Source organism: Bos javanicus, chromosome 3 (genome assembly GCF_032452875.1).
Source record: "Bos javanicus breed banteng chromosome 3, ARS-OSU_banteng_1.0, whole genome shotgun sequence".
NCBI lineage: Eukaryota > Metazoa > Chordata > Mammalia > Artiodactyla > Bovidae > Bos > Bos javanicus.
Window position 1 is genome coordinate 26,296,398 of NC_083870.1, and position 138,347 is coordinate 26,434,744.

The following is a 138,347-nucleotide window of genomic DNA, read 5'->3' on the forward strand; positions in this document are numbered from 1 at the left end:
CTTGAGAAAGTGGCCATGACCTTGGAGGAAGGCTGTCTTTAGCTTTGCAGGGTATCATGGGCTAATGACTGAGTGCCTACTGCCAGCAGCACTCCTGGGACCTGGGGAAATAATCCTTCATTTCCAGAGAGATCTAGGCAGCCCATCGTGGTGCCGGCCACAGCAGTCAATAAAGTGGTTGACAGATGAACTTTTTGAGATCCAAGAACACAGGAAATGGGTGAGGGTTCATGACATTCAAAAGAGGGAGGAATTGGGAACCAGGTCAGTGAATCTCCACACCCACAGCACTCCGGTTGCCTCCCGTGGGCAGGACCACGTGCAGGCGCTCTGTGATGGGCCCCAATGGTTACAGTGTGACGCTGCCCAGGAGAGAGAGAGTGAAACATAGGCAAGAACATCCATGGTACAAAGCAGTGTATTATAACAAAGTCGGCTTATGAAGAGAAGAGAGGAGGGGAGTGAGGGGAAGGATTGAGGAAGGCAACGTGGGGGAGGCTTTTGAAGTCTTGGAAGGTGGATAAGGTGTTGCTGAGCATGATCGGAGGGAAGACAGCCAGCAGGCTAAGAGGTGATAGACCAAGAGCTCAGATGCAGGAAATCCTGTGCCATGGCATCTCCCCTCTCTCTCCTCCGATACTTGGAGGCTTTACTGCACACAAATCCCTCCAATGCCAACATCACATGCATGTTCAAGTTCAATCCTGAAAGAGGAAAATGCTGCCTCTTCGCTACCAATTCTATCAGCCTCAGGGAGATAATTTGTAGAATTTTATGTGACCTGTTCTATTTTTAAAACTGTAATGAGCCAGTAAATCCCGTCCGGCACACTATAAAACTGTCCCTTGTATTTAGGAAACAGAATCTAACAGCTACAGAAAAGACCATGTCTTTTGAAGAGAAGCCAATGCAGTGGTAGCTGACTCTCTGGTTTAAAAAAGTTAGACTCAGGCTTCCCTGGTGGCTCAGTGGTAAAAGATCGCCTGCCGATCCAGGAGACACGGATTCGATCCCTGGTCTGGGAAGATGCCACATGCTGCAAATCAATTAAGTCCGTGTGCTACAACTATTGAGCCTGTGCTCTAGAGCTGGGAACCACAACTGCTGAGACCACGAGCCCTAGAGAACCTGCTCCACAGAAAGAGAAGCCTCCGCAACGAGAAGCCCGCGCACTGCACCTAGAGAGTACAGTCCACTTACCACAACTAGAGAAAAGCCCGTGGAGCAACAAAGACCCAGCACAGCCAAAAATAAACAAACAAATAAAAAATTTAGACTCAAATAAACACATGTAAAGATCACCACTGATGTAACCTTACAGTTGAAGAACTTGAGCCCAGAAAGGTGATAGGACTTTGTCAAAGTGACACAGCAGATCAGTGTCAGGTGAAGCCCAACAGTATGCACATGGCCCCCAGACCCCTTTTAAAGGACTGTCTACAAGGCGATGGCACCCCACTCCAGTACTTTTGCCTGAAAAATCCCATGGACGGAGGAGCCTGGTAGGCTGCAGTCCATGGGGTCGCTAAGAGTCAGACACGACTGAGCGACTTCCCTTTCACTTTTCACTTTCAAGCATTGGAGAAGGAAATGGCAACCCACTCCAGTGTTCTTGCCTGGAGAATCCCAGGGACAGGGGAGCCTGGTGGGCTGTCGTCTCTAGGGTCACACAGAATCGGACATGACTGAAGCGACTTAGCAGCAGCAGCAGCAGATCTTTGGCCAGGGCTCCTTAAAGGATGCCTGCCTCCCTCCTTAAATGAACAGCAGCAGGAGCCACTGGCCAACCCAGTTGCTGGGTCAAGTGGCAGCTCCCACCTAATTGTACTCGTCCACAAAGGAGTGACACAGTGAGTCAGCTTGGAGTCTGATTTCCTGTAGCTCAAGAGTGGCAAGACGAGGAACAAACCATGGGCTTTATTGTGGGGGTAAGAGAATGATTTACAAGGCCCTGGCCCTTGGCTGGGATAGAGAATAGAAAATCCTTTAAGGAAGTGATTTCAAAAATAATCACTTGAAACCATGGTTTCAGCTTGAGGATCCAGCGTGGCTTTGTGTTTTCCTGCCAGTGAACCGATTTCTGTTTGCCTAAGCTAGTCACCCTGAATAGTGCCTTCCTGATCTGCTTTAGAAATGAGCCTCTCCCTCTCCCGCCTTCCACTATAAATGGATCCACTATTTCTTAAGGCACTAGATCCCTTTGATTGTTTGGTGGCAACCTCTGGCTGTAGCTTGGAATGTGTGGGATACCTCATGACCAAACAAGGGACCAAGATGAAGACTGACTGTCAACAGTGATTACTGCCGTGTTTGACTCCTTGGAATCAGCAACTTGATGGGCAATGACTTGCTTAGAAATTAGACCTGGAAGATACAAATAAGCCCATGTATGAAGTTATACAAAGTCTGATCCCAGGCCTCAGAAACTTAGAAGCAGGTAGAGAAAATAAGAGAGAGAAGCCCCAAAACTCTAAAAATAAATATTATTTATTCCCATGTGGCAGCTTTAACTAATGCTTAGTTTTTCTCAGTAGCAAGCCTCATGACCACAAATCCCTGGGTGTGGGCCATGTGAATCTTTTATTTACAATTATCAGAATTCAAATAATCCATGCTTGGACTAAAAGTTTCAGCAGGGACCAAGTTCACATAAACACTTTGTTGATCTTTATTATCCTATTTGTCAGGATTCTAATAACATCCTCTTTCAAGATGAAATTCTGGTAAAAATTATATTTTATCAAATTGTTTCAATTATTATTTTAATGGATAAATGCCAGGCGGGGCTAATCCAGGCAGAAACAGTTAGATACCTGTTATGGGTGTGGGATAGAGCTTGTTAGACACTAGTGGCCTACTGGCATGAATGTGAGATAATTAGTAAAAATGTTTTTGTTCATCTAAAAATCTTAGATCAGCCTCTCCTTATGGGTCACATTTTGAAGGCTGGAGTTTAAGATGTCAATCATCCATCCCTCAAGTTTCCATCCTCCCCTCTTATTCATTTAGTGGTGGGTTAACCAGGCCAGTAACTAGTTTCTCATGTACTGGGTATCTATTCTCATCACTGTCCTCTTGGCTATAAAAGTACTCAGTTCAATCACTTCCTATTATTCAGATTTAACCAAGATGAGTCATGGTGGTGGTGGTGGTGGTGATAGTGTATGTGTCTTTGTACATTGATCACTATCGAATTAATGCCAAGTTTTCTCACCTGTAAAGTGGGGATGATTATTCTAAACTCAAGGCTTGATGGGAAGGTTAAGTTAGTAGACACCATGCCTGAGAATCTTTGACACACAGTTGGTCACCTTCAATATGTTTGTGAACCTGGATTCATGGGGATCTGCCCACACTCACTGGGCCACACCTGCTATCAGTTATTTGGGTCAAGTCCACGTGGCCTCAGGCATCTGTGCTAAGAGTGCACCTTGGGGGTTGGGTACATGGCTTGATACGGAAGGTCAGGGCAGAGTAGGGAACTGGGCTTTCCGGTCAGGCCACGAGCTCTGGAACTGATTACATTGCGCCAGCACGTCTGAATCCATCTAACTCCAGACTCTTCCATGACATTTGCCTTCTCTCAGTAAGATTTTCCTCTTTCGTGTGTCTCCTGGTCCCTCAAGATGGCTACATTGTAATTCAGCAATCATTTGTTGAGCAGATGCCAGGCACAAGGCATTGTGTCAGATGTTGTGAGGGAGGCCCAGAGAATCACTTTTGTTGAGTATTTGCTATGCAGCAAACTCTGAGCTGGGCTTCCTTCATGGCTCAGACAGTAAAGAATCTGCCTGCGATGCAGGAGACCGGGTTTGATCCCTGGATTAGGAAGATCCCCTGGAGAAGGGAAAAACTGCTCACTCTAGTATTTTTGCCTGGAGAATCCCATGGACAGAGGAACCTGGCCAGCAACAATCCATGGGGTTGCTAAGAATTAGACACGACTGAGTGACTAATACTTTCACTTTTCAAGCCCTGAGCTAGGCCTTTTACATACTTTATCTCATTTACAAAGATGAATAAGACAGTCTCCAGCCATAAGGAATGAAACATCATTAAAGGAAAATAAGACATATACACACAAAAAATAACTATTCCAAGTGTATAAGACTGAAAATCAAGACATTAAGAGAACTGAGAATTTAGAGAAAGCAAAGGTTACTGCTAAGGGATAGGGCCATGACTGTATTCAAAAGGAAGGATGGGTTTGATTGGGTCTTGAAGGATGGGCAACATTTGGGCAGGGAAAGAGAAGAAAATGAGGCTGCCCACTTGGGGAATTGCCCAAGCAAATCTAAAAATTGGAACGAATCCCAGCTGTGCCCATCAGACAGTGAACAGCCCATTTCTGAGGCTGGGGTAGGACAATTTCCCTCTCCTCTCTGTACACACACACACACACACACACACACACACACACACAATAATTGAGAGGCAACCACTTCAGTGTCAAACAGACTCACGTCCCACTTGTGTCACATGCCAGCTAAATTAATAAACTTGAGTCTCAATAACTTCATCTCTGAAATGGGAATAAAATACTTCATCTCCAGGTTTGTTATGAAGATTAGATGAAATGATGATATATGTAAACTGAGTTCTGGCAATAGTTAGACCAGAATAAAAAGCTGTATCTCATCAAGCACATGGATATTGATTGAGTGTCTATGGTTAGAGCCATCTGTGGTTTTCAAAGTACCTTCATCTACACAGGCTCATCAGGGTGGGCCTCCCCTTTGCTCTGTGTGTAGGCAGAGCTGGTGTCACTGGGGTCCCATTTTACAGCTGGGAAAATGGAAGTTTAGAGAAGCCTGGACTTTCCCAAGTTCTTAACTTTAAAGTCAGATAGACCCATGCTCAGACACTGGCTCTGCCACCATCTGCTAGCTGGGGCACCTCCCTGAGCTTCAGCTTTGCATTCCGTGTTCAGTTTAACACGTCCATACCTACATCCTTTACTAAGCATTTAATTTGATTATTTAAATTGTTGAATGTATAGTAAGTTTCAAAACTTAAAAACTACAAGAAGCTATGTGATGACAAGTCTCCTCACCCGTCCACTATCCATCATGTCCTACCACATCCCACAAGTAACTGCTCGTACTTCAGCCAATCACCGTGCGTCCTTGTCTGAGTCTCTACACGTATAGAAGCAGATCCAAATGCATGTATATGTGCTTCTGCATCTTGCTTTATCTTTTAAAGCGCATCTAGGAATTTTTTCACATCAGCACATACCAGCTTCCTTATTTTCTTTGGCAGCCAGTATTTCATTACCTGGATGTGCTGTAAGTCATTCAACTAGTCTCCTACTGACTGACACTGAGGTTGTTGCCAGTCCTTTGCTATTACAAACAATACTGCAGTGAATAAGCTTGTACATACACTACTCTGTGTTTTCATATGATAAATTTTCATACAATAAATTCTTAGAAGCACATTACTGGATCAAACTTGGGCAATGTCATGTTCATAGCTATTGTTAAGTTGCCCTCCATCAGATTACACACCCACTTGCAGTATACAAGTGCCAGGGCAGTGTGTTGTCAAACCCTGGTACTATTACCAATCTGATAGGTGAAAATAGCATCTCAGTGTAGTTTTAATTTGAATTTATCTTATTATGAAGGAGACTGAGCATATTTTCAAAAAGTTCTTTGTATTTCCCTTACTGTGAACTGTATGTTCACAGCCTTTGCTCATTTTTCCATTGGGTTGTTGGTCTTCTATATTTTATAATAAGAACTTTATACAAGGAAAATTTAATCTTAGAAATATAAACCCTTGTGATATGAGTTGCAAATAACTTTTTTCTTTCTTCATCGGTTGTTTGCCTTTTCATATGGATTATTGCATCCGTTATTTGCATGTATGTGTGTGTTAGAAACCATCCCCAAACTTATCAGCTCATCACAACAGCCATTGCGATGCTACAGTCTGGGCTTAGCTAAGAGTCTATTGTTGGGGGCCAGAGTGAGGTACTCCGCCTGTGACCAAGGTCATGAGGAAGGAGGCTCAACATACGCAAAGGCGGGATCGAGCCTCAGGAGTCCCCCTGGAAATCCTCGAGCATCTACCCCCATAACCAGACCCTGCCTACTTTACTACTTTGTGCTCATCTACACCTCTGACTTTACGGGGGGCTGTCCCCCACCACCTCTTTCAGAGAAGGAGTTAATTTAGAGCTCCAGTTAATAAAAACTCCTGGGCGTGACAAGAGTGTTTTAACCTACAAACTCCTCTGAAGGTTCTCTGGCCTGCCTGACAGGCTTGTCCAGCCACATGTGATCACTCACAGCCTCCCAACCGTGAGAGGCACGAGATGCTTTAAACCTTCTAAAAACAGGTTCCTTAGAAAAGTTAGAAAACTATTAGTATAAGTATAATGGGCTGATTAGAAATTGTATTGGTGAAGGGTTTTTCATTTGTTGAGCCAATGTTTGTTGCTAAGTCTCCACATCCCCTGCCCTTACACACATTAACGAATATATAGAAGAAATAAGTATTAACCTTTGATATTAATCATGTTAGACCTTAGGCTAAGTAAATTCTTTCCTTAACTAAAACCCACTATACCATCACCTTATAGGAATGTAACTTTATTTGGGTGGCGTCTGTTTTAAGAATAATCACCCCTGGAGAAATAAGTGTTGACTGACCGCTGTCACAAGGAGAGGGTCGTAAATTGTCAGCAGGCCCCCTGGCCAGAAGATGATGTAACACCCCTAAGACCTCTGTATACATTTGTGTGAAGCACCTGACTTTAATAAAAGTCAGGACTGCTGTCCCCGCGTGACTTTTGTATAACATCTCAGTGTATAAAAACAGACTCTGGAAAATAAAGAATTGGGATCAGTTCCTCGAAATACTGGTCTCCCCATGTCTTTCTCCCTCTCAAACTCTGGTTGAGTCTCCATCTGGAGCGCAGAACCCACCATGCTTACTAATTATGCCTGGGCTTCTAAGATCCGACTGGGGAGGCCTCAGTGTCTCCTCTCCTTCGGGCGAACGGAAGGACGCCTGTGGCCTACGTAAGTGGTGCAAACTTCTTGTCTTGAAGTTTTATTGGTCTCCCGCGTAAACCAAGCTACGCAGCCTCTTTTCTCCACTGAATTTTCCTACTGAGCTACCCTTATTCTATTACTCTTTATATCTTTAATTAGTATCTAATTGAAGCTATCGTATCCTGACCCTCGCCGACGCCGTCCCCGCTTTGAACTCCCTGGATCAGCCGGGGCTGGACCCCGGCTGTCTATCTCTGTTCCGCAAGGTGTCAGCTGGGCTCACGTATGCTTTAAAGTCAGCCAGTGGTTGATGTCCTCATTCACGGGCCTGTGGTTGGCTGGCTGTCAACAGAAGGTCACTCGTCATCCAGTAGGCTAGTCTGGTGTTCTTCTCATGATGCTCACAGGTTCCAAAAACAGCAAGACAACAAGTACATACCAAAGCCCAAGTGTTTTTAAGCCTCTACTTGTGTCACGCTTGTTACTGCCTCAGTGGCCAAAGCAAGTAAGGCTGGATTCAGGGTAGGAAGGGAACACCTGAGGGTGTAAATAAAGAGAAGAAATTTTTGGCCATTTTTTAAAACAATCTACAGCATTTAAGGGATTTGTTTGGGATTTTGGTTCTTTTCCTTGGTGTTACTACTGTTTATTTTCCTATGTAGTGTTTTATTTTTATAGTAATGTAATTTGTCAATCTTTTCTGTCATAGCTTGTAGATTTTAAGTTATAAGTAGGAAGCCGTTCTTCCACTCTGAGGTTATAATGGTAATTCTTACTATCTTCTCATACTTTTATGGCTTCACTTATTACATTTAAGCTTTTATCCACTTGGACTTTATCCTTTTGTTCACTCCACATTTATATTCTTAAGTAAAACATAATCTTTCTCTATTGTCATGGTAAGCAGTTATACTCAGTAACAAACAACTCCTAAATTTTAGTGGCTTTTAACAAGAAAGATTTATTATGTGCTCATGCCGCATGTCCATCATGGTCTGGGGTAAGCTCTGCTCCCCATCAACTTTACTCTGGGACCCAAGGTGATGGCCCACCCTCCACCTAGGACACTGCCCATCTTGTACAGAAGAAAGACCAAGACCGCATACACAGTGCCTCTTACAGCTTCCTCTCAGAAATAACATTTGCTTTTCATGGGCTAAAATGAGTCACACAGCCAATCCTGATGCCAACGGAACAGTAAAGTATAACCCTCCCCTGAGGAGGGACAACAAATAACCAAGAACATTTCAGACTTTCACAACTGTCGTTTCTGTTAACTTGCAGCTCTGGGAAAGGACTCATACAGAGCCTGAAGCTGCTGGTGACCGCATCTTACCAGCTAGGTCAGGAACACCATCACTGGCCTGGGATTAGGCATGACAGAAGCAAATGACCCTCACACCTGACCTTTCTCCCTCAGATCTTGTACCCTGTTCAGAGCAAGGGATGTGTTGTAGTCTGGAGCAGCAGAGGATATAAAGAGAGGAACAGTGAGCCTCTCATAGGAAACTGGTGTAAGTTGAATGGTGTCACCTTAAAAAGATATACTGCAGTATGAACCCCACCCCAGTACCTCAGAATGATACCTTTTTTGAGATAGGGTCTTACAGAGGTAATCAAATTAAAATGAGTTTATTAGGATGAGTCCTAATATGACTCATATCCTTACATAAAGGGGAAACTGGGATACAGAGGGAAGATGATATTGAAACAATTTACCTCAGATTGAGACTTGAACCCATGTCTTGGGACTCCATCCCGGCTAAAACCCACAGTCTTCCAACTGAGATCACAGACCTGGCTTTAGGACCTAATGATGCTCTGGTTCTTAATGTCGCATCACAGAAAAAACTCAGTGAGAGACAAAATGATAGGTAAGAGTGGATTTATTTAGAGAGAAACACTTCCACAGACGGACTGTGGGCCATCTCAGAAGGTGAGAATGATCTCAAAATGTGGCGTGGTTTGCTTTTATGGGCTGTTTCATTGGCTGATGAGTGGGAGGATTATTCCAAATATTTCGAGGAAGGGGCAGAGATTTCCAGGAATTGGGCCACCACCCAGTTTTTGGTCTTTGATGGCCAACCTTGGAACTGTCATGGCGCCTCTGGGTGTGTCATTCAGCTTGCTGATGTGTTAAAATGAGCGTATACTGAGGATCAAGATCTAGTCAAAGTTGACTTGTCTGCCATCTTGGACCCATTTGATTCTAATCAGTTTATGTTGTGTCCTTGGGCTATTGTCATCCTTTCAAAAGTTGTGCCCTGCCCCCTCCCCTCCTGTTTCAATATGAATACACAGGAAAAAGACAGCCATCCACTAGTGAAGGAGGGGACCGGGAACAGATCCTTCGCTCCCAGGCCTCCAAAGGAACCAATTCTGTCATCACCTTGATGTCAGACTTCCAGCCTCTGGGACGGTAAGAAAATAAATGTCTGCTGTTTAAGTCACCCAGTTTATGGTACTTTTTCATGGCAGCTAGCAAAGGAATACAGGGAACATATCCCACAGCTTGGTAAGGGCTGCCTGGATGCTAATTTGAAGCATTTCTGGTGTCATGGGTTAACAGAAAAGAAGCCCATGGTCAACTAGCAATGTCTTCCTTGGATGTGAGGTGGGAAGTGGCAGTGAATTTGGAGACAGCTGACCAGGGAATTCACTCAGGTTCCAGTACATGGTGACTCTGTGATGACAGCAAGAGTCACACCAACTTGTAAACGGGTGAACTTCAGGGCAGGACTGCCAGGAATCCATGACTGAGGGCTTCACCAAGGATAAGGGAGTGGGGGACAGAGAGTAAGCCTGGCGTCTACCTAAATGTGGGTCCCTAGCCTGTCTGGTGATGGAGTAGCCAGCACTTCGCTGATGAGAGAGCACCAGCAACCAGCAAGAGAAATTCAGGGTCTCAAATGAAATGATAGCTCCTTAATATTTTACTAGATGTCAGCATTCCTTTGAATAAGCCTTTTTGAAGTTTGCTATATTAAGACCACAAAGTCTGCCCTTCTCAGCTCTGCTAAGTATGAGATCTCTGCCTCTAGCAGAGTAGAGTAAGATTCCACAGCCCTGAAAAACACAAAGTATTTCTCAGAGCAGGTTTTAGAGGGTACTAGTGTGTAAGAAAAGTCCTGAAATATTGATGAAAAGATCCAGAGATGTGGGTGTAGTGGTTGCTTGCAGCAAGTATTTCCTTCCTGAAGGCAGATTCAACACCAGAAAAAGGCAACAACAAAAAATTTTTTTTAATGTTAATCTCTGAGGGGTGTGTGTGTGCGCACGTGTGTGTGTGTGTAATATGCCAGAGCTTGCTGGGTGCTCCATGGAACACCGTTGTAATGTGGGAGCCAGACAACACTTTGGATGTAGATATTAAGGATGACTCAGCAGAAGCGGGAGTGATGAGATGTCTTCGGAAGTGACTTCAGAGGCAGAGCCCATCAGAGAGAGAGATGGAGCAGAATAAAATGAAAAAACAGTGTATCTTTTGCTTATGAAACAAACCACCCCAGAAATAATGACTCAAGGCAACATTTTATTTGTTGGTGATTATGCAGGTCAGCAATTTGGGCTGGGCTCAGCTGGGCGATTCTTGTATTCCCCTAAGGTCACTCATGGGCTGTAGCCAGCAGGCAGTTCAGCTAGAGGCTGGTTGACTGGGGCTCTCAACTGGAGTGGCTCATCTCTGTGCCAGAGGCTTTATCACAAGGCAGCAGGAAAGCCTTCAGCAGCCAGAGCGGGCAAGTATGAAGACACACACACCCTTCAGGCCTCTCCCTGCCTCACATTTGCCGACATCCCAGAGTCCGGCCCAGGGTCAGTGTGGGAGGGGACTGCACAGAGGTTTAGATATGTGAAGGCATGAGTCCTTGGTGCCTTCAGTGTAAGACTCTTCAACGGTTTGCCTTTCTGAGGACCTCTGTAACATGTTCTGAAACTCTCAGAGGTAAAAACCTGTAGTCTGCCAGAGATTAGATGGTAGAGTTCAGGAGGCAGTGGAAGTTTTATTGTATTCATTTCTGTGATCCCTTCTATACACCCAGGCAAGCAGGCCTGGGAAAGCTCACATTATTGACCTTGAACAAATCCCTTAATCTCTAAGATTCAGTTTCCCATTGGCAAAACTCATCCCACAGGGTTACGGTCAGGATCATGTGAGCTCATGGCCTCTTGTGACACAGGTTAAGTGGGCACTTCCCTATCAGCCAGGATAGGCTGTGGAGGAAACTTTAAACTGGTGCACAGGGAAATGTACAGTGATTCAATGAGAAAATAGAGCTCCAAGTGATTAGACTGCTTAAATAATTTTTAAAAATTCAGAAGATCTTTCAGTTCTAGATACATTGTTAGTCTTGATTTTTGTCTACTCAAAATTGAAAAGGAGAAAACAGATTGGCTTTGCCTTTTGTCCTAATCTTAAACTATTCTTCTATCTCAAAGGCAACTCATTCTCTCTTGCTTTTAACAGCATCAATCCAGCTCACAAAACATCTCCTCTAGAAAGTGTTTGATGAATCACACCCGATTTGATCCCTGCTCACCTATCCATCAAATATTACCAAGTCCTCTTTAAGTGTCTGGTGTGGTGCTAGGACCTGTGACACAAAGATGAATGAGGCCTTGTTTTTATCCCCTAGTTGCTCACAGACTAGTGATGTGATAGATGCTTAAACAGGAAATAGCACTGTCATTGTGTGCTATGAGAGAAAAACGTACATTTACTCAATAAACATGTAACACCCCTTACTCTGTGTATGCCTTATGCTGGTGTGAAATATAAAAATGAACAAGGGGGACTTCCCGATGGCCCAGGGGTTAAGAATCCACCTGCCAATGCAGGGGACATGGGTTCCATCTCTGGTCTGGGAAGATCCCACATGCCACGGAGCAACTAAGCCTGTGAGCCAACAGTTACTGAGCCCACGCTCTGGACACCATGTGCCACAACTACTGAAGCCCGTGAGTCCTGGAATCCGTGATTCGCAACAAAAGAAGCCACCACAATGAGAAGCCCTTGTACCGCAAAAAGTGAAAACCCGTGACCAGCAACCAGCAACGAAGACTGACGGCAGCCAAATAAATGCATAAATAAAATATGAACAAGATGCCTTTGTATTCTTAAGGAGTGTCTAGTGAAGGAGTCAGAGAAGTCTCCAGTCATAATTTAGGAACTCAAAAGTAGGTATGAGGTTCTCATGGAAGCACCTGCTGGGTAGAAGTGATCAAGAGTAGTTTCCTATAGAGTTGATCACAGACAAGGAAAAGGCAGATACAGCAGTATGTTACAAAGACAGTTTGGGGCAGCTTGAGAGTGCGGCATCTGGGGGAACCCAAAGCAGCTCAGCATGCCTGGTACACAGATCGAGAGCAGGGGTGTGAGAGCAGAATCTGGAGAAGTTGGTAGAGGCCAGACCACGGACGCTGAGGAACCATAGATCATTTCAATCCAGAACGTGGTCTGATCAGATATGCATTTTAGAAAAGTCACTCCAGTGGAAGTAGGTAGATTGGCACTTACAGGGGCAGAGTCAGGAAGGGACAATGAAACGGGAGGCTGTTTGGTAATCCACTTCAAGTGGGAAGTGATGAGGGATCAAATTTAAGAGATACTAATAGGGCTAGAGAGAAGGGGGTAGATTTGGAAGGCATGAAGGAGTTTATGGGCTGAAATGTGTCCTCCCCTGAATATTTTCATATGTCGAAGTCCGTACCTTCAGTACCTCAGATTGTGATTGTATTTGAAGATGGGTTTTTTGTTTGTTTTGGATTTTTTTTTTCTTTTTTGGTCGAGTGTGGAGGATCTTAGTTCCCCAAACAGGGATCGCTCCCACACCCGATGCAGTGGAAGCTCGGAGTCTCAATCATTGGGCCACCAGAGAAGCCATGAGATGGAGAGTCTTTAAAGAGGTGATTAAGTTATCAGCTATTAGAGCGGGCTTAATCCTATGTGACTGCTGTGCTTATAAGACAGAAGAACAATTTAGGATTAGGACAAAAGGTAAAGCAGGTGTGTGAAGCAAACAGGAAGTCTGTTTTATGTTTCCCCCCGGTCGGCCTTGGGGAGAGATGCAGAGACATTCAGAAGAAGGACCATGTGAGGACACAGGGGAAAGACAGCCGTCATTAAGCCAAGGAGAGAGACTTCCCAAGACCCTGCTGGAACCACAGTCTTGGGCTTGGGCCTCAGAGCTGTGGGCAAATGGCATTTCCATTATTTAAACCATCCAGTCTGTGGTACTTTGTGATGGTGACCAGAGCAAGCTAAAAGAAGCAAGATGGACATGTACACAGTATAAAACAGATAACCCATAAGGACCTGCTGTATAGCACAGGGGACTCTGCTCAATGTTACCTGGCAGCCTGGATCGGAGGGGAGTTTGAGGGGAGAATGGATACATTTATATATGTATGGCTGAGACTCTTTGATGTCCACCAGAAGCTATCACAACATTGTTAACCAGCTATACTCCAATACAAAATTAAAAGTTTCCAAAAAGAAAGAAACCTTGTGTGTTTGGGGAGGGTCAGATGTATAGGAATTATTGAAACTGCTGCTCCACTTCCTTTATCTTCCCCGGACCCAGAAAGGATCCAGTTAGCATGGGTACCTCATAAGTTCCTGGCATCACCCCTTTACTTACTCCAGAGAAAGGGAAGGCATGTGGACCCCCTGAGATACTCCACACCCTAGCCCAGGAAGAGGTCCCTTGGAGAAAGTTAAAGGAATTTTCCCAAAGTCATATGAGGGATGATTCGAAAGATCTTCCCATAACTCTCCTACCCTGTTGGTGCGAATGTAAATTGGTGTAGCCACTATGGAAAACAGTATGGAGGTTCCTTACAAAACTAAAAATAGAACTACCATATGATCCAGCAACCGCACTGGGCATGTATCCGGAGAAAACTCTGATTCAAAAACATACATGCACCTCAGTGTTCATAGCAGCACTAATCACAATAGCCAAGACATGGAAGCAACTTAAATGTCCATTGACAGAGGAATGGATAAGGAAGATGCGGGCACCTGTATCCTCTGAATACTACTCAGCTATGAAAAGAATGGAATAATGCCATTTGCAGCAACATGGACGGACCTAGAGATTATCATACTAAGTGAAGTAAGTCAGACTGAGAAAGACAACTATTAATATCATATGATATCACTTATTTGTGGAATCTTTTTTTAAAAAATGATACAAATGACTTTATTTACAAAGCAAATACAGACGTAAAAAATACAAACCTATGGTTACAAAAGAGGGGAGAGGGGAAGGATAAATTAGGAATTTGGGATGAACAGATATACACCACTATATGTAAAACAGATAACCAACAAGGCCTTACTATATAGCTGCTGCTGCTATTCAGTTGCTAAGATGTGTCTGATTCTTTTCGACCCCGTGAACTGTATACCGCCAGGCTCCTCTGTCCATGGGATTCTCCGGGCAAGCATACTGGAGTGGGTTGCCATTTCCTCCTCCAGGGGATCTCCCCAACCCAGGGATTGAACCCACATCTCTTGCTTGGCAGGTGGATTCTTTCCCACTGAGCCACCGGGGAAGCCCAACACTATATAGCACAGGAAACTATTTAATATCTTGTAACAACCTATAGTGAAAAAAAAATATATATATATATATAACTGAATCACCTCGCTATACACCAGAAATTAACACAACAATGTAAATCAACTATACTCCAATTTTTTAAAAAAGGCTAGAGAGAAAAAATATGTAAGAAATGAAAACGAATCTCTTCTCACTGTTAAACTGCCCCCTCCTCTGCTGTCTTCTCTCCATCACCAGGTTCTTTCTTCCTTTCCTAGCTGTGTTCTGTGCTTACTCCAGCAAATTCTGCACCTACCCTGGACTCATTCTGCTGAAGTCCTGGGGCATCTTTAGCCCAAAATAAACACAGTCACCAGCCTGTAGTTGGTGAACCAGCCAGTCCATGGATGCTTCCTATCCAGGGTGCCCCTCCGGAGGGGATGGAGCGGGTGCAGGAAGCAATACAGAGAGAGTGAGCTTTGGGCCCTAGACTTCTGTCTTGTTGGAAATCTGAGTGCTGGATGAAAGGTCAGAGACCAGATTTTTTTTTAATATAAATTTATTTATTTTAATTGGAGGCTAAGTACTTTACAATATTGTATTGGTTTTGCCATACATTGACATGAATCTGCCACGGGTGTACATGTGTTCCCCATCCTGACCCTCTCTCCCACCTCCCTCTCCCCATCCCATCCCTCTGGGTCATCCCAGTGCACCAGCCCTGAGCATCCTGTATCATGCATCGAACCTGGACTGGTGATTCATTTCACATATGATAATATACATGTTTCAATGCCATTCTCCCAAATCATCCCACCCTCGTCCTCTCCCACAGAGTCCAAAAGACTGTTCTATACATCTGTGTCTCTTTTGCTGACTTGCATACAGGGTTATCGTTACCATCTTTCTAAATTCCATATATATGCGTTAGTATACTGTATTGGTGTTTTCCTTTCTGGCTTACTTCACTCTGCATAATAGGCTCCAGTTTCATCCACCTCATTAGAACTGATTCAAATGTATTCTTTTTAATGGCTGAGTAATACTCCATTGTGCATATGTACCACAGCTTTCTTATCCATTCATCTGCTGATGGACATCTAGGTTGCTTCCATGTCCTGGCTATTATAAACAGTGCTGTGATGAACACTGGGGTACACGTGTCTCTTTCCCTCCTGGTTTCCTCAGTGTGTATGCCCAGCAGTGGGATTGCTGGGTCATATGGCAGTTCTATTTCCAGTTTTTTAAGGAATCTCCACACTGTTCTCCATAGTAGCTGTACTAGTTTGCATTCCCACCAACAGTGTAAGAGGGTTACTTTTCCCCACACCCTCTCCAGCATTTATAGCTTGTAGACTTTTGGATCGTAGCCATTCTGACTGGCGTGAAATGGTACCTCACTGTGGTTTTGATTTGCATTTCTCTGAAAATGAGAGATGTTGAGCATCTTTTCATGTGTTTATTAGCCATCTATATGTCTTCTTTGGAGAAATGTCTTTTTAGTTCTTTGGCCCATTTTTTTGATTGGGTCATTTATTTTTCTGGAATTGAGCTGCAGGAGTTGTTTGTATATTTTTGAGATTAATTGTCAGTTGCTTCATTTGCTGTTATTTTCTCCCACTCTGAAGGCTGTCTTTTCATCTTGCTTGTAGTTTCTTTTGTTATGCAGAAGCTTTTAATTTTAATTAGGTCCCATTTGTTTATTTTTGCTTTTATTTCCAATATTCTGGGAGGTGGGTCATAGAAGATCCTGCTGTGATGTATGTCGGAGAGTGTTTTGCCTATGTTCTCCTCTAGGAGTTTTATAGTTTCTGGCCTTACATTTAGATCTTTAATGCATTTTGAGTTTATTTTTGTGTATGATGTTAGAAAGTGTTCTAATTTCATTCTTTTACAAGTGGTTGACCAGTTTTCCAAGCACCACTTGTTAAAGAGATTGTCTTTTCTCCATTGTATATTCTTGCCTCCTTTGTCAAAGATAAGGTGTCCATAGGTATGTGGATTTATCTTTGGGCTTTCTATTTTGTTCCATGGAGTGGATCTCTCAAGAGACCAGATTTTCTAACCCACTCACCCAACAGCAACTGGAGAAGAAAATGGAAACCCACTCCAGTATTCTTGCCTGGAGAAACACATGGACAGAGGAGCCTGGTGGGCTACAGTCCATGGGGTCACAAAGAGTCCAACGCGACTAAGCGACTATCACTCACCCAACAATAATGTCTAGAGAGCGTAAATTCCCTGTCGTTTTGGCGTCTCAAACTAGTTGTTTCAGGGGTGAGGCAGGACCTCTCACCATTTAACTGAGGGATCTGCTCACCCAGCAGCGCAGTGTCAGGGGCCCCAAGGTGAACTCCATCTCGAGTGACAGACTCTCACTTTGTCATCTGTGCTCACAGTGTTCTGAGATCCCTCGGCATGAACCCCCTCTATGAAAGATCCCACCAGGGATGACCCAGCCTCTGTCTGAGCATCAGCCACACAGGAGGAGCTCCCAGCCTCCCGCTTCCTGGTACAGACCTGCCACTCTGAGCCATTCCTATCTGTTCTTGGGTGGAGACGCACTCTCCCCCCGGAGCGCTCCCTCTGCAGAGTCAGAAGAGATGTGTGTGAAGCAGGGGGCCTGAGAAGCCTTTCCTTCCCACTCTCTCCCCTGGGTCAAGGCTTGGCAAGGTGGCTCTGTGTGCGCCAGACCTCCCTGGCTGGGATGAGCAGCCTCTTGCCTGCAGGCACTTCTGCAGAGCAGCGCTGCTTCCTCATACCTGAGCTGTGCAAGGCAGCACCGACCACTCCCGGCTGAACCCACTATTTAAGGCCAGCGCACCCCAGCTGGCTGTGAGTCACGGCACTAGGAGGGCAGTGGCAGCTCCACTCACCCCAGCTTCCAGCGCCCTGCAGGAAGGGACCCTTCCCCCGCCATGGCTTCCCTGGGGCAGGTCATCTTCTGGAGGTAGTGCTCTCCTCTCTCTTTACAGGTGCAGAGAACCGGGGTGAGGTCTTCCAGGGCTGCTGAAGACTGCTGGGCCATCCCATAGGTCCCCCACCGGTACCCTTATCTGATCCAGGCATGAGCCTGGCCAGATAAGAGCTTAAGAGAATTGGATTTAACATCACACCCGGGCCACTCAAAGCCCCCATTCAGGGTCAGATTGGTTTTCTGCCATGGAGGGAGGGCTGGCACCTGACGGCTCTAGACCAAGGAGTGTGGTGCCAGGCTGGGACAGTAAGGCTCTTGTGGGGGCGCTAAGTAGGATGGCATGGGGCTGCTTGTTGGGGTGGGAGGGAATCTAAGACTGATGATGGCTGGGGTGCAGGGGGGGACCCTCTATAAGCCCCCAGGATGAAGGAGGTGAGCATGCTTTGACTTTTCTGTGGGTGTGACTTCTCAGTACTGCTGAGTAATTCACACCAACATCCTTCCTCCACTCCGGCTCCAGGGTGGGGTCCCTAGTTTTCCTGGGGGCTCCTTGGAGAGGAGACCCATGCTGCTGCTGCTGAGAAAACAAACCTTTGTGAAAGGCCAGAGTCAGCCCACCCTAGGGCCTGGGATGGGACAGGTGAAGGACATAAAGCAACAGCAGCAAGAGGAGCTTGTGACCCTGGAAACTGCAGTTGGGCAGGTCCATCAGCAGAGCTGAGAGGATGGAGGAGGAGGATTGATAGAATGAGCCCAGCTGCCCAGAGATGAAGGAAGCCCCATCTCTTACCTCCTGCTCCTCTCACAGAGCTCCCTTTAGTTGCCTGTTTATCTGTCAGGCCGTTGCTTACCTTTCCAGAAGGAAAGAGATGGAAAGTGAAGGAAGAGTTTTCCTGAAACGGTTGGTGATTCACCTTTGGTCACAACTTGTGACGATGTTTAAGAGGACTGGTGGATGTTGGTTCTAGGGGTTGTTTGTGTCTTTTCCAGTGAAAGGAAAAGCAGAGAGGGAGGGAGGAAGTGTTAACTTCAGATTAACAGTGAAGTTTCTGAAAAGACTGAGAGAATGTTACTTCTTAGAGGCAGCCTAGAAAACTCCCTCACAGGTGTCCCCCTGAAGCCGCCAGTCCTGAGTCAGGGCCTGGGGGCGCTCAGGGTGGCCGCATGGCTGTTGGGCCGCGTTCCCCTTCCTGTGTCTGCGAGGACACCCTGCTCCCTTCCATTTGGACTTTTCTGCCCCCAGTGAGGATGTCCCAAGAAGCACCTACGTCAGAGGACCTAGCGTTCTGCCAGTACCTTCTTTCTCTGTGCCCTGGGCGAGGTGCCTCACCGTGGCCTCCTGTAATCCTCACCACAGCCTGTGAGGGTTCATGATCACCTCAGAGGGGTTAAGTCACGTTCTCAAGGCCACAGAGCCTGGGAGGGGCAGGGCCATGTTGGAATCCACCCTACCCGACTCCGAAACCCAAGTTCTGTCCCCAGTGTCACGCTTGACTCCACTCCCTGCCCAGTGCCTCCCTTCCTACCTCTCCTTCCCACCCCCCCCTTCCTTGCTTCCACTGAAACACTCCTCATGCAACAAGTGGGTCTGTTGTTCCCAGGAAGGATGTGTGGGCTTTCTAATAATACATTACAACCAGCCTGACTGGTTTTTCAGGAGGATTAGCAGGAGGTGGGTGTTCAAAATGCAGATCCCACCCTTCAGAGACCCACTGGAATCCACAGAGGCTCCTCTTGTTGACCCCAGCATGCCTTGGCAGTTCTTTGTGCTCTTCAGTTGCAGAAGCAGTGAGGAGCCAGCGGGGTGGCCGAATCTGTGCAAACAGGTCCCTGGGAAGAGGGTCGATGGCAGGCTGGGTGGGGAGCAGGGGTCTGGAGGGCTCTGCCCTCTTTCTTTGCCATAATTTCCTTAATTCGTACTCACACCTTTACTGAGATTGGTGGTATGGGAGAGTTCATGAGAGGATCTGCCATCCTCTGTGGACCCAGTGGATTATTTCCTTAAATAATTACCAGAGAGCTTACTACCTTCAAAACTCATGCTCAGGATGCAGGGGGATGGAATGCTGGCGTGCAGGTTCTACTGGGCCTGACCTCCATGGGACATTTAGAAGCTCTGTGGTCAGAATTCTCTTCCCCCTTTCCCTTCACAGTCGTCAGTGGGAGCAGACCTCACCCAAGGAACATTTTGTTTCAGCTTTTTTAAAGTAAAGTATAATCCATGTACAATATTACATGTTACAGATGCACAATATGGTGACTCACAATTTTTAAAGATTATATATGAGCTTCCCTGGTAGCTCAAATGGTAAAGACTCTGCCCACAATGTGGGAGATCCCAGTTCAGATCCTGAGTCAGGAAGATCCCCGGGAGAAAAGAATGGCAACCCACTCCAATATTCTTGCCTGGAGAATCCCATGGACAGAGGAGCCTGGTGGGCTACAGTCCATGGGGTTGCAAAGAATCAGACATGACTGAGCAACTTATACACACACACACACTCACACTCAATTTATAGTTACTATAAAATATTGCATATATTCTCCGTGTGGTACAATATACCCTTGTGGTTTATTCATTTTGTACATGACAGTTTGCACCTCTTAGGATCCGACCCCTCTATTTCCCCTCCTCTGTACCCTCTCCCTATTGGTAACCCCTAGTTTGTTCTCTAGATCTGTGAGTCTGACTCTTCATTTTATTCACTAGTTCATTGTATGTTTTAGATCCCACACATAAGTGGTACCATACACTGTTTTTCTCTGTCTGACTTACTTCGCTTAGCATAATGTCCTATAGGTCCATCCTTGTTGCTGCATATGGCAAAAGCGTCATTCTTTGCTATTGCTGAGTAGTACGCCATCGTATCTGAACACCGCATCTTCTTTATCCGTTCATCTATAGATGGACATTTCGGTTCTTCCCATGCCTTGGCTATTGTGAATAGGGCCGCTACGACACAGGGGTGCATGTATCTTTTTGAATTACAGTTTTGTCCAGATACGCCCAGGAGTGGGATTGCTCGATCATACAGCTACTTTATTTTTAGTTTCTTGAGGAACCTCCATACTGTTTTCCATGGTGGTTTCACCAATTTACATTTCCACCAACAATGTAGGAGGTTTCCCTTTTTCTCCACGTCCTCTCTGGCACTTGTTATGTGTAGACTTTTTAAAAATGGCCATTCTGACCAGTGTGAAGTGGTACCTCATTGTAGTTTTGATTTGCATTTCTCTAATAATTAGTGATGTTGATCATCTTTTTATGTGCCTATTGGCCATCTGTATATCTTCTTTGGAGAAATGTCTGTTTAGTTCTGCCTATTTTTCAATTGGATTGCCTGTTTTTTTGATGTTGAATTGTATGAGCTGTTTATATATGTTAAATAGTAATCCCTTATCCATCATATCATTTGCAAATATTTTCTCCAATTCAGTAGACTGTCTTTTAATTTTGCCGATGGTTTCCTTTGCTATGCAAAAGCTTTTAAATTTATTTAGGTCCCATTTGTTTACTTTTTCTTTTATTTCCTTTGCTTTAGGAGACAGATCTAAAAAAATATTGCTGCAATGTATTTTAAAAGGTGTTCTGCCTATATTTTCCTCTAGAAGTTGTATAGTATTTGGTCTTACATTTAGGTCTTTAATTCAATTTATTTTGGGGTATGGTATTAGAGAATGCTCTAATTTCATTCTTTGACATGCAGCTGTACAGTTTTTCCAGGACCACTTATTGAAGAGATTGTCTTTTCTCCATTGTAAATTCTTAGCTCTTTTTTGCAGGTTAATTGACCATAAGTTCAACCCATGGCAGAGAAGGCAATGGCACCCCACTCCAGTACTCTTGCCTGGAAAATCCCATGGACGGAGGAGCCTGGTAGGCTGTAGTCCATGGGGTCGCACAGAGTCGGACATGACTGAAGCAACTTAGCAGCAGCAGCAGCAGCAACCCATGGAGGGTCTTCACTGGAGGCTCAACAGTAAAGAATCTGCCTGCAATGCAGGAGACATGTAGGAGCTCGGGTTCGATCCCTGGGTCAGGAAGATCCCCTGGAGTAGGAAATGTTAACCTGCTCCAGTATTTTTGCTTGGAAAATTCCATGGACAGAGGAGCCTGGTGGGCTACAGTCCATGGGATCGCAAAGAGTCAGACACGATTGAGCACGCATGCACTCCCCTTAGGAATCCATGGGTGGAGAAGTAGTGATCCCTTCTCTGAAGGGCTTACATTCAGTTGACAGTATTAACAGAGCACCTACTATGTGCCAAGAACTGCATGAGGCACTAGGTCAAGGGCAGTTAAAACACTGAAAAGATTTTAGGTTAATGGGAAAGAAAGACTCCCAAACAGACAATTACAACCTTCTGTTGATAAGCCATGAGACAGTAGAGCAGAATGAAACTGGAGCACCTCCCTAACTTAAGAATTTGGGGAAGGTTTCCTGAGCCAGGTGATGGCTGGGCTAAGTGTTGAGGATTGATTAGCATGATCCAGGTGAAGAAGGATGGGAAGGGGCCTCTAGGCAGAGGGGATAGAGCCGGACAGGATAGGATAGGATGATAGACTAAAGCTCATGAAGCAGTGTGAGGTGTTGGAAAGCTATAAGCTACTCTGTATCATCATCAGAGCCTGAAGTTTGAGGCAGGGAGTGCTGAGATGAGGCTGGAGAGGCTGAGTCAGGTCATGCTGGGCCTTCATCTAGCAGACTCAGCTGGGAATTTGGTGTGGGTGATGAGGAGCCATCGCAGGTCTCTAGCAGGGGAAGCTTTGTGGTTTTCATCTTAGGCAGGTTATTCCAGAGGCAGCATAGAGGATGAATATGAGGACAGATTGGTAGGGAAATAGGTAAGGAAGGACCTGAAATTGAGAATGGTAACTGAGGTCCAGAGAAAGGAAACCTAGTCAAGATACATTTAGGACTTAAAATTGGTGGTATTTGGTAAATGAATGGAGGACGGTACAGAATAGGAATGGATGGGAAGGTTGAAGCCTGGAATGACCCCCCATGTTCCTGCATTAGGTACAGTGAGGTGGGAAACAGAGACAAGAGATGAGAATTAGTTAACTTTGGCCCGTGTTGAATTTAAGGTTCCCCTGGGAACCTTAGCTCACCTCTAGGTGGTGATGCTCAGTGGACAGCGGAAGCCTTGCGGCTGAAACTGGGAGAATTCAGGGCTGGAGATGTCAGTGTGAGATTCAGAAGTAGGAGGCAGGGAGTAGTCACCTGGAATGTCTTCTACAGAGAGCCCGTAGAAGGATAGGAGCCAGGGGCTGGGCATGGGAAGCTGAAGAACACCCATGTTTAAGGGAGGGCAAAGGAAGGTGAGTCAGAAAGAGATGGGAGCAAATGGTGAGAGAGGCAGGATAAAGACCAGGATTGAGGGTCTCGTGGATGTCAACAGAGCAGTTTCATGGAGCACCCAGGGTGGTGGTGGTGTCACACAGGCCTGGTGCTGGTGGGGAGATCCAGTCCAGACAAGAATATGGCCTACACTTAGCAGCAGCAGCAGCAGCATTTAGCAGAACTCATGTGGCTTTGTGTAGAAAATGAGGAGGACACACTGCCAAGCAGCTCCTGAGTCCAAATGAGACCAGAAAGAGGCAAGGATCCTTTGAGTCTAGTTTCGTGGGTGCATTGAGCATGAGCAGTGAAGAGAGAAGATCAAATAGCTGTAGCATCTGATTGCTCTCCTTCCAGAAAGCAGAGACGCAAGCTGAAGTCCAAGTGAGGCCCAGTTAGCGTGGATTTCAAATTGTCACTCTGCTCCCCCTTCTTCCCTCCTCTACCCCACCCTTCCTTCTCTTCTTCCTCCCACCCTCTCTTCCTTCCTTCCTTCTGCCTGGAACCATCATCTATCCCATTCTGTCTCTTCTATCTGAAGGGAGTTCTTTGAAGCACCTAAGATTGGGGAAAATCACCAGCCTCGATGGGATTGATGAAGACAAGTCAAAGGAAGGAGGACATGTCAAAGACATGTCTTTCTCCCAGAGGAAGGTGGAAGAAACAGAGAAGGAGGGAGGCTAGAACAAGGAGGCTCAGGGAACTTTGTTCTGAAAGCTTGGTTCCCCATTCCCCACAAGTTTTCAAGCTGGTGGCTGGCTCAGACATACCAGACTTTGATGGCCAGACAAAATAGTGCTTGGCAACATAACAAGTTTGCCTACTGAGAAAATCTTACCAAGGCCTGGACTGGGGAGGATCTCATCACAGGCCATGATGACACTTGAAACCCATCAAGATATGAAAAGAGGGGCCCAAGTTTCAGACCCTCTGAGCCTAAAAAACCTGAGACTTCGGGGCCCTGAGGGCCCATCCTCTTGAGCTAAATAGAGAGTTGGAAGAAGAGATAAACTGCACATTGAAGATTTAAACAGGAGATGCCTGTGTTCCCGCCCACACCAGATGTAGGTTTTCTCTTGATCGTGTGGCTCTAGCCCCATCTCCACCTGCTACAAGGCTACCCCTTTCTTTCAGCATTCAGCTCAAGTGCCACTGCCACTGTGACGTCTTCCTGGACTTTTCTTGTTGTTGTTCAGTCGTTCAGTCATGTCTTTGCAACTCCATGGACTGCAGCACGCCAGGCTTCCCTGTCCTTCACCATCTTCCAGAGTTTGCTTTCCCAGACCTTTCTGCTGCTGCTGCTGCTGCTAAGTCGCTTCAGTCGTGTCCAACTCTGTGCGACCCCATAGATGGCAGCCCACCAGGCTCCCCGTCCCTGGGATTCTCCAGGCAAGAACACTGGAGTGGGTTGCCATTTCCTTCTCCAATGCATGAAAGTGAAAAGTGAAAGGGAAGTCGCTCAGTCGTGTCCGACTCTTCGCGACCCCATAGACTGCAGCCTACCAGGCTCCTCCATCCATGGGATTTTCCAGGCAAGAGTACTGGAGTGGGGTGCCATCGCCTTCTCAGTTGCAATTAATTGTTCCTTATATGTTCGTGGTCGGCCGTGTTGATAAATGTCTGTTCCTGTGCCCATTTCCTTCCCTCTGTGGGGTTGGCTTCTCAAGGGCCTGGCCTTTGTCTTGTCTCTTGCTGTAGGGAGGCAGTGTAGCTCCACGGCTACCCCTCTAGGCTCTGGGATCACACTGCCTGGGTTCAAATCTATGTGCCACCTTGAGTTCTGTGGGCCTCAATTTACCTACCTATGAAATGGGCTGATAATAGAACCTAACTCTTAGAGTTGTGCGAATGACATGTGACAGTTCTGTGCCTGGCACATCCTAAGAGCTATTGCTAGTCTTTATCTGCAAATCCCCCTACAGTGCTGATACATGGCTATGACATATGCATTCTAGCATGCTTTGGATAAGTTGCTACTGGGGTTTCTTAAAGACAGGCCACTCTAACAACACTCTGGGAATATTCAGAGTTTTTCAGCTTCTTGTTTTGAAAAAAAAGCCCACCCTACTTCTGTTATCTATGAGTCTGAGACAATTTTTCTGCAAACCTGAGGATGGCCAGGGTTTAGAATAACTGCCTGGCTCTGCCAGTATTGAGCATTAAGGTGGCCGAGGTGAGCCTGGAAGGTCCTTGTGTGCACACGTTCAGTGTCTAAGTCTTCCCATGAGGCACTGCTCAGGGATTCAGCCACAACCTTCATTGGGCCACTGGAGCTCCAGAGCTATGACCAAGCACCAGATAATGGTTAATTAACTAAACCACCCCATACTCCTAATTATCTCCATTTCAAAGATGCAAATGTTGACTCAAGATGACTGCACAATGTCCCCCTGGTCAGCCAATGACAGAACCAAAAAGTTCCTACCTAGACCTCTATACTGACTTTGATTAGAAAATTATCTTTGTAGTCAGTTCTGCCTCATCTCCTGCCACTAGAAGAAGAACTCAGCTCATCACCCTCAAAACTCCTCAGAGACCAGAGACCACCAGGGCACTAGAGTTCTCAACCAGCCGAGGAGGGGGCTGGGCCCATAATAGCCTGGGGCCTGTGGTTTATCACCCCTGGGTCTGTGTTCTTCCAGGTGGCTACTCTAGATGAACGAGTGCAGGAGTAAGAAGTGGTTGAAACTTGGTAAAAATTACATCCTTTCAGAGCCTGAAAATTTAGAAAGTCAGTACACCCCCTCATTTTATTGCTGGGATAATAAAAATAAACTGGCAACTTGCCTAAAGGTTGTGCAGTTAAAAATGGGTAGAAGGATGCTCTTTCAATGATTCCATATTGCCCCATAACCCTAGCTAAAAACTGTTAGTTCCCAACTGACCACAATCTACCCAAACATCAAGGATCTAAGAGACCAAAGCTTCACCCCTAATTACCTTTGACGTAGGAAGAAGTGGAAATAACGTTGGTGCTAGAGTTAGCTTCACCTGTGTTCACATTCCAGCTTTCCTCTAGCTGAGTGACGCCACGTTAAGTTACCTAGCCTCTCTGTGTTTTCATTCCCTCAGTAAATTGGAGTTAATAATAGTATCAACCTCACAGTTGTTGTGAAGACTAAATGAGTTGATACATAAAAAGAGTTCAGAGCAGCACCTTGCTCACAGTTAGTAGATAGTGCTGTATGTGTTAGACACCCTTATTCAATGATCCCCTCTTATTGTTTTTACAGAATAACAAAGTGACTCAGAGGGAGGCAGAGAAATAACCAGGCCTAAAGTAGCAGCTTGGCCTAAGGGTCCTCTGCATCCAGATTCTTCTGGGATTTCAGTGGACTTGAGATACTGTCTTCTCTATCCTTGCTCTGTGAGATTCGGGAAAGCGCTTGGCTGCCGGGGGTGGGCACTCTCCCTCCACAGTCAGTATGGTTTCTTGACGGGGCGGGGTGCTGCAGGTAAGAAAGCCAGGTTATATTTCTCTTTATGCTGGCTTTCCGCAGTCCCCAGCCCTGTGCCTGGAGTGTTTCAGATTTACTATCACATCACTTTCAAATGTATTCCTACCACTCCCAGCACAGCAGTAATGGGAGAAAGGGCCGGCAGTTTCCTCTCTTTCTTTCTCTGCAGATATAGAATGAGAAATTTCATAGAAGAAAAAGCATGAAAGATTGGAGAAACAGAGCATCCATAAAATGCCGGGGTATTGAATTGTCTCTTTTTTGCTTCCTGTGTTAGCTCTTCATTGCGTTCTCCTCTCTCCTCACCTCCCAAAAGGCCATTTCATACCTCTCTCCTCCCCTCAGGCCTCCTGCAAGCCTCCTCCACCCCGCCCTCCGTCCCCAGTCTCAGATGATGATCTTGCTTTATCGTTTACCAAGAAAATGGGAATCATCAGACTCTGACTCCTCCATCTTTTCACTTCTACAGCTGCCTGCCACACTCACCTGCACCCTTTTTCTCTTCCTCCCCTCCTGGTACCAGAGGACAAGCCCAGCTCCAAGCAAAGGGCAAGGCCTCTGCTGCCTGGATCTGTCTCCTCTCATCTGGCCAGCATCCTCACTTCTCCTCTGCTCCTCCAGTATCCATGTCAGCATGCCACCTGCACATCAGTGTTTCTAGCTTAAAAGAAAAGTCCTGAGAGTCAGCCCTACGACCTTGCCAGCTCCCATCCCCTCTCTTTTCCCTTCAGAGCAAACTTGTTGAAAGATGCTCAAAGTTAGTGATCTTATGATTTGCAAGTGTTATAGAGGCAGTGTCAGGGTGTGGCTCCCAGTACAGACTGGACCCTGGCCTGGGAGGCTGGGGTGCAATCCCAGCTCCACCACCTTCCAGCTGTGTGGCCCTGGGCAGGTTCTCTATCCTTTCTGGGCATGAGGTGCTCACTTGTAAAATGGGCATGATGTTAGAATCTACACTGTAAGATTGTGAGACATTTCTGAGTTGATGCCTATAAAGCACTTGGCAGAGAGTGTAAACCATGGGTTGTATTACTATTCCCTCCTCAACTTACTCCATTGGGGTTTTGTCCCCACTGTGCTGAGACATCGCTACTGTCAATGTCTCTAGTGACCTCCACATTGCCAAATCTAATGTCAGCTTCTCTGATCTAATCTTGTCTCCACATCAGTATTCAACACACAATGTCTCATGACCTCCTTCTTGAAATACTTTGTTCTGTGCTTTCCACGACACTACCCTCTCCCTCTGCCCCCAAGACACTGGTCCCACCTCCTAGGGTTGTCCTCTGCCTCTCTATGCCTGGCCTGGTGGTAGCTGCTCTCCTCTGCTGCCCTCACAACTCAAAACCACCGCACTCTGCCTCCAGGGAACCCACCTCTGGAATGAGGAGGAAGCCTTTCACTCATTTTATGCATCTGATGATTGACTGTACTCTTTGCAAAAAGCCTTGGGGTACAGGAACAGAATATAAAATTGTGGGGACAATCACCCTTTAGAACTTCAGGGTCAGGATAAAGTCCTATGAGACGAGGGAAGGTTAAGCTGTGTACTACCAAGTGCCCTGTGGGAGGGAGCTTCTTTCAGACCCCAGAGGAGCCTGGACTGGAAGCCTTGAAGCCTGGGGTTAGGTTTCCAGACAGATCCTGGTAGGAAGCCCCATGGCAGGATAGATGTGAAAGAGGAATTATTTCAGCCAAGAAGTTGACCTGTCCAAGGAAGCAGCATCCTATCCTCTTCCTCTGTCTCCACTTTTTTTGATAAGGATCCAAGTCTTGGTGATTCTCTTCACAGCTAAGAGAGAAGTCAGTCGGTGGGAAAGTTGTGATGTTATTCTGATGGCTGTAGGTCAGGGGGTCTTTGTCCAAAGACCTTAACATATGGTCATGGCAATTCACCAAGAGCTATCCAAGTTTGAAGCCCCTGCCACAGCCACCTTTGACGTGGGCCCAGCTCTGTGGACACTTCCCTGTGGAGGGACTCTGCCTCCTGCCAATTACTCATACCATATCCTCTAGGATGGCATCCAGGGGATGCTGGGGGTGGGCTTGCATATGGCTACTTGCCTAGAGTCTAGGAATAAGGCTGATCTGGGAGTGGGACGGGGAGAGGAAGCAGGACTTCCGAAGGTCCCTTACTTAGAAGTGTTCCCTGCCAAGCCCTGGGGATGCCCTGAAAGTCTCTCCCACAGGCCAGGCACTGCCTGAAGACCTGGACAGAGGAGTTCCTTGGCACCAACAACTGCATGTGTGTGTGCCCAGCCACTCAGTTGTGTCTGACTATTTGTGACCCTATGGGCTATACATAGCCTGCCAGGCTCCTCTGTCCATGGGATTTCTCAGGCAAGAATACTGGAGCGCGTTACCCATTTCCTTCTCCAGAGGCTCTTCCTGATCCAGGGATCAAACCCATGTCTCCTGCAGCACAGGTGAATTCTTTATCACTGAGCTGTGGGGAAAGCACTCAGCAACAACCTTACCCTCTTACCAACAAGTAGCTGAGGGGCTGTTAGGGCAGCATCCTAAGCAAGACTAGAAAGACATTGTCCCATGGACACAGCTCAAAAATGCAAGCTAGATTCTCGGTTAGCCCACAAAATCCATGCACTCCATGCTATAGCAATAACGGTGTGCTTACGGTAGGAATGTTTTCTGCTATTTTCCTTTCTCACTATAAACGTGCCATATTTCTGAAACCTGGAGATTCAACAGGGTTTTGGGGCCCTGCTGAGGAAGCTCATCATCATTTATAAAGAGTGTTGCTAATAGGATCCTGTCAAAAACAATTTAAAGGCAGACGTTAGAAAATAGCCATTGGGTATTAGAATGCTTGTAGACTTGGGGATCTGTGTGGGCGGGCTGATTCTTGGTCTGGATGCGGAGGCAGAAGGGCTGTTAAGGTAAGTGATGGAGCCACTGGGACATGAATGACTAAAGTTCTGGCTGGGAGGTCATCTTCCCCTTGATACCACCTTCCCATCTGGAAAGAATGGAGAAGAGGTGTGTTGGGACTGTCTCAGAAGACACTCTGGTGTTGACTCAAAGCCTAAGGAGTAACTGGTATAATTTTTGTTTGTTTGGGTTGGTTTTTTTTTTTTCTTTTTTCTGTGAAACAGTAGAATAACATTTGAGGAATTATTTAAAAAAGGAAACAAAAGATCATCCATAGTTCTATCACTATAGATGACTATTTTCTTTTTTTGTTCTTGCCCTTTGTAAGCCCAACAGTAAATCATTTTTACATAGTAATACAGTGTGTACCCTTTCACATTCTGCTTCTCCCATTGAGCCTTTATGTACTAAAGCCAAATGTTTTAAAGCACTTTTACAATTTAAAAAAAAATCCTTACACCTTAATACAGCAGCAGTTGTGACTCTATACAGTAATGTGCATTTCTGCATGTTTATTGGGTTGGGGAGTGCCATACTGGGCCGCCTTCCCAGAAACTCAACCCCAAAGCCTGGCAGGATTCCCACATCTGCTTGCTTCCCATTCTGCTCAATCCATTATCCTGTTACACATGAGCATCCTGGGGTCCAAGCAACATGTACCATTCAAGCACCTAACACTCTCTACATTAAGTACTTAAAACAGTGGCTCCCAAAGGGAGTTCTGAGGACAACGATATTGCAAAAATTTCCCCACAAGAGGTCTGTAGTCAAACAAGATCGAAAAGTGCTGAATACTCAGGTTGGGCTACATGCGATTGCCACTCTTCAATTGTTCTTGACCTCTGAAAGAGGGATTTCAAATAGTTCAACCTAACACACACACACACATACATACTCCTCTGGGGCATTCACCATGCATATTAGCATGTTAAGAGCTTTAGAGGGATTTCCTGGTGGTCCAGTGGTTAAGACTCCCTTCTTCCACTGCAGGGGGCCCGGGTGTCTGCCATGCTGCCAAAAAATAAAAACGCAAACAATAACCAACAATAAGAGCTTCTGAAAAGTCCTATAAAGAAATCTATTTGATTGTGATTGACTTAACATAATCCTTTTAAAAATAATACTTATTAATATACACCAGGACATGCTTTGGGAAACTAGGGCTTGGAGTAATCGCAAAAGAACACAAAAATGTACATAAATGAGGAAGCCCAGGGCAGCATGGAGGGCTGAGCAAATAAATGCTCAGGAGGGAAAGAGCAGGTGGGCATCTTCCTTCCCGCGACTGCCCACCCATCTTTGAGATCCAAAATCATCCTATTTTCAGCCCTCCTCCTCCTACAGTGATTCTTCTTGAATGACCTCTACTTTTTTCTCCTTAATAAACATGTAGGGAGGATTCATGAAGTGACAGCAATGGCTCACCCCATATTCTTCAAATGACAGATACTAAATAAACACGGGTATTATTTTGACGGCTCTCTCATTATAATAATTAGTTCATCTTTTTTAGGATGTTATTATCGTCCCAGTTCATAAGTGATCATCTAATTTGCTTACAACTAGGAGGTGAGTTAAGCTGATCTGTTTGCAGGGAGGAGGCTCTGACCTGGCTATGGTCCCTGGGGGGAGTGCCTCACACGTGCTCTATAAAGAACGTGGGCATGTGACCAGCTTTGACTATCTTGTTCTCCGGGCACCGGAGCCAAATATCCAAGACAGAGACTGGAATTGTCGGCTGGGGTAGATCCAAGTGGCAGACAGTGACTTAGCCAGGACTAAGTCCTCAGGGTCTCTAATCCCTACCCACCCCCCACTGTCCCACTGTATGGAATTCTTCCCAGGAGAGAGCCTCTAATAGACCTGTCCATCATTCACACACTACCACTGGACATCAGTGTGACTGACTCTGGGGAGTGATGGCATTTTGGTCCCTCTGGTCATCTAGCAGAATGCTAGGTGTGGATAGGAATTATCTGATACTCCAGGGAAGCGGGAGGTGAGAGTTGAAAGGTAGGGTGTCACTTCCCTGTGAGAGCCCACAGTTTATATTTGAAGTTCTTAACTGTAGCACAATGAGATTTATTTTTTAATATTTATTTATTGGGCTGTGCTGGGTCTTAGTTGCAACACATGGGATCTTTGATCGTCACTGTAGCATGTGAGATCACTTGGGACCTAGTTCCCTGACCAGGGATTGAACCTGGGCCCCCTGCATTGGGAGCAAGGAATCTTAGCCACTGGATCACCAAGGAAGTCCCCGTGGTGGCATTTAAATGACATTAAATGGGACCCTAACAGTTTTGTGCCCTACAGTGGAAGGCACTGCCCAGAGGGAGCATACTTACAGAGGAAATTATTGGCCTCTCAAGGGCATTGCTACAAACATGCAATTACCAAGAAAGGACAGAACAAGGTTATTTGATTTCTCATGATGTGAGTGAAAACAAAGCCTTTAACTTCAGCTGACTGAAACAGCAAATACAGATAAGCGTTGAATGGGCCGCGCCATCTTTCAGATCTTCATGTCTCATTTGTCATCTATCTGTCAAAGTCAAATAATCTTTATAATGTCTGCTGTGAGAGCTCTGAGAGCAGAGGAAAACGGAAGGGGCGGAGTGTTGCTGTTTCTCTTCAGCTGTACAGTAGATGGGAAAAGATGGATTTAGAATCAGGGGAGCCTGACTTGACCTTCCTTTCCAAATTTATCCTGTGTGGTCCTGTGCCAGTCACTTCATTTTTATTAAGGACAATAAATGGGCCTCCCAGAACCACCTTGAGGATCAAAGGTGATAAGGTACAAAAGATGGTCATGACAGTGACGCTGAAGGCAACACGTAGCTCTCTCGCATTACCTGACATGTCTACATCTTTCATGGAGAAACTGCCTTGCTCGTTGGAGGAAGATAACCTTTTAAAAAAAACCAAGACCCATACGCCTTTTTTTAAAAAGTTTATTTATTTATTTTTTGGTTGTGCCGTGTATTTGTTGCTACGTGGGCTTTTCTCTGGTTGTGGGGAGCGGGGGCTGCTCTCTAGTTGCCGGCTTCTCACTGCAGTGGCTTCTCTCACTGAGGAGCACAGGCTCTAGGGCACGTGGGCTTCAGCAGCGGCGGCTCCAGGGCTCTAGAGCACAGGCTCTATAGTTGTGGCACATGGGCTTAGTTGCTCCTCGGCATGTGCGATCTTCTCAGATCAGGGGTCGAACCTGTGTTTCCTGCATTGGCAGGCAGATTCTTTAGCACTGAGTCACCAGGGAAGCCCCCATACACCCTTTAAAACAGGCAGAAATGTGAAAAAGCAATGGTCCTTTATTTCCCATTGCTCATTTCCCCTTTGGTTTCAGCTTCCGGAGAGTCTATGTCAGGGAGATAGCCTGACAATTTGGATCTCTCAGCCAAGGAGTTATGTCAACTGTGGAATTTTTTTTATAGGTCGTCTACTTTGTAGCTGGCACCATAGATCCTAGAGCTATACTAATGTACAAAATAGAGGACTTACCATCATTTAGAGGATAGAATGGGGGAGACAGGTAGACAGACAGAATACTGCATGCTCAGTGCCACCACAGGCTAGCTGCGGAAGCTCGAAAATCAACTTCTAGTCCAGTCGTGGTAATGGTGATTGTAGGGGGTTATTCCAGAGGAGGTGGTTTCTAATCTGACTGGGAGTTAGCCAAGCAAGAGAAGTGGTGAGAATATCCAGGCAAAGGCAAGACCTATGAGGTGGAGTGGGAAGAGGAAGAGGAAGGGAGAGTGGTAGCTGGAGAGATGAGCATGAGCCACATTTAATCTTCTCAACAACTGAATAAGGTGGGTGTTTGTCTTCCCACCCTGCAGCTGAGTAAATCAAGGCTGAGAATGATGTGAGAAAGTGTACGGGGATGTTTGGGAGAATGATTCGGAGATAGGCAAAAAAAGAAGATGAAATAAAATCATTTTTGAGAATGATTTTCAAATGGCAGGGAGAGACAGTGAGGTCAGGGACTCACTGATTAATGACTGGACTCTACTGGGCCCGTGGTGCCCCTTACTAATGCTTTTCTCCCAGGGATCATCGTGTTCACTGATGATCCATGGTCACAACTAATACAATATACGCAAAGGGAATAAAATGTAGAGTCTAGATCTATCGGCCTCCAAAGTTTGTGCCCTTTTCTAGTCTAGAAAAAATTATTTTATTTTTGATACTAAGATTAAGCGTGTGGAGACAGTCAGGGTGGCTAAGCTGGTGCAGATCCCCTTAGGTCCAAGGTTATGGTAGCTGCAATTTATCAAGAAGCCCAGCTTCCCAGGAGTCTCAGTGACAAAACCCCAAATGCCGGTTCCACTGCCTATCTTAAAAAGCCTTTAGAAGTAAAACTCTGAAGTGTTAGCAGAGAGGAATATTGGTATGAGAAAGAAGTATTTTGATATTACAAAGCTATCAAGATCTTGGCTCTTTTGAATCACTATAAGGATTTTTCCCCTTAAAAAGATCTTCCACACTACCATGTGTAAAATAGATAGGCAGTGGGAAGCTGCTATACCACACAGGGAGCTCCGTGACCATCTAGAAGAGGGAGATGTGGGCATGGGTGGGGGAGGAGAAGGGATATATGTATACATACAGCTGATTTTTGAGAGTTCTTTGCACTGCAAGGAGATCAACCTAGTCAATCCTAAAGGAAATCAACCTGAATAATGAATATTGGAAGGACTGATGCTGAAGCTCCAATACTTTGGTCACCTGATGTGACTCATTGGAAAAGATCTTGATGCTGGGGAAGATAGAAGGCAAAATGAGAAGGGGGCAGCAGAGGATGAGATGGTTGGGATGGCATCACCAACTCAATGGACATGAAGTTGAGCAAACTCCAGGAGATAGTGGAGGACAAAGAAGCCTGGTGTGCTCAGCTGGACATGACTTAGCAACTGAATTTTAAGATTCAAGCTGTTGTACAGTAGACACCAACACAACATTGTAAAGCAGTTATACTCCAATTAAGAATAAATTTGAAAAAGAGGGCTTCCCTGGTGGCTCAGTGGTAAAGAATCTGCCTGCCAATGCAAGAGATAAGGGTTTGATCCCTGGTCTGGGAAGATCCCACATACCGCGGAGCAACTAAGCCTGTGTGTCACAACTACTGAGCCTGGGCTCTAGAGCCTGGGAGCCATAACTTCTGAAGCCTGCAAGCCCTAGAGCTTGGCTCTGAGATAAGAGAAGTCACTGCAGTGAGAAGCTCGTGCACCTCAACAGAGTGTAGCCCCGTCCACCTCAACCAGAGAAAAGCCTGCATAGCAACAAAGACCCAGCACAGCCAAAAATAAAGCAATAACTAATAGTAATAATAGAGGTCTCCTAAAACTTCTGTGTTTAAATTGTAGGAGAAAACTAAAATCTTGAAAATTTTTGAACATGATCAAAGCTGTCAGTCAGTCAGTTCAGTCACTCAGCTGTGTCCGACTCTTTACGACCCCATGGACTTCAGCATGCCAGGCTTCCCTGTCCATCACCAACTCCCAGAGCCTACTCAAATTCAAGTCCATCGCGTCAGTGATGCCATCCAACCATCTCATCCTCTGTCGTCCCCTTCTCCTCCTGCCTTCGATCTTTCCCAGCATCAGGGTCTTTTCTAATGAGTCAGTTCTTCGCATCAGGTGGCCAACGTATTGGAGTTTCAGCTGCAGCATCAGTCCTTCCAATGAATACTCATGACTGATTTCCTTTAGGATGGACTGGTTGGATCTCCTTGGAGTCCAAGGGACTTTTAAGCATCTTCTCCAACACCACAGTTCAAAAGCAGCAATTCTTCAGCACTCAGCTTTCTTTATAGTCCAGTTCTCACATACATGACTCCCACATCCATACATGACTACTGGAAAAACCGTAACTTTGACTAGACAGACCTTTGTGGGCAAAGTAATGTCTCTGCTTTTTGATATGCTGTCTAGGTTGGTCATGGCTTTTCTTCCAAGGAGTAAGCGTCTTTTAATTTCATGGCTGCAGTCGCCATCTGCAGTGATTTTGGAGCCCCCAAAAATAAAGTCTGTCACTGTTTCCATTGTTTCTCCATCTATTTGCCACAGCGTGATGGGACCGGATGCCATGATCTTAGTTTTCTAAATGTTGAGTTTTAAGCCAACTTTTTCACTCTCCTCTTCCACTTTCATCAAGAGGCTCTTTAGTTCTTTGCTTTCTGCCATAAGGGTGGTGTCATCTGCATATCTGAGGTTATTGATATTTCTCCCAGCAATCTTGATTCCAGCTTGTGCTTCAAAGAAGCACAAGAAAGCAAGAAAGATCAAAACTTTAAAAAAAGATAAATCTGGCTATTTTCTCCTTTTCTAGGTTGACATTTCTCATAGACAAAGTTCTAGATTAATGAAATGCTCAACTTTTATAGATTCAGCAAATAAGCATTTTCACTAAGAGTGATCCCAACATACTCCATTTATTCTTATCAATGTGTTATCTGTTTGTAAATGCTAGTTACCTAAGGCAGAAAGTGTGGGGCCTGTGAGATAATCTGTTTAATACATGTAAGGGATTCTACCCTTAAGGCAAAACTGTAAAGCAGTGAAGCACAGGATGGTGGCTTTCATCAGCATTTTCCAAAGGTGTCCAAATGTAAAGGAAATGCTATTTACTGGGGCTCCTGGTGCTATTCACTTGGGCCCCCCAAACTGAATCTGGTCTCCATCACCTCATCTTATAAATCACCTATTGAGCTATGAAGAACATGCCTGCTAATTTAAAGGAAGAAAAAACAGTTATGGGTAACTTCTAGCATGCATTCACTGGGTTCTGGCTTTTCCTGTGGGAGCTCTATGATAAATACAAACCATTGATTCAGGAAATTGTTGTAAGTGAACAACTTTGTGGGAGCATCTCGTTGAAAGATGCCTGTTCATACACTGTCTCAAAGAAAGCTCAAACCTAGGGAAAATAGATCAATGTTTTCTTTTTTAAAATATGTTCTTCTTATTTATTTTACAAAAGTAATATGAGGACAGTGGGTAGAACTTGGAAAATACAGAAAAGCCCAAAAGAAAAAATATCTAAATCTATACCATCCTGAACCTGGAGATAACCACCTTTAACATATCCTTTCAGCCTTTTTTCTCCATATTTGGATTTAATAAATGGTAGCATACAGTACATATTATTTTAGAAGCTACTTTCTACTTACCAATTTTGTGACCATTTCTCACATAAATAAACATTCTTTTATAATGTGATTCTTTACAGCTACATAGCATCACCTCTAGGGATGCACCTTAATTTACACACTCACTTCCCGATTCTCAGACATGTAGGTGCTTCCAATTATTTGCCCACAACTATTATGCTACTTTTAATCACCACTATAGTTAATGTCCTTAGAAATGCATTCTGCTGGTTCTTTAGTGTAGACTCCTAGAAGTAGAATCGCTGGATTAAGACTCAGTATGCACACTGAAGCATTATGGTACACATGGCCAAATTGTCCTTCTGTCCCTACCTTAAGTGAAGTGAAAGTTGCTCAGTCGTGTCCGACTCTTTGCAGCCCCATGGACTATACAGTCCATGGAATTCCCCAGGCCAGAATACTGGAGTGGGTAGCCTTTCCCTTCTCCAGCAGATCTTCCCAACCCAGGGATCAAACCCAGGTCTCCCACATTGCAGGTGGATTCTTTACCAACTGAGCCATAAGGGAAGCCCCGTACCTACCCTAAAGTTTGCTCCAATTCACACTCCTACCAGACAACTAGACTCCCCAAAATAATAATTTTTACATGAGCCTTTTTCCAGGACCAGAACTAACCCTGCCAACGTTTTGAAAAAGAAAACGGCAAATTTTGTATCTAATGTTTCCACTTTTCCTCATTATTGAGATTTTCTTTCTTATGTCTTAGTCTCTTCCTAATTTACCATCCAAGCCTAGTGTAAAGTAACTAATACACTCATTTACATCCAAGTATCAATAACTAAGCGGCTTGCCTGGTAGCTCAGATGATAAAGAATCCGCCTGCAAAGCAGGAGACCCAGGTTCAGTCTCTGGGTTGGGAAGATCCCCTGGAGAAGGGAATGGCTACCCACTCCAGTATTCTTGCCTGGATAATTCCATGGACAGAGGAGCTTGTGGGCTACAGTCCATGGGGTCACAAAGAGTCGGACATGACTGAGAGACTAATACTTTCACATCAATGACTACTGAGATAAAATATTATATTATATATTTTAATTAGAAACAAAAACCAAAGCAATACATCTCTTATAAGGTTTCACTTCATAGTCAAGCTAAAGATGAGTTCCTGTGAGGTGGAGAAAGTCCCAGAGGTAGTACAAGAGAGGCCAGGTTTTCTCTGATGTCCATTTTTGTTTATTGAAGTATAGTTGATTTACAATGTGTTAGTTTCTGGCATACAGCAAAGTGACTCACTCATATATATATTTCAGATTCTTCTCCATTGTAGTTCATTGCTGTACTCTTCCTCCTAATGCTGCCCTTTGGCAAGTCTCCCTTTTAGAGGAAAATGAAGTTCACAGCCTCTTTTTTCTCCCCACAACTCCTCAGGAAAATTTTGTTGTTTTCTGCTAAGTCTGCTCACCCGACCACTCATGATTATGAATTCAGTGGAGTAAACCATGCAGAGAAGTCTGGGAATGCTATAAGAGAAAGGGAAGAGCAGAGTGGATGTGCAGCTGAGAGTGGATTTGAGGCTATGAGGAAGAAAAGACAAGGGAGTGGATTTCAGAGGAAATCTGGTGACATTTTTGAGAAGGGAAAAGTTTGGGGAGCTAATAAGAACAGAAGTTGAGGAAGAGGATTTTTTTGAAGTTTTTTTCTATTCAGTTTCCATGTAATGCCTTTGGATACTTTCCTACATGTCCACTGGTTTCAGTTAAACTTTTCTATTGGATTCATAATTCTTTGTAACATTGTCAAAAACCAGACCACAAGATGTTTGGGGTTTATAGAATTTGCAATAGCAATGAGTCTCTAGAGCTTGACTATATTTACGTATAATAAATAAGAGCTGATATCTAAATCTATATTTGTATTTATAAGGTGATTTTAATTGTTTCCATAAAATCTTCCCCAAAGTGTAATTTAAATAGACATAACCCTGAAATAAAAATATGGGCTGCCATCCATTTGGGCTGCCTCATGGACATGTTTTGATTCATAGAAGAGTATGTGCCAAAATCAGTCAGCTCAGTTTGGCATTTGTCAAATGTCTAGGATGAGTCAGGCACTATGTCTGACACTTAGGGGAATAAATGTGACTGATATATTGATCCAACATGAACAGTAGGTTATAATCAAAGCAAGATTTTATTTTTATCTTCCTCTGACCTTTTAAAGTACATTCAGTAGAGAAATACATGCTGAAACTTCTGAAGCCTCTGATGAAAACTTGTCCTCTTCATCATCTGGCTGATGTCCCCTCAGTCCTTTGTTCCCCAAAAGTCTACATCACACATGACTCTCAATGCTCAGGGCTCATCTCCCAGGTAATCCTATTGGTGGGAACTCATTATGGCTCCAGGATATCTGGCCTGTTGGACAAACTCATCTATTCCTTATTTTATGAAAAGAGTTCTTGTTGTTGTTTAGTCATTAAATTGTGTCCAGCTCTTTTGAGACCCCATGGACTGCAGTGCACCAAGCTCCTCTGTCCATGGTATTTCCCAGGCAAGAATATTGGAGTCAGTTGCCATTTCCTTCTCCAGGGGATCTTCCCAACCCAGGAATCAAACCCATGTCTCCTATACTGCAGGTGGATTCTTTACTACTGAGTCACCTGGGAAGCCCTGTGAAAGAGTGGTGACCTCAAATGCATATTATCTCTTTCTTTCTCTCTCTCTCATTGACCTGTTCTATGCTATACATGCTGTGCTAAGTCATTTCAGTCATGTCCAACTCTTTGTGACTCCATGGACTGTAGCCCGCTAAGCCCCTCTGTCCCTGGGATTCTCCAGGCAAGAATACTGGAGTGAGTTGCCATGCCCTTCTCCAGGGGATCTTCCAAACCCAGGGATCAAACTCACATCCCTTATGTCTTCTGCATTGGCAGGCAGGTTCTTAACCACTAGCACTGTCTGGGAAGCCCCTATGTTCTAGATTACATTAAATTTCTTAAGTATGACTTTGTCTATAGTCCATGGTGTCCCCACCACACCACAACTTTGTGCTTTGTGTGTTGGGAGGGGGAAGAGTACGTGCTCATAGCAGAGGAAAAAGTGTTTTTCTCCTAAGAAATAGCATCACAAATCTTCTCTTTCCACTTTGATTCCTTTTTATAGTCCTTCATCTGATTGAGGTAGCTAAGAATCATGGAACTGGTTGTCAAAGATTCCATTTTTAAACTCTACAGAGTGATGTGGTGTCTCAGTTTGGTATGCAGCATCTATTGTATCTTGAATCTCAGTTGAAGCTTTAAATTTAACATCCTATTATTACACAAAAACAAAAAGGTGCAGTTCCTGTTCTTGAGAAATTGAGAGGAGATTAAAGAAGACACAAATGTATAAATAGATCATTCTAATACAATATGAAAAGTGTCAGACAGAGAAATGTACAGGGTTGATAAGGGCAAGGAGACAGCTTCTAATACGCATTGCCTCTATTGAGGGAGGCCATACACAAGAGAATAAGGAGTCTGTGTAGCCTGCAAGGGAGCTGAAAGAACGTGGTATCTTCTTAGGAACTTCAGAGCAAATGCTATTGATTTGTCCCCCAGTTACTCAAGTGCCTGGAAAAATGATTAAATTATGGGTCTGGGGTAATACTGCATAATTGGTTAAAGTGGATAGAAAAAGGATCCTTTTTTAAGGATTTGAAAGGAAGCCCAGAAATCTTGGCAGACAAATGTGAAAATAGTTATGCTCTCTGAATCTGCCTTGAGGTATTGTGGAAACAGGGCTGGTTCTGGAGCCTGGACTACTCAGATGTGCCTCATGTACCCCTTGGCTCCATGGCGTCAGTGACCATATAGAGGGCATCTGGACACGCACAGCCCCAGACAGAAGTGGAGAGGGAGCATGAGGGCCATCCCCCACACCTGCCTTCTCACTCTGCATTCTCCATTCTACCCAGCTCTTTCTTTGCCTGTGGAATGAGTAGTTCATTGCATGTTCCCAGCCCCTAATCCCGGCATAAAAGATGACATTATAAGATTGCTTGGAAAACAGCAGAAAAATCTAGGAATGAATCTGTTCCTCTAATGTTTTTTCTTCTTTTCGCTTTTCCTTTTCTGATTTGATGGTTTTCTTTTGTATTATGACACGCTAGAGTTCCTTTCTTTTAGTTTTTTGTGAATCTATTGAATATTTTTGATTTGTGGTTACCCTGGAGTTCAAGTATGTTGACCCATAACTATATCTACTTTCTTTAAACTGATAGTCACATAAATCCAAACACATTCTAAAAGGTACATTTTTTTATACTCCCCTCGCCCATATTTTGTGATTTTGATGTCCTATTTTACATCTTCATACTTATCCTTTTGCTGATAATTACAGTTATAGTTGCTTTTATGAAAATTTTTGGTTGTTTTTTAATCTATATACTGGTTTATTTAAGTGCTCTTCAATATTTCTATATATTTACCTTTCCTATTATGATTTTTCCTTTTCCTATGGATTTTTGCTTCTTTTCTCTTCAGAGAAGACCTTTGAATATTTCTTCTGGGGTAGATTTAGTATTGTTGAATTCTTCTAGTTTTTGCTTGTGTGAGAAAGTCTCTATGTCTCCTATTTTAAATGATTATCTTGCTGGGTATTCTAGGTTGCAGGTTTTTCCTTTTCCTTTTCATGACTTTGAATATATCATGCCACTCCCTTTTGGCCTGCAAAGTTTCTGCAGAAAAATCAGCTGATAGCCTAACGGGGTTCCTTTGTAACTGACCCTTTGTTTTTCTCTTGTGGCCTCTAGAATCCTCTCTTTAATTTTTGCCATTTTAATTATGGTGTCTTGGCATCCATTTGTTTGGGTTCATCTTGTCTGGGACTTTCTGTGCTTCTTGTACCAGGATATCTGTTTCCTTCTACAGGTTTGGGAATTTTTCAGCCATAATTTATTCAAATACTTTTTCAATCCCCTCTGCTCTTTATTCGCCTTCTGAAAGCCCTACTATGTGTAGGCTGGAATGCTTTATATTACTATATTATCCCACAGATCGTGTATGTTGCTTTCATTTGTCTTTCTGTTTGCTGTTCTGATTGGTTTCCATTATTCTATCTTCCAGACCACATCTTTTTTTTTTTCAATTTTTTTTCTTCTATGTCATTTAGTCTGCTATTCATTGCTTCTAGATTGATTTTTATCTTGGCATTTGAATTGTCTAATTTTGATTGGTACACCTAGACTTTCTCACACTAGATTGGCTTCTAGTTCCTTATCACAGTTATCTGCATTTCTATTGATAATCTTTCTTAATTCCTTCAACATTTTTATAACCTCCTTTTTGAACTGAGGTTCTAGTATAGACTGGTGAGCTCTGTTTCATTCTTTGTTCTTTCAGGGGACTTCTCTTGTTCTCTTCATTGAGAGCAATTCCTCTGCTTTTCCATTTTACTTAACTTTCTCTGTCTCTGTGAATTTAGGAGAAAAAGTTACCTACTGTGGCCTTGAAGGGTTGTTTTTATGTGGGAGTATCGCTGTGTAGACTGTGTGAATCCAGTATCTTTGGTTCAAGGCCTGGTTTGGGTGTACATTCCAGCCATGTCTTTCCTCAGTGTGCTGGCCGTCATCCTCTTGGTAGGGGTCACAACCAAGAGCCTGGCTGGATGTAGGGGCAGGGCCCCCTCACTGCTCCGTGACTGTCACCACACTGTTGGGAGGCAGGGTCTGCTCCCCAGTTGTTGCAGTAGAAGCCCCAAGTTCAATCAAGCTCCATTGCCCTTGAGTATATGCCTCGTCCTGAAGGAAGTGACGACTGAAGCAAGTCAGGCCTGCACGGTCACAGTGAACCCATACACAGAAGCGGTCCAAGGTCATTCTCTTTCTCTGTTGTCCTCACCCCAAACCTAGTGCTGGGCTGTGGTGCAATGGGGCTGGGGGCTCAGGTGCTGTGCCTGCAGGCACTGTGGTGCTACGCTGCCACTGGGGACCTGGGCTGCCTCTGTGGCAGACCTCTCCCAGGGTGTGTCCGCCCAGATCCAGCACCAAGCTGCAGTGCAGGGTGAGTGGAGCCTGAGTGATCCCACTGGGAAATGAACTACTGCCTGCTCCTGCCCAGGGCCTATCTGCCTGAGACTCCGTCCCCAGCCACTGTGCATTCCTGTGGTGCCAATGTCTGCTGTGTCCAGGCCCTCCCCTGCCATGCATGCTGACAATAGGCTCCACGGCTCCCCCTGGGCCAGGCCCTCCTGGCTGTCTCCACACAGCTAAGTCAAGTCCTCTCCCAGGGCTTGTCTGCCTAAGATTCAGCATTTAGCTGCTGTGTTTTCTTGTGGTACTGCCCACGATATCTGCCAGGTGCGTGCACTGACAATGTCTGGCTGGCTCACTCGCTGCCCACTGTGTGTGCTGACACCCATCTCTGCTGTTCAGTTCCATCACACCCCAGGTGCCCTGGTTTGTCTCTGCACATGTAGACCGGATCTTTGCTCGCATCTCCTGCCAGACTGGGGTGTGGAGCGAGCCGAACCAGGAGGTTCTCTTCAGATTGGGAAGTGCAGCAAGGAGGCTCTCTCCCTGGTGGTTCTCCCACAAAAAAGAAAAAAAGAAGGAAGAAAGCGAAATGCACTCTCAGCCCAGGCCACAACAAATTTCAGCAAATGGAACCCCCTGACCTGACCACTAGCTCAGGTCTCTCTCTTCCCTGATTGTTAGCAAACCAGCATGGGCTTTCCACGCAATTAGAGTCTAGGTTTCTCCAGCTCCTCTGTCTGAGGGGGTTTCCCAGCAGGCGAGCGGTCTCCCCTGGTGGGGTCTGCCCCTGGGGATTTTCTCTTCCTTAGAGATCCCTCAGGGGCACCAGTCCCATACTGAGGTCTTTTTTTTTTTTTTCCTATCTTACACTGTTACGTGGAGATCTATCTTGCAGCTTTGTTTGTACAGGAAATGTGCCAGTTTCCAGTGGCTTTTCTCTGAGAATTGTTCCACACGGGGAGTATATTTTTGATATGTTTGTGCGGGGAAGTGAACTCCCCCTTCTCTACCCTCTTGATCCTCCATCCCCTCTTTTATATTTATCTTTGTTTCTCCGTACTATACCATGTGTATTTCTTCCATTCTTACTTTGGATTAACTATTTCTCTCTTCCAGTTGTAGTCAATCTACTACTTAACCTGTTCAGTAAGTTTGAACTCAATTATTTATTCTTTATTTCTATATATCTGTCTGGTTCTTTTTCAAATTTTTCTAATCAGCTTTTTTAGTCTCTTGTTCCTTACTCGGGCTTGCCTTTCCTCTTCCATTTAACAAATTTGAAAGGCTTATTTCATAATCTGTTATCTAGCAGTTTCAATATTCAAAGTCTTTTCATTCCCAATCTGTGGCTTGTTTCTACCAACTTTTGTTCATGTTAGTTTTTTCTTTGTGTACTTAATAATTTTTTTATTATGAACTGATTTGGGGGAATTTCATTTGCAGAAATTTGTTGGAGCCTGGGTTGAGAGTGTATTTCTTTCTCTTCTTCTTTTTTTCTTTTTTGAGGTGGGAAAATGATTTTATCTGTACAGATATGTGTGTGTGTGTATGTGTGTGTGTATATATATATCTATATATCTGTTCAGCTGAAATTTGTACAGGTCTATATATAGACAGGCTTCCCTAGTGGCTCAGTGGTAAAGAATCTACCTGCAATGCAGGAGACATGGGTTTGATCCCTGGGTGGGGAGGATTCCCCAGAGGAGAGCATGGCAACCCACTTAGTATTCTTGCCTAGAGAATCCTATGGACAGAGGAGCCTGGCAGGCTACAGTCCACGGGCTCATAAACAGTTGGACATGACTGAAGCAACTTGGCACACATGCATATATCCTTTTAAAAATTATTTTCCATTATAGATTATAACAAGATATTGAGGATAGTTTCCAGTGCTATACAACAGATCTTTGTTGGTTATCTACTCCATATATGTTAGTGTGTATATATGAATCCCAAACTCCTAATTTATCCCCCCCACTTTCTGATAACCATGTTTGTTTTCTGTGTCTTGTGAGTCTCTTTCTGTTTTGTAATTAAGTTTATTTGTGTTGTATTTTAGATTCCACATATAATAGGTATCAAGGGATATTTGTCTTACCCTGTCTGACTTACTTCACTTAGTATGATCATCTCTAGGTCTATCCCTGTTGCTGCAAGTGGCATTTTTTCATTCTTTTCTATGATTGAGCAGTACTCCATTGTGGATATATGCCATATTTTCTTTATCCACTCATCTGTTGGAGAGTATACGTCTTCCGAAATATTTCCTTCAACTTCTATCAAGCATCGAAACTTTACCTGCTAGGAACTCTTTAAACTTGGTTCTTGGTTTAGGAGTCTTTGGGGCTGGATGTGTTGTGAATTCAGGCTTCTAAACTGCATGATGACTGAACGATAATATACCCAGACTCAGGGGAGTAATTTTTTTCTCTTCACTCAAAATTAAGACCAACTGAGGCCACTGTCCTTTGGGGAAGTAGGGATCCTCGCCTACCTGAGTCTCCAGTTGGGGCCCCTGGCTTGTGTGGTCCCTTAGCTTTGTCTCTGTGTTCTGTATGACTCTTAAGACAGAAGCTTGTGGTCACGGGGAAGCACAGCCAGCCGCTGTTCAGCACTCTCTTGCCTCCCTGGATTCATGTGTCTCCTTCATTTTCAGCCTCTGTACATCTCACTTCTTTTTCTTGCTAGCAAAAGCAAGTGTTCAAAAATAATATGCATGTGGTTTTGCTTTGTTTTATTCAGCGTTTTAAACACTTATAAAGTAAGATGGTTATTTTTAATATATCTGTATTCACTGTCGCTAGAAAGTTAAATTTTCATCCTCTGCACAGCTCCTTTAAGGACTTCTCTATTTCATAAGTCATTCATGGAGAGAAATTATATTGGAGTTTAATTGATTAGCAATGTTGTATTAGTTTTAGGTGTACAGCAAAGTGATTTGGTTATACATATGTGTGTGTGTGTGTGTGTGTGTGTGTGTGTGTGTGTATGAGTGTATCTATTGTTTTTCAAATTCTTTTCCCATTTAGGTTATTACAGAATATCAAACAGAGTACCCTGGGCTATACAGTAGGTCCTTGTTGGTTATCTATTTTTTTATTTATTTATTTTTTTTGATTATCTATTTTAAATACGGTAGTATGTACATGTCAACCCCAAACTCCCAATATTTTCTTTTAAAAAGGGAAGATAAACGATTTCTGCCATAATTGGACGCTCAAAAGTTAAGAATGTGTTAGTTTCCCTTAGTAATACAGCACTGATATTTAATTTAACCATTACTTCAACAAGTTTTAAATACTATGTGCTAGACACTCGGAGGGAAATGTTTTCTAAGGTGGAGCACTTATTCAACAAACATTAACTGCCTACCATATTCCAAGAACTGGAAAAAAGCATGAACAAAGCACAGAAATGAGAAACAGCCTGGCCTATTTAGAGGCCCAAAGTAATGTAGAATAGATGGAACATGGAGGTAGGGGCCAGAGTCGGGCAAGAAATGGGATAAAGTATCCACAAATTTATGTAAACTCTTCTTGAGCTTATATTTGTGTTCAAACTTTAAACTTTCAGAATTTATATGCATGCTTCACTTTTCATTCTCAAATCAATACTTGAGATTTCAGTCGTAAGCTTTTACTAGAATGCGGTATCTGAATGTGTTCTGAGAAGTCTTACTCAGAAGATTAAAAGAAATCTTGTGTTTCCTTGTAGCCCTGTAACAGTCTCCGGGTCTGTGCCAGATCCTGGGTCTCAGTGGGTTAGGGTGGCTCACAGGGTCTGGGATGGGAGTTGGGGGTGGGTATTGGAGAACACAGTAGGTTCTTATTGCAAGTAGTACCAGGGGAATGCAGAAACCATGAATCTACAGGAGAAAGTTGAGACCAAGGCGCCAGAACTCAGGCTGGACCAGAAGGGGAAGACCAAGAGCAGAGTCTGAAATCATCACAAGAAGGTCTGGGTTCAAATCCAGCTCCAGGGCAGAGGCAGGCTGCAGAGTCCAGGAAGGCCAGGGAACTTCATGGCTATACGAGACAGGTCCACAGGGGAGTTCAACTTGAGGATGGCTGTGGTTCCTAGAACAGGGAGCGTCTCCCCTGCATTGGGTTTCAGAACCATCCTTGATGTGAGAGGTTTGTTACAGAGCACACAGCAGCAACAGGGCAGCTGAAGAGTGCAGCTCAGACAGAGCAACCAGGTCCTGAGAGAATGGGCCCGGCAGCCCAATGGCCACATCTCTGTCCTTAAAACCTTTCCAATGGCCACACCTGGAGAACTGTGCCCGTGTCTAAAAGATGAGAATCTGGGTCTTAGCAGGTGAAGATCTGCAGCAGATTTGTAGTCCTGGTAGGACTTTTGGAAGACTGGACACCATATCCCTACTGACTTCCAAGACACAGTGGCCTGGTTTTCTCTGGAATATTTTCTAGGGTTACTGAAATAGAGAGTGAATGATGGAAGCATCAGACTCAACAGATATGACATTGTATCCCATCTCAGGATGCAGAGACTTCAGACTGCCTGGGACAGACATATGTGCTTGGCTAGAGAAAAGCTCTGAGGAAGACAGATGTATTTGTTTCCGGTTTTCTTAATGAATAAACAGTGAACTAATATCCCAGGGTTAGGTGTTCAGAGAGGATACAGCCCAAGCAGTTATCTGAATTTCTTCAGTGACAGTGAATGATCCTGAAGCCAGGTCAAAAAATACAACACCAAACGGTCGCTGTGGCTTTAGGGTATGGCAAAGGTGATGGGTTTCTCTGGTGGCTCAGTAGTAAAGAATTTGCCGGCCAATGCAGGAGACATAGGACATGAGTTCAATCCCTGGGCCAAGAAGATCCTCTGGAGAAGGAAATGGCAACCCACTCCAGTATTCTTGCCTGGGAAATCCCAGGGACAGAGGAGCCTGGTGGGCTGCAGTCCATAGGGTCACAAATAGACATGACTTAGCAACTAATCCACCACCACCAAAGGATGAATGGCATCATTCTCAATGACACCAGCCCCTGTTCCCATCGAGACTTCCTCAGATCATGAGTGCTGGGCTCTGTGAGGAATTGATAAGGGGCAAGGATGACACAGTGCTTTCTCTCAGTGTCGTCCATTCCGGAAATGATCAGGCTGAGGTGATGTGGGCCAAGCCAGGGAGAAGGCAGTGGTGAAAGAAGAGCAGCCCAAACAACAACTGTGATCATGAAAACGAAGTGCTTGTTAGCAGCCAAACCTCACCCTGGGTGCTGTGAGCGTCTCCTCAAGATGGGTTTGAGAGACCCACAGTTAAGCTGTTACAGGGCAGGCCACACAGACCGCTTAGAGGACACTAGGCTTCTCTAACAGTACAGACACTTCACGGGAGGTTTGGAAAAGGTTTGAAGTGTGTTTGTTGTTAAACACAATGAGATCAGTTATGCTGCTGAAGCAATCTTCTGGAAATGTTTTTTTCCTCCGGGGTGAGAATAAGGAGGAACGGGAAATACAGGTATGATTAGGAAAAGGACTAGTAATCAACCTTGTGTTGACTTTTGTCTCACTCTGCTTGTGCACCCGGCTGATGAAATGCTAATGTGGGCTTTGTGGGCAATCGGGGGACGGTTATAAATAGAGCTGGCTTAAGAATAAAATAAAATGGCTTTGCTGCACACCCAACATTGTCTGGGGAAAGGTGGTGTCTAGTTATGAACATTCTATATTTTTCCACCTGACACTCCTCCTTCCTGTTTTCCTTTCAGGATTTCAGACAAAAGGTAGAGGGAGACTCTTTCAGTCCATGTAAAACTGGCCATGTAGTCCTTCCACCAGTTACAACTGTACAAAACATGAGCCTCAGTACAGGTCTGAACACTGGGGTTTACAAAACTTGGATTTATATAAAATAGAGTATAGTAATGAAGGCCATGGATGATGGAGTCTAATTTCCCAGGGATGAGCCCTTGGATGAGATCCTTGATAGTGGGCCTTTGTTTCCCTATCTATGAAACACAGAAATTATTACCTCCCTCAGAGGGCTGCTGTGGGCATTAAATGAGGTCATACACTCAGTATCAATTATCATTGGTACATGATTAACAAAGGTTTTAGGAGGCAGGTACAGAATACAGAACTCTGGCAATGGCAAGGCCAGAGCAAATGCCAAGGAGTATCAGATTACAGAATCATTTAACTACTACATTTGAAAGGGACTTTGGGGATTGTTCCAACCCTCGTTTAGTGCCAGAAGCTCTTCCCTTCCCTCTTCTCTCCTTAAGTGGTTGCTCAACCCTGGGTGCACACCCACACACAGTGACGCGGGGCTGCAGGCTCAGGCCAGTGCGACAGTTCTGTCGGAAAGTTTCTCTCTATGGCGAATCTAAACCTAACCTCTAGCACTTTCACCTACTGGCTTTGTTGCTTCCCGGGTGATGGAGAACAGGCCCATACAGCCTACTTCGTTTTGGAATGATCATCACTACAGTTAGTCCTCTCTACTAACCATTCTTCAAAAGGCTTCTCTTCTAATCACACCAGCACCCTGACCCTGTTTTTCCTGGACCCATGATTATCAACCTGGGTGACACATCTGGAGATGGTGTTAGGCTGTCACAAGAAGGGCAGGGGTGCTACTGGCATCCCGGCTAGTGGCCAGGGATGCTGCTAAACAACCTACAATGAACAGAACAGCCCCACAACCAAGAATTATCCGGTTCAAATCGTCAGCAAGGCTAAACTTGAGAAACACTGTCCTAAATATACACATGAATCGGTGTTCTTAAAATATAGGCATATTTATGCCAAAATATGCAGTCAGCTAACATTGCCATTAGACTGGCATTACTTTGCTATTAAATTAGCCTTGATTTGTTATTAAGTTAGCCTCAATTTGCTATTAAACTAGCCTCGACTTGATGGACACGAGTTTGAGCAAGCTCCAGGAGTTGGTGATGGACAGGGAAGCCTGGCATGCTGCAGTCCATGGGGTTGCAAAGAGTTGGATATGACTGAATGACTGAAGTGAACTGAACTGAACTAAATTAGCCTGAGACTCAGGTAGTTGGTACTGATCAGCCAATTAAAGCCCCCTTTCATGTGTTGCTGCTAACCCAGGGATAAGGCCCATGTGATCACTTAGAAATCATTTATCAATAGTGGTCCTCTCTCTTGCTGAGTCTGGAGGCAGCCTTGCACTCTTTTCCAACATGATATCCTAGGCCATCACCATCAATCATACAAAAGAAGCTGGTGTGCAAATTGAAATACACTTGCTGGTCATGGCTCTCTGGTTTTGTGGCATCGGGGCCCAGATACGATGTAATCCTGGGGCCCGGGCTTTGGAGGACCCCACAATCCTGTGTTATGACCCCTAGTGGCAGCTTGAAAGAAGAGAGGATTCCTCAACTTGACTCAAAAGCACCCAGGCTTCTCATACAGTTTCCTAAAATCCCTTTCCTCAACACAAAGCCACGTTGTCTGCTGTCATTAAGGCAGTATGGGCAGAGCAGGGATACCCATTCTGCAGTATGGGGCAGAAAGGATGCCCCCTCTTCTACACTCTCCTCAAGCTCCCAGGAACAGCTCCTTCTCTTTGCCAATTTTCTTCCTCACTCTTCACTCCCCACTCTTGCTGCTCATTTTCTGATCCACTCTGTGATCTCATTTCCTGGATCCACACTGGCCTTGATTTCTCCAAAATGAAGAGGTGAAGGAGAGGAACGTAGAGGTAGGGAAACATACTCTGGATTCTTCAGGGAAAGAAAGAACTTGAGTACTCAGCAATCTAAGCTTCTCAACCTAGTTCTAAGCAATCTACACTAATCGATATCTAGAGAATGGTACATAGTTTTACCTTGAAGCCCAATGCTTCACATAGAAAGAAAAAGTGAAAGAAAGTGAAGTTGCTCAGTCATGCCCGACTCTTTGCGACCCCATGAACTGTAGCCTACCAGCTTCTCCGTCCATGAGATTTTCCAGGCAAGGGTACTGGAGTGGGTTGCCATTTCCTTCTCCAGGGGATCTTCTCAACCCAGGAATCGAACCCGGGTCTCCCGCATTGCAGGCAGACGCTTTACCCTCTGGGCCACAAATAATTCCTTTTCTCCTTTTCTGGGGGAAAAAAAAAAAAGCAGAGAGAGAGAACCTTTTTGGATAGGCTGTAATAAATGTCTTCAATTTCAGCATCCCTTTATAAACCTAGTTGCTTCATTAGTTTATAAACAAAGTAATATGTTTGATTTATTCAAATATTTACTTGATTTATGCAAATATTCTGCTTGCAATATTTAAAAGTAGAATTTATTCAGATGAATCCCATATTTGCTAACTTAACCTAGTTTTCAGAGTATTAACCATTTATCAGTGGCACGAGTAGAGGTAAGCTGCTAATCTATAAGAAATACAGTCCCTCTCAGTTTTCTAGGTATTTGGAAAGGAGGAAGAAACTGGACAACAGAGAAAGCATTATTGTCTGAATAAAACAAAGAGCATTTGATGCCTTCCCAGATGACTGCTCTACATAACGGCAGAGCAAATTTGGGAAGTCCTTGTTTTCAGAAATAGAGCTAGAGACGATATTCATGGGTGGGGCTGAGGAGGCCTTCCAAACTTGCAGCCTCCTGCCATATGGCACTTTTTCTACAAGTATGGCTCTTAGGAGAATGGGCTCACAAACTGGACTCCCTGGGTTTGAGACCCGACTCTCCCACTTTCTAGCTGTGAGAGTTTGGTCATTTACTTAAGCTAAGCCTCAGTCTCCCCACATGTAGAAAGGTAAAGATAGCAACACTTGCCTCTAGGCATTACTGTAAGGAATGAACGAGACTCTGGATGCACAGCACTGGCACACAGAACAGGACCGATAAGCATTAGCTATTGGTTAATCATCCTTACGAATCTCTGATACAGTGAGAGTTGGTCCTTAAAAGGTAGGTATCTCATTCCAGTTTTCTTTTCTTTTTTTTTAAAGACCTGAGGAGAGTTCACTTCAATGCAATTGACAAGGAAATTTGATTGTTTCAGTGAGGTAACATTTTAAGATAATAACTGGAATTATGACTAATTACACTATAACCGGACGTATCACGGATAGCAAACACCTTTAACTGATAAATTTCTAGGAATTTCATACAATTTTGGAAGCACATATTAATAACACATTCCATAAAAATATAAGCTAAAGAAGATTAAACATTGCTTCTTTTCAACAAGGAATTGCAAATAAAATTTATTAGGGTCTCATATAGCCAGAAGGAGGTGGTACCCCATTTAGAAGGGTGATTGTTAGGTCAAAAGGATTGCCTATTTGGAACTTCTGAAACTGCAGAGTTAGGATATCATCAATCTTGTTTCTTGGTAACTCATTACTATAGTCTGTCTGCTGCAATATAGGTATCTATAAAGTCAATTAGCTCACATGTGGTCAGAAAAGAGAGGACTGATACAGTTTAACATAGATGTAGTATTGAGTCACATGCAAATGTTTCCAAGGCGAGAGGAGCTGAAACAGCAGAGAAGAATGACAGTGTCGGTGGGAAAGGGCTGAGTATGGCTTTCTGTTCTGTTTTGCTTTTAATTTTAAATGAACCCATGCACTTGGGGCTCCCACCCCAGAGGCCCACATCCGGCCTTCCACCCCCCAGGTTCCACTTCCCGCCATTGTACCCACCTTTACCACAACCTCACTGCCTCATATCACCTTAAGTTGGAGTTTCCACTCAATGGTTTCTGTCCATTTAAAAATTTCCCTGAAGCAGCTTCTGGGCCTACTAAGCTGCCTGGTTTGGCTGCCAAGTCATCTCCCAAGGTACCAATTACTGTGTCTCTTAAGAGACCGATCACAGAGTCACATGGGTTTGAATGGTCTTCCCTTAGCCCTATTTTTTTCCCCACAAGCCTATTACGTTCATTGTGTGATTTTGTAGAACATGAGGTTATTCGGGAACACAGCACGTCTTAACAGAAATGCCTCATTTTTTCTAGTGCCGCAGAAAGGGCCAGCACTTGAAGCAAAGGCACATGAGAGAAGTGAGCGAGGCCCTCCTCAGGCTGTGTGGTTGTTTTATGCTGATTCCCCGTCTGCAAGGCGGGCCCCTCCCCTGGCAGGCTGAGGTCTGCAGCCCCTGAAACTCCCCTCCGCCGGCCCAGAACGCTCCGGTGTGATGCTCGGGTCCTGACCCCGTGCAGTGCAGCAGAGACAACTTTTCCTTTTGGTTCTGCCTTGGAGACAGAGTATCTATTAGCATGAATTAGCTAAACATACTTTTGGATGAAGCCTTTCTCTTTACTTTCTTTGAAATTTGTACATGAAAATGTACTTTGATTCTCCCTATTTCTCTCAGATTTAAATCAGTTCCTGAAGTGAAGTGAAAGTCGCTCAGTCGTGTCTCTTTGTGACCCCATGGAATATACAGTCCCTGGAATTCTCCACGGCAGAATACTGGAATGGGTAGCCTTTCCCTTCTCCAGGGGATCCTCTCAACCCAGGGATCGAATCCAGGTGTCCCACATTGCAGGTGGATTCTTTACTAGCTGAGCTGCCAGGGAAGCCCTGAAAGTAATTTCCTACCTTCCTAGAATTCCTGTGAGAACTTGCTCCTCTCTTCATTGAAACCCTCACGTTATATCTTATTACAGTGGCATGTATATGTGTCTGTGTGTGCAACGTATGTTTGTATATGTTTTATTTGTGCATGTCTTACCTCAATTTACTGTAAGGTTCTTGAGGGCAGGCATTTGGTTTACTTCATCTGTCTACTTCCTGCATAGTGCCCAGAACAATGTCCTGCACTTAGGAACTACTTAATTAATGTTTATTAAGTGAACAAATCCTCCAAAGACACTGGCTGTCATCTGGGCTTTTTTGTCAGGAGGGTCTAACAAACGTGCACTGTGAATTCCAGTGCAGTTGGTTAGAAGACACAGTTTTGCATTAAACATTTCCTGTAGCGTAGTTATTAGAAATGATTCTTAGGAAGTAAAAACCAAAAAGCGATGTAAGAACATCTTATGTGAAATATTTTATTCATCTTTTTAAAAAATTAACAAGCAACAGGCAGGAATTATTTCATTTGGCTGCTCTGATAGTTCCTGCTTCTCTTTCCAAGGCTCTGGAGGGTGAGCTGTTTCCCAAGGGAATACCAGCTCAGCCCAAACCTCAAGGTGATTTCTGCTTAGAGAGGGAACTTGCTGACAGACAGCAGGGCTCTGCTTCCACTGCCGGGGAAGCATGGGGGCCTGGGGGTGAGGGAGATGGGCTCAGCTGCTCTGACTGTGATGTACAATCTCCACTGTCCCCTCTCTGCTGGTGAGTGTCCAGGTATCTATTCAGTGTCTCTGCTGTCCACCCCCCTCGTTAAAGAGGGCAGGCCTGTGGCAGGGAGATCTGTGATGGCCCAGCGGGCTGGAAGGGTGGTCTGGAGTGCAGGATGCCAGGGGCAGTGTGGGAAGCAGCAAGGCTGGAGAGACAGGGTTAAGACTCCCTTTGGAAGGCCATGTTGTCTACATCACAAAGTGGATTTTTACTATGAGGGAGATGGAAAGGCACCTGAAGTTTTAAGCACAGGACTAGTATGATTAGTTTTGTAGTCATTCTGATCAGTAGCTCTGTAGCTATGCAACGGGTGGTCCTCACAAGCATTTCCATTGGCACCACCAATGAAATGTATACTTAGTTATAAACCTGTGCTTATTATATAACCACAGAAGGAAAACAAGGATGGTAATAGCTGCTGCTGCTGCTGCTGCTGCTGCTGCTAAGTTGCTTCAGTCGTGTCCAACTCTGTGCGACCCCATAGATGGCAAAAGTACTGGAGTGGGGTGCCATTGCCTTCTCCATGGTAATAGCTAATACCACTTAAAGCTTTCTGTGTGCGGCTGTTCTAGGTGATCTTTTAAAATGTGTCAACTCGGTCTTCACAAGAAGGAATGGAAACAAGGTCCGCAGTTAGTACCTAGTGGTGCTGGGATGTGAACCTGTTCAGGCTGGACCCAGAAGCCGTGCCGTGATTACAGCATTATACTGCCTCAGTATCACCCTCAGCCCCATTTCGACTAGGTCATCCCCCCTAAGCCACACTCATATAGAAATTCTGGGACTTCCCTGGTGGTCCAGTGGTTAAGAATCCACCTGCCAATGCAGCTTCTGTCCCTGGTCTGAGAACTAAGATCCAACGTGCTATGGAGCAGCTAAGCCTGAGCACCACAGCTACTAAGCCTGCGTGCCTAGAGCCCGTGCTCTGCAACAGGAGAAGCCATGGCACCGCAATGAGAAGCCTGTGCGCTGCAACTAGAGAGTAGCCCCCATTTGCCGCAACTAGAAAAAGTCTGTGTGCAGCCGCGAAGACCCCGTGCAGCCAGAAATAAATACATAAATAAATACATAATAAAAAATTCTGAAGTCACCACTGATTCTGGCCAGGGTGAAGCATGGGTTAGTAAGGTTTAGTCTAGAAGCAGGGCTGTCAGGAGAGTGTTGCAATGATGCCGCTGAGACATGGTGCTGACCAGGAGCAGTGGGGACAGAAATGGAGGAATATGAGAGAAATTAAGGAGACCAGGACTTGATCATTCAAACAAATGAGAAAATGTACACTGAATGCTTAGCACGAAGCCTACCCTACTACATGCTCTTTTTGATATACCAAAATACTTATGATATTTTTGTTATTACAAGTTGGGTTATTCTCTAGATTTAAGTCATAGCTTTTAATAATAAGTATGCAGCAAATAGCCACAGATAAATTTTTTTTACAGTAAAAAAGAAACATGAAGAGCCCTGTATGGAATATGCAACAATCACTGCCCATTTGATCTTAAAACAAGATCAAAGCTAGGTCTGCTATAATAAAATACCACAAACTGGGTAACAACAGAAAAAAAAATATTGTCTCACTGTTTTGGAGACTAGCAGTCTGGGTGGTTCCTCCCGAGGACCATGAGAAGAATCTGTTCAGGCTTCACCCCCAGCTTCTGGTATTAGTTGGCAATCTTTGGTGTTCCTTGGCTTCCAGATCTCTGCTTTCATCTTCACATGCTGTTTTCCTTGTGAGTGTCTGTGTCCAAATATCCCCTTTATATAAGGATACCAGTCATGTTGAATTAGGGCCCACCCTACTCCAGGGGCTTCCCTGGTAGCTCAGCTGGTAAAGAATCTGCCTGCAATGCAGGAGACCCCAGTTCAATTCCTGGGTCAGGAAGATCCACTGGAGAAGGGATTACACCAGTCTTACGGAATAGGGCCTACCCCACTCCACTGTGGGTTTCCCTGGTGGCTCAGACAGTAAAGAATCTGCCTGCAATGCGGCAGACCTGGCTTCGATCCCTGGGTTGGGAAGATTCCCTGAAGAAGGGCATGGCAATCCACTTCAGCATTCTTGCCTGGAGAATCGCCATGGACAGAGGAGCCTGGCAGACTACAGTCCATGGGGTTGCAAAGGGTTGGACATGACTTAGCGACTAAGCACAGCACTACTCCAGTATGATTTCATCTTAACTAATCACATCTGCAATGACTATTGCCAAATAAAGTCACATTCTGAGGTCCTGGGGGTTAGGACTTCAAAATATGAGTAGGGAGGGGCATACTTCAACTTATAATATTTTTATAACAGATGGAGCAGGAATTACTCATACTCCCATTTTAAAGATAAAGAAACTGAGTCTCAGAGAGACAAAGTAATTCACCCAAGGTAAGTGATTCCTGGGTCACAAATGCAAGTCTGCTCTGTCCAGCTCAGTAGTCAGAAAGCCAGACAGTACCTCTTGCTATGAGTTTGTTAAGCTGTTCTCACACACTTGGACCAATAATATTTGAGGCCACACCTAGGTGTGTAAAGAAAGGGGGCAGTTGTCAAATGTGGTCTCTTCTTGGAATCAACTGCAGATACCTTATCAGTCCTAGTGATGATTTTGTTTATTCAATTGTTGTCCCTATGGCTATACCTCATGAGGGCTTAACCTCTAGGGGAACTGTTTACTCAAATTGTTCCTCGTGAGTCTATCGTTTCTCTCTGGTGGGCCCATCCCTGAGCTGAGGGGAGCTGGGTTCAATGAGCCTATTCGGGGCAGCAAGAAAAATGCCCTGTGCTTCCCTTCTCTCTATAGCATCATTCTTTGCCTCCCTGTACCTCTCTTTTGTCCTGCCAATTGCATAACATCGGTGTGGGTGCAGGGAATGTGTGAGTTGGCAGCAATGAGACTGTGGCGGAGGACACCTGCCTGATGACTTATGCACCAGAGCAGGCAGCACTGGGAAAGCTTCCCAGGGACTGCTTTGCCACCACGCCAGCTCTGACCTGCACCTTCTGTTCTGTCTGAGTCACTCTCGGCAGCTCAAGCCGGTATCCCCTAATAGGTTCCTCTGGGCAGAGAGGAGGGACACACCCCATCTTGAACCCCCATCCCTGGCAGGCAGTGTAGGAAGTAGTCAAGTACAGATTCTGGAGACACAGTCTAATCCCAGCTCTGCCACTTACCAACCATGTGAATTTAGGGAAGAAGCTTACTATCCCTATGTCATGTCTTCATCTGTAAAATGGAGATACGTTTGTTTACCTCATAAGGTTATCACATGGATAAATGACATAGTCCATAAATGGTGCCTAAAACAACATATCTGTGACATAATTCTAGCACTCAGTAAATATAAGCAGTATTTCCTTATTTGTTTATTTCCTAAACATCATTTATTAATCTGCTCATTGAAAACTGACAAGATACATTTCAAGAAGTTACCAGTTGTTATGTCTGGATGGTGGAGTTTCAGGTGACTTTATTGTCTTATTTTTGTTTATCTGTGTTTCCTAAGCTCTCTGTAATAAACTTCTTACTGTTTTAATAAAACAAACTCTCAGTGAGGATCTACAGAGTGAAGTGGACTAGTGGGTACAAAGCAAAGATATGACCGCTGTCCTTAGTGGAGTTTAAAGTCTATGGAAGGAGACAAAGAGATAGACTAATGATGTAATAAGAGGGATGCAGTAATGCTCAGGGTGGGCTAAGGATTGAACTCGTCTCCCTCAAGTGCCACCTGGCATTACAGAAATGCCATTGGGTTTTCCCCAGCAGTCTTTGTGTCTGATCTTCACTGATCTGGAAATAGGAAAATAAGATGATGCACACAATCAGACAAAAGAGCCACTCCTTTAATCTATCCCAGCACCCAGGGGGCCGAGGATGGAATTGTTGAGATCCCTTTCTAAGGCACCTATTTCTAGGAAAGGACATATTTTGAAGAAAAAGTTGAGAGTCTTTATATAATACCTCCTACAAAGGGCAGGTATGAGCCTAGGTTGCAAAGCAGCATGTTAAGTGGAATAAAGAAGTAATTTCCTGTTTCTTTCTCTCTCCATAGCATTATTAGCATCATCATTATTCTGGCTGGAGCAATTGTATTTATCATCGGTTTTGGTATTTCAGGTATGTGATTTCCTGCATTACCACAATCCATCCGCTGCTCATCAGTAAGTCCCTAATCACTTAATGTGTAGAATGGCAAGAACACAGGGTCTGAACCCAGAAAACCTCAGAGGAGAGCCCTGGTTCTTCTACTTATTGACTGTGTTCTCTGCCCTTTAGTCATTTAACTCCCCAGACCTCAGTCCCCTCATATAGGATGTGGAGGAAATAACATCTTCATCACCAGGTAGCTGAGAAAATAAATGGAATGTCTCTCAGACTGTTCTCTTCACCAGACAGTGCTGAGGATATCATTCTGGGATCACAGCTAAGTGCCTTGGCTGAGCCATTCTATCAACAGTTGACCTGAGTAGATGATTCCTTTGCAGTGGGGCTTCCGCTGAAGTGTTGAAGAATATCAAGTCTTTAACACAGGGTTCTTAAACAGAATATTTACTGGTCATAACTGCTGTTCCATGTGGGAAACAGACGCCACTGTGGCACGGATGGTGAGTTTCCAAAGGCAGTCAACTGGTCTCAGTTGCAGGAACAGTCCTCTCTTCTGTGCAGGCCACGTCTCAGGAGCATCTATTACGGATGCCAGATTAAGACGTTGAGTGACTTAGACCAGCAGCTGTCCTCTCTGAAGCAAGTCACTTGCTTCATTTCCCTTGAAGCGCCTGACTCAGGCCAACACATTTATTTTAACTTAGACTGTGGCCAAAGCTGTCAATTGATAACTTTAGTTCTTATAGTTCCAGCTGTCTTTTCTCTCTGTCACTCTCCTCCAATATGCGTGCTGCCACTAAATAGTAATCACAAGGCCTAAATGAATAAAACTCATTCATTTGTAGATCTGTTTGCCTAGAGAAGATATTAGCATCTTTCTCCATTTTCTTTATCAGTAAAAATGTGTATTTTGTCTTTCATCTATTTTTCTATTGGGTTATCTTTTTCTTTTTGATATGTAGGAATTATATGCTGAGTGCAATTTGGTTATATGTATTGAGAAATCTCTTCTACTCTCTGGCTTGCTTTTTCACTCTCTTAATGATGTCTTTCAATGAGTGAAGTTCCTAATTTTTACACAGTTCAATTTATCTTTTTCTTTATACCAGGAATTTTTTGTAAGCAGTTTAAGATGTCTACCTATTTCAAGGTCATAAATGTTTTCTTCTAGGTTATCTTGTGGAAGCTTTAATGTTTAACCTCTCACATTTATATCTACAACCATCTAGAAAAATATTGTGCATGGGCAAAGACGGTGGTTAAGATGGGTCAAAACACTATCCTTCCCCCACTTCTCATTAGTGTTATTTTTATCATAAATCAAGTATTCAAATGTGTTTGGATCTGTTTCTGAGCTCACTAGCCTGTTTCATTCTAACATTCTTTTATAATTTGCTTTCTCTTCATCTTATCTCTTCCTATTCCTAATCTTGGGTGCTCTTTCTCCCCAAACCCTCTGTCATCTTAAAATAGATTTACAAGGTGTTAATTGGCTTTATAGTAGTTTTGAAGGAACCAGGTTTTGGTTTTGGTTTTATTTTTACTTTCTCTGATTTCCTAATTTAATTAAGTCTAGCTTTTATCTTCATTAATGTTCCTCTTCCTGCTTTGTTTTGCTCTTTTAATTCTTTTTTTCTAAGTGATGATCCATTTAAGTTCTTTTTTATTTAAAAAATCATTTTTGATGAATAGTTGATTTATAATGTTGTACTAATTTCTGCTGCATAGTAAAGTGACTCAGTTATACACATATGTACATTCTTTTAAAAAAAATTTTTTTTTCCACTACGGTTTAAACCAGTAGACTGGATATAATTCCCTTTGCTATACGGTAGGACCTAGTTGTTGCTAACTTTTAATTCTTTTTCTAGTATCTTAAAATAAGCACTTCACAAAACAGTATGTCCAGAAAGCCAATAAATTGATCCTAGTAGATACTGCCATTTCGTTTTCCAAAGTGATTTACCAAGTTATTCTTAACCAGAGGTGTATGAGGGACCCAGCGCGTCACGTCTTCACGAACACTGGATATTGTGGAATACTGCTGTGATTTTAACTTCTATTTCCTGGTGACTGAGAGACGTATGTTTTCAAATAAGAAACATAATGTTGAGCAACAGAGCAAGACACAGAACAGTACATTCTATATGAAAAAACAGGGACTTCCCTGGTGGTCCAGTGGCTAAGACTCTGAGTTTCCAATGTAGCGGGGGCCGGGTTTGATCCCTGGTCAGGGAACCAGATCCCAAACGTGTAGCGACAGTTCCTTGAATACAAAGAAGACTCTTTAAGTGTTTTCTGAATAGACAAGTGGACAGAGGCATGGTGGGGTAAATAGATAGATAGAAGTTACAGTTCACTCAGTTCAGCCATGAGCTACCAATAATATTAGAACCCTACCACCAATGAAAGGTTTTCTGCCTTCTTTCTACTTCATAAAGTAAAAGCTGGTTATTTGGGATTAAATGGACTGTTTATTAGTTTAACACTATTTAGTTGGCTTTTTCTCAATTGCCTATATTAAAAGAACCATAACCGGTACCTGAGAGCATGACATTACCACACTTTAAATGAGTTAGATAAAATGTTAGCTGGATTAATATACTAGACAATGAAATTAAGCAAATAGCATTAGGTAGATGGTGGTGGTGGTGATAATTTTCAAATGTTTTTTGTGTTCACCTCATGGTGCCAAATAACTTTGCATATATTATCTGATTTACAACTCACAACAAATAGATAAATATTACGATGTCCTGATTAGAAACTTGTGTAAAGTTGCACACAGCTAGCAACCAGGCACAAACACATAATTGCATTTCAAATCCTGACATTTGCTTCCAGAACCCACACTCCCACCCACCACGCTATATCATGATACTCATGCAGAGCTGTAACACAGAAGGATGTTTTCTGGTGTACCTTGCAGGCATTATTCCTGAGACCACAGATGATAAAGATATTTCTAAATACAGAAAAAATATCTATTTCTTTGTAACTTTCCTGAGGCTGTATAGGTCACCTTCTCATAGGCATTCCACTCCTTGGGAACTCTAAGTATGGACCCCAAATGCATTTGAGGTGGTTGGCTGGGAAGAGAGGCTGAGCAGCTTCCATCAGGCTGGTTTTAGGGCAGGCTTCGTGGATGACCCTTTAAGAAGGAGGGAGATGCAGTGGAAAGACCCCTGACTATACTCTGCTAGTCTCTGCACTGTCACTCACCCCTGGGTAACTTTGAACAGCTCTGTGTGGTAGAAACACTTAGAGATCGGAGTTGCTCTAATCTCCGGGATAACATTATGTATCCTTTGGGATGTAACTTAATTTTATAGAACCTCACTGGTAAAATAGTGAGAGTCATTGTGGGAATTACATGAGAAAGTTTTTATAAAGTGCCAGACACATATATGTGTAATAAATGGCTGCTATTATTGTTTACATTGATACTATCAGTGCCATTAATAATTTGCTATTATTAATGCATCCATACAGCACCTCCTAAAACTTGAACAATTTCCTGGCCACACCAGGAAATTCCTCTGAAGTTAGGGAATCCTGGACAGAAAGTCACAGGACACTCCCTCCTAATGATGCTCCATCTTTGGTCACTGGAGAAAACAGTAAGGCATGTGCTTCTGGCACCAAAACACAACCACTGAAGTGGTTTGGAAAGAAAGTGATACATATTTTTTTCACTGGAGTCATCTGGGAAATTAAATAGATGTTGACCTTTCTTATACTTCTTTTAAGGTTTTTAATTGTTTTTATTTTTACCTGAGGTAAGGATACTGCTTTCGTGGGTAGGCTCTCCACATATCTCAATCTGGCCCTGGATATCAGCAAAATGTGATAGAAGGAATACAGACTTAGAGCTTCCCTGGTAGCTCAGCTGGTAAAGAATCCACTTGCAATGCAGGAGACCCCAGTTTGATTCCTGGGTCGGGAAGATTTGCTGGAGACAGGAACGTCTACCCACTCCAGTATTCTGGCCTAGAGAATTCCATGGACTAGAAAGAGTTGGACACCACTGAACGACTTTCACTTTCAGGCTTAGGAAAAACTCAGACAAGACTGAGTTTGACACTGGCTCCACTACTAGCTAGATACAGGGCTTTAGGCAAGCCGTCTAACCCCACAGAGCTTCTTTATCCTATTCATATAATGGCTAGAACAGTATCATTTCTACATCTCAAGGTTGTTATCTGGCTTAAACCGAGTCACTGCAAGCATTTAGTAAAATATTTCTTTCCTCCTGGTGTGCTGATCTGCAATATTTCTAAATGATTCTAACTAATAATGGTCATCAATATCATTGATTTAAGGTTCAACACGTGGCAAGTCAGGTACCATGCTTTACTTACACTGTATCATTTAGTTCTTTCAGGGACCCTCTGAGGGAGCTACTATTATTAACATCCCCACTTTACATTATGGAATAGAGAAATTAGAAAATTTGCCCAGGCCCCATATCCAATAAGTGGCAGAGCTGGGTCTTGATCCCCCACAGCTTGATGCCTGTTCTTACATGCCAGGCTCTGCTGCTGCTTCCCTATTGTTCAGTTTCTAAGTCATGTTTGACTCTGTGACCCCATGGACTGCAGCACGCCGGGCTTCCCTGTCCTTCACTATCTCCTGGAGTTTGCTCAGATTCATGTCCATTGAGTCAGTGATGCTATCTAACCATCTCATCCTCTGCCACTCCTCCTTTGGTCTTCCATCTTTCCCAGCATCAGGGTCTTTTCCAGTGAGTCAGTTCTTCACATCAGGTGGCCAAAGTATTGGAGCTTCAGCTTCAGCATCAGTCCTTCCAATGAACGTTCAGGACTGATTTCCTTTAGGATTGACTTGTTTGATCTCCTTGCTGTCCAAGAGTCTGTCAAGAGTCTTCTCCAACACCACAATTCAAAAACATTAATTCTTCAGCACTCAGCCTTCTTTACAGTCCAGCTCTCACAGCCATACATGACTACTGAAAAAAACCACAGTCTTGACCATACGGACCTTTGTGGGCAAAGTGATCTCTTTGCTTTTTAATACACTATCTAGGTTTGTCATAGCTTCTCTTCCAAGGAGCAAGCATCTTTTAATTTCATGGCTGCAGTCACCATCTGCAGTGATTTTTGGAGCCCAACCTCCTTCCCTACATTGCTCCTTTCACAAGCCTGGCCCAGCATCCTTTCTAATGTTTTCTCACAAAGCAACTGTTCTCCTCCACCCTGCCCTCTTCTCTGGCGAGAGCGGCACTGACAGGTGCTTCCCCAGGTGCCAGCAGTGCAGGCTTACGCCTATGTGTTTCCACCTTTCCACCATGTGCTATGGTGCCCATCCAAACAGCGGGCTGTGGTGGATGCTGAGAATGCTGTCTATGCTATTGGGAACCACAGAATTTACTAAGTCATTTCAAAGGAAAGTTCATTTTCCCAGCTTTCATCCAGTGGTATTGGGCATCCCAGAATCATAGTTTCTATAAAGAATCCTTGCTTTGAGCTCATCCTGGTGCTCTGTGACAACTAGAGGGGTGGGATTGGGAGTGTGGGGGTGGGCAGGTGGCAGGCACAAGAAGGACGGGATTATATGTATACTTATGGCTGATTCAGGGTTTCCCTGTTGGCTCAAATGGTAAAGAATCTGCCTGCAGTGCAGGAGTCTTGGGTTCAATCCCTGGGACAGGAAGATCCCCTGGAGAATGGAATGGCTACCCACTCCAGTATTCTTGGCTGGAGAATGCCATGGACAGAGGAGCCTGGTGGGCTACAGTCCATAGCGTCACAAAAGAGTTGGACATGACTGAGCGATTAACAATTAATGGCTGATTCACCTTGCTGTGCGACAGAAACCAACACAACATTGTAAAGCAATTATCCTCCAATTAAAAAAAAAAAAAAAAAGAATCCCTGCCTTGTGTTACCTATATCCCCACTTTCCAAGAGATTCCTGCTCCTACTGCAGATAGCAGTTAAATAGTGCCCATCCATGTGAAAACAGAAAGACTCCAATTTCAACTTGCTGCCCTCTAACAATCCTCATTTTGCATGCAGACCAGAGCTGTGGTAGTAATTAGCCCCCAGGAGCTAGAGAATTCATTTTTAGTGAGTGGTTGGGGCTTCTAACTTTAAAAATGTTCGATAGAATCTTAAGAGACCAGTGGAATTCTTAAAGCCCATGCCTGTTTAACAGAGTTTTGTATCAGTAGATACAAAACTCTAACCGTCTCTTAAAGTCCTTTTACCCTCAACCAGCCACACAAGAGCCCCTGGTGTTTAAGAGACCTGGAGAGTCACATTAGACCAGACTGTGGTTCCTAGAACATAGCTCCTTGAGCCAATATTTGTTGGCCAAATTGAAAATAGATTTCTTTTTGAGAGAAGCAATATTTGTATGGTATTGCTTGCAAATTAAATTTCATTTTATCACTTGTAACCATCGTTTATTCACCTAACAAGTATTTATTGATTGCTTTCTGGGTGCAAAAGCAATGCCTAGGTCCTCAGGGTTTTTAAAATTCTCACTGGCTTTTATTCCTCCTTGATTTGCTACAAGGAGGGGGGATTTAATCAACACTGCACTCATTCCATCTGCCACATCTTTAATGCAACCTTAAATGAGCTAGAGCTGGAGGTGGGTCCCTGGGGCACCCCACAGCTGCCTACTTTTAATCATTAAGTTTTCTAAGAGATATTTCAACAAATTCTCCACCTGTGGGCTCAAGGCCAACACATTAAAATTAATTTGGTAACATAATTACTGAACTAAGATAAGTCATTACCATTTCATTCTCTCCATAAATTGTGCTAATCATGTACTTTTTCTAAAAAGTAATTTTTCAATTCAACTTTAATGGGACTTTATAAACTACAATCAAATTTACCCTTGCTCTAAAATAGTTACATTTGCTTTATGATTTTATTGAGAATCATGGTGTATTTTCATTGCTTTTTCTATTTTTCACTGACTCATATTTCCCCAAAATTAAGATGGGATAATCTTGCCAAATGTTCCTTACTCCTACAATCACTTTGGATAGAATCATTATTTCAAACAGTGTCTTGATTTCAACTGATTTTCATTCATTCATTTATTCATTCACTCAACTAACATTATTTTTCTCTGTAAAAATAGCACTAGGCACTTGTCTTAGTTTGCTCAGGTTTCCATGACAAAATATCATACACTGAGTAGTTCCAAGAGAGGTCCCCTGGCCTGTTGAAGCGTAGAGCTGAATAGCACTGTGGTCTGGTCTTACTGTAGGATCTAAGAAGTCTGGTAGCCTTCCTTCATTTTGCCTCATTTTTCTATACCCTTTGGTTTTTTCTGTACCAAGCTGGCAATATATAATCCTATTTCTATTCCTGGCTTCTGTTGTGGTGGCTGTTAAAATCCATGAGTCATACATATCATCTCCTTATCAAATGGATGTTCACCCACACCCTGAGTGCTATCTTCAGAACAGCCTTTTCATTTTTTGCAATATTGATAGGCTGAGAATTTTCTAAATCTCAGTTATGGATCCTTTTTGCTTAACAATTTCTTCTTCAATTCATCTTTCTCCTTTCCCATATTTTAGTATAAGCAGTCAGGAATAACCAAGCCGCTCTTTCAACAATTTGCTTAGACATCTCCTCAGCTAAGTATCCAATTTTATGGCTCACAAGTTTTACCTTCTACAAAACACTAGAACACAGTTCGGCCAAGTTCTGTGCCACCTTCTAACAAGGACTGCTTTTCCTCCAGTTTCCAATAATGTGTTCCTCATTTCCCATCTGAGACGTCACCACATGGCCCTTAACATCCACATTTCTAGCACACACCTCAAAGCTCTTTCAGCCTCCACCCATTACCCAGTTTCAAAACTTCCTCCATATGCTTATTAGGTACTTATTACAGTAGCACCCCCACTTCTCAGTACCAAAATTTATCAGTCAGGGTTCTCCAGAGAAACAGAACCATTAGGGTAGGTGTGGGTATGTATGTGTGACGGGATATAAGGAAGAGGAAAGAGAAAGGCAGAGAGAGACAGTGATATTTAGAAAGAATTGGCTCATATGATTGCGTACTTTGAGAAGTCCTAAGATCTGTGGTTAGCAAGCTGGAGACCCAGAGAGTTCAGTTCAAGTCTGAGTCCAAAAGTGTGAGACCCAGAAGAGCCGATGGTGTAGTTCTAGCCTACAAATAGGTAGGCTCAAAATCTGAAAAAGCACAACGTTTCAGTTCAAGTCTGAAGGAACTGACTGGCAGGAAAAGACTGATGTCCCAGCTCAAAGGCAGCATGAGACCCCTCTTGTTCCGCCTTTTTGTTCTATGAGATCTTTAATTGATTGGGTGAGGCCCACTCACATTAAGGAAAGTGATCTGCTTTATTGACTCAAATACTAAGCTCCCCCAGAAACATCCTCACAGACATACCCAGAAAGTGAAAGTGAAGTTGCTTAGTTGTGTCCGACTCTTTGCGACCCCACGGACTGTAGCCTACTAGACTCCTCCATCCGTGGAATTTTCCAGGCAAGAGTACTGGAGTGGGTTGCCATTTCCTTCTCCAGGGGTTCTTCCCAACCCAGGGATTGAACCCGGGTCTCCCGCATTGCAGGCAGATGCTTTACCGTCTGAGCCACCAGGGAAGCCCAGAATATCTGACCAAATGGCTGGGTACTGTGTGACCCAGTCAAGTCGACACATAAAAGTAACCATCAAAGCATTTACAGGACTTACAAATATGATTATGACAGTTTTTCCTTTGAAAAGCTTACGAATTAGTGCCAGAGACAGACTAGAGACAAAGCAAAGGGAGACAGATGCTACAATAAAGGCAAAGAAAAGCATTCAGGAAGAGCAAAGAGAATCTATTAACTTTGCTTTGGCAGATCAAAAAGGGTTTCATGTGAATCCCTCAATCTGAATAGCCTTGAATATAAGTAGAATTTGGACAATTGGTGATAAAGGAGAAGAAGGAACTATAAGCTGTAGGTGCAAGATGAACAAGTGTGTGTGTCAAGATGCACAGTACAATTATAACCAGTACTAGCCTGCAATACCTTGGATATCAATCTGTCAAGTAAAAACAAATAAAAAGCAAATTAAATCTTTAAAGCAATGTTCAAGAAAATACGAAAGCAAGGGACTTCCCTGGTGGTCGAGTGGCTAAGACTCCATACTTCCAGTGCAGAGGGCCTGGATGTGATCCATGGTCAGGGAACTGTATCCCACATGCCACAACTAAAGATCCGATGTGCCATAAGGCCTGGCGCAGGCAAATAAATAAAAATAATAAAAAGAAAATGCCAAGGCAGAGCAAACTCTTTTCTCATGATGAAGTCCTCTGTTAGAGCCCATTTGTGAGCCCCACTGTTCTAGGATTCTGTACAGGAAGAGCAGATGTGCCAAATTTGTTATTACATTGAATTTTTTATGTTCTTTGTGTGTGTGTGTGTGTGTGTTCTTTCTTTTATTGAAAAAAAATCAAAAAAAAAAAGAAAGAAAAAATCAAGTACATCTTTGCAAAAATAAAAATAGAATTTTATTAGAGCAGCACAAAAGGGAAAGAAAGAAAAGGCAGGGGATGGGGTATGTTGCACTCATATTACACATTTAAACTGCATACTACCTTCTTTCATATTTTTCCCCCAAATCTCCCACATGAATGGCCATTCATGGCAGTTACTCCAAAGCCTCTCATTCCCCATACTCTAAAGCCTCCAAAACATCCTTCCAACTCAGCCTATGCATGTGTTTTTGTTTCCTCTGTCTCCTTTTTACTGATAATTTTTTCTTCCATTAGTAGCTCTCTGTTCTTTATAAATGCATCTAGCTTGCTTCTCCAGTTCTGTCCCACATCCATTACCTTCATCTGTTTATAAAGGCCTAGGAGCTAATGAGACATTTCCAACCTCTTATGGGCTGGAAGACGCAAGAGGCCAAAGATATCCCTATGTTCATAATGTTAACCTCTTCAATTTTTGAAAAATAGCAAGTATCCTTTGCTTATGTATTTTTCCACTGAAGGCAGCAAATAAATAAATTGCTTGATATGCAAACTACAGTATAGAATGTAGTAGAAAGAATGGCTGGAAAGGCAGCAATAAGGGCTAATATATATGGGCATTTCCTATGTGGCCCGCAGTACTTCACTTTGAAGGCCATGCTGTTAGTCTGAAGTCTACTCCACAGCCCTTGGCATGGAAGGTCAGTGATTAGAAAACTGACATGGGGGACTTCCTTGGTGGTCCAGTGGTTAAGAACCTGCCTTCCAGTACAGGGGATGTGGGTTCCATCCTGGTTGGGGAACTAAGATCCTACATGCCACAGGGCAACTAAGCCCATGTGCTGCAATGAAGACCCAGTGCAGCCAAAACAAAAATTCAGAATTAAAAAATAAAAAACAGTATTAAAAAAAATATCGACATGTTCAGATTGTTCTTTAAGGTCCACCTGGATGCAAAGATGAGCAGCAGGAACACCAGTAAGGAAGCTGAGAAGTCCAGCTGAGAAGTGCTCAGCACCCACCATATGTAGGACTTTCTTGGTTGTAAGAAAGAGATGTTTGTACAGACCATTATAATCAGTGTTTGTTTAAAGGATACTCAGAAGGTGCACAGAAACTAGACCTGAAAACCTTCAGGATCTAAGACGCACTAAGATGGGGGACTGCCTTCATTTTTTCCTCTCATGGACTCCCTCACACTTCTCTGGGTCTGTACCACTCTCTTCTTGAGCTCAAAGACCCATCCTTCTCCTTAGCTTCACATCCAAATCACAGCAGGAGGCTCTCAAGAATATTCAGTTAATTAAATCACCCCAGAGACATACTCAATCAGCAGCTTCCAGTACAGCAAGAAGAGTTGGTCAGTCCTTTACAGACTGAGTGGGCAACTGCAGAAGAGACAGTGGACATGGCTCTCACCAGAATTAATACTTCTACTTGTGCTATGTTTGGAGAGAAGGGTGTGACTTCTATCTTCAGCCCCAAATCAATTGAGTACCATTCTTCATTATACCATAGCTAGCACTCTAACCTTGATCAAGTCACTTATATTCTCTATGCCTTAGTTTCCTTATCATTCAGGTGGAGATAAAAGTAACAGCACTTTAGAGCTTAGCATTCTTCAGAATTATTAGCCACATTTAGTTAACATGAGATTTCATTTCTATGCCACTTCTGGTTAACTAAGAATAACAATTACCTTATATGGGTAATTACAGTTTGCAAATCAAGTTCACATCCACTTGATTTTGATTCTCACAAGAGCTCTTTAAGGTAGGTAAGACACATATCCTTACCTCCAATTTTCTGAAATCCAGAGGTGTAGCCAAGTTTGCAAAGCTCGTAACTGACCAAACCAGAATTGGAATCCTCATCTTCAAAACTCAAGTCCAATACATTCTCCTCTTGTTTGGTCTCAAGGTTTTGGTTGCTTGGTCTCAGAAAGCTATAGTGTAGCTTTTTTTAATCAGCTATTGGCAGATCTGCTGTAGGTATCAAAACTATTGTCTTTTTTTTTTTTTTATTTTTTTAAACTTTTTCCTGAACCCTCCTCCCTCCCCCTCCCCATACCATCCCCCTGGGCCGTCCCAGCGCACCAGCCCCAAGCATCCAGCATCGTGCACTGAACCTGGACTGGCATCTCGTTTCATACATGACATTTCACATGTTTCAATGCCATTCTCCCAAATCTTCCCACCCTCTCCCTCTCCCACAGAGTCCATAAGACTGTTCTATACATCAGTGTCTCTTTTGCTGTCTCGTACACAGGGTTTCTTTTTTCATGACTCTCCTGTTTTGTATATTTCTAATTTATTACAGAAGTCACTGTTTAGCTTTTTAATGATGAAGGATTTGGCTGTAGATGTTCCAAAGCTTCCCTTGGCACTGACCCTTGTTTCCTGAATTGTAGGAAGACGCTCCATCACAGTCACCACTCTCACCTCAGCTGGGAACATTGGGGAAGATGGCATCCTGAGTTGCACTTTTGAACCTGACATCAAACTTGCTGATATCGTGATACAGTGGCTGAAGGAAGGTGTCATGGGCTTGGTCCATGAGTTCAAAGAAGGCAAAGATGTCCTGTCAGACCAGGATGAAATGTTCAGAGGCCGGACAGCAGTGTTTTCTGATCAAGTAATAGTTGGTAATGCCTCTCTGAGGCTGAAAAATGTACAACTCACGGATGCTGGCACCTATAAATGTTACATCATCACTTCTAAGGGCAAGGGGAATGCTAACCTCGAATATAAAACTGGAGGTAAGTTACTTTTGAAAAGTGGGAAAGAAGGGGCCAGGAGATGTTTGAGACTAGAGAGTGTGAATAGCTCACGAGTGACTCATATCCAACAAAGACCATCTGAATTTTGTGAGCAGCCATCCTTGCTGTCTAAGACCCACACCAACTCCACAAGTAACCCATTATAATATTTAGTCTTAAAATCTTTTGTTCAGGACTCGAGCCTCTTCTGAATTTTCTCATATATCCCTTGAAATATTTTTCCAAAATAATTTTTCTCCCTCAGTAGCTCTCTGTTCTTTCTCTTCTATGGTAGCCTTCAGTCTTGCTAGTGAGAGAAGACCATATATAATCTGGTCTGAGACTTTTCTATTCTAAGTGGGCTCTAGCCCAAATCTGAAATCAGTACCTCCAGGGACTCACAGCAGTGGAAACCATTATAGGAGTTCAAAGGTAATTGACCAAAACAATATTATCGTATAAACTCACTAATCCTTCTCCCCTGAAATCCACACTTCCTTACCAACTAAATTTAACATTTTCTGAATTTATGTATAAGGGACTCAGATATTGTAAGAGCAAAAAGATGATTAAGAAAACAAAGATAATTGCCCTCCCTTCTAGAGCCAGAGCTCATAGTGTAGAGCTCATAGAGTTGAGGGTCAGGGCAGAGATACGAAATATGTGTAAAATCTATAATAATTGGTAAAGTGTATTAAATGCTTGAAGAGAAAATACAGAGTGATTTGGGGATTCAGAGATCATATCCAAATGCATAGGGAGTAAAGGGATGGGAAGGCCCACATGGCGAGAATTTGACATTTAATAGGAGCCTTGAAAGATAGAAAGTATTTTGAGACTTCCTAAGTTAGTCTGCACAGGTCTTTTCTGGAACTCTCATGACATGTATATGTAATGGTTTGAAGCACAGATCTAGAGACAGACCTGGGCACATAACAGTGGCCTGGGCAAGGTAACCTCACTGAGACTTAGCTTCTCCGTATTAAAATAGGGATTAAGAGAGTCACATCAAAGGTACACTGGAGCCAACTGAAAGGACTTCCAGTGGCAAAGCTGGAATGATCTGAGCAACAGAATAAACAACATAGTATTAAATTATAACTAAGTATAAAATAAATACACAAGTCCATTCTTACATGAGTGAGATGAAACAAATTTTCTTTATAGATGAATCCCAAATAATATTTTTAGATCTCACCCCTTCTGAGAGGTGGGGCTTAGAACTTTCCTGCTCCCCCAACCACCACACTTAGGGTGTGTTAGTGAAGTCCAGCTTCCAAAGAAACCTAGCAAACACAGCCTCAGCCAGGTGACCAACGGTAACACCTTACGATTACGTCTTGCTGACTGCATGCGCTCTTCGATGTGACATAATGAGAACGGCGCTTTAACTTCTATTGTTTTCCTCTCCAAAATCCACAATCTCAGTCTAATCATGAGGACATCATCAGACAAATCCCAATAGAGGACATCCTACAAAATATCTAGCTAGTACTCCTCAATAGAATGGTAAAGAAGAGATCTCTTCAAGAAAATGAGAAATACCAAGGGAACATTTCATGCAAAGATGGGCACAATAAAGGGCAAAATGGTATGGATCTAACAGAAGCAGAAGATATTAAGAAGCGGTGGCAAGAGTACACAGAAGAACTGTACAAAAAAGATCTTCAGGACCCAGATAATCACGATGGTGTGATCACTGACCTAGAGCCAGACATCCTGGAATGTGAAGTCAAGTGGGCCTTAGGAAGCATTACCACAAAGCTAGTGGAGGTGATGGAATTCCAGCTGAGCTAGTGAAGTCACTCAGTTGTGTCCGACTCTTTGTGACCCCGTGGACTGTAGCCCACCAGGCTCCTCCGTCCATGGGATTCTCCAGGCAAGAATACTGGAGTGGGTTGCCATTTCCTTTCCAGGGGATCTTCCCAACCCAGGGATTGAACCCAGGTCTCCTGCATTGCAGGCAGACGCTTTAACCTCTGAGCCACCAAATCCTAAAATATGATGATGCTGCGAAAGTGCTGCACTCAATATGTCAGCAAATTTGGAAAACTCAGCAGTGGCCACAGGATTGGAAAAGGTCAGTTTTCATTCCAATCCCAAAGAAAGGCAATGCCAAAGAATGTTCAAACCATCACACAATTGCACTCATCTCACATGCTAGCAAAGTAATGCTCAAAATCCTCCAAGCCAGGCTTCAACAGTATGTGAACCATGAACTTCCAGATGTTCAAGCTGGATTTAGAAAAGGCAGAGGAATCAGAGATCAAATTGCCAGCATCTGTTGGATCATTGAAAAAGCAAGAGAGTTCCAGAAAAACATCTACTTCTGCTTTATGACTACACCAAAGCGTTTGACTGTGTGGACCATAACAAACTGGAAAATTCTTCAAGAGACAGGAATACCATACCACCTAACCTGCCTCCTGAGAAATCTGTATGCAGGTCAAGAAGCAACATTTAGAACTGGACATGGAACAACAGACTGGTTCCAAATAGGAAAAGGAGTACATCAAGGCTGTATACTGTCACCCTGCTTATTTAACTTATATGCAGAGCACATCATGAGAAATGCTGGGCTGGATAAAGAACAAGCTGGAATCAAGATTGCCAGGAGAAATATCAATAACCTCAGACATGCAGATGACACCACGCTAATGGCAGAAAGTGAAGAGGAACTAAAGAGCCTCTTGAAGAAGGTGAAAGAAGAGAGTGAAAATGTTGGCTTAAAACTCAACATTCAAAAAATGAAGACCATGGCATCTGGTCATATCACTTCATGGCAAATAGATGGGGAAACAGTAGAAACAGTGACAGACTTTATTTTGGGGGGGGGGGGCTCCAAAATCACTGCAGATGGTGACTGCAGCCATGAAATTAAAAGACTCTTGCTACTTGGAAGAAAACCTATGACCAACATAGACAGCATATTAAAAAGCAGAGACATTACTTTGCCAACAAAGGTCCGTCTAGTCAAAGCTATGGTTTTTCCAGTAATCATGTATGGATGTGAGAGTTGGACCATAAAGAAAGCTGAGCGCCGAAGAAGTGATGCTTTTGAACTGTGGTGTTGGAGAAGATGCTTGAGAGTCCCTTAGTCAGCAAGGAGATCCAACCAGTCCATTCTAAAGGAAATCAGTCCTGAATATTCATTGAAAGGACTGAGGCTGAAGCTGAAACTCCAATACTTTGGCCACCTGATGTGAAGAACTGACTCATTTGAAAAGACCCAGATGACAGGAAAGATTGAAGGAGGGAGGAGAAGGAGAAGACAGAGGATGAGATGGTTGGATGGCATCACCGACTCAATGGACAAGAGTTTGAGTAAGCTCCAGGAGTTGGTGATGGACAGGGAAGTTTGGCAGGCTGCAGTCCATGGGGTCACAAAGAGTCAGACACGACAGAGCGGGTGAACTGAACTGAACTGAACTGAGTACTCCTCAAAACTGTCAAGGTCATGAAAAACGTGGAAAGATTGAGAACATGTCACAGACCAGAGGAATCTAAAAAGACATGACAAATAAGGGCAATGTGACATTGTGATTGGGATCCTGGAATAGGAAATGGACTTTAGTGGAAAAACTGATAAAATCCAAATGAAGTCTGGAGTTAATAGTAATATATAAACAATATTAATAGTTTCTCAGTTTTGACAAATGTGTCATGGTTATGTTAGCGGAATATTAGCAGAAACTGAGTAAGGGGTATACAAGAACCCTCTGTACTATCCTTGCAACTTTTGCAACTTTTCTATAAATCTAAAATTATTCCATGTACTTCCCTGGCAGTCCAGTGGTTTAGACGCCACACTTTCAATGCAGGGGGCACCGGTTCGATCCCTGGTTGGGGAATTAAGATTCCACGTGCTTCAGTGCGTGGCCAAAAGATAAACAAAATCATTCCAGAATTAAAAACTTATTTTTTAAAGTGGTCACAATAATAGATATACCTGAGACTGTTTTGACAAACACATAAAGTAATGTCTAGAATTTGGTGAACAGCCCAGAGCACACCCTCAGTAAATGGTGGGTCACTGTCATGTACTCAGGTTCCCACATCATCTCCCGGGAGCTCATTCCTAACCTGTTCCAAGTGTGCGAGTCTGGTCTCCCCTGCTACGCTGCAGGCTCTTTAAGGGTATGGCAAAGCTGTCCTTTCACTTCTCACTCAACACTAGCACAGTCCTGGGCAAAGGAAGATGCTGAATATATTAACAATGTGTATCCTGCCTTTTTGGCATAATAAACATTTACTGGCCAAAGTGCACAACTTAACATTTTTTACAAGTGTCTCTCTGCCTAGATAGATGAGGAAGTTAGTTTTAATTTCAAAATGTACTTGCCAGCCCAGGGAGAATTATCTTAGAAGAAAACAAATGCCTGTCTTTATTCATGGATACCAGGGCAATCTCTACCCAAGCAAACTTCAAATCTCCATGATGACAAGTCCTGTGTGTGGAATTTCTGTGGGTGATAGGTGAATGCTCTTTGTTTCTTCCTTCTCCCTCTCCACCCTAACTTTACCCTCCAGGCCGAAAAATACATAAAATTCAGGAGGCTTCACAGGTGCCTGGGAAAATAAACACCCAACTTCCCTAGCTAATAAATTTTTTTGTATGATCACTGGAACTCCTCTTACATGGAAAAATTTATTTGTGTAACAATGACATCTGGAACATAGGTCCTCAGAGTTTGTGATATTGACCAGAATGTTGTGATATATAGCAATAATATAAGCAAATCACTTTTTGCATCTATAATACAATGAGCCATACATAGCCCACTGGGAAAGTACTGAGTCACTTCAGTGTCTTTGTTGTAAGGCCTAGCACCTCAAAGGCTACATTGTCTTATCGTCCAACCTTGACATCTGTCCTTTTGACCTGCAGCCTTCAGCATCCCAGAGGTGAATGTGGACTATAACGCCAGCTCGGAGAGCTTACGATGTGAGGCTCCCCGATGGTTTCCCCAGCCCACAGTCGTCTGGGCATCCCAAGTTGACCAGGGAGCCAACTTCTCAGAAGTCTCCGACACTAGCTTTGAGCTGAACTCTGAGAATGTGACCATGAAGGTTGTGTCCATACTCTACAACGTCACAATCAACAACACTTACTCCTGTATGATTGAAAACAACATTGCCAAAGCCACAGGGGATATCAAAGTGACAGGTGGGCTCCTTCACACTTGTGGTATGAGTTTATTGTGGTTATAATCAAGTATAAATTAAGTTTAATTTCTTTAACAGATATATTATGTACCAGGGCACAGAAAGTTTCCCTGAGACCCCAATCACAATTCCAGTTGAGACTGTATTATGTAAGAACAAAACTAATACAAAACAGTATTTATGGCCTACAGAGCAAAGCTGACAATTAGTTTTCATTTGTATGCCTTCTTACTGCCTGGAGAGCAGTGTTTAGGATTCTGAGGCCCTGTCTAACTCAGAAGCATTGCTTTGGTATAGCAGTATCTAATTTAAAAAATCATCTACATGAGAAAAAGAGAGTTCTTCCACTATCCTGTGGAACAAACTGATGACTGTACCAATTAGAACACTTTTAGTTGCCAAAACACAAAACAAAATCAACTCAGGCCTAAGCTAAAAGGGTATTAGGATATCTCATGAAACCAAGGTCAGGAAGTACAGTATGACTTTAGGAACAGCTGGAACCAAGAACTTAAATTCCATTGGTATTCTTTGTCTCTCATTTCTAGTTTATTCTCTAGTAAATTCTGTCTAATTTACTCTATTTTGTTTTAGTCAACAGGGAAAAATATGGTTGCCAAGAGCTCTTACCTTTAAAAGTCTCTTGCACTCAAGAGAGTAACTAGACTGAAGCTCAGTCCCTCAGTCTGACTCTACATTCCCAGAAAGGCTCAACTTTGGTCAGCTACCTGTACTTAGACCAATGAGACAGTACTTGGATGAAAGGCCTTCCCAGAAGAGAAGGGAGAATAAAGTGTTAGGCATTTAAAACAATGAGTGTTAACAAGAGTATCTCAGTTTAGACCTCAGTTAAATGCTCCAAACTATATAACGAATGCTCCTAATAGAAATGGCAATAACTGAACAAACCACAGAAATTGAGCACAGCTTTTATTCAGTGAGCAGTTTCTTTTTCAGTGCATGCTTATCGGATACATTAGCACAAGTGCTCCATATACCAGTAGTAGGACTATACACAACTTTTAGAAGCGTGACATAGCTCAAAAATCAACATAAACTAACATAACTCCTTTTTACGGTGCGCAGGGTAAGTTTTTAAACAATGAAAGAGACTGTGGGGTTTATATCCTGTGTTCTCTTATTGCTAACTGGGGTCATTCATTCAACAAGTATCTACTGAGTGCCAAACACATGAAAAGCAATCTGTAAGTCCTACGAAACACTAAGATGAATAGCACAGTTGTCATAAGAGAAGTTAATCAGTGTGGTGTCTAGGGGAAAGAGTTATTAGAGTACAGTGGCTCAATAGATGAGAAAGAGTTCAAGCTGGGTTTTGAAGGGGGAAAAAATGACTTTAATAGACTAGAAAGGCATGAAGTCAGGAGCCTATATCAGTGTCTGGGGGAGAAATTACAAGGATCTTAACTTGGGCAGTGACAATGGGAAGGAAAGGGGGAAGAATCAAAGGTTAATGAAGAAAATAATCTACAAGCCTTGGTGACACAAATGTGCAGGACAAGAGGAGGAATAACTTGAAAGGGGTCTGATATTTCTACCCAGATTGCTTAGAAGGTTCGTAATGCTACCAAAATCAACAATAATGAAAATGTAGGAAAACCAACATGTCTGGTAAGATTTTAGAGATGCTGTGTTGAAAGTGTCCACTGTGTACAAATGCAGAGACGTCCAGTGCTTAGCACATGACCCAGCACATGACAAGTCTGGGGGAGGCTGCTTCATCCCTACGCCACAGACTTCTTCCACGGGAAGAGTCCCGTACTACCAGTGTAACCCTTCTAGTCTCTCTCTTCTCCCCTCTTTCACTCTTTCTCAGAGGAGGAGGAATTAACTCACCCCATCAGTGAGTTTATTAAGGGAAGCATAAGTAGCTCAACACAAGAGCCAAGCTGCTTGTGTTATTCTATAACACAAGGAATTATGTTCCTTTCTCTCTAGCTAAACAGAAATTAGCTCCTCTGAGTCATCAGTTTTCAGGGGCAGGATTTGCCCTTGCAGGAGAAAGCAGGCCCCGGTCTTAAGATGCCCGCAGCCCACTTCCCTGCAGACAAAGCATAATTCTTTATTATCAGCTTTATCAGGAATAAAGGTGATTTTAGTCTTCCAGTTGCCTCACTTTTTTCATCTTACTCTTTAACTGGTTCAGAGCTCAGTGGGGGAGAGGGTGTTTATTGGACTCCTTTGAATTCAAACAACAGGCACTCAAAAATATTTGCTGAATATTACATTTTTAAACTGACATACAGTAATAATTACAAATACAGATGTGGAATTTAGGACAGAATTGGGGCTAAGGAGGTGGATTTAGAAATGATCAACTTAATGGAAGTAATGTTTATTAGGCTTCAGTGGGGTTACTGTTATTTTTATAGCTAATACTTATTGAGTGCTTACTATGGGGCTAGGTTCTATTCTAAGTGTTTATACGTATTAACTCATTAATCCTCATAAGAACCCTAAGAAGTTATTATTTTAGCCCTATCTTATAGATGAAGAAACTGAGACACATATAGATTAACTTGCCTAAACTTGCCTGAAGTCACACAGCTATTAAGTGTCAGAGATGAAATGAACTAAATGACACTGGACTGTCTAGGGAGAAGATAGAGTAAAGAATAATTTAATTCTTCACTTTGGCCTTTCTCTACTTCAAAATGAGAACAATATTTTCTCATTACTTGGTAGTGCTGTGATGAAAGCAAATGACACAGAACCTGTAAAGGTCACTGTCTAGAGGGAAAACAATGAGTCTGAAACCAAGGACTGGCGGTGGCTGTTGGTTTAGCCTATTTTTTATTTGGTAACCAATAGCAATCTGTTTATTGGCATCGTTTTTCATTTGGCTGAGTGCTCACTGGACTGGAAGAGAGAATGGAACATCTCTCAAGAAAGGGAAAGCTCTGCTTTAAAGCCAGTTACAGAAAGGTGGAGAATGGGTTACAAAATTCCTCCCCCCCTCAAATTAGGGCACAAGTTATATTAGGAACAACTTGTTCTGTTTTAGGGGTACTTTTCTTTGTTAACCAGCCATGTGAAGAAGACATCACCTTTTCCTCTTTGATCCTGAACTTTTTTCTCTTCCTTTACAGACTCGGAGATTAAAAGGCGAAGTCACCTACAGCTGCTGAACTCAAAGGCTTCCCTGCGTGTCTCTGCTTCTTCTGCCATCGACTGGGTACTCTTGCTGCTCTGCTTTTATCTGATGCTAAAATAACATACCTTGGTTACACAGAAACATGCAAAGTCATTCGTATGACAGGTGAGATGAATCACAAATGGTGTTGGGGATCCTCTGTGTATGTTTGTGCTTGTGTCCCTAACAAGAATCAAGCAGCCCCCAGCATCAGCCTCAGAGAGAAACATTAATAATGTCGGGGCAGTAGGCACTATTTCCATTGCTATTGTAAAAGGTAAGCACTTGTTAACAAACAGTATAGACCTCACAGACAGACTTACAGGAAAACCAACTCTATACACTTCAAGTATTTGTATTAATTCAAACACCTTTTCATTTATTGAGTCATCCTTGAAGGAAAACATCTTACTGAAAGCGAAAGAGATATTTGGCCCTGACTCATTACTCTGAATTTCACAAAGAAACATGACATGAGCATAATCACATAAGTAGCTTCTCCCCACCCAGCAGTGCCCACCCCGCAACAGAGCCCCCGTTGACCAGAGACTTGACAAAGCACTCACCAACTAGCCTTCCTGCTGAGACTTCCCACTGTTCCTTCAGTCCTTTGGCTCTAATTATTGGTAGGACATTTCTTTCTAAATATTCTTCTGTATGCAAGATTTGCATACCACTGAGCTTATGAAGTTACAGTCAACACAACCACATTACTCTGGGAACTGCCACCATGCACCAGGCTCACAACCTTAGAGCTATTTTTGTCCCCCATCTGTCCTCAGGTCAATTGATACCTAGCTGTACAGTATTTGCCCGTGTCTTTCAGACTACCCTAATCCAGCTTCATCATTTTATGCCCCAACTAGTTCTAAAATCTTGTACTTATCCTTCCTCTCTTCCAGGTGATAGGAAACAAGGTGCCAGAATAAAAAAAATCAAATGCTATTTTCATTATAGCATTCCTTTACTCTGCAACCTAAAGTGACTCTCAGGGCATTGTCACATCAAAGTTAAAGTCCTCAGCTCTGCAGTCACAATTCTCTAAGTTTTTCTTCCTAAGTTTCCTCCTTCTCTTAGTTATCTACCACTGCTCTCTGTCCTTGCTCCCTCTCTCTCCCTTCTTGGAAATCTCCTCTGCTGCTGCTGCTGCTGCTAAGTCGCTTCAGTCCTGTCTGACTCTGCGCAACCCCATAGACGGCAGCCCACCAGGCTCCGCCATCCCTGGGATTCTCCAGGCAAGAACACTGGAGTGGGTTGCCATTTCCTTCTCCAATACATGAAAGTGAAAAGTGAAAGTGAAGTCACTCAGTCATGTCCGACTCTTCTCGACCACATGGACTGCAGCCTACCAGGCTCCTCCGTCCATGGGATTTGCCAGGCAAGAGTACTGGAGTGGGGTGCCATTGCCTTCTCCTGGAAATCTCCTCTACTCTATGGTAATTCAGGTCCACACTTCCTTCACCCATTTCCTAATGGTCCTTTTATTTCACATCTCCTTGGTGAGCCTGTATAATTTGTAATATCTTATACTCTCTAAGACACATATATTCTTTGCCTAGATAAGTCCTCAAGGGCAGGCAAAAATCTGTTAGCTGCTTTGCTTTTTTGAGTATGGTAAAAAAAAAAAAATTGCATTTATTTTAAAAAAATAGTGATTGAATTAAAAATATAATATTGTATATGTGGATAAAGGTAGTACATGGATATTATAAAAATTGCGAAGATTACAAAAATTGCAAATAATTAAGTTAGAGGAAACCCTTTCTTTTGGGGCTGCTGTGGTGATCAGGTCAGATCATGTTTCCTGAATTAAGCTTGTTTTGCTATAAACAACATGCTTTTGTTGTATAGATTTTTGTTTGCACAGATTTTTGGATTGTGTTTTCATTTTCATTTATCTCCAGGCATTTTTAAAATTTCCTCTTTGATTTCTTTATTGACTCACTGGTTGTTTAGTAGCATGCTCTTTGGGCTCCACATGGTGGGTTTTTGGTGGGGTTGTTTTTTTTTTTTGGCAGTCTTTTTTCCTTACAGTTGACTTTTAGTTTCATAGCATTGTGATTGGAAAAGATGTTTTTACATGACTTCAATTTTTTTAAATTTACCAAGGCTAGCTTTGCTGTGATTTACCCTGGAGAATGTTCTATGTGTACTTGAAAAGAATATGTATTCTGATGCTTTCAAATGAAATGTTAGATAAATATATATAAAATCAGTAAGGAAACACTAGCCTTAAATGACATACTAGACCAATTGGAGACTTTATACTATCTGGATGTCCTGTCCATTAATGTAGGTGAGGTTTTAAAGTCCCCTACTATTATTGAGTTACTGTTGATTTCTCCCTTTACATCCATCAATATTTGCTTTATGTATTTAAGAGCTCCTACAGTAGGTGCATATATATTCGCAATCGTTATATCTTCATCTTGGATTGATTCCTTGATCATTATATAGTGTCCTTGCTTCTTATAGCAGTCTTTATTTTAAAGTTTATCTCATCTGATATGTTTTGCTGCCCTAGTTTTCTTTTGATTCCAAGTTACATGGAATATCTTTTTCCCCCTCACTTTCAGTCCCTGTATGTCTTTAGATCTGAAGTGAGTCTCTTGTAGGCAACATACATACAGGTCTATCCATCCAGCCACTCTATGTCTATTGATTGGAGCATTTAGTCCATTTAAATTTAAAGTAATTATTGATACGTATATTCTTATTGTCATTTTTTGTTCATTGTTTGGGGGTTCCTTTTGTTAAGGCTTTTTTGCCCCTTCTTCTTTTGTCCTCTCGTGATTTGAGGACCACCTTTAGTATTATGTTGGGATTCCTATTACTTTTCTGTGTACCTAGCTTAAGTTTTTGGTTTGTGGTTACCATGAGGCTTTTAAATACCAATAAAATATACACATGATTGTATTAAGTTGCTGATCTCTTAATTTCAAAGTACAACTCTGCATTTGAGCTCTCCTCCCATCTTGATTACCAGTTTTGATATCACATTTCACATCTCATTGTTTCATGTGTCCCTTAGCTGCTTACTAAAGATACAGATGATTTTTACTGCTTTTGTCTTTCAGCCTTCCTACTAGCTTTGTGCATGACATGATTTCCTACCTTTATGTTTGCCTTAACCTATGAGCTTTTTCCTATCATAATTTTCATGTTTCTAGATTTGGCCTTTTCTTTTTAAATTAGAGAAGTTCCTTTAACATTTCTTATAAAGCTGGTTTGGTGGTGCTGAACTTTTGCTTGCCTGTGAAGTTGCTGATATCTCCATGGAATCTGAATGAGAGAGTCTTACTGGCTAGAAGGTTCTTAGTTGTAGGTTTTTCCCTTTCACCACTTTAAACATATTGTGCAATTCCCTTCTGAACTGCAGAGTTACTGCTGAAAAGTCAGCTGATAGCCTTCTGGGAGTTTGCTAGTATGTTATTTGTTGCTTTCCCCTTGCTGCTTTTAATTTTTTTTTACGTTTAGATTTTGCCATTTTAATGATAATGTGTCTTCATATGTTCCTCTTTGGCTCCTGTATGGGACTCTCTGCACTTCCTGGACTTGGATGTCTATTTCGTTTTCCGGAGTAGAGAAGTTTTCAGCTATTATGTCTTCAAATGTGTTCTTAGTCCCTTTCTCTCTCTCTCTTCTCCTTCTGGGACCCCTGTAACATGAATATTAGTGCACTTGATGTTGTCCCAGAGGTCTCTTAAACTCCCATTTCATTTTTTTTCTGTTCAGCATCAGTGATTCCACTACTGTCTTCCAGTTCACTCATCCATCATTTGCTCTGATGTTGATTCCTTCTGGTATATTTTTCATTTCAGCTATTCTATTCTTCATCTCTGTTAGGTTGTTCTACATATTTTCTCTTTGTTAAAAACTTTTAACTTCTTGCTCTTTGTCTCCCTATTTCTTTGATCATCTGTAAAGTCACAACCCTGAATTCTTTCCCAGGTAGATTGCCTAGCTCCACTCAGTGTTCTCTGAGGTTTTATCTTGTTCCTTTGTCTGGAACACCTTGCTCTGTAACCTCATTTTGCTAAGTTGTTTGTATTTTTATGTATCTTGTAGGTTGGTTACATTTTCCCACCTTGGAGAAGTGCTATATTGTAGGAGACCTCTTAGGTGTCCCAACAGCACACTCCCCTCTCATCACCCAAACTATATGCTCTTTATATGAGTACTTTATATGAGGGTTGCATGGGTCCTGCTGTTGTTTCAGGCTGTCTATGTGGGAGGGCCAGTAGGCTTGGTTGGCCCCTGGTCCAATTGTTATCCAGGCCATCCACATGAGTTGAGGCTGCGAGCTACAGAGGCAGCTGACTATGGAACCTCAGGGGAACCCAGGGGTAGTGTTGGGTCATGGATGGCTGGAGTCAGGGTCCAAGGAACTCTGGTAATGTTGTCTGGTGAGTGACAGCAGGGATGTCAGTGCCAAACTACTGGTGGGCAAAGCTATGTCCTGGAATCTGGTTGCAGGGTCCAGAGCTGGTCTTGGATTGCTGGGGGAGGGGGAAGGGGCACTCCTGATACAGTTGGGACCAGGGTCTGGGTGTCTCAAAGTTTGTGTTGGCCTGCCAGAGGGCAGGGCTGGGGCCCATCTGGTTCTCAGGGCAGGGTCTGACTTGCTGGTAGGCAGGCTGTCTGCAGGTTTGGGATTGTGGGGTTTTTTGCATGTAGTGTCTGCCCCCTTGTGGCTGAAGCTGGCCCAGAGGCTAGAACAGGCTTCCTGAAGGGCAGCATCCAGGCCCAGGGGATTCTAGGCCTGGTACCTGCCCACTGGTGGATGGAGTTAGGTCCTGGTCCCTCTGGTGGGTAAGGCCACATCCAGAGGCAGCTATGGTCTCAGGTAGTCTTAAGGCAGCCAGTATGCTGATGGGCAGAGCTGTGTCCCTGCCCAGTTAGTTGCTTGGCCAGAGACATCCGAGCACTGGTGACTCTTATAGACTGTTGAGTGGGGCCAGGTCTTGGTGCTAATGAGCTCCAGGCAGAATCTCACACTGATGTTTGTCAGTGTCCACATGACAGAAGCTCCCCCAGAACGGCTGCCATCAGCAGCTGTATTCCCAGGGTAACGTGCAGTTGCTTCCTGCCTTTCTGGGAGACTCTCCAGGATCAGTAGGTAGGTCTGACCCAGGCTCATATCAGATTACTGCTTCTGCCTGGGTTCCAGAGCATGTGAGATTTTATGTGCACCCTTTAACAGTGAAGTCTTTCTTCCCCAGCTCTTTTGCTCTCCTAAAAGTAAGTCCCGCTGGCCTTCAAAGCCACGTGTTGTGGAGACTTATCTTCCTGGTGCAGGACCCCTGGGCTGGGGAGCCAGATCTCTCACTCTTTGGGGAGTACCTCTGCAAGGTAATTATCCTCCAGTTTGTGGGTCACGCACCTTGGAGTAGGGGACTTGTACATCATGAGTCTGCCTCTCCTACCTGTTCATTGTAGTTCCTTCTTTACATCTTTAGTTGTAGATCTTTTCTGGTAGATTCCAGTCTTTTTCATTAATGGCTGTTCTGCAAATGGCTGTGATTTGGTGTGCCCATGAAAGATGAGCTCAGGGCCTTTTTACTCCACCATCTTGGCTGGGGATCTCTTGACCTGCTTTTCATTTTTTCTCTTGTTCTCCAAACACTACAGTGCAATGTACAGAAGAGATTTTTTTGTAAGGAAACCTACCAATTTCCATCATTTCCAAACTCCGTGGTTGTCACTGGAGGGAGGTTCCTCTGAGGAAATTATCCTTTGAGGATCTCATTAGAAGGAACCCTTTCTTCTTTCCTTGATTCTCATAACACTGTAATTGAGCTTTAATATACTACAACTAGATAATCTGACCTATAAAGTATAGCCTATTCATCTTTATCTTGTATTCCTTTATAGCAGTGATTTGCAATCTTTTTTTTAAATAAAATAAGACATACATGAAAATATGTTCATATGCAGTATGCAAAGAGTTATATACTGTCACCTGGTTAGCTACAGCTTCATTTTTTTCTCTCTAGAACTATAGGGGATAACCTTAAATCATTTTTTTTTAATAAATGAAGAGATCATTACTTGAGATACAGATTATAACTGATCATGACACTTTAAGTCACACACATTCCTTGTTTGAGAACTCAGATAGAAGTCATCTTTCTACTTCCATCTAGGAGCTTGCCCATAGCTCCTCTCTCAGTTCCTGTTTGCTGTGAGGATGATCCCCTTTCTTAAGGGGAGACTCAAGTCATCTCCTTGCCTCTAGTGACCCATGACACATGTGGCCTCAATAGAATATCATAAAAATACAGAAAAACAAATCCATTTCTGAACAATAAATATACTCATACAGTGGAAGGGAGACTCAGTGTTTGATAAGTGTTTGCTGAATGGCTGTAATGGTATCTTATTGCTATTATTTCCAGAATCCCAGGAATCTGCAGAACTATTTCACCACAAGATATGACCTAGTTTTATATTTCTGGGGGGAAATGAATTCACATCTAGAACTCAGGAGTGAACAAATACGATCAAGAAGCAAAAAGAAGCCAAAAGCAACCCACAGAAGACTTCAATATGAACAAGATAAATTTATCTTCAAAGACATGCATTAAAAGTTGAGAAATAATTCATCTGAACCAGAGAAGTGTATTAATACTACCAAGTAAAATGCATGTGGGACAAGTGTATCCCCATATCCCAGGGACCTCACCATTCCCACACAAGGAGTGAGATAATGGGATATTGCATCTCTTTTGTCTCTGAATCTTAAGCTATATTGCTGTGATGTTGCTCTGAGGAAGTTTCTAGAAAGTTCTGATTGCACTATATCCATGTTTTATAATCCAGAAATTAAACTGTAGTAGATTCAGTTAGAGGTTGATAATGTGCTGCCACTTCATAGTTTAGAGGTGGCTGCATTTTAGTGGCTTCCCTGGTGGCTCAGACTGTAAAGAATCTGCCTGCAGTGTAGGAGACCAGGTATGATCCCTGGGTTGGGAAGATCCTGTGGAGAAGGAAATGGCAACCCACTGTAGTATTCTTGCCTGGAGAATCCCATGGACAGAGGAACCTGGAGGGCTACAGTCCATGGGGTTGCAAAGAGTTGGACACGACTGAGTGACTAAGCATGCACACACACATTTTAATGATGGGTCAAATGATTCACTTTTCATTAAAATGCAAAAGTGCCCTGGCATCTCCTCCCACCTGACAAATGCCAAGAAAAAAATGTAGAAAATGATCATAATTTTAACATAAAAAATGTAGTTGGATGACACTGATTTTTCTAAACTATGTCAGCATCTTATTTTTAAAACAAACTAATGCTATTTTACTTCTCAGATGATGCTTATCCTTGAATGGTCCAGGGAAAGGACCTCTCATCTTGACCATGTGTGATATTATGTCATCACAAGCTTTGAGGCTTCTTCTTTATATCCTGATCAGACAGCGATCACCTCAGTTTTCACCAGCATCTAGAGCGGTGGAACTCAAACAGGTGATTCTGTGCCACCCCTGGAGACATTCGAAAATTTTGGAGACAATTTTGTGGTCCCAACTTGGGGGTGCTGCTGGCATCTAGTGGACAGAACCCAGGCCGCTGCTCGACATCCTGCAACGTACAGGCTATCCATCTACAACAAAGAATTATCCAGCCCCAGAAGTCAGTGGTGCTGAGATTAAGAAACTCTGATGTAGAGTAGAAAAGCATCTAGAAAAGAGGGGAGCAAACAAACCTGTTTGCTTCCTAAAATTAGGCATTAGCTTCTGTCTCTCTGGCTGCTGCCTCAGCAGAGAGCGCCAGAACTCAGTTTCAGGCAACCAGGAATTCCTGATGGGATTACCCTCAGCTGGTTGGAGCTTCCACTTGCCTTTTCTTTTTTTTCCTACTCTACAAACCAAGTCCGGTGAGAGAGCTGCCTGAATTTCATCCTAAGTTCTCTCACTCTGAATTTAGATCTCAGGACTCTGCCTCGTCAAAATTCAAATTAAGGCAACAGAAACATGTAACTTCCTTGAAGCAGAGACTTCCAAAATCAAGGGCAATGAACCTTTGAAATGAGGCCCTGAGAACTGAAGCCCTGATAGAAAAGATGTTTTATTTCTAACTCCCTCCCTGCATTTTTCACATGGTGCCTACTGTCTTCCCTGGCTCATATTACATTTGTGCTTATATTACATTTTGTAATAGAAAACTTGACTTTAGAGTTCTGACCATTCAAGAGAAGGATTAAATATACATTTCCTATGCTGCTATCTGCCTATTTTGTCAAAGAACATGAGTTCAAGGGAAAATGGATAAAAAGCCATAGATCAGGTTCTAAATATTAGTACTTAGCACATAGCAGACCTTCAATAAATGTTTGTTGAATGAATGAATAAATGAATGAGTGGAAATGATAGGAGCCTATGAACATGCGCAAGGTGGCTTGGTCTAGTTTCTAGTTTTCTTAAGGAAACTACATTTGGGTTTACCAGCCTGCCAAGTCTCCACCTGGGAACATACAGTAGGCGTGAGGCAAATCTCCCATTTGAGGGACAATACATATCAGTGCACAAACCCATTACCCTAGGATCAAAAAAAATCTGAGTTTTACTACTCAGGAATTATTAAATTCTCAAATCTTAGGAGGTGGAAGGACTTCAGAATCCTCTTTCCTAGTCCTTCGACTTTTCAGATGAAGATCCAGAGGCCCAGGGTAAAGTGTGAGTAATTAGCTATCCTCAGGCTATATAATTTGCCCAAAATCATACTAGTAGTTGGTGGAGGAGTAAAATATTAAAAAAAATTTTAATTTCCAAAGGGCAAATTCCCAGGGCACTTTGAAATACCTCTGCTGCATTCCCAGCTTGTTCTCAAAGGTCTTCTGGTAAAGAATCTGCCTGCAATGCAGGAGACCTGGGTTTGATCCCTGGATTGGGAAGATGCCCTGGAGAAGGGAAAGGCTACCCACTCCAGTATTCTGGCCTGGAGAATTCTATAGACTATATAGTCCATGGGGTCACAAAGAGTCGGACATGACTGAGCGACTTTCACTTTCAAACTCAGAGAGAAAACTGTGAAAGCACAACCACTCCCAACCCATGCTGTTTCTTTGGCCTTGTCTCTGAGTACACAGTGATGTGTGCAGATGCATTAGACAACAGATGCATCATATTACATGAAGCACAAAGGCGAGAACACGATGTACGCCGCATCTAAGGAAGCTCAACTCTGGATGCCAAAGTTAGAATATTTCTGAAGTATAACAATTTGAGGGAACAAGTCAAACTTTGAGGAGAAGTACTGGCTACCAGCTATACCCAGATTTGTTGTAAGTGTATACTGACTTCAATCTCTTCATTGTTAATTGGGGGATGGGATATGCAGGGGGTCATTACTGCATAACAAGGCTTCTATTAATGAAATTTGTAATTCCTAATCTCCCTTCAGCTGATAAGTCTCCTAACAGCCAATTGGCTGCTCTAATTCATACTGTCCCAATATATGCCCGAGCGCCTTTCTCCTTCTAACGTTGTCTTATTTCTTTTTTGACATCAATCATCCAGGAGTTTCAGTATGCAAGCCATGAGTAAAAACTAACAGTCACAAAAACAGAACCTGAGAAATGCTCTCTTTTATCTTTCCTGAAATTCTACTTCCCTCAAGCGAAACTTTTATTTAGGCTATCTCTGAGTGGTCCTCTGCACTATGATTTCACTCTTCTCTTCTGTCTACAAATGCAGCTTAACACAAAATCACACATTGTTTTGTTTATTGTTTTTCATTGCTGAGTACTTGGACACTATGAAGATGATGACAAAATAAGGATGGGGCCTAGGTAGTCCTTGGAAGTTTGCTCTTAGGAATGGATCAAGCAGACACTCCTGCTGCTGCTAAGTCACTTCAGTCATGTCCAACTCTGTATGACCCCATAGACAGCAGCCTACCAGGCTCCCCCGTCCCTGGGATTCCCCAGGCAAGAACACTGGAGAGGGTTGCCATTTCCTTCTCCAATGCAGGAAAGTGAAAAGTGAAAGTGAAGTCGCTCAGTCGTGTCTGACCCTCAGCGACCCCATGGACTGCAGCTTTCCAGGCTCCTCTGTCCATGGGATTCTCCAGGCAAGAGTACTGGAGTGGGGTGCCATTGCCTTCTCTGAGACACTCCTAGGAAGCCTTATTTACTGATAGCACCTGCCAAAGAGGCCAAAGAGGTTAAGTCAGCACTTAGAAGGGGTGGGGGTCTGGAGTTGTCGCTCGAGGAACCTCTGTGTCTATGAAGGGCACGGCTCCCCAGATAATGATATGCCTATCTCTTCTCAAAATCATAATTTGACCTGCAGCATTATCTTATCTCTTCAGTTCAAATCTAACTGTCTGGCCTAAGAAGTATCCTTAGCATTTTCAATTTTAAGATCCCTTATGAACAAAGCTAGTGGAAGTGACGAGTTCCAATTGAGCTATTTCAAATCCTAAAAGATGATGTTGTGAAAGTGCTGCACTCAATATGTCAGCAAACTTGGAAAACTCAGCAGTGGCCACAGGACTGGAAAGGGTCAGTTTTCATTTCAATCCCAAAGAAAGGCAATGCCAAAGAATGCTCAAACTACTGCACAATTGCACTCATCTCATACGCTAGCAAAGTAATGCTCAAAATCCTCCAGGCCAGGCTTCAACAGTACATGAACCATGAGCTTCCAGATGTTCAATCTGGTTTTAGAAAAGGCAGAGGAACCAGAGATCAAATTGCAAACATCCTCTGGATCATCGAAAAAGCGAGAGAGTTCCAGAAAAACATCTACTTCTACTTTATTGACTATGCCAAAGCCTTTGACTGTGTGGACCATAACAAACTGTGGAAAATTCTTCAAGAGATGGGAATACCAGACCACCTGACCTGCCTCCTGAGAAATCTGTATGCAGGTCAAGAAGCAACCGTTAGAACTGGACATGAAACCACAGACTGGTTCCAAGTAGTGAAAGGAGTACATCAAGGCTGTATGTTGTCACTCTGCTTTTTCAACTTATATGCAGAGTACATCATGAGAAATTGAGAAATGCTGCGGTGGATGAAGCACAAGCTGAAACTGAAAGAGGAGCGTGAAAAAAAACTAAGATCATGGCTCTGGCCCCATCATTTCATAGCAATTAGATGGGGAAACAATGGAAACAGTGAAAGACTTTATTTTGGGGAGGCTCCAAAATCACTGAAGATGGTGACTGCAGCCATGAAATTAAAAGACGTTTGCTCCTTGGAAGAAAAGTTATGACCAACCTGCTGCTGCTGCTAAGTTGCTTCAGTCATGTCCAACTCTGTGCAACTCCATAGACGGCAGCCCACCAGGCTCCCCAATCCCTGGGATTCTCCAGGCAGGAACACTGGAGTGGATTGCCATTTCCTTCTCCAATGTATGAAAGTGAAAAGTGAAAGTGAAGTCACTCAGTCATGTCCAACTCTTAGCGATCCCATGGACTGCAGCCTACCAGGCTCCTCCGTCCATGGGATTTTCTAGATAGCATATTAAAAAGCAGAGACATTACTTTGCCAACAAAGGTCCATCTAGTCAAAGCTTTGGTTTTTCCAGTAGTCATTTATGGATGTGAGAGTTGGACCATAAAGAAAGCTGAATGCCAAAGAATTGATGCTTTTGAACTGCGGTGTTGGAGAAGATGCTTGAGAGTCCCTTGGACTGCACGGAGATCAAACCAGTCAATCCTAAAGGAAATAAGTCCTGAATATTCATTGGAAGGACTGATGCTGAAGCTGAAACTCCAATACTTTGGCCACCTGATGTGAAGAACTGCCTCATTTGAAAAGACCCTGATGACAGGAAAGATTGCAGGTAGGAGGAGAAGGAACAACAGAGGATGAGATGGTTGGATGGCATCACTGACTCAATGGATGCCGGAGCCAGCCGGCAAAGTCGATCAGGTCCCGAGAACGTGCACGGCGGGGCTAAGAAAGAAACTAAAGCAAGAGACTACAAAGATGGGGTCGAGAGGTTCAGACACGTCACCACGAAGGGACGCAGTCTGACACCAACTTTATTCAACATCTCATATTTATACAGAAAAGCGTGAGAGAGACAAAACAGTTGACCTTTTTTTCTTGGTTAGCCTATACATCTTACAAACAGTCACAAGAAATCTTGAGAGCATGGGAATGGCTCCCTGTTATTATTTCTTACACCAGATAACATTTCTCTGTGCGTGAGAAGTTTGCACAGAACTCCAGGTGCCTGCAGTAAATAAGCGCCTAATCTCTGGGGTGGCGGGACAGAGAGCTATGTTTGCAAGCAAACCCTCAAGGACTGAGGCAGCTCCCAGAGCTGTGTCCTTCGGACAAAGGACCCCGTTCTCACGGGCAGCTCCCCGCAAATGGATATGAGTTTGAGTAAGCTCCGGGAGTTGGTGACGGACAAGGACAGGGTGCTGCAGTCCAGGGGCTGCAAAGAGTTGGACACAACTGAGCGACTGAACTGAACTGAACCCAAAATTCTAAACACTACTTCAAATAAGAACTTTATGGATATCTCGGTCCGTATCACACTCTTTAAACAAAAGTAATACTCGGTTCATCTATCCTGTGAGTGGGTCACAGCAAACTGTAACCATTTCCCGTCTCTTTGCCTTCCATATTTGCAGCTGCCAAAATTTATTTGTAACTATTTATGTATCATAAGATGGAGAAGGCAATGGCAACCCACTCCAGTACTCTTGCCTGGAGAATCCCATGGGCGGAGGAGCCTGGTGGGCTGCAGTCCGTGGGGTCGCTAAGAGTCGAGCATGATGGAGCAACTTCACTTTCACTTATCACTTTAATGCATTGGAGAAGGCAATGGCAACCCACTCCAGTACTCTTGCCTGGAGAATCCCATGGACGCAGGAACTTGGTGGGCTGCCGTCTACAGGGTCGCACAGAGTTGGACACGACTGAAACGACTTAGCAGAGAAGAACTATTAGGTTTTCACAGATAAAATTCCAGGACCTTATGGTACTTAATATGACTTTGATGAGTTGGCTCAGATAGCCCTATATGACTCAAGTGGTGGGGCCAGGTCTCATAACAAGGGTAGATGAGACTGGAAATGTGACAAGTTTACAGCATAAAGATAGCAGTTTCTATTAACAGCCAGCAGGTGGCCCCAGAAGAAGCCAAGTCACAGCCTGCTAAATGTGGATCCATGAGAAAAATAGCGATTGTCTTCAGTTCCACTAATCTTCCCTTTAATCCATTTTCTCCCATACAGCCCAATCACCTCTCCTCTAGGCTCTGAGTACTGTCTTTTCACCATTCTTTTCATCAAAACTCCCCATGCACCCCCACGCCAAGAAAAAAATGCTCCCTGGCATCTAGCTACACATGAAAAGGAATTTCTCAACTACTTTTTCATTTGCTTAAGGTATTATCTTCCTATGAAGGCAAATCCTCACTTCACTGAAATAATGCTGAGTAAAAATACCAAACAAAAAATATCAAAGTAGTAAGAGATCCTCGGGGTATCAAAGTAGACCAAGGATTCTCACTGAGGATATGGGGGTGCTTTTTAATAACACATAAGTCACCACCTCATACATAAATCACCACCTCCACCCTGATTGTTGGAATTAAGAATCACTGTGTAACATGAGCTATATTTGAAGAGAATGTTACCTTTATAATCGTTACTATTGTAGAAATATGAGATCCCCTGACACAAATTACAATCTTTAGAGAAGGAAAGAAATGGAGTGCCTCTTATGTCTCAAACATCATACTAGGTATTTGTCTCTTCAGTCCTTATAAGATTGGTATCACCTTGACCCAAGCGCCGTCACCATTTTTCAGAGGAGAAAACAGGTCCTGAGAGGTTAAGTAACTTACCAAAGATTATACAGACAACAGATTGAAAAAGCATTCAAACTCAAATCTCTCATCACAACCATACTATTTCTGAAAAAGCATGGGCATTTGTAAAAGTGCTATAAAAAGTGTAATATTGTGTGTGTGAGGGGCTTCCCTGATAGCTCAGTTGGTAAAGAATCCGCCTGCAATGCAGGAGACCCCAGTTCAATTCCTGGGTCAGGAAGATCTGCTGGGGAAGCAATAGGCTACCCACTCCAGTATTCTTGGGCTTCTCTTGTGGCTCAGCTGGTAAAGAATCTGCCTGTATATGTTATATAAATATTGGCTATCATGTTATTATATGTATTAAACTATGAGGACTCATTGGAGCTTTCAGCTTCACTGCTCATGAAGATCTGCAGCCATCTGTAAGGAAGATGGACCCTCTCCCTGGAAGAGATTCAGTGCTTCCTCAATTACACTTGGGCATTTTCCACCACAGCCCTTCCCTAATTCACAAAGGGGCTGGCAGTGGAATTTCAAGCCTCCTCCTAACTCACTCTAACTTCACCTTGATGTGCTCCCAAAAGTCCCTTGGGGACGATCTCTAAGACTTCAGAAGATGGCTGTAACCTGCTGAGGTGCAGTCTTTACCAGATGATCCAAAATGTATCTTGAGACCGGTTTATGTGTCCTGTGTTGTTGGGCCTCAAAAATACCTGAAGAATAGGTTTAATTGTTATAAATATTTCCTTGAGTTCACAAATGTTGAGCATGGAAACACAGATGGTCCTGTCCACTCTGCCAGGACCAAACATACTGCTTATATATAATCAAATCTATCAGGTTTTCCATTTTTGTTTCTTCTTTTAGTACTTATGCTTACACGCCTTCAGTACCCCTAGATGATATAAAAATGATCATCTTTATATTTTTTTTTTTTAAAAAGGCCCGAAGGCACCTCTAGTTTCTTTATTTAGTGGAACAGGGAGTGCGGTGAGGACGATATTGCGATACTTGGCAAATCTCTCACTCTGACATTCATTGCCGTGTCTTGTTTCTCCTCTTTTCCCATCTTTATATTTTAATATTCCATGTTTAACATTTAAATCTTTATTTCATCTGAAGCTAATTTTTAGTATAATCTGTGAGGTAAGGGAGTTAACTATTGTTTTTTCAAGTGATTCTCCAAAACTACTCATTAATTCATCCTTACCCCCACTGAATTTTTATAATATTTTACTCTATTGCATGTTCTTATATGTATATTTATATCTGTTTCTGAATTTTTGATAACGTTTGAGGCCTACAATGTCAACCAGTATATAAAGGAAAGGAAAAAAGAATAGTTACTTGTAAATACATTTACCCAGCTATTCCCTGGAGATGGCTGTGAGCGGCTCAAGAAAGTAAATTTACTTTCTTTTAGCTGTGGGTGCTAGAAATCCAAGATCCAAGAGTCAGTGGGTTTGGGTCATCTTAAGGCTCCTCTCCTTGGCTTGCAGATGGCCACCTCTTCAGTGCATCCTTACATGGCCTCTTGTCTGTGGACACACATCTCTGATGTCTGCTCCTCTTCTTATAAGAACACCTGCAAATTGGATTAGGGTCCACCCATATTATCCCACTTAACCTTAATCACGTCTTTAAAGGCCCTATCTCCAAATACAGTCACATTCTGAGGTACTGCGGGGTAGGACCTCAACAGAGGAATTCAGGAGAACACAATTCAGTCCATAACACTAACATATAAGAAATAATTAATAAAATTAGTTATTATTAAGTATTAAATATGTGTTGGAAAGGGCAAATGAATGTCAAAGCAACCATAACAGGAAAAGATATGACCAACTTAGCTGTTTTCCCCTTATTTGACCAAGAATAGATATTTAATATTTGAACAGTTGGGACACAAGAGAAAGCCTTGTCCAAATAGCTACTGCTTCAAACCAGGTCAGAGGACACTTGAAGACTAGAGCACAATGGCTCAGCAGGTGGATGCTGTTATAGGAACTGAATTGACTAATGGCCTTCTCAAACCACAGGTTACTATTTTAAATGTCACAAAAGACCAGAGAGCATGAAAAGATGAAAAATAAAACCAGTGTGGATCCAATCTTCAAACAAGTAGAACTGAGTGACAGGAGCAGTTTTGGCTCCATGTGACTAAACTAAATTGCCAAGTACTAAGGCTGTCTTTGGGCTAGCGGTAGATTACAATCTTTTTTGTCCTGGGGCTCTCAAAATAGAAAACAGCTTTTTTTCTTTTTTCTGTCCTTCTCACTAAAATCCTTTTTGCAGTCCTTGTAGAGTAAAACATCTGTGTGTTGGTCAAAATCATGCAAAAGGGACACTAACCCTAGTGCTACATAATGTAAATATAAAAGAGGATGTATCTGACACCATATACAAAAATAAACTCAAATTAAAGACCTGAGTGTAAGACCAGATGTTATAAAATGCCTAGAGGAAAACAGAGGCAGAACACTTTTTGACATAAATCACAGCAAGATCTTTTTGGGTTGGGAAGCTCCCTGGGTCCAGAAGATCCCCTGGAGAAGGAAATGGCACCCTACTCCAGTACTCTTGCCTGGAAAATTCCATGGACGGAGGAGCCTGATAGGCTACAGTTCATGGGGTCACAAAGAGTCTGACAGGACTGAGCGACTTCACTTTTCACTTTGCTAAAGGAAACAAAAGCAAAAATAAATAAATGGTACGTAATTAAACTAAAACCCTTTTGCACATCAAAGGAAACCATCGACAAAAATGAAGACAACCCACTGAATGGGAGCAAATATTTACAAGTGATATGACCAATATGGGATGGATATCCAACAACTCAACATCAAGAAAAACAAACAACCCAATTAAAAAACGGGCAGAAGAATTTGCCGCAAGGGGGACAGACTAGAGATTATCATATTAAGTAAAATCAGAAAGGGGAAGACGAACGCCGTATGAGATCACTTACACCTGGAATCTAGAATGTGACACAAGTGGACTCGGTTACTGAAACAAAAGCAGACTCCCAGGCATAACAAGCAGAGTCAAGGCGGCCAAAGGGGAGACGGGAGAGAAGGGAGAGGGGTAAATTAGGAGCTTGGGATTAGCAGATACGAACTACTATCTGTACAACAGACAACAAGGTCAGTCCTACTGTATAGCACAAGGTACTATATTCAATACCCTGTAATAAATCACAATGGAAAATACAAAAAAGAATATGTATATATGTATAACTGAAACACTTTTCTGTATAGCAAAAACCAACACAACATTGTAAATCAACTACCTTTCAATTTTAGAAGGGTAGACATTTTTCTAAACAGGAAATGCAGATGACCCACAAGCACATGAGAAGATGCTCAACATCACTAATCATGAGGGAACTGCAAGTTAAAACTACAGTGAGATATTACCTCACACCTGTCAGAATGGCTATCAGCAAAAAGAACACAAATAACAAATGTTGATGAGGATGTGGAGAAAAGGGAACCCTTAGTACACTGTTGGTGGGAAGGTAAACTGGTGTAGCCACTGTGGAAAACAGTAAGAAGTTTCACAAAAAAATGACAAATAGAAATACCATATGATCTAGCAATTCCGCTCTTAGGCATGTACCCCAAAAACAAAAACACTAATTTGAACAGACACATGCACCACAACGTTCATAGCAGCATTATTTGTAATAACCAAGATATAGATGCAATCTAAGTGTTCATCAACAGGTGAGTGGATAAAGAGGATGTGATACGTGTGTTTATGTATGTGTGTGTGTATATATATATGTATATATATATATATATATACAAAATGCTACTCAGTCATAAAAAAGGATGAAAGTTTGCCATTTGTAACAGCATGGATGGACTTAGAGGACATTATGCGAAGAGAAATAAGCTGGAGAAAGACAACTTAAAGAAAGATGGAAAGGCTGTATAATTATATATCACTTATATACAGAATCTAAAAAAATAACAAAATAGTGGATATAACAAAAAAGCAGTAGAGATACAGTGAACAAAGCAGTGGGTACTGGTGGGCACTAGTGCAGAGGGGAGGTGGGGAGGGGCAATATCTGTGTGGGGAAGTGGGAGGCACAAACAACTGGGTGTAAGATAGGCACAGGATACACTGTGCAACATGAGGAATACAGCCAATATTTTGTAATAACTGTAAACTGAAAGTAATCTTTAAAATGTGTTTTAATTTTCAAATTAAAAAAAGAAAGCTTATTTGGGGAAAAAAACTTCCAAGCAAATATGAAAGAGCAGAGCAATCCTCTGAGCTCGTTTGGATGGAATGCTTAGGCTGGGTATAGCTGCACCAGACTCATCAGGCCAAGCGTTCAAGTAGAGAGTAGTCACCCATTCTCATTACAGTAGAGAGTGACTCTTCTATACAGTAATGTTCTACGTATTTGCAGGAAAAGAAAGAGCAGGGAACTATGATGCTATGGAAGATCCCAACTGAGGAAATGGCCTTGTTAGAAAGGGTGCCCCCCAGAGCTCAGAAACTTGTACTAGCTTATTCTCCTGTCAAGGGCTTCCAGGGCCCTCCAGAGATGTGTCCTGCTCAGTTAAGGAAACCTATCTACCAGCTACTGTAAAGCAGGTCAGGCAACCCTCTAGTACATATGCTGTTGCTGTTCAGTCACTAAGTCGTGCCCAACTCTTTGTGACCCAATGGACTGTGGCACACCAGGCTTCCCCATCCTTCACTATCTCCTGGAGTTTGCTCAAACTCATGTCCATTGAGTTGCTGATGCCATCCAACCATCTCATCCTCTGTCGTCCCCTTCTCCTCTTGCCCTCAATCTTTCCCAGCATCAGGGTCTTTTCCAATGAGCTGTCTCTTTGCATAATGTGGCCAAAGTACTGGAGCTTCAGCTTCAGCATCAGTCCTTCCAATGAGTATTCAGGGTTGATTGATTTCCTTTAAGATTGGTTGGATCTCCGTGCTGTCAGAGGGACTCTCAAGCATCTTCTCCAACACCGCAGTTCAAAAGCATCAATTCTTTGGCACTCAGCCTTATTTACACATATACATATACAGTACATATACATGTCATTGAACCATTGGTCAGTTGAAATGGCAGCACAAAGCACGACCAATTTTGTTTAAGAGCTTTCACATGGGTGTGCCAACTGAGCCAGCTCTCTACCAGGTGGAAAGAAGAGGCCTATAGGTCTCTGCTCAGATTCACATTAGGACCCAAGCTGTGATTCAAAACAAAAACAAAATCGAAATAATCCTCTGAAGTTACACTGCCAGAAAGGGCCATGAAAATTCTCTTTTGTCATTTGAAGACCACTCACAGTCTGTTATATGCAGAGCACAGACAGTTTCTGAGTTCACTAAATGATCAATTCTTTCCCTTTGACCTTCCTCTCTGTTTCAGGTACTCAATTTGCTCCCTGGGCAAATGATGGTCCAGAATTCTTTCATTAACAGTATGAAAATAGTAAAAATGTCTCAAATATATATTATGGAGCAGATGGTAATTTGAACCAAAGGAAGAGGGTCACTTTAACTGAAAGATCACATGCATTTTTGGTAGTTACAAAAAAAAAAAGAAATCTGATAATTCTCAAATTTTTATCTCCAGTTTTTATCCCCTTCTCCTGACACAGACATGTTTCCAAATACTGACTGATCACCTCCATCCAAAGTTATCTCATTTTAAACATATCCAAAACAAACTCATTTTTGTGAGTTGTAGTATCTACATAAGTCATCCAAGCTAGAGGTCTGAGAGTCTTCTTTGATCCCTAACACATCCTAATTAATCAGTCTGTCAAAATGCTTCTATAATCCATCTACTTCCTCTTCATTCTTATGGTTCCTAATTCAGCATCTTCTCTCAAGTGAACAATTACCCAGCCTCTAAACTAATTTTCCTGCTCCCAGTTTCATTTTAATTTTTGATCCATGCCCCTTTGAGGCATAGCAGAAATTCAAGATTGACCTCTTTGGAAGAAAGTAATTTGCTTCAGGAGGGGAAAAGCAAGAATTCATTAGGCCTGATTCTCAAGAGGAATGACAAGGTCATAAAATAGAGAAACAAATCTTTATAGATCAATGTGGCACAATGCTGTGGTTTGAGCCAATGACTCTGAATCTGACAGAGTACTATCATGCTACTGAGAGGAGAGGGTGGGAAATTTCTTGATGGGAGGTGGAAAGACAAAGACTGAGTTAAATTAGCTAAGTATCTAATAAGATTCAAAGTGGATGACTATTAGCTTTCCTTAATTAATTTGAAAAACACTTGGGTATGTACTTACTCTAAAAATTATATACGATTTTTAACTTATATAGAGAAAAAAATTACTTCTAAATCCACCACCCTAATGATTACCATGTTTGTGCATGCCCTTCCAGTCTTTGTCCACACAGCTACAATCATAGCCTTCGTCTTGGGTAAATATATAGGATTACATATAAAAAGATTTGATATATTAGAAAAGCAACTGACCTGACTTAAACTCATGCACTTCACTTGAGAAATTGTCAGTGTGGAGTACATCATTCATTAGAGAGTAGGTCCTGCTGCTGAAGAGAGAAGTTGCATCCTGAGTTGTACCTACACATTATTATACAAAAGAAAAGTGCAGAATTTGGTAAGGTGCTACAGATTTAAAACTGGTGGACCTCAGATTTGGAGGAAATACCTAAAGTCTAGGGGAAAAAAAAAAAAAAGACTCTCTTACCTTCATAACATATTCTGGCTTTTATTAGCAGCATCCTTAAAATGGAGTTGATAATATCTACTTCACAGGACTTTGATGAAGAATAAGTGTAAACTATAAAAAATGATACAAATGTAAGGAAAAATGATTACTATCATCCATGAATCTGTACCTCTCCCCAACCTCCAAACTTCTGAAAAACAATACCCTTGCTTCCTATATTGGTATCTCCCCAACCCACCCTCGACCCCTAGCTAAGAGGAACAGCCAATCTGTTTCTCCTGGGATTGTCAGGTACATTTCACCAAGAGTTTTACAAGGGTAATAACAGGCACCTGGGAGCTATACTTAATATTTATAAATGTCAATCTGAAATTATACTGTTATCAGCAGTAAAGCTTTACAAGCTAAATAAAACATCAAGGCTTTATTTTTTGTTTCTTTTTCCTTTTAAATGGAATTATATAAAACAAATATCTCATAGAAAATTTGTTGCTTTATTTAATAAATACTGTGTGAGGCCCCATAATAACCAAAGAGGACAAAAAGATGAATAAAATAAGTCATAATTCTTTGCCCTAAAGAACTCCCAGTGCAATGAAGACAGGTAAGTTTAATGTACAGGTATAATAATATGCGGCAAGGGCAACAGTAAGGACAATCACAATAAAGGATTGTGATTACAATCTAGACTTGAGTGGGACTGGGTGGTCAGGGAGGACTTCCTGGAGGAAGTTAAACCTTAAAAGACTTATGGGAGTTATCCAGGCAAAAGCTGTGTATGAAGGAAGGGGAGGGGCTGCAGATGGTACGTCCAGGCAGAAGAAGCAACATATGAGAAAGACCGAAGAGAAAAATGTTACAAGAAATTATGGTTCAGTAGGGGCCCCATGTGGGGCTTCCCTGGTGGCTCAGCAGTAAAGAATACACCTGCAATGTGGGAGACCTGGAGTAGATCCCTGAGTTGGGAAGGTCCCCTGCAGGAGGGCATGGCAACCCACTCCAGTATTCTTACCTGGAGAATTCCATGGACAGAGGAGCCTGGCAGACTACAGTCCACTGGGTTACAAAGACACAACTGAAACAACTCAGCATACGCATTATACACTAAAGAGTAAGATTTTTGTCATACTCCAAGAACCAATTTTGGCCCACTTACAGGCAATGTCACTATCACTGAGAATACAAAAGAGGAATGAATTAGATTATGAACTCCTATTTCCATTAGTTTTTAGAAACATTATATGAATCACATATAAATTCTAAGAGTTCAAACAAAAAAGTTAACTTCTAATGTTTTAAATTTAATTTATAACATTGTGTTGATTTCTGCCATACATCAACATGAACCAGCCACAGGTATGCATATGTCCCCTCCCTCCTCCCCCCGCTTCTCACCTCTCTAGGCAGTCACAGCAAACCAGGTTTGAACTTGCCGCGTCATACAGCAAATTCTGTTCTGCATAAGGCAGTGTGTGTGCTTCAGTGCTGCTTGTCACCCCACCCTCTCCTCTCCCACCGTGCCTCAAGTCTGTTCATATCTGCGTCTCCACTGCTGCCCTGCGAATATATGTGGAGTCTAGAAAGATGGTACTGACCAACTCATAATGTTTTATTTCAGTTCTTCTAAGAAAATGCTTTTTATTTTAAGCCACTTGGCCACAGACCCCATACTCATATGCCCCAGAGAACCTAGTATGGTAGTAAAAGACCTAGTCATTTATCATCTGGTCTTTGATGAAATTAATTAAATAACATAAGTCTCTGTTGGGAGGGGCTGGGGGAGGAGCATGGCAATCCCAAGTAGTTTGAGGGCAAGAGGGACTGAACCCAGGCAAGTACTAGAGAAGAATCTTGTCAGAGGCAGCAAAACTTTCACAGGTGTTTGAATAAGAAGATTGTATCAAAGATTAACTCTACCAGTAACACTGTTTTACCAAGATATAAAGTAGTTCTATCCAGCAGAAATTTAATTAAACAGTCTATGTAATTTTTTTAGAAGCCACATTTAAAAAGTAAAAAAGAAACAACTGAAAATAAATTTAACAAAGGGTTTTATTTAATAGATTTTAATTAAAATATTGTCACTTTTAGACATGCAAACTGCAGTATATTCATACATTGGAATGCTTTTCAGTGCTAAAAAGAAATGAACTATCAAGCCATGAAGACATGGAAAATTCTTAAGTGCTTATTATTAAGTGAAAGGACACAATCTGAAAAGACTACATACTGTACGGAAAAGGGCAAGACCGTAGACAGTAAAAAGATGAGAGGCTGCCACGGGTGTGGGGAGAAGAGATAAATAAATGCAGCACAGTGAAACTCTCCTGTATGATACTATAATGGTGGACATATGTCATTATAAATTTGTCCAAATCTATAGAATGAACAAAACCAAGAGTGAACCCTAATGTAAAATACAGACTTTGAGTGATAATTTGTATCAGTGATAGTTTACAAGTAATAACAAAGGTAATTCCCTAGTGCAGGATATTGATGGTGAGGGAGGCTGTGTGTACTTGGCTGGGGCAGGGGCAGGAAATGCATATATAAAAACTCTGTATTTTTTGCTCAATGTTGCTGTAAATCTAAAGTTACTCTTAAAAAGTCTATATTTAAAATGTGTATCATTTTAACATGCAATCAAGATAAACTATTACTGAGACAGTTTGCATTTTTCCATAATAAATAGTTTGAAAACCTGCATGCATGTTCCATTTACACCATTTCTAATTTCTATTAACCACATTTCAAGTGCTCAAAGGCCACTTAACGGCTAGTGGTTCCCACACTGGACAATGTAAGTCTGGAGTAGCAGCAGCACCAAGCCACACTGGATACATAAATGAGGAAAAAGTGTTCTGCTCTGTAAATGCAGCTTCCAAAAAAGCCTTTGAATCTTCTTTCTACCCAGCCTGCTGGCTCTCAGCTCCTCTCAAACAGATATTCAGGAGCATCTTCCCTACAAGGCCCCTCCCCAGTCCAGCCCTCCAGATGGTATCACTCTGAAGATTTTTTCTTGATGGAATTCTGTCTAAAAGAGAGGCATGGAACACTGAAGACAGAAGGTATTTATCACACCAGAGGTTCCTGAAAACACCTCATTAATATTAGGTGTACTCCTCATTAATAACAGGAGAAAAAGCTTTCAGGTCCTGTACATTGTACAAAAAAATGAAGAATGAATTAAAATGCAGAGCAGATTTAAATGCTACCTAGAAAATAAGTACTTAAGAAAAAAATAGTTTGCTGTCATTATAGAAATAAATAACTAGGCTTTGCCTCAGTCGGTGGGGACTGTTTATACTTCCTTGCAACTAGAAACATTATTTATTTATATTTCCTAGCAACATTCCTGGAAATAATGTATAGATGTCTCTGCATGCCATGAAATGTTATAATCTACTCATGCTCTAAATGCTGTTACCAAGATGTGGGTACACTTCAGCTCAGAAAAGTTAGCTGTCATTTGAACTAGAAAAGCCGCTATGTTAAATCAGAGTCTGCCTTTACATATTCATCACTTTCAAGTTCTATCACTCATAGAAATGATAAAAAAAAAAGGCATTTATTTGCTTATCATTTTCGACAGCTCTTCGAAATGAAGGGAGATTTAAAAAAAGCAGAAAGTAGACCAATTATAACAAAGTAAAATTGCAGTCTCACAGAATCCAGCAAAGAAAAGAGTATGACATGAAGCAGAATGCATACATATCAAGTAAATTGTATTTACTGTTATAAAAACATTACTAAATGTCTAACTCTCATCTGAGTCCTCTTTGAAATAAAGGAAGAAATGTAAAAATAAATATATAAAATTGGTATTTAACTATGTATGGCCTTTTTAAAAATAAAAAAATTTACACAAAAAGTCAAAATTTTCCACCTTTACTTCTAAACCTTTTCAAATAAGTTGTTGTTGTTCAGTCACTAAATCATGTCCCATGAAATGCAACACACCAGGCTTTTCTGTTCTTCACTATCTCCCAGAGCTTGCTCAGACTCATGTCCATTGAGTCAGTGATGCCATCCGACCACCTCATTCAGCATCAGGGTCTTTTCCAATGAGTGGGCTCTTCGCATCAGGTGGCCGAAGTACTGGAGCTTCAGCTTTAGCATCAGTCCTTCCAATGAATATTCAGGGTTGATTTCCTTTAGGATCAACTGGTTTGATCTCCTTACTCTCAAGAGTCTTCTCCAACACCACAGTTCAAAAACGTCAATCCTTCAGCACTCAGCTTTCTTTACGGTCCAACTCAGACATCCATACATGACTACTGGAAAAATCATACTTTTGACTATATGGACCTTTGTTGACAAAGTGATATCTCTGCTTTTTAATATGCTGTCTAGCTTTGTCATACCTTTTCTTACAAGGAGCAAGCGTTTTTTATTTCATGGCTGCTGTCACTGTCTGCAGTGATTTTGGAGCCCTGAAAAGAAAAATAAATCTGTCACAGTGATGGAACCAGGTGCCATGGTGTTAGTTTTTTGAATGTTGAGTTCTAAGTCAGTTTTTTCACTCTCCTCTTCTCAACCTCATCAAGAAGCTCTTTAATTCTTCTTCACTTTCTGCCATTAGAGTGGTATCATCTGCATATCTGAGATTGTTGATATTTCTCCCAGCAATCTTGATTCCAGCTTGTGATTGATTCATCCAGCCTGGCATTTCACATGATGTACTCTGCATACAAGTTAAATAAGCAGGGTGACAATATACAGCCCTAATGTACTCGTTTCCTAATTTTGAACCAGTCTGTTGTTCCATGTCCAGTTCTAACTGTTGGTTCATGACCTGCATACAGGTTTCTCAGGAAACAGATAAGGTGGTCTGGTATTCCCATTTCTTTAAGAGTTTCCATAGTTTGTTGTGATCCACACAAAGACTTTAGCAAAGTCAATGAAGCAGATGTTTCTTTGAAATCCCTCACTTTTTGCTTTTCCAGATAAGTACCTTAAGAATACACAAGAGTGACAGAACGCTGTGAACTGGTGAAACTGAGTAACAGATACTTGGGGATGTGCTATACTTTTCTCTCTACTTGTACACAACTTATATTTAAAGTCATCCAGATAAAAAAAAAGTTCAAAATCACTGGTGGAAGGTTTTAAAATATATGAGTATCTTTAACAACAACAAAAAATTGACTACAACAACTACAGAATGTTTGGTTGTCTCTGACTCAAGGCCTGGCATTGGAGATTTACTATTTACTCACACTCTTTTAAATTGTTCATGTGTTTTTAATAAAACATTATTTTATCAGTACAAAGATCTATATATACATGTACATATGTAACACAAACATCTACCCCACAGATATATACATACACATGGATATATATAATATTTATTATACATTTTTATATAACATATACAATATATACGACACATATAGTTATATATACAATTGCATTATATATGTGTACCTTTATACGTGTGTATGTTTTGGTAAGTGTAGAATACTTAACACTTGCTGAGGATACACCTCCCGAGAATGCATTTAGCTTGGCATCTTGTCAGCTGTGGGTCCTTAAGCAAGTCACTTCTGAGTCTTCTTAAAGTGAAGTCGCTCAGTCATGTCCGACTCTCTGCGATCCCATGAATTGTAGCCCACCAGGCTCCTCCATCCATGGGATATTCCAGGCAAGAGTACTGGAGTGGGTTGCCATTTCCGTCTCCAGAGGATCTTCCCAACCCAGGGATCGAACCTGGGTCTCCTGCATTGCAGGCAGATGCTTTACTGTCTGAGCCGTCTTCTTAGGTTAACACATAAATGAGAAAACACATTTGAAAATGCCAATCACAAGGTCTGGTCTAATACAGATATTCACTAAGTGTTACTTTGCTGCTGCTGCTGCTGCTAAGTCACTTCAGCCGTGTCCGACTCTGTGCGACCCCAGAGACGGCAGCCCACCAGGCTCCCCCGTCCCTGGGATTCTCCAGGCAAGAACACTGGAGTGGGTTGCCATTTACTTCTCCAATGCATGAAAGTGAAAAGGGAAAGTGAAGTTGCTCAGTCATGTCTGACTCTTCGCGACCCCATGGACTGCAGCCTACCAGGCTCTTCCATCCATGGGATTTTCCAGGCAAGAGTACTGGAGTGGGGTGCCATTGCCTTCTCCGCTGGTCCCATCAATTCATGGCAAATAGATTGGCAAACAATAGAAACAGTAAAAGACTTTATTTTGGGGGGCTCCAAAATCACTGCAGATGGTGACTGCAGCCCCGAAATTAAAAGACGCTTACTCCTTGGAAGAAAAGTTATGACCAACTTAGACAGCATATTAAAAAGCAAAGACATTATTTTGACAACTAAGGTCCATCTAGTCAAAGCTATAGTTTTTCCAGTAGTCATGTATGGATGTGAGAGTTGGACTATAAGGAAAGCTGAGTGCCAAAGAATTGATGCTTTTGAACTGTGGTGTTGGAGAAGACTGTTGAGAGTCCCTTGGACTGCACAGAGATCCAACCAGTCCATCCTAAAAGAAATCAGACCTGAATATTCATTAGAAGGACTGATGCTGATGCTGAAACTCCCATACTTTGGCCACCTGATGTGAAGAATTGACTCACTAGAAAAGACCCTGATGCTGGGAATGATTGAAGATGGGAGGAGAAGGGGACGACAGAGAATGAGATGGTTGGATGGCATCACTGACTCGATGGACATGAGTTTGAGCAAGCTCCAGGAGTTGGTGATGGCCATGGAAGCCTGGCGTGTTGCAGTCCATGGGGTCGCAAAGAGTGGGACTCGACAGAGCGACTGAACTGAACTGGTAGCTTTTTATTGTAGCTACTTCCACTAGATGGCACTAAAGACTCAGACTCTGGGAGGAAAATAAATCTGAACAGCAGAAGTGATCTACTACAATAAACAAGAAATTTCTCCAGTCATCTGTCCTACCATTATGATCAGTGCCTTAGAAATTAAACATGAATCTTGGCCATTAAATTCATGCATAGTACATTTATTAAAGCATACTATGTTTGAGACTTGCCCAGTGTTAGGAATGCAGAAATAAAACATTATACCTTGTTCTTAGTGTGGGAGGAGTGGGGTGTAGTGAGAAAGAAACAAGTATAAAATTGAAATGAGAATGTTAAAAAGGTCATCACAGTACCATGGGAAGCACAAAGAGGAACACCTAATAAAGGCTTGCTGAAAGGATTTCTAGAGAAGCTGATATCTGAAAACTGAGCTTTGAAGAATGGATAGGAATTAACTAGACAAGAGAATGGGCAGGGTGTCCTATGCAGAGCAAGAAGTCTGTACAACTATACAAGAGGCTGAAGCTCAGGGTGCATGCTAGGATGAGGATGAAGCAGTGCAAGAAATGAGGTTAGCTAGACTGGCAGAGGAAGTCAAGCCTTCAGTTCAGTTCAGTTCAGTTCAGTCACTCAGTCGTGTCCGACTCTTCGCAATCCCATGAATCGCAGCACTCCAGGCCTCCTGTCCATCACCAACTCCCAGAATTTACCCAAACTCATGTCCATCGAGTCGGTGATGCCATCCAGCCATCTCATCCTCTGCCATCCCCTTCTCCTCCTGCCCCCAATCCCTCCCAGCATCCGAGTCTTTTCTAATAAGTCAACTCTTCACATGAGGTGGCCAAAGTACTGGAGTTTCAGCTTCAGCATCAGTCCTTCCAAAGAAATCTCAGGGCTGATCTCCTTTAGGATGGACTGGCTGGATCTCCTTGCAGTCCAAGGGACTCTCAAGAGTCTTCTCCAACACCACAGTTCAAAAGCATCAATACTTCGGGGCTCAGCTTTCTTTACAGTCCAACTCTCACATCCATACATGACCACAGGAAAAACCATAGCCTTGACTAGACGAACCTTTGTTGGCAAAGTAATGTCTCTGCTTTTCAATATGCTATCTAGGTTGGTCATAACTTTCCTTCCAAGGATTAAGTGTCTTTTAATTTCATGACTGCAATCACCATCTGCAGTGATTTTGGAACCCCAAAAAATAAAGTCTGACACTGTTTCCACTGTTTCCCCATCTATTTCCCATGAAGTGATGGGACCAGATGCCATGATCTTCGTTTTCTGAATGTTGAGCTTTAAGCCAACTTTTTCACTCTCCTCTTTCACTTTCATCAAGAGGCTTTTTAGTTCCTCTTCACTTTCTGCCATAAGGGTGGTATCATCTGCATATCTGAGGTTATTGATATTTCTCTCCGCAATCTTGATTCCAGCTTGTGTTTCTTCCAGCCCAGCGTTTCTCATGATGTACTCTGCATATAAGTTAAATAAGCAGGGCGACAATATACAGCCTTAATGTACTCCTTTTCCTATTAGAAGATAATTTGCATGAGAACAGAATTTTAGCTTATTCCACACAATAAGCTATATCCTGGCACAGTCAGGAATCCCTCTCTTCATGGAAATTATTATCCTAGTGGGGAGCAAGCCATGAAGATATTTGGGGAAAACATATTCCAGGTGCTTAAGTCATATTTAATGAATAAATGAATGTATTCAATAGTCACTGAAGATTATGATCAAACTGCAAGGGAAAAAAAAAAAAGATCTCTAACAGGATTATGGTGAATGAACTGGAAATAGAGACACTACTCAGTGATCCAAAAAAAATATGATAGGAATTTGAACTAAAGCAGGAAAAGCAGGGAAGGAGTGGATTCAGAGCTATGATACAGACAAGAATGGTATCAGCAAAAAGAGCCCCTATATAAAATGGGCTGGTGCTTTATCTATATCACCTCCAAGCCCCACAACAACCAAGGGAGCTCTCTTTTAAAAAAAATAAAAAAGTTTTGCTAAAAGACCCTAGGAAATAGTAGTGTTTAAAAGCCAGGTGCAAAAAATAGTGCACTGCAAAGAGAAGAAAAGTAGTGGTTAGAAGGGCTGAAAGAGGAAGAAAAATCAAGCACAGTGTTAGAGAAACCAAGGAGGAGAAAGTTTCAAGAGGAAACTGTCAATGTCAAAAGCTATAACAAATTCTGTTAGATGATAACTGAAACGCATCCACTGGACAGAGCAAGGGGGAAGTTTTCAGGGACTGTGGCAAAAGCAATTTCAGGGGATGGCGAGAACAAAAGCCAGATGATACTATGTTCAGGAGTAAAATGTGAGGAGGATTACAGAAGCAAATGTAGACTATTCTTTTTAAGAGGGAAAGTGAAATCAGGAGCTAAAGACAGGTTGTAAGGTAGAAGAGACTTAAACATCAGTATGAGTTGGAAGAAAAACCCATCAGAAAAGAAAGGATAAAGACAGAGGAGGAAGTAGATGAGACTGGGCTTTAGAGCACAGATCTTAGAAGAAAGGATTCTCCTTGCTTTTCAAAGGAGGAAGGATGGTGAATGACAGAAACAGGGATAATGGTGAAAGGGAAGCCTGACATAGCTCTCTGGTTCACTTCTGTACATTTACCCCATGTCTGGTGCTGCTAATAAGGCAAACTGTCCAATCCAGATGTGCCTGATTTCCCGATGGGTCATCCTCTGTTCCTGGCCTTCTTGCCTTTGGTACTTTCCCTATCTTGGGCTACAGGTTTAGTGGCTTAATCGCTCAGTCGTGTCTGCCTCTTGTGACCCTGTGGACTGTAGCCTGCCAGGCTCCTCTGTCCATGGGATTTTCCAGGCAAGGATACTGGACTGAGTTCCCATTTTCTCCTCCAGGAGACCTTCCTGACTCAGGGACTGAATCCTTGTCCCTTCTGTCTCCTGCATTGCAGGCGTATTCTTTACCTGGTAAGCCTCAGGAGTGCAGTGAAACTCCTTAGACACTTTAACAGACCTGGCCCTTTCCTCAGTCCTATTCCTCTGATCCCAAGACTTTTGTACTTCCCTGTAACTATTTGCTTCCCGGGGTCCCCAAAAAGATGAAGTAGTATGCGAACATGGACTAAAATACTAACTAATCCTAAGAAAGGAGACTCCTTAAATAATTCTCTCCCATAATCTTATCCCATATCACTTGTGGTCTGTATGATCCACCAAACTCTTGGTTGCAAGTATTCCCATTCTACTTTGGGATCATTCACTTGCCTCATCAATAACAAGTCTTTATTAGACGTCTACTATGTAGGCACGGATTTGGTTGCCAAGGGTTTTTCATCTTAACAAAGAGACAAAAAATACGTGTATGTGTGTGTGTGTGTGTATACACACATATATACATATATATACATAATAAATTAAAAACACTTAATACCAGAATGTAGCACAACTGAAAAATTAAAAAGTATAAGCAAGTTGCCATCTGACTCAGTAATCCCACCTCTGGATATATATCCAGACAACACTGTAATTCAAAAAGATAAATGCACCTTTATATTTGCAGCACTATTCACAACAGCCAAGACATGGAAACAACCTAAATGTCCACTGACAGATGAACAATGAAAAAGATCTGGCACATACTACAATGGAATACTACTCGGCCATAAAAAAGAATGAAATGATGCCATTTCTGGCAACATAGATAGAACTAGAGGTTAGCATACTAAGTGAAGTAAATCAGAAATGCAAAGACAAATACCACGTGATATCACTTATATATGGAATCTAAAACAGGACACAAATGAATTTACCTATGAGATAGAAACAGGCTCACAGACATGGAGAATAGATTTGTGGTTACCAAGGAGGAGGGTGAGTGAGGGAAGAGATGGCTTGGAAGTTTAGCATTAGCAGACACAAGCAATTATATATAGAACATACAAATCACAAGGCTCTACTGTATAGCACAGGGAACTATATTCAATATCCTGTGATAAGTCAGAATGAAAAAAGAACATGAAAAACAATGTCTATATAACCGAATCACTATGTTGTATGCAATAATGTAAATCAACTATACTTTAATAAATTTGTTTTAAAATCTCTCTCTTTAGTCACTCAGTCATGTCCGACTCTTTGCGACTCCATGGACTGTAGCCCACAGGCTCCTCTGTTCATGGGATTCTCCAGGCAAGAATACTGGAGTGGGTTGCCATTTCCTTCTCCATTAAAATAGCCATTGGAGCTCAAATCTGGAGTGCTGAAACAAAGGGAAAAGTTTCAAGAAAGTAGTGTGAAGAGTATGTTTAAATAATAAAGGTGGAAGAATTCTGAAGAGAAAATTGGATAAGACTAAGAAATGTGCTTGGCAATATTTAAGTCCAACTAAAAAGCCAGTTTCATGAATCTATTAAGGAATCCAGATTTCATCCTATAGAGGGAGCCTGGGAGCTACTGAAGCTTTTAGAAATGCTGATTTGTGCCATATTTTTACAATTAATTTGGAAAAACTGTGTAGAGAAAAAAAACAGAAGCCAGGAATAATTCAGAAACTATTCTAATCCTCGAAGTAAGTCCTTATCATCTGAAAGTTCTCCACAGTAAGGTGTTGGCTGTAGGGATGGAAAGAAATTGGTACCTGCTTGGATATGGAAAAAGAAAAAGGAAGTCAAGAGCACTATAAAGTTTCATGCTGGAGGCAAGAGAATGATATCCTTGAGAGAATAAAACAGAAAAATTCAGAGAACACAGTTTAGTGAACAAAGAAGTTCACTGAAGTTTAAGATATGTGGGGCCTAAGGTGATGGGGCCACATTTGGGCACAGGTTTATAATAAATGGCTATGACCAAAGCGCAAGAGAGAGGTTAGTACTGAAAGTGTGAATCTGAGGATCATCTGCATAAGAAGTAAAGGTAAGGGATAAAGTGGAGCAAGCAGAACCTGTGACGAAAGAGAACGTGAGAAGCTGTCCAAGAAATCAGAAGGCCAGGAGAGTAGAATATTTCAAAAGGCAAAAGGGAAGCAAGTTTTAAGGATGAAAAAGTACATAACAATGGTGAATACTAAAGAGACTTGAGTGAGAAAAAGGCAGTGACTGGTCATTTGTGATCCACAAGAGCAAAGTCTCAACAGGGAGAGGGAAAAAATGGGTGAAAGCATAAAGCGGGACTAGTCTTTTGAGAAATGTAATGGTGAGGGTCACAAAGGTAAGTAAGCTGAAAGGCAGCCTAGTCAAGGGAGAATTTTGTAGAAGAATGTGTTAGTTAAGGACTGATTGAAAATGTGGGACAGCAATGTTTTGAGAAGGCAAGAAGATTGGAATAAAGAGCAAAAGTCTTATGGGGTTAATCTTGGAACAGAAAAAGAGAAGTCAGAAGTCTGAGAGGCGTTGTGACGAATCACAGATTTTTTTTTAGCAAAGCGTGAGTGACTTGCTTTTCTTACTCAATTAAAGGCAGATACCTGCTGAGTTTATATGAGATTCAATGCTTAAGAAGCTGGGGAAGAAAAGGCTACAGGTGATGGGGCTACACTCTTAAACATGGCATCATAAGACAAGCGCTCAAGTCTCATTTGTCCTACCTTGGGCTTGCCACCAAATTTGAGACTTTCCTCATATAGTTGAGGTTAAAGGAGATAATATACAGGTACATTCAAAAGCACTTCTTAAACAAGAGAAGCTTGGAACATCTACCATGGGAGACATGACAGAGCATGAATAAGAGATGAAATAAAGCATCTCCAGACATCAGGGAGAGTTGAGGTGAAGTTCAGAATAAGAATAAATGGCAAACCCAAGTCTGCACAGTTTCTGTGACTTACTCCAGCATACTGGAGTGAAGAAAGCAGAATCTGAATCCGTAGGTATGGAGAAGGACAAGAAGCTGAAGAAAACCAGGTAAGGACTATTTTAAGACCTTCCTAGATGTGCTTACTTTTGGAAATTCTATGTAATTCACATATAAATGTAGCATATGACTCATTGACATATTTTGGAAATGGCTGAACATTTCGACTTTCATCTTATAGTTTTCTTTTCATATTTCAAAGTCAAATTTCTGTTCGTTTGTTTCAGATTCCATATTTTTTAAAGCTTAGGCTCCAGGCACTGTGCCTATAGCATGAAATGGATAATGAAGACATCATTGAAACAGTTGTCCATTGGGTCCAAATCAAGTAGGGAAAGTCATGAACAAAGCAAGCAGTGAGATAATCAGGCATCCTAGTCGGTCTTAAGATAACAGGAACAAATGGAGCATAAGGAACCAGAGTGTTACCATTTCTGGAATTGTGGAGGTACAGGTTCTAGATGCCAAATTCCCCATACAGCCAAATCAGGAGACTCCTTCTAAGAACGAAGACAGAGAAACTGTGAAGTAAAGGATGTCCTACGTGTTCATCTTACCACTACTCTGTGAGCCCACAGAGGACTTATCCTTCTTTGACATCTTCCACTATACCATTGTGACTAGTCAGGGGCCCTCTCTGATTTAAAAAAAAAAAAAAAAAAACCCACAGCGAGACAAACTTGCCCTCTTTCTCTTACACAAAACTGTAGAACTCTGGTTGACATACAACTCCTTAGTCATCGGCACCTCTAGCCCCGACGGACGAAACAACAGCTTCTCAAGCCCCAGGGAACCGGGATTCGAGCTTCCCGGCGAGTGCCACACGAAGGCAAAGCTAGACCTTGGTCCAACAGTCTCCCTGATGGGTCCTGAAAACCAGCCTGGCCCGGAAAATGCCAGGACCCAGCGAGCCGCTTCCAGAAGCTCCGGTAACCCGCACGCATGGCCTCAAGGACTCCTGAATTAAAATAAGCTGGGACGCCCAGAGGGGAACTCGCAGGTTCACAGTAGAGCCAAGGATAAAACGCCATTCGCCGCTCCCGAGTACTCGGGAACCAAGAAAACATCGCCCCCTTCAACTCCCCTTCGACAAACCCTGGGCGGAGCTTGGGGCAACTGACAGCGCGAGCCACCAATGGGAGGCCCCAGGGTGGGTTCGTGGGACCAATCCGAGGGCGCAAAGGAAGCCTTCCCCGTGGCACATCAGCGCAGCTTTCTAAGTTGTCCTCTGACCTCTCTGGTCGCCAGAGCCATAGAGAGGGAGACAGTCGCCGTAAAATGGTGACGCTGGCTATACTATGCCGCTCACTCACAGCCTTACCCTTTTCCTCTTCCGAGGCCCAAGCCCTGAGGCCGCCCCGCCCCCGGCCCTTTGCTTAATACCGCCCCTCCCCGGAGAGGACCGGCGAAGATGTGGAATTTCCAAAGCTTATTGGATGCTGGTGGTGTCACTCTGGAGGGCGGCGGGGCTCGCAGCGGCGACGGCCGCCCCTCTCTGACGGTGATTGGAGTCGTCTGAGTAGCCCCGGGATTGGTGCGAGGCGGGGCCAGAGCCGTCGGGCACCTTGGACCGAAGGGTGGGGAGGTGGTGGCAACCGAGGAGCCGGTGGGGGCTCGCAGCTCCCTTGTCCGCCGCGTCCCTTCCGCGGAGAGCCGGGTGGAAAGAAGGAGCGGAGAACCCCCAAGCTCATCACGCGGGGGCGGGAGTGGCAGTTATCGCGTGCCGGGCGTGGGACCAGTGGGGCCGGCGGTCGGGTGGGTGGTAGTAGAGGGTGATAGAGGTGCAGGGGTCCAGGAGTCGACAGCAGGATTAGCTGGAGACCTAGACCTGGGAGCGCTTCCGGGAAGGAGGACTTGGGGGGCAGAGGAGGGCGTGGGCGTGTCTGGTATGGGATGCCTTGCAAAGGAGGGGGCCTTGCTTAGTAGATCTGTGGGTGGCTCCTTTGAGGAATACTCTCTTTCCTTTTTGCTTTTTGATTTGCCGAAGGAGTCCCCATGGTCTCTGTACAAGTTTTGGAAACTGTCTCTTTGGGTGGGCCTAATCACCTGCTACTTCATTATAGAACTGCCCAGGGCCTTTTCTGATACTGAGCACAAACGTGGGGAATATGGCAGAAAAGAGGAGGCCGCTGCTGGGCTTCGTGGGCAAACTCCCCAGTGGAACCACAGCCGGAAACTCAGGCAAAACTCACTGCCCTTTGTGCATGGGGCTCTTCAAAGCCCCCAGGCTCTTGCCTTGTTTGCACACAGTTTGCACCACCTGTCTGGAGCAGCTGGAACCCTTCTCAGTAGTGGACATCCGAGGGGGAGAATCTGACACAAGCTCTGAGGGGTCCGTATTCCAGGAACTCAAGCCACGCGCTCTGCAGCCACAGATTGGCATCCTCTGTCCGGTATGTGATGCTCAGGTGGACCTGCCCATGGGTGGAGTGAAGGCTTTAACCATAGACCACCTGGCCATGAATGATGTGATGCTGGAGAGTCTGCGTGGGGAAGGCCAGGGCCTGGTGTGTGACCTGTGCAGCGACAGGGAAGTGGAGAAGAGGTGTCAGACCTGCAAAGCCAATCTCTGCCGCTTTTGCTGCCAGGCTCATAGGTAAAGACGGGAAACCCACCTGGTGTGGCTTAAGAGCGGAGTATAAAGAGGTGTCAAGGCAGAGAGATCCCTTGGTGAGCAGATGGAAAGGAAAGCTCAAATGCCATGGAAGGTCGGAGAACAGTATACAATGTGATTACAGATGTTCCAGAACAGTAGTTAAATTTTGCAGCCTTTATATAATACCCATGGTAATAATAGCATCACATGTTTGCAGGGTCCATTTCACTTTTCAAAGCTCTTACCCAGTTTCCTTGGCTCATCAATCATTTGTATGGGGTGCTAGAGAAAGAGTATGATAGCAGATCCCCTGCCCTCAATCTTATTTGATCCTTGGAACTCAGAAAAGCAGGCACTGTTTTCACCCCTATTTATTATTGGAGGGAACTGAAGCTCAGCAGTATGTGGTATGCCAAGGTCCCATAACTGGTAAGTAATATACAACAATTGAATTTAAAATCCAAATCCTCTACCTGCCTGCTGTGTTTTCTCATCTCTGTTGCCTTCCCAGTATAAGGTGCTGATTGGTGGGCTACCACCTCAACCTTTGCCCTGTACCCTAGAGGTACTCTGGAACTTGGTGAGATGGACTTGGGGTGGGGATTATGTCTTTTATGGTGTTTGGTGAACAGTTTGTCACGGGAAATCACTTTGTGCCTTCAGACCACCTCCCGCCATTCCAGAACATCACAGTATGAAATGGCCAATGTTTCAGGCTTAGCTACAGTGGTTTTTAAGTTCTGCCTTCCAGGTATTTTCTGGCCTCACCAACGGAACAAGTTAGCAGTCTTCATTCCTTCTATTTTTACCTTGTAATGATGACTACTTTGCTGCCAGCTAAGCAGCTGACCCTGTTTTGTCCACGGCCACTCTGCTGGTGCCAGAACAGGCATGTAAGCTTGACATTGCTAAGACACTAAACATGGTGTAACTCTGAACAGTCACCGTGGTTTCTGAGGATTCCCTGAATCTCTAGAGGGCTATAAAAAGAGGGAATTAAAAGAGAGCTTTGGTTCTACTGACCACTGATTTTACTCTTTCTAATAATGTTGATGACTTTCCTCTAGAAAATTCTAGCTTGCTGCTTTGGGCCACAGAGGCACTGGTCAAAGGAAATGCTTTCCCAGAGAGTTTGATGAAAGCTGAGGGAGACTCTGTTGTGCCCAGGTAGCTGCTTTTTAACTGCCTGAAGTTTATTGCTAAGCTGTCTGGCACAGGTCTCATCTCGCTGCTGGGTCTCCACCAAACTCTCCCCTCTAGCTTGCTGTAGCACTAGGCTGTGGCTCTTGCCTAAACTTGACAAATGAACTCTTTGGGGAAGGTCCCAGGAGGTAGCCTTACCATTGCAAAAGTCATGCACCAAGCCAGAGAGCCCTAGCCTCCTATCATTTCGTCCCATAGAGCAAGCAGCCCTTTCACATAGGTATTACCCCAGTGTACAGTGGAGGAACTGGAATCCTAGAGACTCATGTGATTAGTAAGAGGTTAGAATGAGGAACTGAACCCAGATTTGTTGAACTTCCGAACCCATGACCTTAAAACTGCCGGACTGTTTCCCTGCTGGACTCGTCCCCTCATTTTCTGTTCCTGCCTCTGTTTGCCTCTAGGCGGCAGAAGAAGACGACCTACCATACCATGGTGGACCTAAAAGACTTAAAAGGCTACAGCCAGATTGGGAAGCCCATTCTGTGTCCTGCTCACCCTGCAGAGGAGCTGAGGCTGTTCTGCGAGCTCTGCGACCGGCCTGTGTGCCGGGACTGCGTGGTGGGGGAGCACCGGGAGCACCCGTGTGACTTCACTAGCAACGTTATTCACAAGCACGGGGACTCCGTGCGGGAGCTGCTCAGGGGTACCCAGCCCCATGTGGAGGCCCTGGAGGAGGCCCTGGCACAGATCAAAGGGACCAACAGCGCCGTACAGGAGCGGGTGAAGGCCGTAGCCGCCGACATCCGCACCTTCTCCGAGGGCTATATCAAGGCCATCGAGGAACATCGGGACAAGCTGCTGAAGCAGCTGGAAGACATCCGAGTCCAGAAGGAAAACTCTCTGCAGCTGCAGAAGGCACAACTGGAGCAGCTGCTGGCAGACATGCGGACGGGAGTGGAGTTCACCGAGCACCTGCTGACCAGAGGCTCCGACCTGGAGATCCTCATCACCAAAGGGGTGGTGGTGGAACGGCTCACCAAGCTGAACAAAGTGGAATACAGTGCCCATCCTGGAGTCAACGAGAAGATAAGCTTCTCTCCCAAGGAGAAAGCAGGCCTGTGCCGTGGCTATGAAGTTTACGGGGCCATCAACACCAAAGAGGTCGATCCAGCCAAATGTGTCCTCCAAGGGGAAGGTAGGGCAACATCTCCCATTGGCGTGGAAAGGGCAGCGGCAGGACATGGTGTCAGAGACATGTGGCATTTTCAGCTACGGTCTTCATTCGGCTAGGGAGAGAGTCATACCCGTCCAACGGATGGTGATCCCTCCCTTGTCCTTTTCTTTCTGGTTTGTTCTGGTCAGGTTGCACTTAAGATCCCAGACAGGGGTGAGGCTTGACCCTTTTCCAGTTGAGAAAAGTAGTAACAACGAAAGAACTCAAGGATCAGACCGCTTCTCTCAGGTGACAGAACCGAGGCAGTGCCATAAGACATAACAGCATAGACCTCCGAGTAGAGTGAAATCCTGCCTGTTCAGAGAGGATGTTCAGAGAGGATGGTTCTGAAGAGAATTTCTGAGGAGTGAGGAAGAAGGGATGATGGTTTACTTTCTTTGATGCCCTTTCTGGTTCATGGAAGCCAGAACTGGCATTGAAAAGAATATGGTAGGCATTTCAGTCAGTAGGGGGAGAAACAATTTCTTTTGACCATGGTGTTCGCTTCCTAAAGGAAGCACGTTATTCAAACATTTCACAGATAAGTTTTAACAGGAAGATTGTATTCTAGAGCCATCCTGACCCAGGCCAGGAATTCTTACCTGCTTGGAGGTCACAGATCCCTTTGAAAATGATCTCTCCACCAGAAAACACCCACTCATTTGAGCATATGATTTCAGGAGATTCTTTGCCCCTCAGAAAGCCTCATAATATTTATAGACCCCAGGTGAAAAAAAAAGCCTATTTCATCTGTCTTCTGAACCAGAAATGGAGTGAAAGTGTTAGTTGCTCAGTCATGTCCGATTCTTTACGACCTCATGACTGTAGCCCACCAGGCTCCTCTGTCCATGGGATTCTCCAGGCAAGAATACTGGAATGGGTAGCCATTCCCTTCTCCAGGGGATCTTCCCAACCCAGGGTTCAAAACCGGGTCTCCTGCATTGCAGGCAGATTCTTTACCATCTGAGCTATCAGGGAAACCTTGGACCAGAGGCTATAGCTATTGAATATGCCCCCCAGTGCCTAGGCACAGCTACCATGCTGTAGAGGACTTCAGGCATGCAGAGCCTAAACCGGTCACGTGTACCTCCTGCCTCTTCTAGCAGGATCTGTTGCTCGGAGAGGGTAGTTTGGGGTTACTAGCCTCTCTTTGGGGGCTTCCCTGGTGGCTCAGACTGTAAAGGGTCTGCCTGCAATGTGGAAGACCTGGATTTGATCCCTGGGTTGGGAAGATCCCCTGGAGGAAGGCATGGCAACCCGCTCCAGTATTCTTGCCTGGAGAATCCCCATGGACAGAGGAGCCTGGTGGGCTACAACCCATGGGGTTGCAAAGAGTTGGACACAACTAAGCAACTAAGCACAACACAGCACAGCCTCTCTTTTATTCTCTGAATACATACGTCAAGCCTGAGTTTTTTCAAAGCTTTCTTAAGGCTGAAATTAAGATCCAGGATCCTTTACAATCCAAGAGCTGCTGCTGGCTGAGAGAGAACCAGGTTCACCAGAAGTGACTCCCAAGAAGTATGCTCCAGGAAACAGACAGGAAGAGAAAAGAAAGGGAGGAAACTGGAAACACGACCTTTTATACTAAACAGAAAAAGCAAGATGGTGTCTGATCTGGGGATGCGGTCACTACGTTGGCCTTTGAGATTGAGGACTGAGTGTTTATCTTCCACAGATCTTCACAGAGCCCGTGAGAAACAGCCAGCCTCTTTCATCGTGCTTTGTAAGGATGCAACAGGAGAGAGCATGGGCAGGGGAGGAGACAACGTTCAAGTCACAGTAATCCCTAACGATAAGAAAGACAGGTTTGTATCATGCACCCAGGCATCACGGACCTGGAAATCCAAGGTTCTTTGCAGTCATGGGGCTGCAACTCCAGTAGTTCAGCCTACCTCCCCATGATGCCATTAAGAAGTACCATAGGACCATGTGGACCAGATGCAATTCCTTGTGTGGGTTTTAGGCTCATATCTGATTCTCTCCCAAAGGTCTCATCTGCCCCCACAGACTGTCTTTATCCCAAGCTTTGAATAGACGGCAAAATATTCTGTGTTAGACTGAATGGTGCCCTTTTCAAAGTTCAGCCCCAATGTTTACTATTTGTGCTGGGAGCGAGTTATAAGCAAAGTCTTCAGGATTGGAGGATGGAGGAGGGAGGAAGAAGAGCAGGAGGTAAAACAGAAGCTGATTAGAGAGAACACTGATGTTTTCTGGAATTCTTCTGAATGTCAGATTAAATGAGGATTGATGTTACCTTCTGTTGTAAAGTTACTTTCTGAGACATGGAGAAGACATATCCTGCTTGGGGGACATTTAAAGTTAACATTGGCTGTATGGTATAGAGTTTACATCCTGAATCAGCAGGCAGCTGAAGCAGGCTTTGTGAGAATGAGTGGTATTTTTGAACTCCCGTTTCTATACAGTCCCGTCAAAACGATGGTCCATGATAACAAGGATGGGACATACTATGTTTCCTATACGCCCAAGGAACCTGGCACCTATACTGTGTTGGTCTGTGTCAAGGAGCAGCACGTGCAGGTGAGTGAGGCCTTGCCTTCACTTCCCTGACCTTTCACCCCGCCCACCCCACCCCCAGTTTTGTCATCTTAGAATGTGGAGACATTTCACACAGGACCAGCTGTGTAGAGGGATTGACCAGGATTCTCTTCTTTCTTACTTCACCTCACTTTAGAAAGGGCCCAGATTTTGCAGCTCTTATTCTTACTAGAGGATACTGGTGACCCTAAATCCTCTTTATCCCTACTTCACCTGTTAGCAGTTATGCCTGTATTTTATCATTCTCCCAGTTAGTTTATTGGAGTTCTTAATTTGGGAAAGATGCCTTGATCACAGCAGGCAATCTACCAGCAGATGAGTATGCACACATACAAGAAATATAACCTCACTCAGGATTTTCCAGCTTTGCTCAGACTGTGACCAGACATGGACTTACTGGAGTACCACTGGGAGAGTTACGCACTCTCCTGTAACTAATCAGTCAACTATCTGCCTAACCATTTGCCCAGATAATTCTCTACTCTGTTTATATGTATACTTGTGTGTATACACACACACACACATATATATGCTTATCTGTTACCATGGTTACTACATCACTTCCACAGACATATGTAACACTTTCTGGTTTAGAGATTATGAATTTTTAAAAATTGAGTAACACTCAACATGCCCAGCAGAATCTCTGCTGACATACAAGCTGCCAGAGTGTTTCCCCCAACTGGAAATTAACACTGATAGGGACAAGAAAACACCATAGAGCATCAGCATGTGTTAGGCTTGTGGCCTGTGCCCTGGGAAGACTCATAGTAGCCATTTGCTGCTTGCCTACTTACAGGATGCCAGACAGGTTAGATATTTTTTCAAACATTATTTCACTTTTCTAACAAACCACTCAAACATAAGGATCGTCATCCAATTAGACCAAGAAAACAAACTTGCCGCAATACACAGTACCTGGGTAGAAAAATCAGAATTTGAAACAACATGTTTGAACTCCCAAGTTGTTTTTAAAACAGATTGTAGGGACTTCCCTGGCCATCCCATGGTTAAGACTCTGCACTCCCAATGCAGGGAATATGGGTTTGATCCCTAGTCAGGGAACTAAGATCCCACATACCATGTAGCCAAAAAAAAAAAAAAAAAGACTAAACTTTTTAAAGGAAGAGAGATTTAACATCTGAAAGGCTTCTAAGGTGCCAGCCTCTCTGCTTTGTGTTTTTGCATGGTATGTGATTCTCATATAGGAATAGGCAGATAGCAACACTCATTAAATATTTACTGTTTAGCATAGGGTATAAATTCAAGAAGGAAAACTATTCTTAAAGGAAAGAAGGCAGGTAGGAGAATTTCTAATCCAAGAATTATTAACCACATGCCTAATCTTCCTCTATTTCATCTAACTTCACCAACCTAGAATGAGTGGATGGGTAAACAGTTGTGTCCAGGATGGAGGGATGAAAGGAAAGGAGTTGGCTTAGGATGTGCGGGATGGGAGTGTGTGGCTGAGAAATTGGAGAAGGGACCGCAGATGTTCTTAGACTGCTCAGGAATGGAGGAGATGGAGACCAAAGTCAGTGACTTAAAAGCACAGTTGAGTTTACTAGTGCTTGCCTGGTGGCTCAGATGGTAAAGAATCTGCCGGTAATGCAGGAGACCCAGGTTTGATTCCTGGTCGGGAAGGTCCCCGGAGGAGGGCATGGCAATCCGCTCCAGTATTCTTGCCTGGAGAATTCCATGGACAGAGCAGCATTGTGGGCTGCAGTCCATAGGGTCGCAAACAGTCGGACATGACTGAGCGACTAACGCTTTCAGTGTGTCAGGTGGTCTGCGTGCCGGGGCAGCAGCACGGACTCCTTGATGCCTCTCCTTGCATTTGTATCCGGCCCTGTCCAGCTGAGCACCCAGCTGGTTACTGACCCCAGTCACTGTTTGCCTCTGCTGTCCTCGTCCCTCCAGGGGCAGGGCCTGTGGCCAATGCTCTGTTTAGTCTGTGTGATGCTCAGCACATGCCTGTTGACTCATGAGGCACTGTTCTTTGCTCTTGGTCTGAACACTGAAGGGCTCGCCATTCACTGTGACTGTGAGGAAAAGACACCGCTCACACCCGGGCGTGTTTCACTGTTGCACATTCTGCTCCAGCGGAGGCCAGAAAACTGCTCGCTGCGCGTGTGGAGGTACCATGCCAGGTAAGGGGAACCAGTCGCTCCAGAAAGCCCTCACTCTCCCTCTGTGCCTGTCTCCCAGCAGTGGGATCAGCCACCACCGCGACCAGGGTCAGGGTATTCAGACTCAGGCTTTGTTCCTAGGAATGTAGTCCGTGCATGTTAAATGTATCACAGTTCTGAAAGTTTCATTTAAAGCTTCTTGGTTATGGAAACTGAAATAGCAAGATGAAAAGTTCTGAGTGCTTTTAGTTTTGATACAGTTCACTGATTCTAGAAGCCCTGTGCTTCTCCTTGGATGGTCAGTTTCAGTCTGTACCCCTTCCAACAGCCTGAGCGCTGTCAAAAACATAAACCCATCCTGTTCCTTTTGAAACCTTAAAGAAATTCCAGGGATGGGAGAACAGATGAATAAATCAACTGAACCAAGTCTGCCTCTTTTCTTGAGGGAAGGAAACGTGGGCAGAAAGGTCGGCATCCCCGCAAGAAATCTAATTATTTTCAGTGTTCTGTCCTGTCCTAACTCTTACGGTGAGCCTTAACGTAGGCTCTTGTAAACTTTCTTAGAAACACTTCAGGATCTATTCTGTTTATTTCTAGCATTGTGCCCTTTTATTTAGATTTCGTTACGTTAAAATCCAAACCAATTCTTCTCCTTAAGTTCACAGTGTTAAAATAACACTGTTCTTACAACTCCAGCTAACCTTAATTGATTTGCTGTCGTCTGTCCTGAGAGTCTTCCCAACTACAGAGGCATCCGAGAGCCTGTTCCTCTTGCTGGGTTGTTTTTAGATGTAAAAATATCCATGAGTCTGAATTTGGCCAGGAGTGTTCATTTCCATGGTAACTGCTGGACTGCCTTCTGATGGATTTCCCTCTCCTCTTTGGACCACGCAGGTGGGTACCTAGGCTGTGGCCACGGGCACAAAGGCCACCCAGGACGCCCCCACTGGTCGTGCTGTGGGAAGTTTGCGGAGAAGTCGGAATGCACGTGGGCAGGCGGGCAGAGCGCACCCAGGAGTCTCCTGAGGACGGTGGCCCTCTGATGGCTTCCTGCGCCCATGGTCACAGCTGTGGCCAGCACGGCTTCAGATCACCTAAGGACCACAGACCTGAGTTCTGAAGAAACTGATAGAATTAAAAACAAAGTGCCTTATGTTACACTCTCAAATCCGAGGACCTCTTTGTGAGTTATTCACTGATGGCATGTATGGGCAATCAGGCACCAGAGACCACATTACATTTGTCTTCTTGGCCAGAGGTCTTTGCAGGGAGGGGGAGGTAATCGGCTATCTGGTTTAAGTTAAATACCAGATGGTGCCCCTCATCAGTGTCCTTTTAAAAAATATGTACTGTAGTCCAGTAAGCTAGCTACTGTACAAAATGACTAAAATAGATTTTAGAATCACACAGTGTGTATCTTAGGTCATCTTCAAAATCAGATCGATCTTTGAAACTTGCAGTTTTTAATCAAAGCTGGCTTTATAGGAGGTGTATAACGTATGCACTACTGTTGTTAAGACAATTAGTATGAGTGTGTGCTCGTGTTTTTGTATGACTGAACCCATTCATCATAAGTCTAAACTTGTTAGAAATAATGTATCCATGTATACTAACAAAATAGTATGTAGATTTGATCTCAGTTGTAAATAGCAAAATCTAATTCAATAAACTGTAGGCTGCTGCTGCTGCTGCTAAGTCGCTTCAGTCGTGTCCGACTCTGTGGGACCCCAGGGACAGCAGCCCACCAGGCTCCCCCATCCCTAGGATTCTCCAGGCAAGAACACTGGAGTGGGTTGCCATTTCCTTCTCCAATGCATGAAAGTGAAAAGCAAAAGTGAAGTCGCTCAGTCGTGTCCGGCGACCCCATGGACTGTAGCCCACCAGGCTCCTCCGTCCGTGGGATTTTCCAGGCAAGAGGACTGGAGTGGGGTGCCATTGCCTTCTACCCCCTCATTTCTATACCAAGGAGGCTACCTTCTATTTTGTATAGGCATGGAGGGACCTATGCCATTGGAATTTAGAGCTCAGGGGAGTAATTTAGTTCCTTAACTTTTTGATACATAACTTTTTAAAAATTTTCCCCGAGCTGCACATTAGATATTTGTTTCCCTCAAAGAATAAAAACCTTTCCTCATGTCTACTTGTTGCTAGCACACCTTAAATGGATTATGATACTGCTGTTTAGGTGGGAGTGTCCCCACTTGCCCTCTACACCATGTTCATCTCATAGCCCCCAGAGCCTAGAAGGTTACTATTTAGTCAAGGCTAGACACATAGCCCGCAAATAAAAGGGAATGCTGTTGAAATAGGACCCTACAAATTCCTTACAGATGTACTCATGCCAGGCGATCCACATACCTTCATTGTCCTCACATCTCACAGCCTTGTCTTCTAGAGAGTCATTTTCACTTTTGTCTGCATATCTAGGAAATTAACTAGAAGCTTTGGCTCCCAGAGCATGCCAGCTTAACGGAAGAGAATTCTTGGGAGATGAAGTACATAGGACTGGTGCCCCAGCTCTGCCAAGGTCTTCACTGTATATATTCAGTGTGTTCACATTCAGTTCAATGTGTTCTTCTAGGATATTTGATTTCTTATATAGCAAAAACACAGCATGTATTAAATATAATTATTGAAGTCTGCATCGTAAGATTCATTAAGAAGCGACTCATTAGAGTGATGAGTTGGCTCAGGCAAAGGAAGTGAAATAATCAGACAAAACACATTGACTGTCATGTCATCATGGAATATGTTTCCTCCTTAAGGAGGTAGCTACATTGTAGCTGTAAATTTGAAGATACTATATGCTCATTCTTTTCTGGAAAGATTCCCTTCAGCCCTATCTCTGACCAAAATCTGATCTTCCCAGAAGCCCTGACGGCCCTGTAATCCTCTGAGAATATTACTTGCTCTTCCTCACTCCTTATAATCAATCACTGGGCCCAGAGGTCAGGTAACAGTGCTTTAGCTCAGCACTGCTGCTTTAAAATCAGTGGTTTTCAACCAAGAGTGAATTTGCCCCTCAAGGATGTTTAGTAAAGTCTCAGACATTTTTCCTTGCCACAGCTGGGAGCAGGGTGCCACTAGCAGCTTTTAGGGAGAAGTCAGGAATGTTGCTTATGATCAATTTGGAACAGCTTCCCACAACGAAGAATTATCCAGGTCAAAGTGTTAATAATGCTGCTGTTGAGAAATCTTGTTCTAGACCATTATTCCCCCTTTAAAAATGGCCAGCCTTGAAGCTCCTGTCTTTATACAAAGACCTGTACGTGGTTCAGCCATCAACAGAGCCCTGAGTCATTTCTCCCTTATTCCTTGAAGATTTTAGCATCAAATTTGCTGATACTCCAGTACTACCCCTCATCAGTCTTAGAATAATTCAATATCTATGTACATATAATGGTTGTAATTCTATGACCAATTCTCTAATGTTCTTTATTCCCTTACTCAGCATACAATCAGTCATACCCTAGACCTTGAGTCCACCTGCTCCCTCTGCATAATCTCAACTTCAAGCATCCTGCAACTATAAACTTCCCATCTTTCCAGCTCACCCACCTGACTCTAATTCTACTTTCCTAGAGTCCCAGGATAGTGACCACCTCCCCACTATTCCCTTCCTGCCTCATGTCCTTTCCTTCAGCCTTACTCAGCTTAAACTCTACAGAACATCATTGCATTCCTGCATGTAGTATCCCTCTGTCCTTTTTCCCTGGAAAAACTCCAGATTAGATTTATATCTCCATCTAACCCAACTGAATGGTCCTGGAGAAAAAACAAAAATGTTATGATGACTAGTCTCACTTTAAATCTGAGACCACTGATTTCAATGGACTTAGCATTGCCCAGTAGTTTGACAACATCTCTCTAGTCCATTTACTCTTCCACTCTTCTAGAAAATTATTTCATACTTCTCCTCAAACTGCAATTTGTACCCATTTCTCTTCTCCACTTATGACCTGCTTATTACTTCACCAAGAAAACAAAATAATTCAGAAGAGAATTTCCCAACCTTCCCACCATATCAACAAATCGACCCATACTCCTATAAAAAGTAAACTGTTATATGAGTTCTCATTCCATCTCTACAACCCAAGAACGTTGCTCCAGTAATTTCTCCCTCTATTGGATTGCTCATTTCAGAAAATAAACATGCTACAATATTCCCCATCTTCTTTTTTTTGGTTGAACTACGGCACTTGTGGGATCTTAGTTCCCCAACCAGGGATTGAACCCAGGCCCTCAACAGTAAGAGTGCCAACTCCTAACCACTGGAATGCTAGGGAATTTCCTCCCCATCTTAAAAAACAAATTGCTGTTGATTTTTGTATTAGTGTGCTAGAATACCACAGCCTGGGGGGCTTAAACAACATAAATTCAGATCAGATCAGATCAGTTGCTCAGTCGTGTCCAATTCTTTGCGACCCCACGAATCGCAGCATGCCAGGCCTCCCTGTCCATCACCAACTCCCGGAGTTCACTCAGACTCACGTCCATCGAGTCAGTGATGCCATCCAGCCATCTCATCCTCTGTCGTCCCCTTCTCCTCCTGCCCCCAATTCCTCCCATCATCAGAGTCTTTTCCAATGAGTCAACTCTTCACATGAGGTGGCCAAAGTACTGGAGTTTCAGCTTTAGCATCATTCCTTCCAAAGAAATCCCGGGGCTGATCTCCTTCAGAATGGACTGGTTGGATCTCCTTGCAGTCCAAGGGACTCTCAACAGTCTTCTCCTATACCACAGTTCAAAAGCATCAATTCTTCGGCGCTCAGCCTTCTTCACAGTCCAACTCTCACATCCATACATGACCACGGGAAAAACCATAGCCTTGACTAGACGGACCTTTGTTGGCAAAGTAATGTCTCTGCTTTTGAATATGCTATCTAGGTTGGTCATAACTTTCCTTCCAAGGAGTAAGCATCTTTTAATTTCATGGCTGCAGTCACCATCTGCAGTGATTTTGGAGCCCCAAAAAATAAACTCTGTTTCTGTTGTTTCCCCATCTATTTGCCATGAAGTGATAGGACCAGATGCCATGATCTTCGTCTTCTGAATGTTGAGCTTTAAGCCAACTTTTTCACTCTCCACTTTCACTTTCATCAAGAGGCTTTTGAGTTCCTCTTCACTTTCTGCCATAAGGGTGGTTTCATCTGCATATCTGAGGTTATTGATATTTCTCCCGGCAATCTTGATTCCAGCTTGTGTTTCTTCCAGTCCAGCGTTTCTCATGATGTACTCTGCATAGAAGTTAAATAAACAGGGTGACAATATACAGCCTTGATGTACTCCTTTTCCTATTTGGAACCAGTCTGTTGTTCCATGTCCAGTTCTAACTGTTGCTTCCTGACCTGCATACAAATTTCTCAAGAGGCAGATCAGGTGGTCTGGTATTCCCATCTCTTGAAGAATTTTCCACAGTTTATTGTGATCCACACAGTCAAAGGCTTTGTCATAGTCAATAAAGCAGACATAGATGTTTTTCTGGAACTCTCTTGCTTTTTCGATGATCCAGTGGATGTTGGCAATTTGATCTCTGGTTCCTCTGCCTTTTCTAAAACCAGCTTGAACATCAAGAAGTTCACGGTTCACATATTGCTGAAGCCTGGCTTGGAGGATTTTGAGCATTACTTTACTAGCGTGTGAGATGAGCGCAACATAAATTACGTTCTCCCAGTTCTGGAGACTGGAAGTTTGAGATCAAGGTGCCAGCAGGGTTGGTTTCTCCTGAGGCCTCTCATTGGCTTGCAGATGGCACCGTCTCTGGTGTCATCACGTGCCCTTTTCTTTGCACATGTATCCCTGGTGTCTCTCCTTCTTCTTATCAAGAAGCCAATCCTACTCATTTATGGCTCAGCCACATGATCTCATTTAACTTCAATTATCTCCTTAAAGGCCCTATCTTCAAATATCATCACATTGCGGGTTAGAGCTTCAACCCATGAATTTGGGAAGAACATAATTCATTCAGTCCATAATGGTTTTCTTCATCACTCTCTGACAGCCACTCCATTGTTCTACTTCCCTTTAAAAAGTGTGTTGTTTGTTATCTCTACTTCCCCTCCTTGTATCCCCTCTCTTAGATCTAATCCAGTCTTTCATGCTCACCACACCACATCTCCTGTCATGGTCACCAGTAATATCCATGCCATGGAATCCAGGGGTCAGTTCTTGATCTTTATCCTTCTGACCTACCCACAGCATTGGACAAAGCTGATCACTTACTCCTCCAAGAAAGATTTTCTTCACTTGGCTTATGCATATTGCTCTTCTTAATCACCTATCTCATTGACTTTTCTTCTCAGTCTCTTTTGCTAGTTTCTCCTCCTCTCTCCCGGAGAAGGCAATGGCACCCCACTCCAGTACTCTTGCCTGGAAAATCCCATGGACGGAGGAGCCTGGAGGGCTACAGTCCATGGGGTCGCAAAGAGTCAGACACGACTGAGCGACTTCACTTTCACTTTTCACTTTCATGCATTGGAGAAGGAAATGGCAACCCACTCCAGTGTTCTTGCCTGGAGAATCCCAGGGATGGGCGAGCCTGGTGGGCTGCCATCTATGGGGTCGCATAGATTCAGACACGACTGAAGCAACTTAGCAGCAGCAGCAGCAGCCTCCTCTCTCCATTCGCTACACCTTTAAGAGCTCCAAGAATCAGTCCTTGCATTTTCATCTCCCCTCTACATCCTAGGCGATGTCATCCTCTCATGAGTTTAAGTACCTTTTATATACTGATGACTACTTAATTTATCTCCAGCTCCAAATTCCATTATGATTATTGTATATCCAAGAGCCTACCTAACACCTCCACTTGGATGTATCATAGGCACCTTATCTTTAAGATGTCCAAAACAGGACTCTCAATACCTAATTCTCACTGTCTGCCCGCCCACCAGCACCAAAGTGTTCCTCCTGTAGTCTTTTCCATCTCTTTAAAAGGAAAGTCCATGTCTGTTCTTACAGATGGTAGAGCCAATCACCTTGGAAACATCCTTGACTCCCCTCCAAACCACGGACAAATCCTGCTGGCTGTCCCTTCAAAATATATCAGCAGAGCACTGCTCCATGCACGGCTAACCATCCTGATCTAAGATACCACAATTTCTCATCTGGAGTTTTCCAACAGCCTCCTGACTAATGTCTCTGCTTTCGCCCTTAATCCTCTACAGTCTATTCTCCACCCCAGTCAGAGAGGTCCTTTAAAATACATCACATCATGTCACTCTTCTGCTCAGCACCCTCCAAAGACCTCCTGTGTGTGTGTGCTTAGTCGCTTCAGCTGTGTCTGACCTGCGACGCTATGGACTGTAGCTTGGGGCTTCCCAGGTGGCTCAAGTGGTAAAGAAAGTGCCTGCCAATGCAGGAAACACAAGAGCTGTGGGTTTGATCTCTAGGTCGGGAAGATCCCCTAAAGGAAGGCATGCTGACTGACTCCAGTATGCTTGCCTGGAAAATCCCATGGACAGAGAAGCCTGGTGAGTTACAGTTCATGGGGTCGCAAAGAGTCAGACATGACTGAAGCAACTTAGCATGCATGCATGCACAGACTAGCTTACCAGGCTCCTCTGTCCATGGGATTCTCCAGGCAAGAATACTGGAGTGGGTTGCCATGCCCTCCTCCAGGGGATCTTCCCGACCCAGGGATCAAACCTGCATTACTTACGTCTCCTGCATTGGCAGGCGAGTTCTCTACCACTAGCACCACCTGGAAAGCCCTCCAAAGGCGTCCCATCTTAGAGCAGTTTCCATCACTCTATTCCAGCAAAACTGGCCTGTCTGGGGCCCTCAAACTCTGTCTTACAGCCTTTACAATCACTGTCCCTCCCTCTAGCATACTCCTCTCACAGATACCTACATGATTCACTCCCTCATTTTGCTCAGGTTTTTGCTCCTGTGTTAAATATCATGATTGGAGAGGTCCTTCTCCGCTGCTGCTGCTGCTGCTAAGTCGCTTCAGTCATGTCCGACTCTGTGACCCCATAGACATCAGCCCACCAGGCTCTCCTGCCCCTGGGATTCTCCAGGCAAGAACACTGGAGTGGGTTGCCATTTCCTTCTCCAATGCATGAAAGTGAAAAAGTGAAAGTGAAGTCGCGCAGTCCTGTCTGACTCTTAGTGACCCCATGGACTTCAGACTACCAGGCTCCTCCATCCATGGGATTTTCCAGGCAAGAGTACTGGAGTGGGGTGCCATCGCCTTCTCCGGTCCTTCACTACCCTGTATAAACTAGCAACTCCCACTCCAACACTCTGTATCATCCTTGCTCAGCTTCATCACCATCTAACATATATGTTCTATTTCTTGTCTGTCCTCTTATCCTAGACTATAAGGTCTGTGAAGGCAGGGATTTGACATTTATTAATCACTGTACTGGGCTTCTCAGGTAGCATTAGTGGTAAATAACTCTTGCCAGTGCAGGAGACATAAAAGATGTGTGTTCAATCCTGAGGTTGGGTTGATCCCCTGGAAAAGGGGCATGGCAACCCACTCCAGTATTCTTGCCTGGAGAACTGTATGGACAGAGGAGCCTGGCGGGCTACAGTCCATGGGGTTGCAGAGTTGGACATCACTGAAGCAACTTAGCAGGCACACAAAACCACTATACTATCCCCGTGTAAGACAGTTTCTGGCACATATTAATAGTAGAGGCTTAATTAATATTTTGAATGAATAAAGATGTAACTGGTAGAATTTTTAGTTTGGATCTCCTTGGTATTTGTTTCTACAAGCCAGACTACTCTTCCCCCAAACTGATATTTTTTCCTTCAACCAGATACCATTTGGAAATAAAATCTCAGCCTTCTCTCAAACCTGTTGGATAAATTCTATGCACCTTAGGGACGAGCCTTGAATTTTCCAATTACCTCAGACATCTAGGGAATTACTTATCATGAAGAAGCTGGTTGTGTTACATCATTTTTCCCCATGTGTCTTTTTTTTTGTTTTGGCTGCACTAGGTCCTTTGCGGCACATGGAGGCTTTTCTCTAGTTGTGGGGTGTGGGCTTCTTGTTCCCATGTGGGGACTTCTCTACTTGTGGAGCATGGGCTCTAGATTGTGGGGGCTCAGTAGTGCAGCACACAGGCTTAGTTGCCCTGTCACATGTGGGATCTCAGTTCCCTGACCAGGGATCAAACCCACATCCCCTTCATTAGAAGGCTGATTCTTAACCATGGGACTTCCAGGCAAGTCCCCACCATATGTCTTTTAATGAATCAGATTTCAGAACTAAGAAAGAAAAAGTTTATCATTTATTTCAGTTGGAAAAAGATTTTGGTCACTGGACAACTATACTGTAGATGAACTGTTATTATGAGAGAAAATTAAGGCATCTGCTGCTAAGTCACTTCAGTCGTGTCCAACTCTGTGCAACCCCCATAGACAGCAGCCCACCAGGCTTCCCCGTCCCTGGGATTCTCCAGGCAAGAACACTGGAGTGGGTTGCCATTTCCTTCTCCAGTGCATGAAAGTGAAAAGTGAAAGTGAAGTCGTTCAGTCGTATCCGACTCTTAGCGACCACATGGACTGCAGCCTACCAGGCTCCTCCGTCCATGGGATTTTCCAGGCAAGAGTACTGGAGTGGGGTGCCACTGCCTTCTCCGATTAGGGTGTCTAGGTCTGGCAAATGGCCTACCCAGCTTTTAAGCAGTATCAATGGTAACAGACTATTTTGAGGGGCTCAAAATCACTGCAGATGGTGACTGCAGCCATGAAATTAGAAGATGCTTACTCCTTGGAAGGAAAGTTATGACCAACGTAGATAGCATATTCAAAAGCAGAGACATTACTTTGGCAACAAAGGTCCATCTAGTCAAGGCTATGGTTTTTCCAGTGGTCATGTATGGATGTGAGAGTTGGACTGTGAAGAAAGCTGAGTGCCGAAGAATTGATGCTTTTGAACTGTGGTGTTGGAGAAGACTGTTGAGAGTCCCTTGGACTGCAAGGAGATCCAACCAGTCCATCCTAAAGGATATCAGTCCTGGGTGTTCATTGGAAGGACTGATGCTGAAGCTGAAACTCCAGTACTTTGGCCACTCATGCGAAGAGCTTTCCCTGCATCAGGGAAAGATTGAAGGCAGGAGAAGGGAACCACAGAGGATGAGATGGTTGGATGGCATCACCGACTCAATAGGCATGAGTTTGAGTAAACTCCGGGAGTTGGTGATGGACAGGGAGGCCTGGTGTGCTGCAGTTCATGGGGTCACAAAGAGTCGGACACGGCTGAGCGACTAAACTGAACTGAACTGAATGGTAACAGTTCCATTACAAATATTTACAAAATTTGTGCAGGTGTTGGAGGGGAGGGAGAGGCTATTTTTAGTCTGTGCTACAATTGAGTTGAAATCCAGCTGAAAGACTTGGCAAAGTAAGACTGGTCAGCAGAGCCCAAGATTCCAAGGTGAGGACAAGAAGAATTTTCAGGATTTAAGAACTGTCCCCAGTGTAACCAAGTGCTTCAGAAATCACCTCTGAGTTGAGAGCACGGAAGCATCAAGGTACAGCATTATGATGTAAGCTGTATCTCTGGTGTTACAGGTAGGAAACAGAGAGCCACAGATGACAGCCTCTGTCCCCTGGGATGGTGTAACAGGATAAACATCCGGGTTGTTGTGGATAACATACGTACACACAAACCTGCCAGTCTACCCATTCTCTAATCTCTAAAATGTAGTGGTCACTCAGCTTTACTGCAGAGGAAGTACACCTGTGAGTTAGGTTTGTCTCAATTAAGAGGTGGCTGGGTGAAGCGAATGCTAATTAAAAGTATAATATAGGAAGAGGCGTTTCACTCTTTTTGCTTTATTAGCTTGTGTGTGTGTGTGTGTGCTGAGTCACTTCAGTCGTGTCCGACTCTTTGTGACCCTGTGTACTGCAGCCTGCCAGGCTCCTCTGTCCTGGGATTCTCCAGGCAAGAATACTGGAAAGGGTTGCCATGCCCTGCTCCAGGGGATCTTCTCAACCTAGGGATCAAACCCACATCTCTTGCATCTCCTACATCGGCAGCCAGATTCTTTACCACTAGTACCACTTGAGAACCCCATTATTAACTTCTATATGATTTCAATTCCTTCACCACTTCCTCAAAGAAGTCCTTCTTAACTAGCTTCAAGCCCTGCTCTAAGTCCTCCCAGCTATGTGGACCTCCAGACTGTAGCACTCATTGCCACAGCCACTTCACAGTCATACATGATCTGATTAATGCCCATCTCCCCTAATAAGGCTGGAAGCCTCAGGAGGACAGATTGTTTTTCAGTTTTGCTCATCCTTATACAGGCTTCCCTGGTAGCTCAGCTGGTAAAGAACCTGCCTGCAATGCAGGAGACCCCAATTCGATTCTTGATTCAGGAAGATCCCCTGGAGAAGGGATGGGCTACCCACTTCAGTAGTCTTGGGCTTCCCTTGTGGCTCAGCTGGTAAAGAATCTGTCTGCAATGCTGGAGATCTGGGTTCGATCCCTGGGTTGGGAAGATCCCCTGGAGAAGAACAGCTACCCTCTCCAGTATTCTGGCCTGGAGAATTCCATGGACTGTATAGTCCATAGGGTAGCAAAGAGTTGGACATGACTGAGCAACTTTCACTTAGTGCTCAGAAGTGCCTGGCACATTTAATGTTTTTAAATTAATGTATGAATAATCAAGCGCTTCTCCAGTGGTTCAGTGGTAAAGAATCCACCTGCAATGCAGGAGACACAGGAAATGTGGGTTTGATCCCTGGGTCAGGAAGATTTCCTACAGGAGGGCATGGCAACCCACTCTAGTATTCTTGCCTGAAGAATCCCATGGACAGAGGGGACTGGCAGACTACAGTCCATAGGGTCTCAAAGAGTAGGACACAATCAAAGAGACTAAGCATGGATGCACATGAATAATCAAACAACAAAAGTTTTTACTTCTACATCTACTTCTGCTTCTTTGACATTGAAGTGCCTAAAGCCTTTGACTCTGTGGATCACAACAAACTGTGGAAAATTCTTCAAGAGATGGGAATACCAGACCACCTTACCTGCACCCTGAGAAACCTGTATGCAGCTCAAGAAGCAACAGTTAGAACTGGACACGGAACAACAGACTGATCCCAAAAGGATCAGAGGAAGGAGTATGTCAAAGCTATATATTATCACCCTGCTTATTTAACTTATATGCAAAGTATATCATGCAAAAATGCTAGGCTGGATGAAGCACAAGCTGGAATCAAGACTGCCGGGAGAAATATCAATAATTTCAAACATGCAGATGACACCACGCTTATGGCAGAAAGCGAAGGGGAACTAAAGAGCCTCTTTGATGAAGGTGAAACAAGAGAGTGAAAAAGTTGGCTTAAAACTCAATATTCAAAAAACAAAGACCATGGCATCTGGTCCCATCACTGCATGGCAAACAGACGGGGAAACAATGGAAATGGTGACAAACTTTATTATCTTGGGCTCCAAAATTACTGCAGATGGTGACTGCAACCATGAAATTAAGACGCTCGCTCCTTGGAAGAAAAGCTATGACCAGACAGCATATTAAACCTAGACAGCATATTAAAAAGTAGAGACATTACTTTGCTGACAAAGGTCCATAAAGTCAAAGCTATGGTTTTTCCAGTAGTCATGTATGGATGTGAGAGTTGGACCATAAAGAAGGCTGAGTACTGAAGAACTGATACTTTTGAACTGTGGTGCTGGAGAAGACTCTTGAGAGTCCCTTGGACTGCAAGGAGATCAAACCAGCCAATCCTACAGAATCAACCCTGATTCTGAATATTCATTGGAAGGACTGATGCTGAAGCTGAAGCTCCAGTACTTGGGCCACCTGATTCAAAGAGCCGATTCATTAGAAAAGACCCTGATGCTGGGAAACATTGAAGGCAGGACGACGAGATGTTTGGATGGCATCACCAACTCGATGGACTTGAGTTTGAGCAAGCTCCGGGAAATGGTGAAGGACACTGAGTGACTGAACAACAAAAACATATTTTCCCATCCTTCCTTTCATACGTAATCTCTACTACATGCAGAGTTAGCCAAGGATTCTAGGTACAAAGGACGTGAGCTAATGAAGACATGGTCTCCCGTTTCCCCCTAGGGGTTAGAGCAGGGGCCTCCAACCTTTTTGGCACCAGGGACTGGTTTCATAGAAGACAATTTTTCCATGGACCAGGGATGGGGGATTGTTTCGGGATGATACAAGTGCATTACATTTATAGTGTACTATATTTCTATTATTATTACATTAACCTCATTTCAGATCATTAGGAATTAGATCCCAGAGGCTGGGGATCCCCGGATTCTTTCATTTCCATTCCTGTCCCCTGGCTACTGATTGAGTGGTTCTTTGTATGTAACCTTCGCTAATTGCATCGCTACCTATGAAAACATTTTATTCTAGGTTGTATGCCTACAATTTCTAAATTCCTATTGTTATTCTCTTTGTGCTTGAAGGTATGCCTTTTAATTCTTTCTGGCTTTTTCTAAAGCTAGATAGTGCATAGCAAATAGCAGCACAACATCCCACTCTATAAACCCAAATTCTCTCAAGGTATTACGGTAGATACCAACATTATAGACAAACAGGGGTCACACTGCGCAATGGCATTTCCATGACCGTCCTGTTAGTGAAGGAGAATCTGGCTTCACCACTGAGCCCTGCTGAAAGCCATTAATACTTCACCGGGCAAGACAATGGGAGAGAGGAAAGAACCCAGTAATCATACGCAGACATTTCAAATCACATTCCTGATTGCTAGAGGAAGGGGTCGTGCCCCACAAGGACATCATCCTATTGTGTTCATAATAAGCGAGTGGCGACAGGAGTCCTAGGGAAAGTTTTCAAGGGCCCAGGTTCCATCTAGCCATGGCATGCACAATGCCCCTTTTTTGATTAATACTGCCAAACAGAAGTCAAACTATAAACTCTGAGGGCAACTCTTTCATATAAAAATACCTTGTAAGCTGGGTGCTCCACAGTGTTGCACTTTGGAGACAGATGTTCACCATCTGGCTCTTTCAGCTGCACCCCCGCTTCTATTTTATTCTCATATTCCAATACCTGGTCCCACAGCAATAACACTAGCATTTGGATAGCATGTCATGCTTAATAAAGCATTTATCACCCCATTTTGTCCTTGCCTAAGTCTGGTGAGGTAGGCAGGGAGATGTAAAAGGAAAATCCAACAGTTACGGTGTCACATAAAGGAAGGTTGCTTGACACTGGCAGAACTCATAGGGCAGCAGGTCAATTAAGTTGTTACGTTGTGAGACACTGCCCACTGCCTGTGGGTGCAGACCCACCTTGTCACGCCCTGACCTTAAGAAACTGACTCACAGTAACTAAAATGAATGTGAGCCTGAGACGGATTCCAGAATGCTACTTATAATTCATGAGACACTGCCAGCCCAGGGCTAAGATTTCAGGATGCACATCTGGTAATGACAGTGGCTCCCATCCTTGCTGTATACACCTCGCATCAATTGCATCTCCCTGTTACACCAAGACAAAGCTGGGAGGCTTTGCCAGTTTAGAATCTGAACGATGAAAGCTAGAGAAACTGTTTGAGATACCAGAAGGAATCTTAGAGTAGATTCCATCAGTCAGTGGGCTCTGAATATCTGAAGAGTGTACATTACAATCCCTGCATCCATCTTCAGACTAAAAGCAAGCATACTTGAACCTCAAAGTTAACACTGCCTCTCTCCTAAACAGGGCTTCACAGGTGGCTCATCAGTAAAGAATCTGCCTGCCAATGCAGGAGATGTGTGAGTTTTATCCCTGGATTGAGAAGATCCCCTGGAGGAGGAAATGGCAACCGACTCCAGCATTCTTGCCTGGAGAATTCCATGGACACAGGTGTTAAAGCCACGCGTTCCGGGAAACAAACTCACTCTGAAGGACAATGCAGATAGTGGAGTGCAGTTTATTACACCGGCGGGCCCAAGGCAGAGTCTCCTCTTAGCCAAGGACCCTGATCAGCCCACCACCCCAATTTCCTTGAGACTTACACAAAACAGAGGAAGGGTAAATACAATCATAATAACCCCATCATTCATGCGTTAGGTGTTCAAACAGTTAATAATCAATAAGCCTGCGGTTACATCCCAATAGATACAGAAAGGGTTTATGACCTGTCCGGAGGCAGGGGTGATTAGAGTATGTTTTCTCTTAGGCAATGAGTAACCTGGATGTGATCTTCAAGATTCCCCTGTCCAGAGGGGGTCTTATCCTTCTATTGTAGTTTCCATAGGCACTAAGCACAGAGTTCAGAGTCCATTGGAGAGGTGCCCGAGCATGATCAGCATGAACAGGCCTAAGATGGGGTCCAGCTCTGTTTCCTCCTTCACAGGAGTCTGGTGGGTTACTGTCCAGAGTTGGACATGACTCTGTGGGGTTACTCGGTGGGTTATTCTGTGGGGTCACAGAGTCAGACATGACTGAGCACACACACACACTCTCCTAAACAGTGCCCGGAAAGGACACTGATAGTGTTGATTTAATGTGCCTTCAACTGACATGACCCACGTGTCGTGTCAAATGGGTATAGTGTGTGTATGTATGTTGTTAAAATCCCTGTGGAGCAGTGAGTGTATGCCAATCCTCACACCTCACAGCCGGAAAGAACTGAGGTGCCTGGGGAATCTGCAACTAGCTAAAAACCAGACAGTCAGCAAATGTTCCTACCAGCCTGGGAGCCAGGGCTTCTCAGGTGACATTCCCTTTAACCTGGTGTGTGGAACATACAACCAAACTCTCGGAGGGTAATCTTACATCTTCTATTTCCTGATTTTATCAGGGACCTCACTGTAGCTGCTGAAGTTCTAAAAACAATGCCCACCACAGTCACAGAGACCAAAGTGTGGAGAAGGGAATGATTTCTTCAAGGCTACACCCCCAGCTAAGGTGAACCTGGAAGTAAAGTCAGAACTCTTTCCCCCAGGCCACCTATCTCTACCTTTGCGGCCTTTAGACTATGTCCTTAGAGGGCAGCTTTGCTTAAAAAGGCCCCAGGGCCTCAGTCCACACTGTGACTGGCCTAAACACAGGGCTTTGTCATGTAATCCTAACTCAAAAGAGGGCAACAATTCTAGCGAAGGAGAAATACAACTCTCTTCAGCAGAAATTTGCAGAGTAAGTGCTTTGAAAATGACTGCCAACAGGAAGAAGGGAATCCGAATAGTTCCCCAAAGGGAAATTCTCAAAGAGTTTGTATTAGGATAGAAACTGCTATATAAACAATCCCCAAATCTCATAGCTAAAAAAAAAAATTATTTCTTGATTAGGTCATAGTCCGACGTGGGTGAGCTGGGATGGGAAGGGAGGCACTGGAAGCCTGTGTTCCGCTGTCATTCAGGAGCGGAGGCTTACCAGTCTACCGAAGGATCCATGGCCAACAGCAGATTAAAAACCTCTGATCTAGTGGCTCCACAGTTCTCTAGGGCCCTGCAGTTGTCCATCAGTTCCTTTGTATTCAGCGGGCCAACAAGAAAAGAAACAGCACAAAGAATCATATGCAAAGTTTTAGAAGGGCAGATAAGAAATGACTTACACATCGCTTCTCTCCACATTCCACTGACTTAGAACTGCGTAATACGACCCATGTAACTGCAGTGAAGAATAGGAAATGTAGTCTCTGGTAGTGGGGAGGAAAAGGGACATGGGGGTTAGTGGACACAAAGCATTATCTCTGCTACACGTCAAACACATATTTAGTGGATTATGCCAATGATAATACAAATACTATATGGTTCAGTAATCCTGAATATAACAATGAGACTAAGTGCTTCTATACCACAAATGTGTAAAACTACAAATACTATAAAAATACAAATGTTAAACTACATGACACAAATACTACATGATAACAACACAAAATGATATAATAACATAAATGATATATCAAATTCTAAATGATACAATAATACAAATACTACCCAACCACGTATTAGGTAGGAACCCACTTCTGCTCAGCCTATACAGAGATGGTTACTATAAAACTCTTAGAGGAAACACAGGAAAAACACTCCTTTGACATAAGCACTAGGATCTTTTTTGACCCACCTGCTAGAGTAATGAAAACAAAAACAAAAATCAACAATTGGGATCTAATTAAACTTAAAAGCTTCTGCACAGCAAAGGAAACCATAAACAAGATGAAAAGACAACCCCCAGAATGGGAGAAAAATATTTGCAAACAAAGCAATGGACCAAGGATTAATCTCCAATACACACAAACTGCTCATGCAGCTCAACATCAAAGAAAAAAAGACAAACAACCCAATCAAACTCTGGGTAGAAGACCTAAATAGATATTTCTCCAAAGAAGATCTAGAGATGGCCAACAACACAAGAAAAGATGCTCAACATCGCTCATTATAAGAGAAATGCAAATCAAAACTATAACAAGGTATCACCTCATACCTGTCAGAAAGAAAGGCCATCATTAA

The 138,347-nt window shown here is 43.3% G+C and overlaps 2 protein-coding genes and 1 long non-coding RNA gene across 6 annotated transcripts; 2 read left to right on the forward strand and 1 right to left on the reverse strand.

The window, feature by feature from the left end:
* The first annotated feature begins 17,285 nt into the window (after positions 1-17,285).
* VTCN1 (V-set domain containing T cell activation inhibitor 1) lies at positions 17,286-86,426 on the forward strand. Of its 3 annotated transcripts, XR_009735021.1 has the most exons (7): positions 17,286-17,498; positions 57,600-57,664; positions 69,538-69,885; positions 74,774-75,052; positions 78,159-78,328; positions 79,105-79,638; positions 84,601-86,426. XR_009735021.1 is itself a non-coding variant. In XM_061409817.1 (6 exons), exons 1-5 carry the CDS (start codon positions 17,467-17,469, stop codon positions 78,281-78,283), a joined length of 849 nt encoding a protein of 282 aa, XP_061265801.1. In that variant the 5' UTR covers positions 17,286-17,466; the 3' UTR covers positions 78,284-78,328; positions 85,520-86,426. The 3 variants fall into 3 exon arrangements, 2 of the variants coding, with proteins under 2 accessions (XP_061265801.1, XP_061265788.1); XM_061409817.1 differs by lacking the exon at positions 79,105-79,638 and having other exon boundaries at positions 85,520-86,426; XM_061409804.1 differs by lacking the exon at positions 79,105-79,638 and having other exon boundaries at positions 17,289-17,498.
* On the reverse strand, positions 50,575-79,124 carry LOC133243228 (uncharacterized). Its single transcript, XR_009735025.1, has 4 exons — positions 78,769-79,124; positions 59,619-59,918; positions 58,101-58,231; positions 50,575-57,337 (listed from the first exon to the last, which is right to left on the reverse strand). It is a non-coding gene; the product is annotated as an uncharacterized LOC133243228 (long non-coding RNA).
* Positions 86,427-112,696: 26,270 nt separating the features above from the next.
* TRIM45 (tripartite motif containing 45) lies at positions 112,697-122,623 on the forward strand. Of its 2 annotated transcripts, none has more exons than XM_061409929.1 (7): positions 112,697-112,786; positions 113,349-113,881; positions 115,489-116,222; positions 117,919-118,048; positions 118,667-118,781; positions 120,823-120,949; positions 121,823-122,623. In XM_061409929.1, exons 1-7 carry the CDS (start codon positions 112,697-112,699, stop codon positions 121,969-121,971), a joined length of 1,878 nt encoding a protein of 625 aa, XP_061265913.1. In that variant the 3' UTR covers positions 121,972-122,623. The 2 variants fall into 2 exon arrangements, with proteins under 2 accessions (XP_061265913.1, XP_061265921.1); XM_061409937.1 differs by having other exon boundaries at positions 112,755-112,819.
* The last annotated feature ends 15,724 nt before the right edge of the window (positions 122,624-138,347 follow it).

Excerpts from the sequence above, each read along its gene's own strand:
- VTCN1 (XM_061409817.1), top strand. The coding sequence starts at position 17,467 with ATGGCTTCCCTGGGGCAGGTCATCTTCTGGAG. Across the intron at positions 57,665-69,537 it reads CATCGGTTTTGGTATTTCAG|GAAGACGCTCCATCACAGTC; the intron begins GTATGTGATTTC and ends CCTGAATTGTAG. Across the intron at positions 69,886-74,773 it reads CCTCGAATATAAAACTGGAG|CCTTCAGCATCCCAGAGGTG; the intron begins GTAAGTTACTTT and ends TTTGACCTGCAG.
- TRIM45 (XM_061409929.1), top strand. The coding sequence starts at position 112,697 with ATGTGGAATTTCCAAAGCTTATTGGATGCTGGTGGTGTCACTCTGGAG. Across the intron at positions 116,223-117,918 it reads ATGTGTCCTCCAAGGGGAAG|ATCTTCACAGAGCCCGTGAG; the intron begins GTAGGGCAACAT and ends TATCTTCCACAG. Across the intron at positions 118,049-118,666 it reads CCTAACGATAAGAAAGACAG|TCCCGTCAAAACGATGGTCC; the intron begins GTTTGTATCATG and ends GTTTCTATACAG.